Raw genomic sequence first — 140,757 nt, 5'->3', positions numbered from 1 at the left:
TCTAGAATGCATTCATATATGCTTATCTCTTTGCCAGTGGGACATCTCTTGTCATGACAAACTCCCTGGGTAGTTAGAACAGTATGTAGCCTTGGCCTGAAAAGCAGCTGCAAAGGTGGTGATCAGATGCTGAAGGATACCTGGGAACATAGGTAATTGCCAGCTGACCCTAGATGTTCTTGTTATTCGGCTTCTCTACAGCGATTTTAAAAATAGGAATTGGTGTCAGGGTGTCACCATCATATTTTCTGAAAAATCTCTTTGCCCAGGATTTTCTCCTGGGAAGCTGAGAAGCCTCAGGGAAAAAAAAGAAAACAATAATTATCTGATTTGCTTCTCCTGTGTTTTGCTGCTTTGGAATGTGTTTGGGCATTGTTTACCAACAGGTGATTGTTTAATTGGTTTCTGCTGTGAGTTGTTTTGACTTTATGGCCAATTGGGGCCAAGCTGTGTTGGACTCTGAAGGGAGAGTCACAGGTTTTCATTAGTATCTTCTAGCCTTCTGTATGTATCCTTTTAGTATTCTTTAGTTTAGTTTAGTATTCTTTAATATAATAGAGATTATATTAAAATAATAAATTAGCCTTCTAAGAACATGGAGTCAGATGCATCATTCCCTCCTGCCACAGGGCACCCCACAAATACAACATCAGGGTACTTCCACCAACTTCTGTTTGACTGAAATGTCATTGATGGGCAAGATGAGGCAAATTTACATCAGGTTTTAAAGTTTTGGCTTAAAACAAGACAACGTGACAGCCCATGCTCCCATGTGCTTGGGTGGCTTGGACTTTGGTTCAAAAGATCCCCAGAGGCAAATCAGCATCCAGCATCTTCTTTTGTCTTCACGAGTGGCTCCCACATGTCCTGGTGAAGCTGTGATAGCCCCACACCAAGAGTCTGCCACAAGCATCACTTTTTACAGGGAAGGGCCAGTATGCATATCATGAATGTTCAAATTAATAGAAATTCTAGTGATATCGGTGTCTAGACTTTAAAAAAGAACAGTGCTTATCAATACTGGGTTCTCACTGCCTTCCAACGAGCCTTTTGCTCTTTTTGGTCTTTCTCCTGCATGGCATCTTCTCAGAAGTTGCAAGTAATAGGACAAGAGGAAAGGGCCTCAAGTTGCTCCAGGGGAGTTTGGTTTGGATGTTAGGAAAAATTTCTTCAATTCAAAGGGTCATCAAGTGCTGGAACAGGCTTCCCAGGGTGGAGTTACCATGCCTGAAGGGATTTAAAAGACACGTATATGTGGCTTGGGAATATGGCTTAGTGGTGGACTTGGCAGTGCTGGGTTGATTTTGGAGCGCTTTTCCAACCCAATCTTAGAGGATTTTTCTGACCTGAATGATTGATCCTGTGCTTCTCCTGTTTGTTCCCTGCCTTGCAGAGCCTGCCCTGCCAGAAGAGGGAGTGAGGCTCCTGCTCTGTTCAGAGACTCTGCACTCACAGTGATGACCGAGGGCAATGCTTGGATTCAGCCTGTGCTCAGCCTCAACCAGCTAATTCTCATTTATGTAAAGATCTCATGAATTTGTTTCCTACAACATAACATTTTATTGTCTTCACCCACAGTTGTTTCCGTGCAAAGAAACCCTGCTTGGATTCCTAATATGTTTTCGTGCATTTAGACAATAAGTTTTCATCTGGTTCAGGCAGAAAGTACTATGTGTTTTAACAGCCTGCTCTGTGAGGAATGGCAACAAATTCAACTCTCTGTGCTGTTTCTCCTGATGAATTATTTATCTCCACTTATTTCTCAGGGAAAAAAAAAAAAAAAGAAAGAAAGAAAGATGTAGATGTGCTCTCTGCACCACCTACAGAGTCCCTTCAAACAGAGCTCCTCCTCCTCTCTTCTGCTGAAGCTGCTGCAGAACAAACTCATGGAGCTGACCCACCAACAGATGTTTCCTGACAGTTTTCACCTGCCCTGCAGGTGGAGAATGCTTCCAGGTCACCCCAGGCTTTACACAACAAGCCCAGGGCATCCTGTCATGGGGCTGGGTCCTGCCATGGCACTGCATGGTGCCAAGAGAGAGAATGAGGCCCAGAAATACATATATGAATTCTTAAAATAGATTATTTTTTTAAAAAAAAAGAAAGTAATTTTTACTGTTTGTGCTAATGGCTTCTATTCTGGAATAATTTCTTCCTTTTCCTGTACCATTTTTCCATATCTTATATAAATTATGCCACCTCCTAATCCTCATAAAACACGTGAAAAGCTTTCACAGACTTTGATGGACTGGGAAACAGAGCAATTTTAAACAGAGGAGCACTAATTAACCCATTATTCAAATGAGGCAGAAATCTTTCCTAACTGCTGTTGGGAGCACAGTGATGCTCCAGGGGAGCACTGGGGGCTGGATCTGTAGCCCCTTCCCTGGGCTGGGAACACAGCGCCAGGGCTGTGGCCAAAATTCTGGTGTTCAGCCCCCTGGCCACAGCTCTTCCCACTCCTGGGAGAACCTGGGAAAGAGAGACAGCTCCAGTGGCTTATCCATGCTGCTGAGGCACAAATCAGAAAAATTAGTGCTTGTAAAACAGTTCATTCTCTTCTGGTCAGGGTCTGCAAATTCTGCAGCCCCATTTTCACCAAGAGGGAGTACATAGAGTACATCACATCATCTCATGTGGAAGAGGGACTTCCCTAACCTAATTTGTATAGACTTTTCTATAAAACACTAAAAACTATCTTTCACTACCGAGCCTTAGAGGCAACATTGAGAAAAAGTCAGCAGAAATGCAGCAGAAATTACTGTCAGGTCCTCCTGATCTCCCTAAAGGCAATGGGGTGTGGGTTACAGGCTTCACAGAGCCAGGTTTCACTTACAGGTTTCACAAACCTTTCCTCAAGTTTACAATGCTGCAATCAGCGCTGGGAATCCTTTCCATGGCACCAGTGCAATTTGGCTGTCCTCTGTCAGGCTGTGCAGCTCTGTCTGAACGTGTCTGGGAAGAGCAGGGAAGGACAGGGGTGTTTTTGAGATGTTTGCAGCTTGGCAGAAGAGAGAACGGGGTTGGACAAGCCTGCAGAGGTCTGATTGCTGCTTTGCAGAAGATCATGGGAGGTTTGAGGCAATACAAATCAAACAGTCATGGAAGGGATTATGAAATGGGATTACTGGGAAGAAGCAGAGAGGGGAATAAACCTTAAGTGAAAGTGGATTCAAAGGAGAATTACCAGAAGATCACCAGAGATGACAGGCAGTGCTGGAAGGCACATCTCAGTGGTCTGAAGCATGATGTTAAAATACTGCCACAAATTTAGAAGCAAACCTTTTCACCAAGTTCAGTTGGGTCCCTTTTTAAGCCAAGCTTAGCCATAGTGAAAATGGGGTTTAGTAAATCACCTCAGCATGGAGAAACTGAGTTTTGTGATACCTTTATCAGGGCTGGATGCAGCTGTAGCCAGCAGGAATGCTCACGCTGTGTCTGTATTCACAGAATACAGGGAATCACAGAACAGTTCAGGTAGGAAAAGCCCTCTGAAATCATCAGCTCCAACTGTTAACACAGCACAGCCTAGCCCATCACTAAACCATGTCCCCAAGTGCCACACACTCATCTTCATGTGTGTCTTAGGTTGGAAATAGGTGTGTGTACTCTATTCCTATGTGTGGAGCAGTTATCTTCTGTTAATTGGGCAGTTTTCTTCATTTCTTCCACAACCAGTCCTCCCTCCAGGGAGACATCTTCTGTTAATGTGCCTCTGAGTGCCACAGAAGGACTGATAAAATTACATCATCCCACATCGTGAGAAGCTCTGCCCAGAGGGAGGAGCCAAGCATTCCCAACTGGATAGAAGCTGAGATTTTGGGACACCAGGACAGCCTTTTCCACTGGATTCCCAGAGGAAGACCAGGCCCATCTTCATCACCACTGGATCTTCAGAGGAAGACCACACCCTTCTACAGGATCACTGCTTCAGCAGAACCATGTGTGCCTCTCCAGGAGGACGGCAGCCACCATTTCAATTGGATTGCTACCAACCCCCCGACCAACAGGGTGTCTCTGACTCTGTCAGTGTTGTTTTGTATTAATGCATTGGGGTTTTAAAATTTTGTTTGTTTGTTTGTTTGTTTGTTTGTTTTTTAAAATTTATTTTCTTCCCTAATAAAGAACTGTTATTCCTGCTCCCATATCTTTGCCTGGAGAGCCCCTTAATTTCAAAATTATAACAATTCAGGGGGAGGGTGTTTACTTTTTCCATTTCGGGGGAGGCTCCTGCCTTCCTTAGCAGACACCTGTCTTTCCAAACCAAGACAATGTGCCTATACACAAGATGGTAGGATTAAAATCCCCATCACTGGATGCTGGGCTTCTCCAGGTCCCTCCAACACCCACTGAAACCCATCAGCACTGTCGGAGGAGCTTGGCCCTCAGAGTCTGACCACAAGTCAGCATTACCAACCTTCTGTGCCAGCTGCTGGAATTCCTCTGATTTATTTTCAGAGGCCTGGCTGCCAGCATAATGGGAGGAAAGCAAAAGCTGTCCTGCTTTGAGCTGAAAAGCTGCTTTCACATTATCCTGGCTGTACTCAAGGCTGAAGCCAAGCCTTTGAAACAGCCACATCCCTTGACTCACACACAGCAAAGAAATTCATCACACAACCACGAGGACAAGCCAGCCTCTCCCAGTAACAGCTCTCCCATGAAGATTTAGGGAATGTCTGGGCAAGAAGATGCTGTGTCAGGCTGGCAGCATGCAGAGAGGCAGCCAAGGCTCTGCAAACAAGCCATGAACATGCCCACTGATTAAAAAATCTGGTGAGTAGAGCAGGTTATTCTTCCTCCTACTTAGCAAATTGATCGATTTTCCAGAGAATGACAGCAGGGTGGTAATAGCTTCAATCTTCCAGGGTAACATTTTCTATTAAGAAAACATGAATAGTTTGAGCTGTGTTCCTAACAACAGTCTGGAGCATCTGCAAAGGTCCAGGGCAGGATAAAGAAAAATTTTTACAGTTTGGCATCAGTCAGTCGAGATGGTCATATATGACAGAATATATTATGAATATATGAGAAGTTAAAACAGAAATATAGCATAATCTGCAGGGAAATACTTGGTGCTGAAAGAGAAAAAGGTTCCATTAACAGTGGGAAGCCATAAGGAAAGGATTTCAGGATGAAATTTATTCTGTACCACCATCCCAACAGCTCCAAAATGCAAATCACTTGCAGAGGCAGTGGTGAAGTTCATTTGCTTTCCAGTTGTGTTGCCTCTGCAAGATGCAAATGATCAATGAAGCTTCACAATAAAACCTAGATTGGTTAATAATGCAAAACAGACACAGACGGAAGATGCAGCAATAATTTATATAGGCTTTATGAATGTGATATTTTTTCTAGGAATGATTTTCCTTTATTTTTCAAAGGCAGCATGATGAGAACTGGTATCAAGTTTCTTATCCTGATTTGAGCAAAATTTCTGAAAACTCAGTTTATGCAAGGGAAGGAGCTGTCACATATCAATGGCCTTTTTCTGTCTGTAAGAGCTCTGTATTTCAGTAAATGCTGGAAATCAGGCAGTATCATTCAGCTGTAGCTCCAGGACAGACTTGTGTTTCTCTGAGAGAGGAGCAGCTCTACTTTATCATCATCCAGCTGCAACAGCTTGGGGTCCTTTTTCATCAGGAATCTGAAGAGAAGCATGGCCCTTCTGGGGTGGGAACATGCTGTCTGTGCTCTCAGGGTCCCACAGGAATTCAGGCTGCTTCATTTCCAGCTCTAACCCCAACACCTCTGGTCACAGCAGCCATGCTCCATGACATGCAGTTTTTAAAGACACTGGGAATTCAGATATGGTGAAAAAGCCAATTTAAGCCTCCTTTTAAAGACAGACAATACCCAAAGCAATGCTGGAAACCAGCTGAATCTTGCCCAGCATACTCATCATTACTAAATGTGTTTGTTTCCTGGGCTGTTATTTTCTTCAAACAAAACCTATCTTGCATTCTACCCTAGTTTCCTAAAGAGGTTTGAACCATGTGAAACCTTTTTTATTTTTTCTATTTGTACAAGAAATACAACAGACCCAGTGGCAGCAGGTATGTCCATACTTGGAATAACTTCTCCCAGTTGTTTTTATAAGTGATATTATTTGAAAAGAAAGCTTCTTTCAGAGCTCACAATTTATTAGGCACCAGAGGACACTCTGCTTGGTTTCTTACCTAACTATTTTGATGGTCAGGAAGGTTTTTGTATCTAATAGGCTGAAACCTTTCTAGATTCATCTCATGGCACCTTCACATCCCTTAACATCTTGCAAGGCAAGCCCTTCTGCTGCAACCTTATTGAAAATCAGTAGGAAAGAACAAGAAGGCACAAATCTGGAATCCAAACTTGATTCACTCCCAGGATCAAGGAGCAACCTGTTTTACAGGATTTTATTTGGGAAATCTTTACCTTTAGGTTTAAAACTATTTTTCTCTTCTTTAAGAGGATGGGCAGCCTTGCTAAGGTGAACAGAGCTCGTGCTTTGGCCAGTGTGTTTCCTTCTCTTGCTTTTGGGACTGAGCTTGTTCCTGTGGAACTGCTGATCCTGTGTGTTCACAGACCCTGTGAGGTGGACATTCAGCCGGCCCTGAGCCACACTGAACAAAGTCCATCCACTGTGCATTTGAAACCATCCTCAGCACAGAGGGGACAACCGCAGCAACGCCCCTGTACTTCTCCCGGATAATCACAGCGTGTCACCCTTGCTCCACGTGTCGCTCTGCTGGGTTGCACTTGTAAGGAGCTGAAAAGTGGGTGAACCAGCAGTGCAGGAGGGCAGTTATCATGCTGGAATCTGACCTTCCTCATTGCCGGCTGGCTTGTTCTCATTCAGCTCTTCCTCTTTCCAGGAGAGTATGGAAACACTGGGCAAGAGCTCTGAAGTCCTTACATATGATGGCCCTTCCTTGTCCTCAAAAAATCTAAATCGTTTGAAAAAAAACCCAAAAAACCCCACCTGTAGCTTGTACTAAAGATTAGAAACTGTAGATTGCAATAAAGGGGCAAATATAGACACCATTAGCATATGAGCATGACCCAAAAGATTTGCCTGCAGTCTGGGTCACTTGCTGACACTGGTGCTTCCAGTTTGAGCATAAAACAACCAGAATGAAAGAATCAGTTTCATCATGCAAACTAGATACGGATTTAGTTTCAATGCATTGACAAGCAGCTAAACTGTGGAGGAGAGCTGTGACCACAGGGCAAGCCTTGCTTCACCAGCCCAATCTCCTTCTATGACAAGGTGAGCCACTCACAGTGGGCAGAGGAAAAGCACTGCTGAGGTCACATCTCAAATCCTGTATTCAGTTTTAAGCCCCTTTTGGCAAGGAAGGCATTGAGGTGCTGGAATGTGTTCAGAGAAGCTCAGTGGAGTTGGGGAAGTGTCTGGAGATTAAGCCATGCGTGGCTGAGGAAGCTGGAAGTGTTTATCCTGGAGGAAAGGAGGCTCAGGGGAGACCTTATTGCTCTCTACAATGCCCTGGAAGCAGATGGCAGCAAAGTGGGGATGGATCCCTACTCCAAGGCAACAAATTACAGGAGTAGAAGCAATCCAGTACAAGAGGAGGGGGAGGAGGAGAATTTTGTCTCTGTGCTAGGGGACTTAACTCTTCATTGCAATAAAACTCAGAGTAAGATGACAAGGCCCAGAAAACATCTCACCTCTCCACCTAAGCCAGCAGCATCCACATACAGTCCCCATGTTCCTTACAGCTACAGCTTTGGAGGGTCTGGTCAAGGACCCCCTTAGTCCAGAGAGCCCCAGTGGGCTCCTGTGGCTGGGTTTGCCCAGGGTGGGGATGCCCAGGACCCCCTGAGCCCAGCAGTGGAGACCAAGGATGGGGCTTGTGGGCTGGGAGGGGTGGCTGTGGGGGTTTCAGTATCATGGAGGGTGTGTCAAACTGGAAGCTGTGCCAGGGACATCACCAGGCAGCCCCAGCCCCAGCACATTTGGATTCTGGCAGCCAGTGAGTGTGGTGGTGTTTGCAGGGGTCCCAGGAAGAGGGGAAGAGATGAGAATCTGACTCCATGTTTCAGAAGGCTTGATTTATTATTTTATGATATATATTATATTAAAACTATACTAAAAGAATAGAAGAAAGGATTTCATCAGAAGGCTTGCAAGCAAAGGAAAAAGAATGGAAGGATAATAAAATTTTGTGATTCTCAGACAGTCCAAGCCAGCTGACTGTGATTGGCCATTAATTAGAAACAGCCACACGAGACCAATCACAGATGCACCTGTTGCATTCCACAGCAGCAGATAATCAATATTTACATTTTGTTCCTGAGGCCTCTCAGCTTCTCAGGAGAAAAATCCCAAGGAAAGGATTCTTCATAAAGCATGTCTGTGACAAGTGAGTGCACACACAAGGGGAAAGCTGGGCTGGATAGGGGCTGGGAAAAGTGCCCTGGGGTTTAAAGCCAGAGGGAGAGCTGGGACCCCCAGGGCAGGGCACTGTCCCCAGGGCTGGGAGAGTGGGGCTTGGGGCTCTCAGCATGGCAGGTGCCCAGAGAGGCTCCGGGGACATTGCAGGTGTCACCAGCCCCCTGCTCCTTCCCAGCCAGACGTGCTGAATGTCCTCTCCCCCCATCTCCTCCAGGCCTTGGGGCCAACAACAACTCTCATCCTGACTCTGCTGGGCATCTAGCCCAGCCTGAACCTCAAACACCAGGCTGATGTGTCCGCAGCCAAAGGGACACAGGAGCATGAGGAATATCTCCATCAGGAGACAGAGGGGAGCAGTGGCACCATGGAAGCCCTGCTCCCTTCTGCACTGCAGCAGCAGTGGCTTCTTTGGGTCAGTGCAGCAGCCCTGGTTCTGGTTCTGCTCACTAAGGGCTGCTGGCTGTTCAAGAGAAGGAAGCCTCATGAGCCTCCTCAGCTGCTCACACTGTTCTGGCCTCCCAAAGACACCTGTGAAGTTGGAATCAGGCTGACTGTGTGGTGTTTGCCAGTGCTGAAGCCTCCAGTCAACAATTTATGATTCATTTGTGAATCCTCAAAAGATTCTAACGAGTGTCTATATGGTGGCACTGACAATCTGCCAACAGCTCTTTGGTATAACAAAATCCCATCAGTTGTTTTCTGTTTTCCAAGTGTCATTTTTTTTCAGCCAGTCCCCGTCTCTCCTGTCATAACGGATGTGTAAAGCTGGAGATTTTTGCCCTTTTCCAGGGAAATCATTGTATTAGAAACAACACTTGGCGTGAAACCCAGGGATGGGTACTCGGGCACAGAGACACATCAGCACTGCAGATATGAGCAATGCAGACCCGAGGCTCCAGCACCACCTTCTTCCTGGCTCTTGGAACGTGTTGCTCCGCAGGCACCACGCTGCCTCTTCCAGCAGAGCCAGAACGGCTCCCCAGGGAGCAATACCAGACTTCTGGAGCTGCAGCTCCTGATTACAGCAATGGTTTCTGGTAGCACGAGATGAGCTGCAGGAACTGAGCAGCAAGGGTGGAGCCAGTGCCTCACACCAAGGTCAAGATGTGCCCATGATTTCCTCCTAACCACCTCAGAGTGGTGTCTGGAGGGAGCTGTCCCTAGTTCCCCTCCCAGCCCTAAAAACTTGCTGCTGAGACAAGGAGAATGTGATGGTTTGTTTTTCTCTTATGTCCTCTCTCCCCTCAGGAGGAGAACTCCTCAAGCCAATCAAAGGAAAGAAAGGGTTTGGGCTGCCCCTGTATGAATACAGAAGAGCAACCTAAAGGTTTTCATTAAGAAATTCTAATTAAGAAATCACCTCTAAGGGAGGCTGCTGTGGCAAAGGGAAGGTGTCTTAAAGGACAGTCTGACTAATGCAGGGTATAACAAATGTCTGCAACAGCAAACAACAGCGAGAAGTCGATGAGCAAAGTCCCAGGCTGTATGACTCCATCCTTTAACCCCTTAGAGCTTGCTGCTGGAGCAGGATCAAATCCCTGCTCCACCCCAGAATGCACATCTCAAGGGTGAATTTTTGAGACAGAGAGAAGGTGCACTGTGGCACAGGGCTCTCTGTGACAGCAGCAAACCCAAACAGCCTTTCTGAGGAGAACTGAGCCCTTTTCTGAGCCCTGCTCCCCTGCTCAGATTTACCGAGGAGTCTCACCCAAGGCCTGCAGCTCCACACCGTGGTAGGGATGTGGGAGCATGCCATGAGGGGATGCTGTGGCCATGGAGGGGATGCTGTGGCCCTTGAGGGGATGCTGTGGCTCTTGGGGGGATGTTGTGGCACTTGAGGGGATGCTGGGGCCCTCCAGGGGATATTATGGCCCTTGAGGAGATGTTGTCACCACGGAGGGGACGCTGTGGCCCTTGAGGGGATGCTGCACTTCACAAAGAGTGGCACATGAAGTGATACTCACAAACTCTCATTCTGATTTCAGCCTCATAGGTGTCTTCTGGGAGATCAGATCAATTGACTGTAAGCTGATGAGGAGACTCCTGGAAATTCCCTTTCTTGGCCAGCCACAGCGAGCAGGCCCAGAGCTGCTGCAGGGCCCGGGGCCTGCCTGCGCTTGGCAGCGAGTTGCCATGGCTACCAAGTGAGCTGCTTTGAGGGGGAAAAGATGAAATCTGGCCTGGCTGCCAGTCCACAGCCACCAGGGGAGCCGTGGCAGTGCCTTGTGTAGGGGGCACCAGCGCTGGAGAAGCTCCAAAAGCCACCGCCCATTCCAGGGCTCCCAGCTCCCAGGTTCTGTGTGCCAGCTTTGGAATGGGAAAGGGAAGTCATCCTGAGCTGTTACAGGAATGGAGGAAGAACTGAGCACTTTTTCCAACTTCACTGTGGTTGCAGGGCTCTTGTCCCCACTCCCTGGCCAGCTGCTGGCATGGGAAGAGCTGAGTCCATCCCCACCATCTCCATCTCCCGGGCACCACGGAGCTGACACAAAACAAGGGTGACCTTGGGCTATGTCCAGAGCTTTGTCTCACTCCCCAGCATGGCTTGGCAGGCTCACCATTCCATTTGCACTCTCCAAAGTGCACCCCTGCCTGGAGAAGGCTTTTTTTAGCTCATTGCAGCCAGGAACTGAGAGCAATGTGTTAGGGGTGAAGTGTGAGCACAGAGCTGCATGTAGAAACCTCTTGGCCCTGGATTAGCTTCCAGCTGCTTGTTCTGCCTCCAAAAGGAAGGAAAGAGAAAAAACAAAGGGCAAAACAAAGAAGGGAAAAAGAAGAAAGAAGAGGAAGGGAGAAGGAGAAGGAGAAGAGAAGGAGGAGAAGGAGAAGGAGAAGGAGAAGGAGAAGGAGAAGGAGAAGGAGAAGGAGAAGGAGAGGGAGAGGGAGAGGGAGAGGGAGAGGGAGAAGGAGAAGGAGAAGGAGAAGGAGAAGGAGAAGGAGAAGGAGAAGGAGAAGGAGGAGAAGGGAGGAAATAAAAGAGAAAGGAAAGGAAAACAAAAGGAAAATAAGAAGGAAAAGGAAACTGAGTAAAAATTTTTTAAAAAATCAAGCGGATCCCATGCCTTCACCAGGTGGCACATATTTTAAGTGTTTCAAGACAAAATAAGGAATGTATCAACAGACTATGCTCCATGACTATAATCTGTCTTCTGCCTTCTTTGGCTTCAGTTTGGAATTAGTAGCAAGTGCATTTAAAAAAAAAAATTAAAAAGTAAACAGGCTCTGTGTTACTGGCATTTCAGCTGTGTCCTCACGTATATACTGACAGAATACCCTGTGCATCAAATTTTAATTGCAATCAGTGCTGAGCTTAGAACACTGATGCCTTTATTTGTAGCAGTGAACCATCACTGTTACAGTGCTGCCTTTTACCTGTTAAATTGAAATCTGAAAAAAACAGGATACATCTGACAGAGTCCACAGCAGATTGTTCTCTCTCAGCTGTAAGAGGACTGATATTTTCCCCATGGGTCTCTCTCCACAAGATCTGATAACAGCCTGGGCACTGATTTCACAGAATGGTTTTCATTTTTCCACATTTCACGGCCCTGCTGCATCCTGTCTCAGGCCCAACATGATGGCAATCCTTCACTTCCAGCTGCAGGATCCCTCAGCCCAGCTCCTTGGATGTGGCAAGCTCTAGTAACTCTTCACAGAAGCAAAAAAACCCACTGGCACCTCCCCAGTGGGCTTTACAACCAGATGAAGAATTAAAAAAAAAAAAAATAGACCAAAAATAGACCTTAGAAGTCCTTATTTTCTCCTGTAGGAAGCCAAAAACCAGAGTTAAGTTCTATTAAAAGGAGATTGCATCATTTTAAGATTCCTACCATGCAGTTTTCTTTAGCTCCTGTTCCAAAATTTTTCGAAATAATGACACAAACTGAATCTGAGTGAGAGGTGAAAACAAATTTAGGCAAGGCAAGATAACAATGAAAATTCTTCTGTTTTCAGTCTCAGAAAGGATCAGTTCCTTAGGCAAAGAGAGATCACCTATCTTGAACAACATAAAGATAGAAGTTATGCTGCACATGCAAGGGAAGGGTCCCACCCACAGGGCAGGGAAAGGTGCACCCCAATTTCCTGGCCAGCTCACTCTCAAGGTGCCTCTCACCACAAGAACTGGTACTGCCAGCATGGTTATTTCTGCCTTCATTCACTACTCAAGATTTTAATTTACATTAACAAATTGGAGAGTGAAGCTTGAGGCTACTTTACTACTTGAGTTATGACTGGCTGTGTCTCCCCCCACATTGCACAACAGGAACATAAAATGGCTTTACATGCAAATAACCGGATACTTTCCCCACTTTTCCTTACATGTCACACCAATCACAGAGCCCCACAGACAAGGCTCTGTGCATGCTGCAGGGAAGGGCAAAATATTTCCAACTACGTGATAGCTTCACTTGTTTTTGTAACAAGTTCTGCTGCTGCAGAGGAGAAGAGGGAGCTGTGAGCTCTGGCAGCAGACAGGATGAGATGAGCCACGGGGAGGAAATGAGTCACAGCCCCAGAGGGGCAAAGGGAGTTCCCCAGAGAAGAGACAGCAGAAATCAAATCCTCCTGGGGCAGCCTGAAGAAGAGGAGACACGGCTGGGACAAAGTGTACCAAGGCACAGGAGAAGTCACCACTATTATGCCACTGATGCTCAGAGCCATTTTGAGCTGTGAAAGGGCTGTGTAGGTCTAAGAGCTTAAATTCCTCAGATTCTGTCTTTCTGCCACATCTTTCAGTATTTCTCACTACAGCAGGGAGATGCTTGAGACTCAAATGTCATCAGAGTATGGGGTAAAAAGATATGAATAATATAATTTAACCTAAGTAATGATGCATGGTTGATGCTGTTTTGGTTCCCAGGAGTGGTAGAAACCAGGGCATATCATGGACCCTTTCTGGAGGACTTGGGGCTGAGGACACAAAAATCTGTGTACAGCAAGTATTAACCCAGGTATGAGTTACCTTGATTGAACCTGCGCTGCCAGCAGGACAATTTGAAGCATCCAGTAGGCATTAAAAACAAGAACAAAACCAAACCAAACAAACAAAAAGGTGAAAAGCATTGTGGTGAAATTTATTGGACAAGGTCTAGAAATGTCTAACACATATCTTCAGCTGTGAAAGACAAGGGTGTAAAGTCTGTTACCTCCTGGGTGTGTGGTGCAGCTCATTTTGGAGTTTTTTTACAGAGCTCTGGTCCACACGGTGAGGAGATGGAGAGGAGGGGGAAGCAGTTCAGCCGCACCGACAGGCGGGAGACTCTCCCAACAGCACAAGCATAGTGCCCAACTTGTCCCAAACTCGTCGTTTCTCTGCTCAGAAATTCACATCCGGGCTAGAATGACTCTTAGGAACTTTCCCGCACAGGATTTCTGGCAAGACAAGCAAGAAAAACAAAGGGTACAAACACAGTCTTGTCAACAGGTCTGTGCAGCGGAGCCCGGCTCATCTGCAGAGTCAGGGAAGGGAAAGGAAAGTTTCAGCTTTAACAACCCAGCTCCGCCAAGGTCCGGGCACTGCTGCGGGTGAGTCACGCCTTGAGCATCCCATAAAGAGCTGCTCTGTAAACACGGCAGGCAGCGAGGAGCAGCGGGGAATGGCAGGATTGCGATCAGGGGGAGGAAAAGCACCCGGCAGCCCAGCACCCACTGAGCCCAGCCCTGGGAACAGGGATAAACCACGGTCCGAGCAAAGCGCTGCTCCCCGCCCCGGACCGCTGCATCACTCCACCAAGCCTTCCGACAGCGCTGTGGAACTCCCCTTGGCACTTTGTGGGCTGTACTTAACATTTCCCACCCCCAGAGGCGTCCCGGCTCCCCAGGGATTCCTTCTTGGTGTTACAGACGGCTGATGAGATGATTGGCTCTGGCAATTAAGGGATACTTATTGTGCGAATATTAAGAAAAGATTTGGTGATGTATAGTTATGTTATTGTGGTTTAGACGTCCTCTGTTCTCCCCATAGGTCCCTTTCCCTCCTGTACTGTTGCCATCAGACAGCCGGGGCTGTCTAGGACAGGCAGAAAGAAGGTGTGCACACGTGTCCCTTACATGGGGCAGTTGGGGATGGAAAAGCTTGTTGCTTAGGGGGTGTGGCATGGCAACACCTGAGCTCCAAGCCAGTTACAAGAAAGCAGTTTCCACCAATAAATGGCAAAGAAGAGCTGACTGACAGACTTTGGGAGAGGCCAGGGCTGGCCGATGTAACCCCCAGGGGTTTAAAAGACTGAGCACCCATCTTGAAGAAGAACCAGCCACTTCTTCTGCATGAGGGGCAGTTTCCAGCGCTGCAAATTCTTCCTTATGTAGTCTGTGAAAAATGTGTATTTTATGATTGGCTTTTTGCAAATATTAAATTGAATATTATATGTGTTATGTTATGCTGTATTAATTCTCTTAAGAAGTGTGTTAAATATAGTGTTAGGTTATAACATAAGGTTAAAATAGAAACTGTGCTATGTAGGATACTTTTTTTCCTAAAGAAAGGACTCAGACCGAGATAGCAGCCACAGGACACCTAAATCTTTCAGAGAAAGGGAATTTATTGCTCCATTATCAAAAGAAACGAACTTCTTCCCACCTTGCTCAGCCCTAAAGATGCCGTTAGGATTAAGAGGAAGAAGCTGACACTGACCAGACAGAATCCTGTGTTTGAATGGAGTTTATGCATCATGTATGAGATGTATGAATATGCAACAGGTTATTGTTTTTAAGGGTTAATCCTCTGTTACTGTGGGTCCTTTTTCAGACTTATGCTACCCAGGAAAAGGTACCTGGACATCTGTAACTCTTTGTTTCTGTTGTCTCATATTGTCCTAATCCAAATTGTCCAAATTATTATTACTCTAATTGTATTACTATTTTTATAACCATTTCATTACTATTAAACTTTTAAAATTTTAAAAACAAGTGATTGGCGTTTTTCACATAGTCCTTTTGTTGTGTTTTTGTCACGGTTTAATAAACCCTTTTAAATTTTCAAAGCGAGCAGTTGTTTCTCACTTTGGGAAGGTGAAGCCAGTCTCCCAGCTCTTGCTGCAAACCCAGGTTGGGCAGCAGGGGCAGAGGATGTGGGGGAAATGTCTGGGCTGGCATCACCACACAGATATTGGCACTGAACTCTCCAAACTCCTTGTTCTTCCTGTGAAAAATGCCAATCACTTGTTTTAAAAATTTTAAAAGTTTAATGATAATAAAATGGTTATGGAAATAGTAATACAATTAGAGTAATAATAATTTGGACAGTTTGAATGAGGACAATATGAGGCAACAGAAACAAAGAGTTATGGACCTCTGGGTAGCTTTTCCTGGGGAAAACAAACCCGAAAAAGGACACTCATTAACGGAGAATTAACCCTTAAATGCAATAGCCTGTTGCATATTCATACACCTCATACATGATGCATAAATTCCATTCAAATACAGGATTCCGTCTGGTCAGTGTCAACTTCTTCCTCTTAATCCTAACAGCAGCATCTTGACTGAGTGAGGTGGGAAGAAGTTCATTTCTTCTGATAATGGAGCAATAAATTCTTTTTCTCTGAAAGATTGAGGTGTCCTGTGGCTGCTATCTCAGTCTGAGTCCTTTCTTTAGGAAAAAAAGTATCCTACATAGCACAGTTTCTTATTTTAACCTTATGTTATAACCTAAAACTATACTTAACACACTTCTTAAGAGAATTAATACAGCATAAGTTTCTAACATAACACATATGATATTCATTTTAATATTTGCAAAAAGCCAATCATAAAATATGCATTTTTCACAGTTATCTTCTGGCAACAGTGCACAACGCTGGTAGAGCTTTCAGGAGCTTTTTTTTAAAAGGATAAACTTGCTATCATGATTTATCAATATTTTCCCTACAGTGGGAGAGGATTTTCACAGGTGTAGATATCTTAACCTGGCTCATGCAAAATAGTGTCTCCACACTTTCCTGTTGCAAAAATGATAGTTTTTTAATTTGATCTAAAACTCACTGAGTGGCAGTGGAAACCCAATACTTGCAGGGAGGTTTGAAGCTAGTCCCTGGCAAGAGCGAGTGAACACATTTCCTCCAGCTGTGGCAAATTCTGAGGAATGGAGGAGAATTTTGACTTCCTGGTGTCCCTAGCAGGTGGGCAGCAGGTGTTCTTTGCAAAAATACTGATTTTCAGGGTCTATACAGCAGGATGCATTCATTTTCTCAATCGAGGCCGTTGTTTTTGCCACATTTAATAATTGCACATTAATTATTTAGTTTATTACTCCACCCCAAAGCTGCTGTGCTGCTGGCCTGGTGCCTGAGGAGAGCAGAGCAGGACAGATCTGCCACAGAGCTCATTGGGGTGAGTCACAGCAGAGCTGTGAGGGGAGCAGCAGCCATGGGGTGAGGTTGTCATCCACCTCCCAGAATGGATCCTGGGGGTCCAGCCCCTCTCCCCTTCCAGGAAGCTTCTCTGCTCCTCATCCAGAAGCTGCGTGGGAATTTGGACACAGGGCAGGGGTGCTCTGTTGGTGCCAGGACAGAGAATCACCATGAGCAGGGGTGGCCAGGCTGGTTCTGGCTGGGCACGGTGTTTCTGTCGCTTGCAGTGCCATCACAAGCCACCCGACACAAACCAAATTCATTTCCTTAAGCAGAGGATTTCCTGTCACTCCTCTCCTCCTCTGTGGTGACTTGAATTACTTTGGATTTTGCAACATTTGGGGCTGCTGTTCACAAAACCTAAGTTCCCCCAGAACCGCTGTGCATTTCCCACCCGCCCACATTTGTGGCACACATTTGCTGTGTCTGCAGATGGAGTTTTCTCACCTTCACAACACAGCACAGGGCACTGGACACCCACAGGCAGCTCTGGCATGGTCCACAGGGAGCAGAGCACCACCTCAGCTCACAGAGTTGTCTGGCCCCACCAGCCTGCCTCGGAGAAGCAGCATGTGGCCCTGCATAGAAGTGGCAGATTTGTGGGTTTGTGATGTGCAAAACCCTCTCCCTCCCCATCACAGCTCATGATGATTTGCACGTCAGCAGCATGTAAATCGTGCTGGCTTGCTCTACCAAGTGCTTTCACCACAAATCAAGTTCCCTGCACTCCTGTGCTCCCCTCGCTCCTGAGCATGCACGGAAATGGGTTTTGCCGCAGTGCAGGGCTGCCCCAACTGCGCATCTCAGGGCAAACACAAACCCAGCAGATTAAAAGAGAAAGGAGGAACTGAGAACTGCTCCCAGGGGAAAGCTGTCCGTGCTTTGGCTCCATCAATGCCATATGCCTGTGTTCAGAGGAGCATGAGCAGGAAGGGAAGCTGCTGCAAGCAGGGATGTCCTCGGGCAGTGCAAGGCAGAGCCTTTCACCCAGCGAGTGCTGTGGCCCTGGTGCTCACTTATCCATGCTTCAGCCCAATGCTTGTTCAACCTGCTGGCTTTTTTTAACAGCTAAAAATGTCTGCTGCCTTCAGAGCAACACACAGCTGTAAAATGTTTTCTATGCTACCCGTGTTTCCTTTCCAAGCAATTCCAGCTCCGTGTTTTCACGCACTTCTGAAACAAGAAATTATTTACTGCGAAGCAGTGTTGCAATTTCCCATAAAATATTCCTGTGCTGGCCTGTCCTTAGTTTGGCTTCCTTTTTGTTGTTTTGACTGGAAGTTGTGCTTCTTAAGAGGCACCAAGTGTGGTATTAACCTAAGAAAAGACCTGTGAAACTTTATCTGGAGGCAGTCATGGTGCCAACGGTGGAGAAGAATTTGATCCATGCAACTGAGAAAAGATATGAAGAGGGAAGTAATGGCAGAGCAATGGATATAATGGATTCAGGGAGGCAGGCTGTAAGCAGATACATGGTTGGCAATATTAATGCAGCTTTTAACATATTAATGCCACTTTCAGATGAGGCCCTAGTTATCCAAGTTAAACACAGGATGAACCAGACTCTAACAAGGCTGATAATTGCTCCACATCCACCAGCCCCTATTCAGCCAGTCTGCAATTATTGAGCAGACAGAGCCCAGCATTGTAATTTCCCTGCATCTCAACAGGAATTTCTTGTTTCCCAGAGGTTTTTTCTTTCCCATACCCTGTCACAAGTGCAGAAGGAAACACTATGGCAGCACTCTTGTAATTACTGACATTTTGTTTCAGTATGGGCAGCTGCTGAAAGAATACAAGAAGAATCATGGAATCACAAAATAGTTTAAGTTGGAAAAGACCCTTGAGATCATCGAGACCAACTGTTAATCCAGCACTGCCAAGCCCAACACTATAAACCATGTCCCCAAGTGCCTTTTTACATTTACATGCCTTTCAAATCCCTTCAGGGATGGTGACTCCACCTAGGCAGCATCACTCTCCAAACAACACAGGATCAGGGAAGAATTTTCAAACCCTAGGAGGAAGCAAAAGAGGTATTTCACAGTCCTGACAGAAGAGCATTTTGTGTTTTATAGCAACCAGCACTGTCCAGGTCTCTCCCAGAAGGAGAGTCCTGAAAACCCCCAAGGAACAGCTGCAAAATCTTTTTTTTTGCATTACAGGGTCATGGCCACTCCGTGCTGCTTCTGTCACTGACAGCTACAGCTGATATCCAGGCTGCAGCTCTGGATAACCCTTGCAAAAGCTGAGTGGAGGCAGGTGGGAGAGATTTTTTTCCTCACATTCCTAGCCGCGATGATCTCCAAGGTTTCTGTCAAAATTCTGCCTTATGCTAACATTTTGGTGTGTGACTTCATTGCAACTTTATTATATCTATCAGTGCTGTTTTGAGTTATTCTTCTTCAGTGTTTAGTCATTAGTCTTTTATTCTACCTGTGAATCATGGGAGCATTGGTTAGTGGTACATTGCATCACATCTTGTACAAAATAATTGCAAGATATTTATGTATGTATGAATGCATATGCACACTAAAGTAGTTGAGAATTAGCTTTAGTTTTGCTTTTGGATTAGTTAAAAACTCTATTTTAATCTGGCTTGGGCTTTTTCAACCTTGATTGCACATGAATCTGAGCATGGGTTAGACAGCGAGGAAAAGACAAACCAAAACATAAGCAGGGGTGTGATGACATGTAAAACCTCACCTTCATCACCCTGGCATCAAAACTCACCCACTCCCCCTCTGCAAACCAAAGCAGACAATTTTTTGACTTCTTTTACCAGATGCACTTCAGAAAACCTATACTCTTTTTCACAGCCCTTCCTCTGGGGAGCCTTTTAATACCAAGAATCTCAGGATTAATTTCACCTGAAGAAGGGAAGTGCCCTGGGGGGACCATTGTTCACCTTGATGATTGAGGATAAGGGCACTGTGGCACTGGAGGGAATGCTATCAGTCTCAGGCAAATTACTGTTTCTCTAGCAAATGGAGACTAAGTGAGAAAATGTCCAAGGAGTACGTGGAATTTTTAATCTCTTGCTTGGATTTTATGATTTGGCACAGATCAAAGCATTTTCCAAAAACCTGCGCCTTGACAGTGTAAGCTTTACTTAAAAGTGATGTGTTTTATTTTGTGAGCGTGGATTTCTATTGATTTTGAAACCCTAGTGCATAAAGAGTTTAAAGTGTATTTCTAAATGCACAAGGCTTTTCTGTCTCACCTCTCACAGGACTCACCAATCTGCAATTTCTACCTGCACAATTCTACCTACGACTCTAATCCTACAATTTAAGAACCCAAGATGAATGGTATTGTCATTTTCATATGCATAAATATTTACAAATCAGGTTCATAAAAGTTAATGAGGCCTAGTCCATGCACTTTTCTCTATTTTTATAATTCAGTTTACACCTGAGAGAACGTACCTCACACTGGGAAAGTTCTTTTCAGATAAAGCCAGCAGACAGAGTGAGCTGCAGGCTGGCCACTCCTGCATAGCTGCAATGTTTGACATTCACTGGGGCAACGCCTCACTCATCGTGCTGCTCTTCCTTTTGGACTCACTCTGGGGTCACAACCTCATCTGGATCTGTATCCAGTCCAGAAAAATGCCTGTGGTTTGCTAAAAGCTTAATTTATAGTGTGGTTTTCAAGTCAATTACCTTGAATTTCTGCTGACTCCCAGAACTGACAGCACGCTTTGGCTTCCCCAGTAGAAACTGGGGAGAGAGGAGAGGACCAAACACAGGTGGGTGGGACACAATCCTGGATGATGGAGGCGACAATTTTGGTTTTTTTCCCCTCGTGGTTGCATGTGATACATTGTACTAAACTTTGGGATTTGCTGCATTTCAATGTAACAAAGGAGAAACTTTGCATAGATGAAAACTTTCATATATATCACCCAAATCGGGCTCCAGAAATTATTCAAGAATCATTTCAAAATGGTTTTGGTTTTTAATCAAAGTTCAGCTCAGTATTTAGGGAATTACAAAATATTAAATCTCAAGGAGGACTAATTTTCTCTTGGTTGGTGTCAAAGTTTATGTCTTCTGTCTCAGGAGAGGAAATCTCCACTCAGCAGTGGGATAAAGTCCAGCAGGAAATCTTCACACTGCACTAAACTAGCAGACGACAGAAAATTTATATGATATAGGATGTTTATAACATGTGCAAAAATACATGTGTCCATAGATAAGGAAATAAACCTTTCTTTTCAATAATAAGGACTGGCAATATTGCCTTCTAGAGCAAGGATGTCATCAAACTAGGCTTATCAACAAACAGTATTTCCATTATTTAAAAATTACAATTTCCATTTACTGAACGTGCTGTGAACAAAAACAGTAGAAGAAGAAATGAAATGTACTTTGTTCTTTTGGGTGTGATAAAACAGGGTGGGACTGACTGCATCAAATTAAAAAGAAAAAAACAAGTAAATCCTAATGGTTTTGGGTTTCAGAGGAAGACAAGAAAACAAAAGCTTCCAATGAGTTTCTTTGTAAACCACAGGAAGAGGATGAAAGACATTTAAAAAAACCCCCTTTTTTTAACTAGTTTTTATACTAAGACTTCTTTTAAACTACCCTAGATAAAAATCCAGTTACACAAGAGATTTTGTACTTTATTTTGTAGATTTTGTGAATGACTCATAAGCTTGCAGTCATACCATTATGCAAGTTATATTAATAAAATATGTATGCCTGGCAAAAATTTCATCCCATCCTGCCAGAATTCAGAGCACCTTTTTATTGGGAGGCATTTGACGTCAACTGGTGCCCTTTGGAGATGAGGCATGGTGGGGAAAATGAGTCTGTGATTCTCCATTCCAATTTTAGACTCCTAATACCTTGAATTACAAGGAAATGCATCCATGACTATTAAAAGCACACAAACTCTTTTTGAGTACTTCTTCACATCACTGCAGTAAAGAACAACCTGTGTGCTCCTGATGCGGTCACCTACTCTTTTTCCAGCCAATAAACATTGAAAAAACAATGATGTTTGTGCTGTCCATCACTTCTTGCATCTGTTTCTGATCAGCCCTGTGCAGAACTCCATGGCTAATGCCATGTAAAATCTCAGCAAGCCTCAGTGGCTTTGTTCACTTGCAGGTGTTCTGAAGGAATGAGCAGAAACCGTGACAGAAAACACAGCGTGATTTTGATACCATACACTTGTTTGCTGCATGAAAAACTTATTTTTTCCTAGTTAGACATAATAAGTATCAGACTGACTTGGATAATTACAACTGCTCTACTCAAACATCCAAATCTTCACCCAAATGAGCAAACTGTTGGAGTGGTGTTTAGGCCTTCAGTATTTAAAAAGCTGACTCAGGCTTCCAGCTGACTCCCCTTCTGTCAGACAAACAAGAACCTGCTTTTCCATCCCCAGGTAAATGTGTGCTGCCTGCATCCTTTACATATAAACTACATATAGCTAAGAATAAACTTGGGAAGAAATTACCAATAAACAATGGTTTCTTGAAGCTGTGGCAAGCCAGAGGAGCCTTCTAATAGAAACAACAATGCCAAGCCCTTGGCCCTAAAGCAAGATTTCCTTGCAAGGCTGGATGGAGCCCAGCCAGTTTACAAAACACTGCAACAACTGCAGGACCTGGGGCAAGCGTCTGGGCAGCTCCCCTCCTTCCTGCAGCAGTGCTCAGGACCTCATTTATAACCTGAACCTACTGGCAGAGCTGGAATGATGCGCTTCTGGGTCAGCAGAGCCCTGGATGCCCAGCATGATGCAGGCTGACATCACTGAGGGTTTCTTGTCTTGCTGCCCTGCTCCCGTGCAGCTCCACCACTCCAATTACTGTCAGCTCCAGTAGTTTGTCATCAGGCAGTGAGGTGGGTGACGCTCCCTGAGGGCTGCCTGCAGCCAAGCTGGAGGAATGCAGCACAATCTGTTGGACCTGTCAGAGTGACCCCAGGTAAACCTGCACAGGGGTAAACCTGCTCACATCAGCCCCTCCACCTCCTCTGGAGCGCCTTGGCTGAGTGTCACAGGCTGAAATCAGGAAGGAAAAGCAGGGGTGGTTTCAGGCAGATCCTTCTGAACATTCCCCCTCTCTCTGCAGAACAAAGTCCTTTCCCAAGACCTTGAGGGGAGGCCTCACCCACTTGTTTGACAGCTGAGGGCGTGGGCACTAATTGGGTTTACAGGCTTCCAACCACGCAGATTAACCTACTGCCTGCTCCCCAGGGAAGCAGCTGAGGAGCACTCCCTAAAGACTGGGACACTTTTCCTTCTTTCTTCTTCAGACAGGGCCTCCTGACCCACGGATGTGCTCAGGAGCTGCTGCTGTTACCCCTTCAGAGTAGTGCAACTCCTCCAACAGCTGTTCTGTGGGAACCCAGGAAATTCCCTGGAAGACTCGAGCCCCTGTCTGAGGGGCTTGGAGACCTTGGCACAGAGCCCAAGACCCCTGTGCCTTTGATTTTGCCCTTGGAAAAAAACAATTACCAGCCTTGTGTGAAGAATTACAAGCCACGAAAGTTTAGGTAGAATGATAGTGAATTTATCACAGGGTGAAAAATAGATATTTTGGGGTTTTTAGAATGGGAGTTCACGGAGCAAGATGGAGGAATCAGGGCATGACCAGCCTTTCTCCTTATTCTTCTTGGCCTCCATCTTCTGCTGTGGTGCTGACACTTTTAGATTGGTTTAGAGTAAAAGCTCACTGTTCAACATAAGTGATAAGTATTGGAAAGTAATCATAAATATTGTACATGTAGTTTTTAGTATAAAAGATAACACCGCCCCAGGGGAGGCAGAGTGCCTCTGTCTGTCCTGCTGAGGGGACCTTGGCAAGAAAGGAGAAAAATTTTATAAATAAGATTCAATAAACAACCTTGAGACTGAGAAATGAAGACTTCTGACTCCTTCTTCAACTGCCAAGCTGAGAAAAAAGACTTTTTAACTTATCTCAGGGTCACAGTGGCCAACTAGAGACCCCGAGACTGTTCCACCCACCTAGCCTGAGCCTGGGGTTCCCTAGCACAGAACACCCCAAACTCTGACTCCATTTACTGCACACAACCTGGCAAGACAAACTCGCCAAACCATGCCCATTCCTGCACACAATTCCTGTGTTTTCCATTTTATAACCTGACCTGCAACACCTGGATGTGAGGGTTAGCACCACATCAAGCCACGGGATGCGCGGCCAACTTCCAAACCAGCCGTGTTTGTTTCTGTGGTGGGAACGAGCCGAGAAGCTGGGGTGGCACAGCTCTAGGGGAGCTGGCACAGGAGCCAGAGGCTGGTGGAGGAGCCAGGATGCCAAGGGTGGGAAAGGAGGCTCTCGTAGGAACAGGGTGCCCAGTTTGGAGGCAAGCTGGCAGAGGAGCCGGTGGAGGAGCCGGGTGTCGGAGGAGCCCCAAGCACCCTCCGCCCGGCTCCATCTCGGGGGAAGGACAAAATCCTTGCTGGGGGCTACCATGGAGCCTGAAGCCGCCTAGGTTCGGCTGTCGACACCCAAAGGCTTTCCCAAGGGGAATCACTTTCGTGAGGAGGAGAAGAAAATCTGCGCGCTCCTCCCGCCAGCCCTCTCAAAACAACGCTATTTTAGAGAAATCTCACTCTCGCCACGGCGGCCCCCCTGGTTCCCCCGTCCCGGCTCTGCCCCGGCAGGAAGGGGAGGGACCCGCGGCCGCTCCAGCCGCCCGTGGAGCTGCGGGACACCGGGAGCCGCTCCTGCCCGGGATCGGCATGTCCGGGACGGGCTGGCAGCCGCTGCCCGCGGCGGTAAGGCGGGCTCGGGGATGCGGGGAGGGCTCTGCAGAGCAGGAGGAGGAGGAGGAGGAGGAGGGCGGCGATGCCGCTCCGGCTGCCCCCGTTGCCCCGCGGGCCCGGCGGGGGAGCGGCTCCGCGCCGGCACCGCCCTGGGCGCGTCCCGAGCCGGGCCGGGCCGGGCCGGGCCGGGCAGTGCCGGGCAGGGAGGGCAGGAGGAGCAGCCGCAGCGCCATGGCTTTCGCCCGCTGGTGGTACGCCATGGTGAGTGCGGGGGGAAGCCCCGGTGGGGAGCCGGGAGCCCCGCGGGGTGGGGCGGGCGGGATGCTCCCGATGCTCCCGCCGCTCCCGCCGCTCCCCAGCGATCGGGATGGAGAAGGGGGTATGGAAAGGGGCTGTGGTGCGGATGGAGGCGAGACAGCGCCTTAAAAAAAAAAAAAAAAAAAAAAAAAAAAAAAAAAAAAAAAAGTGGTTCGGGTCAGCGGTGCGCTCCAGCATCCCATCCGCTGTCAGGAAGCGGCACAGAAAACTGGGGGTGTTGGTGTTGTTAGCAGTTTTGTTCGTCTCCCGAGTAACGCAGGGTCGCGGGGTGATGAAACCGCGCTAGAAAGAGTAAGACGGGATTTTTTGTGTGGGAATGTTCCTGTTTTGAGAAGCGCTGCTCCTTTTCCCAGGAGCGTGCTCTTCACGGCAGGTGGGTGGCGGCGGGGCTGCCGTCGCTTGCCTGATCCTCCCCGAGCAAACCACAGCGCTCTGACGGCTCCGTGTGGTTTGGGTGGACCTGGGTCGCTGCTTGTTACTTTGACGAACCCGCGATTGCTTGAAAAGACTTTTAAAAGCTTTTAAGAAACTTTTATGACACGTTGCACATAGGAGGAAGCAGCTGGCCTCTGTGTGGAATGGTGAAAGGAAAAAAAAAAAGTTTGCATTCTGTTAAAGTTTTACAGAAAGCGTGTGTTGTGAAATGTTGGTTTCAGAGAAAATATCACTTTAATGCATTTCCTAAATATGTGTTCAGGAAGATGAAACCTCTTGAAGTGATAGCTGTACTTTTAAGTTGCTCCATGCAGCTTGGATCAGTTTTCAGGGATCAGTCATTGTGTCAGGTCAAATCAAATCAAATGGTGGAGGTGGCACAAAATCACAAAGGGAAAAGTTTGAGAATTACTGCACAAAGCTATGGAATGGATTTAAAAGGCCTCCTTAGCTCTGTGTCATTGCATCCAGGGGAAGAAAAGATACCAAGATGTGGCTGTGTGTGATTGGGTAAGAAAACTGCTCCCACAGCTGCTCCTTTGGGAACCCCTGGCTGTGGTTGTTGGCACTTGGGACTGGAGTCCTCTCCCGTGCATGGGGAGGTAGGGGAGGCAGGAGAGGAGGGTGAGAGGGACAGACACAAAGGAGATTAAGGCTTTTACTGGCTGGTGTATTTAAAGCTGGGGTTGGATGCAATGAGAATCTGGATTTCACCTTTCCATTCCTCACCTGGCTTGATTGTAACTCCCCTGGCAACTCCTTGCATCCGACAGTTTTCCAAGCAGTGCCAAAGTTCTCTGTCTTCCTCCCAGTTCCAGCTGAGAGCGAAAGTCAGATTCCCATCTCCCCAAATGTCTGTAATGCTGAGTTGATTGACTTTAGCTGAGAATCTTGCAAGACTTCACTTCTCACCCAGTTACTGCACGTCCTCCCAGATGCTGTGCAGTGGCCTTAAACCAAAGGCTTGTTAATGCCTTCTAAATCTCCTGAGGTTTAGAAGGAATTTCTTGCAAGCAAAGCCTTCAGTGAGGGTTGGTTTTTTGTGCACATAGGTGTCTGTTCAGTTGTTAGTAATTTTCTCTGTGCTTTTTCACCAGTTGCTCTCTAGTTTGTGAATGCTGTTTGAGTCAGAAGTTTAAAGGTGTGTCTTAATAGTGTGGTGACATTTTTGTGCACTTTAGAACAGGATGAAGATCTCAGGGTAAACCTTCTTGCTCATGACACTTATGTATTTTTGTGAGCATGTGATTATGGGTAGGATTGTGTGGTTTTGTTTTTGTTTTGTTTTTTTTTTAGTTAGTAAGGTTGGAAAATATTTTGAGCCAGCTTAAAAGCTACAAGGAATTGTTAGCTCACGAGTTAAACTAAAATTGTCACTTCAGCTGTACGCCCACTGTTGATGTGAGAGAGCTGGAGCTGCTCTGATCCACTGCCTTGGTTATGAATCTGAATCTTTGGCACTGTAAGGGAAGATGGGAGGAAGAGGAAAAGGAAAGAATGCCCAAAGAAAAAGTCAGCTTGTCATCAAGAGTTGTGAATATGAATGAGCAGTGGATGTGCACTGTCCCACAAAACCTGAGCTTAGCCTTCTGACTAAGCAGATTGATTTACTGCCTGTTTCTTTTGTTGTTGTTGTTTTTTGTTGTTTGTTTTTTGGAGGCTTTGTGTTTGTTTGGTGGGGGTTTTTTTGTTTGATTTTTTTTATTTTTATTTTGGTTTTGTTCTGTTGTTTTGAGGGTTGTTTGTTTGTTTTTGTTTGTATTTTATTTATTTTTGTATATTTAATTTGTTAGTGGAGGGCTCGAAACTGGAAAATCCAGATAAGAAAAGAGCTGTTAAAGGGCATTATTAAATGGGGTCCCTCATCATACCCGATTCATCAACTGTTCAGGGAACCAGCATGATTTCCTCAGGTGTAGTGTGAAGCTGTGCTTTCCCAGGTTACCTCTTCAGGACAGGACAGAACAGGACAGACTTTCCTGCAAGGCAGAACCTTCACAGGCTGTTTTATTGTCTGAGGCCAGGGAATGAATTATCAAGGCTCTGTGTGTACACAGTGCATTACTCAACTTACTGGGGAAAAAAAAAAAAAACAACCGACCCAAACCAAAACAAAACTACTTTGGTCTGACCATATGTGCTTTGTTCCCTAAGTTGGAATAAATATATTTGGCCTCTGAGTCAAACTCTCTTTATTTTAGATGCTGTTTGGCATTGCCTTCTGGAGGGAAAATGTCATGCTTTTAGCGTCTCTCTGACTTGAGTTTAGGGGTAGCAAGGTTGTGGTCCTTGTCCTGGTCTGTTCTGTATCCTCTCTGGGCACTGAAGCTGCCCTGGGGTCCCTCAGGGAGTTGTTCTGCCTGAGGCTGAGGAAATCCTGCCAGTCCCCTTCCATCCCTCCCTCCTTCTAGTCCTGGGTCTGGATGCTCTTTGGGTGCCAAGGCCCTGTCTGCTGTGGGTTTCTTTGGTGTGAAGATGAGGAGGAGGACTTAGGGAGGAAGGGTAACACAGATTCAGCCCTGATAAAGGCCTGGCATGCTCAGTAAGAAGCAAGTATTTAGTTCCTACATTCCCTACTTGGTTTAGTAAGAGTAAAAAAAAACACAACTAGAGACCCTACACTTCAATTGGTGTTGCTGCTTTTAAAGCCATGTCTGAATTTGAAGAAGGAAACAAATGCAAGCAAGATAATAGCTGGATTATTATAATTATTATTATTATTTAATAGCTGGATTCAGGATAATACTTGATTTTTGGAGCATTTTGATGCTGAGAGTATCCATGCAAAAAGAGAGCCTGATCAGCAGAGTTCTCCTTTAACTCCTGAGCCTTATGGCAGTGCTGGCTCTGAAATTCCTGTTCTGTGAGCAACAGGAGACTCACTGGCACTGCTCTTACTGATATGTGTGCAATGTGCTTTTATTGTAGCAGTAAAAAGCACAGATAGCTGGGTAAATTGTGCCTCTACTGGAAGTGCTATTATGGAGCAGTGAATCAATTAATCTCTTACCTGAATAGACAACCAATGGGGCTTGTTTTTCCTCTGAAGAGGCACATTTGGAACATGACTGTAGCATTTTCAATTTTAAAACTCGTTGAGTGTCTTAGTCATAACCAAACTCGTTTTAAAAACTTGAATTGTTAGAGGTTGTCCAAAACAATTACTGAAATTTTTGTTGCTGTAGTATTTTTTTTTCAGCCTGCGTTTTCTCCTGCTGATGTGCTGGAACTGATTTCTGCTGAAGATAGTGCAGTGATACATGGATCATTGCTTTCTCCCTATAGCCATGTAAAGAAAAATCTGCAGGAACTCATTACTTAGTGGATTAGCAGGCTCTACCTCCTGCTGCTCAGTCCCGAAAACAGAAGGGAATAAATGGGTCTTGAATCATCTCCTGTCTTTACTTAACGAAACAAACCAGACGTGAATCCTCCCTCCCAGATGTCTCAGTTGCTGTGGGAAGTTGCACCAGCTGAGATACTAGAGGGTAACTGTATTATATGTTGCCTTTTATTTTAATTTATGCTTTTTTGCTTCTATTATTTTTGAAAAGACATGTTTTGAGGGACAATATTCACCACTTTTCAGAGATGCAGACAGTTCCAGCATGCTGGATACCAGTGAACAAAATGTGTCTTTCTTTGCATTGCTGCACATGGGAAGCTGCTGGTATTATACATCAGGTTAAGTGAAAGGAAGAGCTGACAAAAGATGCAGGAGGTTCAGGGGTCCTCAAAAAACTGTATTTCCTAACGTGCACCTGTGCCTGAGCTGTTGGAGCATTTGTTTTTTTTCCTGTATCAGCACCAGAATTACAGCAATCATGGTAACAGCTTTCTTTCAGGCGAGGAGGGCTGGGCATAACAAACATTTCAGTGTGTCTAAGGGGAATTCAGATGTTGGAGTGGATTGCACACACCATGTTGGTGCCTCTGAGAGCTGTTTGAAGCCTGTGGTTCGGACATTTCCAGAACAAGCACTGGAGAGTGTTTTGCTGGTGAGGGATGAGTGATAAGCTGAATATCTTCCAGAACTTTTCACAAGAACAGTCATGTACAGCCCTAAGTGCCATGACCTTATGCCTGATTACTCTTGAAGTTATCCAGCAGGCTATTTTAGAAATCCTCTCCATTAGTGAGAAGAAAAACTTTAAATGTTCCCTGCTGTCATTTTGTGGTAGCTGAAAGGAATCATCCTTGCACTAAGAAGTTTGAGAATTTCTTTGTGTGGAAGATAAGACTTAAGGTCTAAATAACTACACATCTATTTTCTCTGTTCACAGCATGGCGACAAGAAGGCAAATGAAGCTTCTTCCAAGGCAGGAGAGAAGAAAGCAGAAGTGGAAGAGGTAAATCCAAGTGTTTGAATATATTAAGAGAAGTTGGCAATGAATTTCCTCCTATGCTGATTTTTGCCTTTTGATAGCAAAGTGGTAGTTTTTGGACAATTAACTGGTGACTTCAGACAGTCATTATTCATCCCAGGAATGTTTAATTTCGTCTCATGCTGCTGAGCAGCCTACTGGAAATATTTTGGTTTTTTTTTTGCTCTGTTCATATTTTACCTAATACTTAGTATCCGTGGAAGTTACCTCAGTGAGGTGCCTGCTGTGCAGTGCTGGTGCAGTGTGGGACACATCAGGTGGCCCTGGTACTTCAGCTGCCCAGAAGCACAGGTGAAGGGAGTGCACCCTGATGCTTTCCACCTGATGGTTCACCCATCCTCAGCAGAAGCTGTGTGGGAAATAACTTTGCCTGATCCTGTTTGACTGCACTGCAAACCAGGGCCAGTGAATGCTTTTGTTACAGTCCTCTGAAGTAGATGATTCAAGCAATTGCTTTTCTTTCCTGTCCAGAAAGCAAGGAAAACTTCTCCAGCCTGAGAATATGTTCCACCTTTCCTCTCCAGACAACTTGTGCAAATACCATTGTGCATTTATACAATCTTGGTTTAATGCCATATTCTTTGACTGCACATTGTTCTTCCTATTAGAGAAGTGCTGACATTTTCTTGTGGGAAGGGTGGGAGTTGAGGCCTGTAGTTCAGAGTTCTGGGGTTAATGTTTCTGACCTCTTATTGAGAAGATCTGTTTCTAGCAAAAACAAGACTCTTACTAAAATTTATTGTCCGGATACTTCTGCTTTTTGAGTCCTTAGAATACTGCATGTATGTTTCCTCTTGTGAATTTCTTCATGTGTTTTATTTGTTCCATGCACTCTGCAGTCCTTCAAAGTGGAAATAGATCAAAAACCTCTTCCAGAGACCCACTAAGGGGCATTGACTCCACTGTGACTCACACCTACCTCCAAAACACTCTGATTTGTTAAGCAGTTGAGGAAACAACTCAGAAGCTTTCAACAGTTTTCCCAAGAGTCGGCAATAATACATTTTTTGTTTAAAAGTCAGAGATAATGCCTATAGTCTTCAATTTTTGAGGCATAAATTTATAATGTATCTGTAGAGAGCTTTGGGCAATGTTGTCTAGAATATTGAGATTGTTCACCTGCCTACTAGAAAAGGTTTGGCATTAGAGAAATTACAAGAAAATATTGATGTCTTTGAGGAGTTTGTATCCATACTGAAAGGGAAACAGTAAAATCAGTATGGTTGTTGTTTACCCAGAAGTAACAGCAGACAACTCTTGTCTCTCAGATTCTTTGGGTATATAGTGCTGAGGGGGTGAGAGAAGGAGGGTGGAGTTGAAAAGCAAATTTAGGAAGGGCCTGACACTGCTTTGAGTCGGAGATGCCAGTCAGCCACAGCATCAAGAGGAGCTCTGCATCAATACTGTCAGGGTGTGGAAGAGGCTTCTTAACCCTTTCTTCTTAAAGAGAAGGGAGACTTATAAGTAGACTGAAGAGAACACAGCAGGTTTGCTGTAGATAGAAACTTGTACAGTTATGTAATTGAAAAAAATAAGTGCAGTTCTTCATCAGTGTAGATGTCAATAAAAGTGTATGTGCTGTATTGTATTAGGCATTTCTCCAGGACAAAAGCTCAAGTCATAGGGATCTATCTTAAAATCTTGATGTCTTGGTTGTTAGAACCTTACATTTATTGAGTTCACCTTCTGAGGAGAATCAGACAATTGCTGAAAATCTCGGGAAAAAAAACCAGCTGAGAATCTCATTTCAGCTGTACTGAAATGTTTTCATTCCTTGTGGGTGTTTGAATGGGGGAAAGTGGAAAATGGAAAAATAGAAACTTCCACAGACAATGAGGGATTTGATCTGCAGCCTTAGAATAAACTTAGATTGATGTAAAAATAAAGTACACAGACATTAAGCAGTGAAAGTATAACCTTATGTTTCTGTAGTTGTAAGTGCCTTGAGTAAGTAAGAAACTGTATTGATAAGATGGTGAAGGGTTCATAGTGTAATTGTATAGAGTATAGAGTAAGCTGAGTTTAGAAGTTATAATAGAAACATCTGTAGGTGTGATAGTAGCCCATTGGATAAAAGGACACTTGTTGCAACAGAAGTAAGTAGAAGGGATAGGTTAAAAATGCAAAATAAACTTTGTAAGTTTAAACTAAGTTATAATAGAAGAGTTATAATATAAACTAAGTTAAAATAAGTAGTTATAGTTATATAAGAAGTTAAGTTGTAATAAGAAGGATAAGTTAAAATAGAAGAGTTATAATATAAACTAAGTTATAATAGAAACATGTGTGTAGGTGTGATAGTAGCCTATTGGATAAAAGTACACTCGTTGCAACAGAAGTAAGTAAAAGTGATAGGTTAAAAAGCAAAATAAACTTTGTAGCAAATGCCCATTGGATTAGAAAGTTATGTATGGCCTTGTAACAAAGAACTTGTGACTACTTTGAGCTATGGCCAATTGCTTGCTCTTTAAAAGCTCACAGCCTTTGAGACTGATGTTTATCTGGGCAATAAATCGTTCTTAGCCCAACTGTAGTCCCATCCCTTCAAATAAAAGCACCGATAATAATAGGGTAGGTGTTAACAGAAAAGAAATGGTGGCTGTTGCAATTGCTGGTTGCTCATGCAGGTGAAGCTGTGGCATATTGCTGCAGCTGGGATGCAGCTGCCACCCTGCAGAAGTGAGTGCTGTGCTGCAGGTTTCCCAGATCTGTCCCTCTGTTCTCTCACTGTGATGGGACATCGTGGACCTGAGCCAAGGTGTTTGCAGCATGCCATTGCAAAGGGCATGGAATGGTAAATTTCCTTTCTTCCTTCCTTGCTTCCTGGTGTCCCAAAGCTTTTAGCAGTTTGTCAGCATGTGAGGGACAGCTGGTGTGGTTTTATCTTATTCCCCATCTGGGCATTGTCTTCAGCTTACCTATGTGTGTGCCTTTCTACCAATTTCAGATCACTTCCACTTTTGAGGCCATTGGGGCTCGGTGCTGTAGAAGCTCTTGGATGCTAAAATATAAATGCTTTCAAGAGTAGGTGGCACAAAATCACTGAAGAAAATCCCAGGATGGTTTATAAAATACACTGAACTAAGAAATCCCTGGCCCACAGATTGAGTCTGGAAGAGTATTTAGAAGAGACATCAACATAGACCTGAACTGTTTTTACATCACTGGTTTTGTTTTCTTTCCCATCTGCTGCTGACCACTACTAGAGACAGGGGAGTGATAAAACTTATCCAAACTTAGGGAGGCAGGCCTTGCACTGTGGTGAGGCACACGGTCCTGCTGTCCCAACCTTGCTGCCTGTCCCAGCCTTTGGCTGCCCTTGGGGCACAGGGTGTTCTGCTGCACAGCCACATGAAATTCATAAAAATAGAGCAGAACAAGTGCTTACACTGTGTGTGGCTGTGCTCTGAAACCCCCCTGCTCTGTGCTGATCCATGTTAATAATGTGGAGAAAGATCTGTTCTCTTTTTACTGTCGCAGAGGGAAATGCCAGGGAGAGATTCTGTGTCTGTGCAAAAGCCCAGCCTGTGCATGGCTGCTGTCTGGATGTGGAAATGTGATGGTAAAAAGGAAGACAGAGTCATATATTGTAGGAATTGGAAGCCCCAGCTTAGAGTGAGGCCATATTTCACCAGGTATGGTGTGAAACAGGACCCTCTTTAACGTGTCCTGGCATTTTGAGTTGTTCTTTACAGGAATGTAGGCAGGAACCTGTGCTGCTTCTTCAGCTCATTGTTCTTTACTTATCAGGAAATATATTCTTTATTTTGAAAGGATGACAGTGATGATTGGTGCTAAAGCATCTCCATCCTTCCAGAATTGATTCTTTGCTCTGAAATCAGTGTGTCTGGGCTACTTTTTAATCCTGGGGCTTGCCACTTAGGATTCCTTGTCCAGAAAAAGCACGAATGCTGAGTAAAGGCATAATGGCTGGTGAAAATCTCGTTGGGGTGCCCACTGCTGGTCTGAGTTGTGGAAGTGCAGGGGAAGGTTTTACCTGCGGTGTTTGTGAGGTTTCTTTTTACTTTGGTGCCAAATTATTTATTTATATCTGCATTGTTTGTTTGTTTTCCTTCCCCTTTGTGCCTCACAGCACCTTGGCACTGGCAGAGGGGATTGTGGCCTTAATTTGTCTTCAGTAGAGGAGTAGGAAGGTTCTGGGAAGCACAACTGCAGCTTATCTCTCTCCCTTTTCTATTTTGGTGCTTCTTTTGGCTAAAATGCCAAAGGTAGTTGAAAAATAACATTATTTCAGTTAAATTCTGGTACTTGCTGAGAGCTGCTGCAATGTGAGTGTCTGCCTTCAGAAGGAATAGAGGGTGATTGCTCCTCAAGCTGTTCTTGAATGAAAGATTGATAGGGGGAGGCTGAAATGCTGCTGATGGTTGTCAAAAGCATTTGCAGAACAGAGATTGCACATCCTTCCCTTTTGTGGGTTTTTTTCCCCTCAAGACAAGTGTACTGTAAGCATTCTTACTGCAATCTCACAATGAACACTTAAATGTTGTAGTCCAAAATGAACACCAAGTCCACTTTTCTGGACACCAGTCTTAGCACATGTCTTCCTTTGCGAGTCCATTTAGCAGAAAAATGTATATTTCATCTCCCCCTTATTAAACCTGCAGAATTAATGTTCCACTCTGAAACAGTGCTCTGCCTTTTGGAATCCACTGCTGACAGTGAAGAGTAGATTCTGAGTATCTGTGTGCCACAGCTTTTTATTCCTTCACACACAATTCTTTACAGGCCCATAACCCATTTAATTCATTCCATAAAGAAGCTGTGCTTTGATAATTCATTGTCTCTGTTAATACCAGGTTGGGAAGAAAGGTATGGGCACAGCTGCAAGGTAATTCCTCAGTTGTTTGTGTCTGAGAATGTCACAGAAGAAAAATACTCTTCCAGTTCTTGGAGGGGGAGAAGATGAGAACAGCTCTGATGTATTTGTCAATAAAGGATATCTGATCTGGTTTGCATGGAGGGAACATCTTGGGAAACACCCAAACATCCTTATTCTAATAAGGGTGAAAGAAGGATAAACCTGAATTGAATGATAAACATTGAATGATGTGGCCAGTTCCTCTGCCTTTACAAATGTAGTAAGGGATACCTGGATACCAAAGAAGTTGCTGTTGAAAGATGACTCTGGGAACTAAAATATATATTACTCCATGTGCTGTGGTCAGTATTTACTGAGTGATACTCATTGATATGGTGGCTTCAACTTCCACATGGCTCTTTTCCAAGTAGTCTTTCTCAGTTGCAGAGGAGAATTTATTTGTTAATTTTTCTTCTCTATCTTTTATTGCTGTTTGGTTTATCACCAAATAATTATTGGCATTAACATTTTTTTCTTTATTCTGTTTTGTTGATTAACACAACTTCATACTTTGAGCAAGGATTTATTTCACTCTGTTAGCTGGTTCTGATTTTGGAGTAGGCTTTTCTTTGGTTGTTTTTATTGTTTTTTGGGGGAACATTGTGGCTTTTTTCTTTTTTTTTTTTGTGGGGGTTTGGAAGGTGGGATTTTTTGTTTCTTGTTTTTGGTCTGTTTTTCAGTTTGGGTTTTTTTGGTTTCAGGCGTTCTTTTTGGTTCTAATTTTGAGGGGGTTGTTTGGCTTTTTGAATGTTTATTTTTTTGGGGTTTTTTTTGTTTTTTTCTAATTGTTAGTTTGGTTTGGTTTGGGGGGGCTTCTTTTGTAGCTCAAACTTGCTGGGAGGTGGGGAAAGCTACCCTTGTGCCTGAAATTTTTGAGTATATTGGTAAGGTGTCATAAAGACTCCCTTCTCTAAAACAGTAGTCTATGGATTTGTGGAATTCTGTGATTCTGTGGTATTTTCAGAGCATCACAGTTCTGTCAGACATCTTGAAGGTAAAACTTGAATGCCATAAACCCTGAGCCAAAGGCTGAGCATGAGGTGGCAGTCAAGATCTGTGGTGCTGAAGGTGTGCCCACAATCCTGATTGCTCTTCAGAGTATTGCCTTTTTCTTTTTTTTTTGGTGATTCTTTTATGGTGACTTCTTTTTTTTTTTTTAATTTTTCTCTTTGAAAAGGGGAGGCAAGCACTTCAGATTTTGAGCTACTTGGACAACTTAATTAAAAGCTGAAGGATTTGTGGGTAATGCTCATTACAGCCCTCAGTGCACTGTGTCAGAGACAAAGCCAAAGGTGTTCTGCATCTCAGGACTGTCTCTACAAAATTAGAAATGTATCACACTTCCATCACCTGCCTCCAGGATCAATACCACCTCAGCTGGAGCACTGCTTCCTTCCTTAGGGAGTTAAAAATGCTCATTTTAACCAGAACTGCAGAATATGTGCAAGGAGGCTGTCTGCTCCCTTAGGCATGTGTGGAGAAAGTACGGAGACAAACCTGACTGGCACGTGATGGAGGGGGCTGTGTTGAGGCCCCTGGATGTCTCTGGGGTGTGTTTGGGGCGTCTCTGCTGCTTTTTCCTTCAACTGCACCCCTCAGCCTGGGCAGAGCCCCCAGGATCGGGGCAGGTCTGTAATGGGCAGCACCACTGGAGCTCAGTGGCTGAGCAGGAAGGTCCTGAGCTGGAACACTCCTAACATCCTTTTAACAGGCAAAACATAGTGTTAGTCTCGGGTTTTGCAGCATCCTGTGGAGTCTTACTGGGATGTCATTTTTTTTCCAGTGTGATCCTGGATGTAAGATCTCTCTTAGTCTCAGTTGGTTCCAGATTTGGGGCATATTTTTTTAATTTTGTGTACGTGGCCCTCTGCCTCACCTCTGGAGGTGGCTGCTGAATGTGCAGCTTTGCTCAAGCTTTTTGTTTTTTCAAACAAAACCAGGAAGAGAAGGTGGAATAACCTGAATGGCAGAGGTCTCTGGATCTCCCAGATTGTTACCATTCTGGTGTCCCATCCATTGAGAACCGGTGCTTCTGACTCTGCTGGTTGAATCTCTGGTCCTTCTGCAGCCTGCCCTGCTTGTTGAAATGTGAAATCTTTAATTGCATTGTGAATCTTGTGCTTCTTAGAAAAAAAACCCCATAATTTTGCCCTTAACTTTGTATCTTTACTTCCCTGCCTGAGGATGCTACCTACCGGATGGTCTTTCACATTCTGTCTGGGCAGCAATATCTTGCCCCTCTTATTTTCGTGATTCTTTTTGTATAGATACTGTTGCTTTAACTGTTAGCATAAAATGGAGTCGCCGTGCCACAGGAAATGGCACAGATTTATGTGTTATTCATAAAACACTGCAGGAAAACTCAGGCTGTTCTGGGTGTGCACATTTCTGAGCTCTGAAATGTGCCTGTGTGAATTAAAGCTACGTAGGAGAATTCATTTTTTGATGACTCGCCTTGCAAAAATGTTCTAGGGCACTTTTTTAAGTGTGCTTTTTCTTTTTTTAGTTCTTTGATTTCATTTGGGTTTTTGTGGTTTTTTTTGTTTGTTTGTTTCACAGTTTTACTTGGCTTTTCTTTTCCTTCCTCAACATTTATGACCTTTATTATGTTGTTTTTTTTTTTCTAGAAGAAACAAGCAAGTGCTAATGTCAGCCAGCCGCCCAAAACAGAGACAAGTGGAGCAGCTGCTTCTGCTAAGGTAATGTGTGTACTTAAGGAAATTATATTTTTTTTTTACAAGTGAAGAGACTGTGGTGTGACTCCATCCCCTGCACTGGGATGGAAAATTATTTGTTTGCCCACATTCAACACCACAGGGGTGGCTCCTCATGACTTGCTAGAAATTGTAACCCGCTGAAAGGAAAGGGGAGCACAAGGCAGCAGAATACCAGTGTTGACATCATGAGGAAATAAATGGTAACATTCTCCCTTTTCACATGTTCTTTGTTGTCTCTGAGTTATTTTAAAGAATCCTGGCCCTGTTGATGCCAGTGGACACCTTCATTATTTGACTTTTGGGGGTGCTGTGTTTCTTTTTTCACTCTGAGGTGTTCGTATTTTTTTTTTGGCTTCTGTTCTGAACTTGGTGAATTTCAAAAACTGATAGCTTGTCTTTGCTTTCACTGGCCCCAGAGCAGTCCAGCTGAGCATTCAAGAAGCATTTTAAAGCTGAATGGCAAAGGAGTGCAGGTGATATTCTCTGAGGGGAAGCAGGGTGCTCAGGTCTTGCAGGGTATTGAAAGAGGGTGTTGAAAGTGCTCTTGCTGGGGCTGCACCTGATAGCCATTGTTAGGTGCATAATTGTCACAGGGGATGCAAATCACTGAAAAGAGAAGCAGCAGTGTGTTTTATTGAGGTAAATAAACATTTTCTGATGGAACTTAGTGAAGTTTGACAGTGAAGTTTATCTCCAGCTGGAGTCCAGGGAGAGCTCAGACTGGGCCCATTTTGATGGCAGCATTCAAGAGTGAGGCAGCTGGGTGCTGGTCAGCAGTGCAGACAACATTCATGTCTTTTTTTACTTCTGGTACCGTCTTCTTTACTTCAGTTACCTCGAAATTCTGGGTTTCAGAAGCACCTTTTCACATATTTCTCAGGCCACCTTCACTCCCATGCGTGAGCCAGGGGCTTTCCAGCTCCTCAGTTCACACCCAAGATGTGGAGCTGGCTGAGAGGGGTCCAGAGATCCACCACAGTGTTCCATGTCTGGAGGGAGCCTGTTCTTGGGAGGATCCTAACAGCAGGAAGTTGTTTCTGCTTTTGAATGGGATTTTTTTACTTTCTCAATCAGTGCTTTTGTAGCATAATACACCTAAAGATATCTGCATGCTTCCTAAGTAATTTATTTTTCCTTTATACTCAGTGAGGGAGGAGACAAAGATATAAATTCTGTTGTCCCTTTGTTTCAGTGTTTCTATCCCTTACTAAAGACAGCCCAACATTTTTAATTATTTTTCTTTCTAGTCCTTGCACTTTGCCAAGGTTTACTCCTCCTAGTCAACATGGATGTCACCAGCTCCACAGTCCCAGGGATGCTTACATCTAATTTGCTGACTAACACATTTAACTTATTTTTTTTCAGTATATGTTCTTTGTATGGTAAGTAGAAAGAAGTTTTATGTGTGGAAGGCACAATTCATGCATGCTATTAAGCCTAGGAACTGGAAGTTAGTGTCATTAAAATAATGCAATGGAATTGCCAGGAATTGCTCTATATTAGGTTTTGGCATCTTAGATTGTGTATTTTAGCAGTACTCTCCATTTTCTGTGACATTCCAGCATGCTTACTGGATTCTGTACTAGGATTTTGTACTAGGATTATGTACTATGAAAATACCTCATACTATCTAATATTGACTTTTAATCAGTAGCTAATTCAAGTTCAGCCTTTTCAGTTCCCACTCAGCCATTTTCACCTTTTTTCACTTAGGCTAAATCATGTGTTAATTGTAACTTTTACTCTCAACAATCTCCTGTGATCCTCTAGTGTTACTTAAAATACCGGAAAACTCAGAGATTTATTGTAGTTTGTGCCACCTGTACCTTTTTTCAAGCCATTTGTCTGGCTGTTTTCTTTTCTGCATTTAATTTTGTCTCTAAAAATATCTATTGAAAACAATAATTTTGCAGGGTTTTGGTTTGTTTTTTTTTTTTTTTTAACAGGAATTTTGCAGGAAGGGAAGTATTTCTTGAAAAGTTAAGGCAGTACTTTCTGCTTTCCTGCAAAACCAGATCAAATCTTTTAGTGCAGTAAGAAATACTCCCCCAGTTTTTGGACAGTTTGTGACTGCTGTTTCTCCTATTATTTATTTCCCCCCGATGTAGCTTTAATAATTCTGCTGGTCAGTAGTGCTTACTTGCCATTACTTATCCCAGATAAATTTCTAAATCCTTACCAGAGGCAAGGGAGGTGGGATTGTTAAGTTACTCCAGCTCACGCTTTTTATTTTTTTAACCAATTCCTACCTTATGGTGAAATTAAACTGAAGAGCCAAGAGGGGGTTTGCTGCCTGCACAACAGACCTGAGTAATTTTTCCTTCAGCTGGAAAGGCATAATAACTGATGGCTTGTTTCTTCTGAGCTTTCTGGCTTTCAGATGCAGGAGCTTGTGTGTGGTGAAGGATTGTCACTGTGTCTGATTGTTCAAGGGAGGGCACTCAGCTGCCTGGCTCTGTTTTCATCCACTGTCCATCAGAAATGCAGCTCTCCGTGGCTTCATTTTAACCCCCCCCGTGCTCTCCGTTGTGTCACTCTGGAGTTCCTGGAATTGCAGGCAGTGTTTAGTCACTGCCTCTGCTCCCTGTGTTCTTGCAGGGGTGTTAATTGTCAGCCTAAGTGTCCCTGTGGCGCAAGAAGTGCTGCCCCTCCTGCCTCCTCCTCTGCACTAAGGCCACTCAGGAGGCTCAGTCAGCAGCCTGGACGTGCCCAGTTTTTGTGTGACTCAAACCCGAATGGATAATTCAGAGAGGCTGCACTGAGGCAGGTGCTCTGGCCCCTTTGTTTCTGTGACAAACCTTTCTTTCCTCTTTGACGGGGGAGTGCTGTTGGACTGCTGCTTTGCACCAGGGTGGGTTTTCAGTGAGCTCCTGGCTTGGCAGATAGATGGAGTGAAAAGGGAGGGTCAGGTAAGGCTGTCATCATCAGGAATGTTTACTGGGTTGCCTAAGAGCAGCCCCTTCCATGCTCACACTGGCTGCCAAGGTGCACAAACCAGGGCATGGCTGCCAGGATTAGCAGGCGGCAGTGGGGAGGAAAAACTGAACTCACCTCCTCCCTCTCCTGCCAGCGCTGCTGTGTTCTCTTTCACAACCTTTAATGAAGATTTTGCCAGTTCCACAGCCACCAGGAAGGCCAATTTCCACCTCAGTGTTCAATCGTGTCTATTAATAGAAGGCACTAATACTTGAACACAGCTGGATCCAGCCACCCTTCCTGGATCTTTGTGTTCTTATATGGTATTTCTGCTGATAACAGATGGAGTTTTTGCTGCTTTTTATGTAGCAGATTTTTTGCATTGCTCCTAATGAGTAATTATTTTCTTTTTCTGGCTGGCTGCTATGGCTTGGAGAAGTGAGAATCTGTATTACTTTCCTGGCCTATTGAAGCAGTGCTGGGAGAGCTCAACAACAGTGGTGGAAATGCAGTAATAATTATTGTTATTTCAAATTTTCAGAGGAAGCTTCTTGACCTTAATGATTTAAGAAATTTAAGGTTAGTTACTTTTAGCTGGCACCCAAATTAACATTGTTTTAAAGGGGAATTCTTTCTGTTTTCTCATGCAACAAACAAAAAAACAAGGCAAAAGAAGAGAAGTTGATAAGTATCTTTGAGTGAAATTCCTACTATTTTTGCAGCAGGCAAATTTATCTAGTTTATCATCAAAAGTGACACCTACTGTCAGTGGTTTTTTTTCTGCTACACACCTTATTAACTGCCACCAATTTTTTATTTTGTGAGCTTTGCAGAGGCATCTTATTGTGAAGGAAGAAATTTTTGAGCAGAGGGCATCTGAAGTCACAGGATTGTTTGGGGATGTCCACAGAAATTCATAAATTTATTCTTACATCCCCAGTCATATTGTGAAGGTTGGAAAGGCTACCTCTAAAATTTGAGATTATTCAGAAAAATAACAATTCAGGCTACCTGAGGACTTAGTTTCCATGTTCTCTCCGGGGTAGGAGTGTCTCATGACACAGATTCACAATTTATAGGTGTCCTGCAGCAGGGCTGTGGCAAATCATGGGGCTTTTCCTGGAAGTTGCCCTCAGAGCTGCTGGCAGCACGTGAAAATCAGGAGGGCTGTGCCTGTGTGGAGAACAGTGCTGGCTCTCTTGGTGGCAGAGGCACGCTAAAAATAGGCCTAAACATTAAAAATTGGAAGCTGCTGGAGTACAAAAGGTGGTGCGTGGTGCGTGGAAGAGCTGGCTTTGTGTAAAGATACAGGATTTGCAACTTGTAGAGCTGTGCAGTGGTCAAAATAGCACAAACGCTTTCACAAAGAAAAAATTCTATACTTCACTCAGAAATGGGATATCTCCTTCAAAAGTCTGCAGATGCTTGTCCCTTTCTAATTCCCTAGCAGGTCTGACTTATTTCTTATTATTTGCTCTAGATAAAGGGCAATACAGAGGCTATTATGAAAAAGTGACTGAAGGTTTTGTTAGTGGCACAGGGCTTTTTCTTTAAAAAAAAAAAGAAAACAAACTCTCCCATAATACCACAGGTATTGAGAATTTGATTATATGGCAAAAAGAAATTCAAGAGCAGATCACTATTAGTATTTCAAGAAGTACCCATGAATTTCTAAGCTAATAGAGATCATTTGGGTTTGTGTTATGCTTAAAAATAACCCTACTCAGTCAGGTTTAGGCCTTAAGTGGCCAAACCCATCTCAATTACTTTCAATTAGTAACATCTGTGTACTCAGAGAGTCTGGGTAATCAGTCCAAATTTAGAGACTGTAAACTTATAATGGGGCCGAGGGGAAATGAGCAGGTTCCTCCCCTCGGCACCAGCGCTGAGAAACCAAAAGGTGGGAGGCAAATACTGCATTTTGGATGCTGGATTTAGCCTCACCCCTTGCTTTTGCTGCGTGGTGACAGCTCAGTGACAGCTGTCCCTGCTGGGGCACCCTGGTCCGGCCAGCTCCAGGAGGAGCAGCAGGATTGGCTCTGCTCACCGTGGCTGAGTGTGGGAGCCCAAACCTGCAGGTCTGGGTGCCCTCCCCGTGCTGCTGGGTGGGGATTGTGTGGCTCAGCACTCAGGCTTGCCAAGGGCTTGGCTTGGCCAGCAGCTCCCGGAAGCCACAGCCCCAGCCCCAGCGAGGAGCAGCCGTGTCCCTGCAGCAGAACAGGAGCCACACGTCCACCAAGTGAGTCAGCTGTTCCTGCTTCGCTGTCCTGCCGCCCCTGCGTGAGGTTTGTTCTGTTCACGTTGCAGTTTTCTTTTTTTTCTTTTTTTTTTTTTTTTTTCTTTTTTTGGGTCGTTTTCTGCCCTTTCTCCCCCTCTTCTGGGAATTCTGCAGGCTGAGATAACACCGGCTGCCAGCTCCGGGGCTTTCTGGCCGTGCCTCCCCTGTCGAGCAGGCTTGAGGCATTCCAGAGCAGCGTGTAGTTAGTAAGCTTTTGAATTTATTTGCTTGAATATACTGGAAACAGCCTTTTCATTCACCACGTGACGCAGCGGTTTGGAGAAGAGAGGGACAAGGAAGAGCAAGCTTTGAAAGCAGTGTCTAAGTTGTTCTGTATTTACATTTTGTTTTGGGGCGGGGTTGGTGTTTCTTCCTTGCTCACAGCCCACGCTGTTCTGGCTTCCAAGACCTGTGTGATTTTTTTTTTTTTTGGCATACTAATGCAGAGCCTGTAAGCCTGTGCAGAGTATTGCATAGTCAGGGTGTGGTGATCTGCAAGAGCAACTTCTTGTTTGAACTGTGCTCAGTTATCAGTGGTTTATTGCACTTGAAAATATATGTTTTAGATATGTTTTAGCATATCTAAAATATACTAAAACATCTGGAAAAAAATAATACTTTTCAATGAATTGTATTGTTTCTGGAGTAGTGAAAATTAGAGAGGTAGACATTGCCTAATTAATGCCACTATTTGGTTATTGATGTTAATATTGTCTCTCCTTTGGACACAGTTAAAGTAGTGCATGAAATAAATAGAATTTTTCAACATTGCAGACACCTCTGTTGAGTTCTTGATCTCTTTTCTTTTTCTTTTTTTTTTTTGGTAACTAGTTTCCTCAGTGTTGTTTTTTTTTAATATATATTTATATAATACATAGCTACTTCTGCATTTCTGCATTAGACATTCTCTTTTCTAGACTAACATTTGTTACACTCAGTCTTTTATATAACAGTGCTTTCTTAAGTGCTTTTTTGGTTTGGGGCTTTGGGTTTTTTGGGTTTTGGGGTTTTTTTGTTTCCTTTGAGTGGTTAGATACATGGGGTATGTAGAGCTTGCAGAAAATTCTGTTTCTGATCTTGGAGTTGCAGACATGAGTTCCATGGCCAGTTTTTCCTCACAGCTCTGGTTGTACAGCTTTGCACGTTAGGGGGACACTCCCAGTTTGTGTTCTGGGCAAGGCTGTGCTGCCCCAGTGCCCCATGGAGGACTGGGAGTGAGGGTAGAGAAGAAACCTCTATCTCCAGAAAGCAAAGGAGCTGTTTTTTCACTGAGTTGATCTCCAGCCTCTCCACTGTCACCATTTCTGCCCTTTGTTTCCCTGAGAGGAGGATGCTTGTGCTCATTAAAACTTTGGGTCTTTGTGCAGAGTCTCTTCTGCCAAAGGGAGAACCTGGCATGGAGACAGGGAGGGTGGCAGCTTTCAGCACTCTTTGGGAGCTTCTTAAGGCTCAGAAACCCTCCTGGCTTTATGGAAGAAGTCAGGTCTGTGCCTGCCTTTATGCCATGCTCAGCACAAGTGCTGGAACCACCTAGAAAATGAACATTTTTGATCCCCAGGAGGGAAGACCGCTGTGAGGCAGGATAAAATCTCAACAAAGTGGAGATTTCATATTTTTTAACTGAACCATAATGCAGTTATTCCTCCAGAGCATGCTGAAGGCCCTTTTGAAGTGATTTTAAGTTGAAGCCAATGCTGAAGCAAGAAGTGCCCCAATCTGCCTCTTTTTAAGTGGAAATAATAAAACAATGTTGAAATTTTCTAAAATTATCTAAAAACAAAGCCCAATGACCCACCACCACCCCTGGTTATGCAGTGTTGCCCTTAGATGATATTTTAACAGCCAAGCTCTATTAAGATTCCCTGACTTGGTAGTTTTTATTTATTCTTCTGTGTTCTCCATTCATTCTGGTAGCCACGTGTGTGTCAGTCCATACAGCCACTCACGAATATTTTTTTTTCTTTCAATTTTCTCTGCATTCTGGGAGTGAAAAACAAATTTCCTCTTCTGAGTGCTGCTCTTACATTGGGTATTGCCTGGCTTGATTGCTTCAGTGGAAATAATCAAGTTCATAACCTCAGAGACTTTTAGCCTCAAGATGAAGTTGTGTTTTACGTAACTTCAGTGTCTTTTCCAGCCTCCCCCTTTAGGGAACACTGGTTCTGTTTGTGGCTCCCTGCTTCTGTTTGTGGCTCCCCACTGCATCCCAGCCCTGCAGAGCAGAGTGTGGCGTGACACTGCAGACCAAGTGACACAAATCCTAGCTGAGCTCAGCGTGGCATGTGGCTGGCACCTAATCTCCTGTTTTCCTGGTGTTTATTTGTCAGCCTGCAGCTTGCTGCTGCAGACAGCTGTGGAATGTTCCTGGTGTTTGAAACAGCGTGCAGAGAATGGAAACTGTTGGCTGGAGAAGTTGCAGCTAAATGCTCACATGAGGTGAAACTGAAAAGAGGATTTTTGAGCTGCCCACAAAAGCAGGGGAGCTCTTCTGCAGTGACCAGCTCAGACATTACTGTAAATCCTCTCTTGTGCAGAGTGGGAACCTGAGAAGAGGCTTGACAGGACTGGGGCACTGCTTCTAATATCTGAATATGACTGAGTGAAAGTGAAATTTCAGTGTGTGCCAGCTTGTAGTTTATTGTCACAGAAACAGGAAGTTTCCAGGAGGAGGTAATTGAAGAGCACGTCTTAAGGAGAAATAAGAATGAGGAGTTTAAAGCTGATTAATTTAAAGTTGATTAGTTAGTTTAAAGTTGATTACTTTTAAGGAACCAAGGACTGTTCAGCCTGAGATACTGAAGTGGTCTGTTTGCAGACACACAGAATGTGAAGGCAGTGGATGAAGGCTGCTACCCTGTTTGGAATATTCTGACTTTGTTTCCAGATCACTTCCAATATCGCGGAAGGATGTTAAATAGAAATTGCCTTTGTATAGAGTAAAGTCTTTAAAGCAGTAAGCCAAGCTGCATGCTGGAGTCTAAGTAATTCCTCCTGGCCACAAATTGAACTGTGAGTATGTAAAGTTCTTGCTGTATAAATATTGTGCGTGACCTGTGATCAGCTAGCAAACTCTTTACCTCTGCTTCCAGAAGAAGCAAACAGGCACAGTGCTTCTTGGGATACTTATAAATTTTTTTGACAATTCTAACTTCCTGCATAAGAGTGAGCATAAACTGAGGCATTGGAAGTTAGAGTGAAATAGTACCAAAATTACTTAAAGTGAATTGTCATTCACTGGCCTCAGTTGTGTTTTTTTCCAGCATAAAGCTGTTTCAGAGTCTTAAGAGTTGCTAAAATAAAGGAAAACAAACATGTCAGTATTAAGCCTTGAATTAGGTTGCTGCAATCCAGACATCTTAAAACAGACATCTCAGCTAAAGGTGGTTTGGCAGTTTCTAGGAGGTGTGAAGCCTTGTTTTACACTGTGGTAAATATAATACTGGTCTTACTCACTGATTTGCATGTTAACATTTCATTTAGTGTGATCAAATTCAAATGCAAACAGGTTGCTTCTAAAAACACTGCTTAAAAACCTGTTGCATTAAATTTGAGTGGTGTGGTTAACCACCTTTAGCTGATGCATAAAATTCAGTAGTGAAGTATTGAAGAGTTTCATCTCTGTACCAGAATGGCAGAAATTTTATTCTGATATTCAAGGTGAAAGAAACCAGTGAATCTGTGTAATGGAAGTTGTCTGGCTCAATGTTCCATAAGCATCAATAAATGTAGCAGCACCTGAGGCCATATAAGAGTCTTTACAAGCTAATCAGCACCTCAGTCTCCTGGTTCAAGCCCATTCCTTTAAAAAATTGTCATGTTTTTGTTTCATGAGGAAATGGCCGTATTTCCTCTGTGTCTTTTACCATCTTTAAATGGTGGTTGTTCTTGCTTCTGGGTATAGATTAATAATTGTTGCAAATGCTTGTTCCGCGTGGTGAGAAAATGGCAGAATAATGAAATTTTAGGGTTATTCTTTTGCATGATAGTAGCTGCAGAAATTTGAACCATAATGGTAGTAATAGATTGTAGATATTTTTTGGTTATATTCACACCAGCTGAATTTATGAATGCTAAAAGCATAAGGAAGCATCTCTACAGACAACTACATCAGTGTCTGAATAATACACAGGTACTAACTAGAAACCTGCATCCTGCTCTCCCATTTCATTGGGTTCTTAGTATTAAGCCTCCACAAAATTTTCTGAGAGCTTGAAATCTTGAGAAGAATATTGTTTTTTTGATTGTTGTGGGTATTTTTTATCATTCTCTTAAAAAGCTGTTGTTTTTCTTAGAAATATAATAGCAGAGCTGCATATAAAAGCAGCGGTTGCAAAATAGTAGAATAGTTCTAAAATTACTTGGGATGGAAAATGACACAGGAGCACTCAAAGTTGTAATATTTTAACTCAGCTGTTATAGATACTGTAGCAATAAAAGATATCTAAAGAGTTAATTCTTAATCTTTTTTCCCACTTTAAGTCACTGCACGTCTGACATGATGTGGACCTTTAAATATACATGTTTATAGATTTATGTATTTATTTGTCCCTGTGCACACACACCCCCTTGGTGCTATCCCTGTCCCACTTTCTGCCTCCCGTGTGTGTGTCCAGGGATGGGAGGGCTGCACAGCCCTTGCCACACACCATCAAAGCAAGTGAGAGGTTTAACCTCTTAACAGCTCAAGTGGTATTTCACACCTCAGCGAAATAACCCATTATTTTTCACAATGGTTCTCTGAAGAGCTTTTGCGGCCTACATCTTACGAGCGCCATTAATTAAAGCTCGGTATTAGGGCCATTCATGGAGAGAAGCAGCCACTCACAGGCAGGTAGATTAGGTTTTCCCTTGCATTACACACCCTCTGAGTTAGTAGTTGTGAAATCATAGGTGTTGTGAGCTCCCAGCCTGAGGAGCAGCCCCAGCTCAGTCATACCAAAAGGGTGTGATCCCACAAGAGAACTTGGGTAGCTCTTCAGTCCTCTCTTCTAGACTGAGTTCAGCTAGATCACTCTAAAAATGTTTGTACAAGCTCCTCCGAAGCTGCTGGAGCTGGAGGTGCCTCATTTATCCAGGTAGCCTTTGCCTCAGAGTGACTCTTCTCTCCAGAAGGAAGATCTCTGAGCACAGACCTGAAAGATCCTTTATTAAAGGCTAAGTCACTTCTTTGTTTCCCATTTTCTTGGGGCCCTGACCAGAGTACAAAGCATCAGGTCCTGACTCACCTTTTCCTGCCACTAATCCCCTCATACATACTTTTTCTTAATTTTTCCCCCTAAACCTGTCCTCATATCTTTCAATATTCATGTCTGCTGCAGTGTGATGGCGAAAATTGTGCTAGCACTTGACTTAGAGAAGCTTAAGCCAAAGAGGTTGGTAGTTACATTTTACATTCATATTTATGTTGTCACAGCAACAGATTGCTTTTCCCCGGATTACTCTTCCCTTGTTTGTTTTTGGTAGGAGAATCTCAGTCTGTGACATTATGGCCTCTGCATGTTTTTCTCAGTATTGCTGACCCTGTCTAGAAGGGTCTGGTGTTGTTTTGGATTTTTGTGTTGCTGCCTTCAGCCTACCACCAGTGTCAGAGATCAGGAGCATTGCTTTGTTCAGCTGTCTGAGAGCAAGATTGTAACCCAGTGTTACAGACCAATTTCTCCATTTCATTCGAGAAAATGTCACCGCAAGTAAAGTGAAAAGTTGCACTGACAGTGTGTCCTCCTCTGGAGGTTTGTTGCTTTATTCTTGTTGATTCTTATTTGTCTTCTTGTTGCCTGCCATCTCAGCATTTCTGTATGGGTTTCTTGCTAAACGTTTGCAGCATCTCTTCTGGTTTTGAAGAGCCCCACCTGGTGCATTGTGCTCTTTTCTGAGGTTGGGCAATGACCTTCCCCAACCTGATGAATCTTACAAATTTCCAGAATTTATGATATTAGTTGATGTTAGCTCTCACTGTACTTGGGGTAGTTTCAATGATTTTTAGGTCTGTGAAACTGAGAGAACTCATGGATTTATTTACCTGTTGTTTTATTTTTTCAGAGGGCATCTGCATCCAGTTCTCTGAGCTGTTCAAATTTTTAATTTTGATGTTATCACCGTTATTTTCTTCTTCTCCTGTTGCACTTTCCATTTTTCATGCAGATTTCTGTAACACTTACAGTGAGATCAGATAACCAATTTTTGATTGTTTTGTTTTGTTAACCCACTGCTTGGCTTCTGTGACAGTTCTCTTTCAACCAGCATGAATACTGCCCTGCTAACTTGACAAATGAGTTTCCAAGGGTATTCCTTCTCTTAATTCCGTCAAATTAGATCCCATCTCTCTTAATCAGTCCTTTCTGGAAAGCCCTTCTCTTTACTCAAGAGCACCTGAGGTCCTTTGGTCATCTCCTGTGCAAATACTGATATTACCCCACACTGCAGGGGTAATTAACAGGGATCAGTCTTTTCCTAATCACTACTGTCCTGTAACCTCTTCCCTGCATGTTGAGTCCCTGCTGTGGTGGTCTTGGTGGTCTTAGGCAGGGAGCAGCTCCTGGTGGGCCATCAGTGGTCATGGATGCTGTGGATTTCCCTCCCAGCTGACACAAGAGTGACGAGGTCTCTGGTGTCGAGATGACCCTGAAGTGTTGGAAAGTCTCTTTTTCCCAGCCCCGAGACCAAAGAAGAAGACAGGATTCCTTGGCTCTGGTTCTCAAGGTTGTTTATTTACTCTTATGTAATACATTGTCTTTCTGACCCGCTGAGATCTGTCCAGCAGGTCGGGTTGAGGCACACTGACCACCCTCAGGACAGTGTTATCCTTTTATACTAAAAACTACATGTATATTATTTGCAATAATTTTCCAATACCTATCACCTATGTTAGACAGTCTGTCTCTACTCTAAACCAATCCAGAAGTGCCACCACTATCACAGCAGAAGATGGAGGCTAAGAAGAAGAAGGAGAAAGACAGAACATGCCCAGATTCATCCATCTTGCTTCTTGAAGCCCCATTCTAAAAACCCCCAAATTCTACTTTTTCACCCTGTGATAAATTCACCATCATTCTATCCAAACTCTTGTGGCTTGTAACTCCTCACACAAAGTTGGTAATTATTTCCATGGGCTGAAATGGAAGGCCCAGGTGTCTTTGACTCCGTGCCAAGGTCTCTGAGCCCCCTGCCAGGGTCTGGAGTCCTCCAGGGCAGCCAGAGGAATTTCCTGGGTTCTGACACAAGAGCTGTGTGTTAGCCATCCCCCAGGCTGGGATCCTTCCTGCACCTCACTCAAAGGGCACCAGGGCTGGCACAGCACCCTCCAGTGTCAGAACTCAGTGCATCCCTCCGGGTGTCCAGAGCTGCTGAGGACCCCACTGGGGGGCTCAGAGACCCTGGCACGCAGCCCAGAGCACCTGGAGATTTGATTGTGACACCTGGAGCAAGTTGCCAACTTTGTATGAGGACCTGAAACTCACAGAGGTTTGAATGGTGTAATAACAAAATGATCACAGGGTGAAAATGTAGATTTTAGGATTTTTGGTATGGGGGTTATGGGGACAAGATGGAGGAACTTGGGTGTGTCTAGCCTTTCTTCTTGTTGTTCTCCATTTTCTGCAGTGATGCTGGCACTTTGGGATTGGTTTAGAGTAGAAGTGCACTGTCCAACACAGGTGATAGGTATTGGGAATTGAGTGTAAATATGTTACATGTAGTTTGTAGTATAAAAGGACAACACCGCCTCAGGGGTGGTCAGAGTGCCTGTGGCTGCCCTGCTGAGCAGATCTTGGCTGGGCAGACAGAAAATTTTATAGGTAACAATTGATAAACAACCTCAAGACTGAAAAGTGAAGAGTCCAGAGTCGTTCTTGAGTGGCATGGGCCGAAGCAGAGACATCCTGCACATCTCGGGGCAGCAACCAACAACAGCAACACGAGACTCCAGAACCCCTGCCTGGTTTCAGGCATCACCCACGGGGGGAGCAGCTGCAGGAAGAGAGGAACCGGCACTGATTATGCTGGTTCTCCCCTCCTCTGACAGCTCAGAGGGCACCCCACTCTCCCTTTGCAGCATCTCCTGACATTCTCTGCCTCCTGGTCTGGTTAAACCCTCACTGTTTGACCCCCCAGCCTTGCTGTGAGGGGCTGAGCACGCCAGGGTGCGAGCAGGGTGTGCCACAGCCACACAACAAAAATTTCCTCCTGCCTCAGGAGGGTTTTGTTGCCAGGTTGCCAGGCAGCACTTCACTATTTACCTGCACGGCTGACACACGTCCTGGTGTTGCTTCACGCCTCCTGCAGTCCCTCTGGGCAGCTGTGGCAGAAACATCTGGGCACAGCTGGTGGCAGAGCAGGGTTCTGGGGACAGGAGCACCAGAGCAACATAGGGTAAGAGGTCGATCCCAGAGCCAGGCTGGTGGTGACAAGGTTGCACAGTGGTGACCACACCAGACAGAGGGCTTGGAGCTCTTGGCATTGTCAGTCTGGCTGCAAACCCTGCTGGCTGAAGGGCTGGCTAAAAAAGGACCCTGCTTCTTCCCTGGGGTGGCTCTTTTTGGGGAGAGAGTGGGAAATTGTGGGTCTTTATTGTGGGATAGTGGGGGAAGTGAAGCAACGTGCTCTGTGGTGGTCCCTGTGCTCTTCCCACCTGTCCTGCTTTCCTCTGGCTCCTCAGGGCTTTGTTCCCCAGATTGTCCCCAGGGAGGGTGGCTTGGTGTCCTCCACAGCCCCCCGTCAGCATCTGTGCATTGAGCTGCTTTCTATTTTCAGGCTGCTCCTCTTCCTCCATGAGTACCTCCCTTCTTCACCTCTTTGCTTCTGCTGGTCACTGCCCTCCAGCTGGACAGGGCAGGAAGAAGCAGATGGGATTTTGGGAAGTTTTCATTCATCCTTGCAGGTTGTGGTGATGCTGCTGTGCTGGGACATGTGGAAAAAGAATTTTTCAGTGCATTTTAAGACAGTGGCTTGGTAGGAGTTTTCTGAGGGCTGGAAGGGAGAAGGGCTCAGATAAATGTTTTCATTATTAAACAGACAGGGACTATGGTGACTAATAAGAAGGTGTAGAACAGATACCTACTTGTTAGTCATGCAGAAGGAATTCAGATTAATTTCTTGCTGAGGAAAGAAAAGGAGAGGAAAACTGTTAAAGAGCAAATTAAGAAAAAATACCTGATGGTGGTAGTGTAAATAGGTTAAATGGTTATTAAAAACTTCATTTTTCTGCCCTGATGTAGGAGGCTCTTTACATTCCTATGTTTATCTCCACCCATTTAAAAGTAGTCAATCTGTAGGTATATGGAAGCAGCAATTATTTCTTTACTTTTCTGCAGTGTGATAACTTCAGATTCTCTATAATATATATTTGGAACAATCAAACCTCTTACTGAGATGTGTGAGACACCAGCTAAGCTGGTGGGGAGACCATGCTGTTGTCATCATAGTGTGTATTTTAAATTCTGTACAGCTTTTCTGTTATTGCTGAGAAATCCTTGTGCTGCAAAAAGTTAGAGAAATTAAAAATTTTTCCATGTGGAAGTAAGGGCCACCCTGGGGTCTAGGAGTAGTAATATGGCTTCTGTTAATTCAAACTGTGTGTGTGTGTTTTCATACTTCAAGTAGCACAGTAAACAGAGACAATGTAAAAAAATGGATAGAAAAGAGAAAAAGTTAAAAAAATTGATAAATTGTGCTGTAAATTTAAATGTGACCTATTAAACCTATTAATGTGTTACTGTGACAGAGATGGCAAATCACAGAATCATAGAATACAGCTTTGAGCACATGCAAAAATACAAAATACACCTTTAAGCAGAGGAGCATGAAGCAGGGATAGAGGAGTAGTGTTACTTCTTTATAAAGTATTGATGAGACAGCTGGAATGTTCTGGGCTTTGAAGTTTGATACAGCCACAACAGCAACACACCATGGTGGTTTTGGATTGGCATCCCTGAAGGCAGGAGAACAGACCATATCCTCTGTGGGGTTCCAAAAAGGTCAGATGATATATAGGAACACTGAGGGGGACGTGTGCTGCTCACATATTGACTACTCCTTTTTGTCTTGACGTATCTGAGTTGGATACTTTAAATGTATTAAATGTTTTCTGTAAGAAACTAGTAAATCCAAAGGCACAATTTTTGTTTAAAAAAAAATTAAAAGGAAGCGTGGATGAATCCTGCAAAGTAAGTATATGTGCTTCAGTGTGAGAGCAGGATTTGAGTTTGTCTTGGTACTTGCTGGAAAATTTGCTGTCAGTGCATGTCAGAGGAGAAAATATAATGTTTAAATAAGGTCTGTGGGCATCAGCAAAGTTCTACATGGATGTATTGTAGAAATACAGGTCAGGCAAGAGATCTCAAATAATAACTCTCATTTTCAGAAATAATTTGTTCTTCATTTTCATCCAGATAACAAGTGAATTCAGATTCTTTATGCTTGCTTGATACAAGTATTTATTACAAAAGTAAATTTTGGTTTTTTTTTCCTCTTAGAAGCAGTCTCCTTCTGTGGATGCATCAAAACCACAAATTATGAAGCCATCTGAAACTAGGGTAAGAATTTCAGGAGGAAATCATGCTTGCATGGCACTTGTGTAAAGCCATGGCATTTAATTTTTTAACATGTGGGCCTATTTATTCTTCAGCACCACCAAACTTAAATTTATGCCATGGAATGGCTTCATATGAAATTTAACTTTTAACACTTTGATACTGAGTAACTTTACCCATACTTCTTATCGTAGCTTAGTTTCGTCTGTCAAAAAAAAGAAAAAAAAGAAACCACCAAACTTAAAAAAGGGCTATTCGAAGCAACCAGAGGTTTTTACAACAGCAATAAAAAGAAAATTAATTGCAATGTTAAATTTTAGCTCTGTCAGTTTTGTGACATGTGTATAGCTCCCCCCAGTGTAACTGCTGGGTCATTTACCTGGTGATGATTTTTCACATACTCAACCAAGCCAGGATGAGCCTCAGCTTTCTCTGTATGTAGAGTTGCATCTTCTCGTTAATCTCCTGTGTTTCTCTGTCTGACAGCTCCCCTGCCTTTGCCCTTCACGCTTGTTCTGTCTTGTTTTATGACTGGGGCTTCCTCAGTGTCAGGGCTGTGTCATCAGTCCTGTCCTTTGCTTGTTAGGAGAGAGTCATCGTCCTCACGTTGCCTAACAGGAGTTACCTGTGTTGTTCAAACAAATGATTAATGCTTCTCCCCCCACCTCTTCCATTTTCCACTGCCATAACTGCAGAACCAACAAAAGCTGGATGCCAGAGCAGGCCAGCAGGGACTTGTGTGGTGGAAAAGGCTCGGGCTGCCTGAACCTTGTGTAAATGCCAGAAAAGGGGTGCATAGAGGGGTGAGGGTGGGAGAGGTCCCTGTGGGTGCTCTGGTGCAGGCAGAGACAGCTCTGCAGGTAAATGGCCCTGCTGGAGGCCCTGCCAGGCACCTTTTGGGCATCTACAGCATGTTGGCACAGTCAGAGCTGAGGTCTGGTTACCTTCACAGTGATGATTTTTTTTTTTTCATTTGTCAAATGGGAAGTTTCTTTGTGATAACCTTTTCCTCTTGTTCATTCTGGCCTGCATCCCCATCTCTGCATTAGCCATTACATTTCACTCAGCCTTTTAAAACCCTTTTCCTCCATGCACACGTACATCTCAGAGCTGAATGGCAATTAAACAAATTTTCCATTTGTGCACCATCATCATTACTCACAAATGAAGGCATCTGCCAACATCTGGTTTCTCCTCCCTGTTGTGTTTGTGGGCAAACTCATTTGTGTCATGTTCATTACTGCTGTGGTTCTCCATATGGTCTAACCCAGACAGCTATGGTCTTTCCCTACTTGAAATTTAAAACAACTCTCAGAAGAATGTGGTAAATGAGCCAAAAATAGAGTAGCAGAGGCATGCTTCAGCACTGTAAGGCTGGTAAACACAAATCCCTTTGAAACAGTGGCCTGCATTTGCATGTGTAACATAATTAATGTTTTCTCTTAATGTCTGTTGCATTATTAATGTCTTTCTCCTGCTGGATTAAACAAGTCATTTGCATTTTTGACAGTAGACTTCTTTCAAAAGAAGTAAGGTTGCTGAGTCACTTCAATTTTCTAGTCCTAAACTTCTTGCAAATTAACAGATCTTTCCCAATTGCCTGCTATAACCACATCTCATTTGTCCTTCCTGAAGTCTCTCCAGTGTGCCACTGCTCTTAAACATGCTCTGGATCCCTCCTTAACCTTCAGTTCTCTCTGTGTGTGTATCCTTTGCCTCCAGTGGACCCTCAGAGTTGTGCCCTCTCTGAGAAAGCCCTGAGTTCATGGTGGCAGGGGAAGGAATGTGGAATTTCTTGTTCTGTGGGCAAAGCCTGAGGTTAGGTGGACATTTTGGAGGACCAGGGAGTAGAGCCAGCACTCTGTGGATTTGGCAGGGTTGGAGCAAACAGGGTGCTGCCACTGCCACTGTCACCATCACGTCCCCTTCAGCTGCCTTCCTTTCGCACACGTTTGTGCAACTGCACTGTGAACCAGGGAACCAGTGAAAAAATTGTTGTTTTTCATTTCCAGACCATTTCAGTCAGTTTGAAATGCATCCTGCTGGATCCTGGCACAGTGCAGGTGGAAGTAGGCAGTTGAAGGCAGAGAAAAACATCTTTTTCTCCACAGGAATTCAGTGCACGCCAACAGCTGATGCCATGGCTTCAGTCTGTGGCTGCTCACAGCTGACTCTGTTTGAAGGATGGCTGAACAATTCCTCTGAATGGATAGTCTCATACTAAAATTGTTGGTTTGATTACCTGTTTTTTAGTCTGATTTTTTAAAAAATTATATTTGAACTTTGTGATTGCTAAAAGAGTATCTAAATTGATGTGCCTCTTTGTGTGAGCAGGTGTTTATAATAATGTGTTTTATTGTGGCCTCAGCTTTTGTGTGCAAGACTTGAATCAAATCCTTGCCCATATGGGTCTGTTTATTCTTCAGCTTCACCAAACATAAATTTATAGTATGGTTAATTCTGCATATTTTAAAATTTATTACAAAAGGATAGTGAATGATGCATACCTCACACAGAACGTGCATAAAGTATTCAGTAAAATAATATTTACAGTATTAAAAAGAAGACTCCCAGTTGTTCATAACCGGTTTGGCAAGTTGAGATTTTGTATTCGATGTTCTGTACAGGTGTTGTTGGGTGTGGGCAGAAGTGCAAGTACATGTATTTTATGGTCCTGCAAAAATAAGGTGCATTTAGTTTTCTTCTGAAAGGGAGATAAGAAAAACCCGAATTTGTACTCTGACAGCAGGGTGCTTAGAATCCTGAGCAAACAGTAGTCACAGAGCAAGAAGAGTCAAACTCTGTATTTTTTGTACTTCATCTCTGCACTTCTGTCACATTTTTTGCATCTTGCTGCTGAAGGACACCTCATGTCTGATTGACTCTTTGCTATAGATGTTACAGAAACACACCCAACCTTAATTTATCTTATAAACTACGAAAATTTTGGATTATCCTTTCATTACAGGATTATTTCTTGTACAGGTACAAACATGGATGTGTGTCTTTGAGTTAGCAGTTGTCATTAATAAGGACACACAAATGGGAGCATATAAAGCATGACTGAACCGGAGTTACTGTGCTTTAATCAGGCTTTAGGCATCGAGACAAAATATAAAGCAGGGAATTTAGGGAGAAGGTGGGAATCTGTCACCTTAAGTGAAATATTTACCTTTAATATCTTTTTCTCACTTTGAGAATTTTTGCTTCTCCCTCTCCATCAATGTTTCCCCTTTTGTGTGTGGAGGTGTGTCCCTCAAAGCTTCAAGACCTTCGCCAGGATTATGCCCAGGCATCTGCATTTAATGTGTGCTCAGGGTTTCCCAGCCAAGTGTCTGCAGTTCAGTGTGGGGGTGTGAATACTTGCGTAACAAAATGTAAACAAACTTAGCAAATTTCTCTGTGTGGTCAGCCAGAAAGCGGAAGCTGGGTGATTCTAAGTGGTAATGAATGTTTGGCAGATGAAAGGCTCTTTCTGTCTTGCTCATCGTGCAGCTGAAGCAGCAAGAAAAAATAGGGAGAAAAATATGATGAGGATGCTGGGTTTCTCCCTTCTCAACAGACATAACAATTCTATAATTTTTCTTTTTCACTTCTTACTGTTATAATTTATTGCTTGCTGTACTTTGACTGAATTAATCACAGGAATTGGTTCTGTGGCATGGCTGCAGAAGGTTTTCAGGTGTAAACCCTGGAAGTGCAGTCATGTAATATTATCCTAGCCAGGCTGTCCAGCTCTGTTGTAAAATAAGAGCATGAGGAGGTTACAGAGGAAAGAAAAAATACAAAATTTCGGCTGTATAATATAAGGATATTAACTGAACATACCTCACCCTGTGTATGTGCTGTTGAATCTAAGTAATTAATGTCTTTTCCATCAAGACTACATGTATTTTTATAACTACATACTTTGCAATTATAATTATTTTATTGATAAATTAGTGAAAAATAATGCATTTAATCCATAGAATCTAAATAATATTTGAGGCTATTTCAGAAATTGCTATTGGCAATTTGGGTTTGGTTTCAAACTGGTTATTGTATTTTAACATCTTCCCCTGTCTGAGGAATGAGTGTGTTGGTGGATGTGGATGTTTGCACACATCTGAGTGCTCTTAAATCACTGGTGGCCTCTGTTAGGATGTTGTGAACTGCAAGATTAGTGTGTAGCAGTTAGACAGCATGTGTGCTGGCAAGTGTGAACCTGTCTGATCTTCTCCTTTACATAATCTGATCCTCTGCAGATAACCATGCATATTAATCTCTGCATAAATGATGTTTATATTTCAGTCTGCACCGACAACCCAAGCGGGAACTGAAAAAAACACCCAGTCAGACAAGGTAAATACCTACCTTTCACCTTTGCAGAACTGCTGCACTTTGGTCTTTTACTAACTTTGAAAAAAGAGGCCTAACTCTTGGCTATTTCTGTGTCACATGAAACTGGTGTATGACCAGTGACATATCTGTGCATAAACTTCAGAACAGCCCAAGAAGTGTCCTCTTAACCATCTTGTTAGGTCTGTCTTGTGCTTGTTTGGACTAGCATGGGTCATGTTCTTTAGCACTGAGTGGTGGAAATGGTAAATTATCTCAATACTTTATTTTATGACAGCCAGCAGACTCTCAAAATAAACAGCTGTCTGAAGAGAAGCAAAAGGAACCCAATGATGTAAGTGGTATAATTTTGACCTTCCTCTCTGTCTCTCTCTGTCTGTATCTCTGTATTTCTATCTCTCTTTGAATTTTTTAATAAGCGTTTCTTCTGGCATTTTAATCTTACTTTTAATAAGGGTTTCTTCTGGTACTTTACTTCTGTCTTTCATTAAAAAAAAAAAAAAGTTTGAAAAAACAAAAAGCCAGTCCTCCGTATCCAGTGATAATAGTTTATCTCTTACACAGGGAAAAAACCAAACCACACCTACTGTGTCAACAGCTTCTAAACCAAATAACACAGGAAAAGTAATTACAACTCAGGCTGGCCAGCCTCCAGCAGCAACCTCCACAGAAACAGCAAAGGTATTGTAGAAACACAACCAGTTTTTATTATTTAAGTTAATTTTTAATATTTTATTGAGGGAGTGTTAGGAATCCACATCACTATGGATTGTTTTGCTGAGTATTGTCAAGTGAGACTTTTGGGCCCCCAAAAATCACAGTGAGCTTAAGCTTTTGGCCAAGGAAATAACAGTAAGAACATCACAGTTTTAGGCCTGTTTCTGCGTGTTTGGGGCTCTTCTGTTTTTCTCTCAGTTTTTTTTTAAGCTCCTTGTAGCTTCACAGCAGTCATTGGTTCTTTGTCAGGCTCTTCCCTTGCCCCCTCACTGCAATGTTGGCTCCAAATTTAGCAGGTCAGCCCTGAATGCAAGGCTCTGGAAAAAATTAAAGTGAGGAAGGCTGGGGAAAAAAGCTGGGGAGGGGTCATTTCCACAGGGTAAATGAAGAGAAAATGTGAAGGAAAAGCATGTGGTGGCATCAGGATGTGGATGTTTTGGTCTTCTAGTGTGCACACTTCCCGTGTCAAGGCTGGGGTAACACAAGGGCTCCTGCAGCTCTGCTAAAACACCCATATTTTTAGCAGTAAATGGCAGTGTCCATAATGCAGAAGTCTGCATTTTGTGTGCTGGTGTTGCCCCTCCACCTCCCTGCCTGCAGCAGTTTTCACCCCACTTGCTTGAGCACCTTTGGCTGCTGCGGTTTAATGGTGCACTGAGAGCTACCAGAAGTAAATGACAGCTTTCCAAAGAGACTTGGAAGGGGCCCCAAAGTCTTTCCTGCCCTGCAGATTTCTTTCACTGGCAGAATAAAAGAAGGAGGTAGAGTGCTTAAAATAGGAAGCTTTCTTTCCCATAGCAGAATCTCATTGGAAACAGAGGTTTTATGGTGGTAGCTCACTCTACCCAAACATCTGGGTGCTGTGCATTAGAACCAGCCAGTTCCTGAGTCAGAAACACTGACTGTGCACAGCCTCAGCATTGGATGTTTTATTCTGTTTTGTCTCTCTTTTAACACTGTTATAAGCTATCTCTTAATTTTTCTTTTTTTCTTCTCCGGCAAAAGTCCAAGGAGATGTCCACAGTGGCCGGTGCAGCTGCTGGGACAGGCACAGCTGATGCAAGTGTGGTTGCTGCTGCTGACAAATCAAGTACTGAGGTTAGTACACATAGCCCCAGACAAAGGGTTCCCCTGTAATAATGTCTCAGAGGGTGCTTTTCTCTCTGAAATACTTAAATTTTGGGAAAAAATAAAAAGAGTGGGTAATTGCTGAAGTACTGATACATCCTCAGTTTATGTGTGATGGTGGAGAGCCATCTGCAGGAAGAAGTGAAAAACAACTGGTATGTTATTTGTGTTTTGTTAAATAGGACTTCTTTAGAAGCTAGCTTAAAATTATACAAGCTTAAAATCAGTTACTACCTATTTCAGTTATATTTGAATATATATGTGTATCCACTGATACACAAATAAAAATATAAATAAAATAAATAAATAAAACACCTTGTTAATGACACTGGAGAACTGAGTTTAGAACCATTCTCACTGAAAAATTGGGCAAGTATACATCCTGCTGAAAGAAAGCTTTTAAGTTTGTTTCTAGGAGTATTCTACAGATTCACCAAATGCTTCAGTTTTTTTTTCCCCCTGTGTACCTTTGTAACCTCTGTAATGGTTTGCTTATTTTTTTAGCCTGGTATGGATGAGTCAGCACTTGATAGCCTAATAGATACCCTTGGTGGACCTGAGGAAGATGTGCCTACTACTCCTGTTTACACTGGCCCAGAAATTACGGTATTTTACACTTCTTCTTATTTCTTAGAAGATTCATCCCTAAATTACATCTGTAGTTGCTCTTCACTGTGTTGATCCAGGATCTGTGAAGGGTTAAAACTGAGTGTGCACAGTTACATATTAATGTTGGTTTTGTAAATATAGAAATGACACAGTTTAGGGAATTTGTTGAAGAATGCATAACTTTCTGAGTCTGAATGGGACAATCATATAAAAAGGATTAGATTACAAGCTTAGTGGCTCAGTAAAACATGACAAAATGTTGGAATACATAAATGTTTAAAAAGCAGTGTAGGTTCCGCAATACATCCTATGGTCTGAGACACTGAAATAGCTTAAATTAGGAATCTGGGAATGTTCTGCTGGATGATGAGCTCTGTTGAAGCAGGTGAGGAGGCATGTGCATGACAGTAGGTACTGAAAGACACTATAGAGTGTCCCAGTCAATGTTTGCATTTTCTTTTTCGTGGTATCGCTGTAGGTGGCTCTATCAGAAAATTTATATCTGATAAAGAGCAGTACACAAACGTTAATGTGGGAATTATTTTCACAGGAAGATATATATTCAAGATACTTGGAAGAATTGGGCAAACGGGAAGGTAGTCTCCCTCCAGAGTATGTTAAACTGTTGAAGGTGAGTTAAATAGTAATACATTCTTCATGTGTTTCTGTAATATTGGATATTTCTATTTCCCACTTACTACAAAATTAATTCTCACTTTAGAGCAAAGGATATGGCAAAGATGTGGTCCCACCGAAACCGAATGAGCAAGATGAAGTAAGACTTTTTTTTTTAATATACTGGAAGGTGAAAGTAATCCAGGTGAAAATAACCCAGTTATCACTGAATTCCTAGGAAAATATAAACGTTGCATGTTCTCCAAAAGTCTCAGGCAATGACAGGGGGATGTGGGATGCCAAATAACCTAGCTACTGATAAAAATAAATAGAGCTTGGCACAGATGTTTTTAATAAAGCTGTAGGAATTTTCACAATGCTGAAGCTGAAATGAGTCAAATAAATGTTTACAGAAATATTGGGCATAAAATAACAAAGAAATATTGGGCCTAAAATAACAAAGGGGAGATACTCCTGCAAGCAGGAGTCTCTCTTAATGCCTTCAGCAAAGACTACTTGTATTTCTACACTTGGCCAGAGATTTCTGTCAGCCAGCATAATTTTGCTGGTTGGGAAGTCTGACACACTAAAAATAAAAGCTTATCTGAGAATGAATCAACCGGTGGGGGCGAGCACCTTTATTTTCTGTTGTGTCAGGAACTTGTGCCAGTGAGGTCACTGTGTGAGTAATTGTGGGACACACTCAGGCTGTAAACTGAGCTTGGCCCATGATGATAGTTGAAGTTTCTCATGGTCATAACTTGGTTTGCAATTCCTTGCTCAGAAGCCAATGACGGATGATGAGCTTGCAGAGGCCCTGTCATCTGACTTCACCTGCAGTGCTGATTCTGCTCAGGAGAAGAAGACAAATCTGACAGAGGTACTGACACTTTCCTTGCCACTGCATGCATTTATTGTGTGGAAAAATTGACACTGCCATCATAATATTTCATATTAAAGTAGGTAAAATTTCCTGCTTCTTTTCTATATTTGCAAATTTGCCTATAATTTCATCTCACTTGCAGAAACCAAATAAAGAAGAAGAAATGTTGGAAGCACAAGCAGCAAGTTCAGTTAAGACCTCAGTTCCTCCTAAGGAGAAGAAAACAAAATCAAAAGAGGTATTCATAATCCTTCTTTCACTGGTTACCTTATAATTAAAATTTACAGGTATATGCTGCTCTTATGTGTTTTTGTTCTTGTAAAATCTTGAAGATTCCCATTTTCAGTTGTAAATCCTCTTTGTTATAGAAAATATAGGAATAACAAGAAATGCCATTGCCCAGATTCCATTGTGCCTTAAAGATCTTGCTTTAGTGTATCAGATGATTTTCCTTCTGGATTCTGAGGAATAACTATGGTACTTCTCACTAGAGGGAGTAGAAATATTTGTAGGAAAATTTTCTTAGCTCTGTGATCTGTGTTTAAAACTTGGATATGATGTAACTTTCTCACGGTTTTGAACCTTCTGTTTTTTCCCTCTGAACAGAGCAAGTGTGACCTTGCACTTTTTCAGTTTGCCAAGTCAAAGCATATGAGAATCGTGTTAGATAACATGTGACACTGTGGTTTTTGGGGGGGGGGTTTATTTCCTTTTTCTTTTTCATTCTTTCCTTAAGAAAAGCCTTGTGTCTGACTAAAGTTGTGCTAATTCTGTCATGTAATTTGGTGTTAAGTTAATTGGGTAAAGCCAAACTAAAATGACCAATCTAGTGCTGGCTGTTTTCTTCATATACAACATAAAAATACTTGAGGTAAAAACCCATGCCAGTTTAAAGAAATTACAAAGTAGTTTAAACATTTTCTCAAAATACAGGAAATGAACAATGATGCAATGGATGCTCTTCTTGATACTCTTGGAGGCCCTGAACCTGAACCTGAAGAAGATCCTACCCCTATTGTAGAGGTGTCAGAGGTAACACCTCACTCCTTTTTTACCCTGGCTTCCAGGCTCTGGCTGTGGAATCCTGAGTTTCTTTGTTAGACACTGGACAAATATGCAAAATAACAAGAAAGGGACTTTGATGTCAAAGGCCTAAGGAATGTGTGAGCCTTCAGTGATTAAGAAAATCTAAGACATTCAGAATCCCAAGTGGATACAAGTGGAGTTGAACATAGTAAGGTGGTCTGGAAAATTATGAGCATGTAATTTGTTTGCTTATAGAAGCAAACATACATATATACATACATACATTCATGGGTAGATACAGCTCTGTTTTAGGGTTTTTTTTTCCCTGTACTCTATACAATTTATAGCAAGCTTTCATTTTGCACATATTTGCTGTTTGATTTTTGACTTCCAGTGTGTGTGCTCCTTTTTCCTTCAACTCCATTATCTTTCTAATTTGAGTCTTGCCTTCACTATCTTTTGGGAGTTTTGTTTTTCCACAACAGATAGAATTTAAACAGTTGCCCTGTGTTTGCATGTTAAGCTTTAACTTTTTGATTTAATTTTACAAACTCTGTCTATAACAATAGTTAAAGAAGGTTTTTTCCTGTCTTCACTTATAGCTCAAACCAAGTAAGCAATGGGGAAATAGTAAAAAATCTTCTGTTGCTGAGCCAAATTTTGACTAAAAAAGAGCTTCTTGTGTTGCAGATTTAGTCACTCTGGGCCTTCAGATAACTTAGCAGAATGCATTTCTTCATTAATGAGGCCCAGAGAATTAAAAACTTTGTTTTGGTGCCAGTGATGGAAAAAGACACAGAATTATGGGTTCTGTAATCAGAGTGCTGAAGTGCAAGAAAACCTGACAATTTTGTACACACAAAAATTCTAAAAGTGCCTGCCACAAAGAGCTCTGAATACTGTCCAGAGTTTTTTAGGATTTAAAATAATTTAGTTGTTTTCACATATGGCATTGAATCTTAAACCATTATGATATTACTACAGACATTTGATTGGAATAAATTGAGGGATTTTAGTATCTTACTACACAGAATAATTTCATCTGATGCCAGTCCTTTTGTACACAGTAGGCAGGAGAATCCTGATAGTGGAGTTGTGTAAAGGGAGCTTTTATTTTAATTTCTTTAAGTGGTTTTGGTTTTTTAATGTTGTTTCTTTTCAAGGCAAAAGCCAAAGAGAAAAAGGAACAAAAGGCTGGAGAGCGTGATGATACAATACCTCCAGAGTACAGGTTAACACCAGAGTTGGTAAGTTTTTCATATCTCCATTGCTTTGCAGGCAGGGCACTCTGCCTGACACTTTCTTTCATTACAGAGAGGGAAAGAACATGGGGAAAACAAATTAAACTAGTATTTAATCAATGGCTTTCTCCTTGGTGATTCCTGTACTTCTTATTTTCTCGTCTCCCTTTGTGGGTATCACTGTGTTTTCCAGGCACTCTGGGCAAAGATCTCATCTTATCCATGAGATGAGTGAGTAATGTCAAATGGCAAAACCACCCATTCCTTCTCCAAGAGTGACATTTTGTGTTTCTGACATTAAATCTCAGCCTTGTAAAATCCATCCTTTTGCAAGAGTGCTCTTCGGTATCACTTTGCAATGTAACCTTGAAACACTGATGTAAAATGGTGGGAAATTTGCACTTTTTTTGCTTTGTTTTGTTTTGTTTTTTGGATTGTCACCCAAAGTGATGGAGATTGATTCAAAGTTAACCAAAACAACAGCAGAACACTTTTTGGTCTCTTTTTAATGTGCTGACATCCCATTTGCTTTTTTTGATCTACATATCTGGCCATGTAAAAATTCCCCAGTTACGGGAATTCCTGTCACTGATTAATTCTTGAATATGTAATTTACTTTACTTTATTTTGCTGGTGATTACAGAGTATGGCGCTTCTTGTAACAAGAGAAAAATGTAAATAATACTTAATTTCCTTCTAGGATAAAGATGGAAAACCAATATTTCCGAAGCCTGAAGAAAAACCAAAGGTTAGAAAACTGACAATATTGTAGGAGTGTGGCTAGATATCCTGTTTTCTCCCTCTCTGTCATCACTTCTCTCTGTACCATGATGTAAGTCTCTTGGTCTGCTTGTGTGTTTTACTTCCTTGCACAAAACCTGCTGGTGAGAAGCATCAGGTGGAAGTTGGTTTTATTGAAATTCACTTGCCTGTGATTGAAGAGCTCATATAAGGAAAAGGTTTAGAGAGTTCAAGACAGGAGAGATTTACAAAAATTATTGCTGACTCAAAAAAAGACTGTGTGGGGAGTTAGTATAAAGTCTTCTTTAGAGGTCGGTTGGAGCTGTTAAGGATAGAGAGAGGTGAAGCAGGAAAATCTTTTGTTTTCCTGGCAGTTTCCTCTTGCTAGTGATCAAATATAAGGGAATAAAGGAATATTCCTTTATATAAAGGAATATTTCCTCCTGGAAAGAAGGAAAAAAAGCTGCTGTGGACATTTTCATAATCACGAACAACCTGGACTTTGCAAAGAGTATCCATCGTGGCTAGAAAGTGCAAGAGAGGATTAAAATACTGAAAGAGACTAGTTTTAAAGGCACAGGAAGAAAGCAAAGGAACTGTGCACTGAAGAAACTGAGGGCTTCACTTTGAGAGCTGAGGAGTCCTGCCAAAATTTGGAAAAGCAAAGGGAATCTCTGCTCCCCTGAAATGAGGGTGAAGGTCAGGACCAGTTCAAGTCCCTTCTGGGCAGAAATCTGAAGTTCGGGGTTAAAGTGTGGGCAAAGTGCTGGAAAAAAAAGACTTCTGGTCTCTAAGAATTGTTATTTCAGGTCTCAGACATGTGCTTGTCATGAGTGGTGGATGTTTGAGAGCTGGACAGAAGGGAACTCCTGTCGGGCCTGTCATGAGGAGGAAAAGGGAGCAGTTGTGCTGTGGGGGGAACTAGGCCCTGCTGCCAGGGGATCACCACTAATACTGAGATCAGTGAACCAAAGTCAGCAAAATTCCAAAAGCTGTGTTAATAGCAGTGTTAAAAGCTGTGCTAATAGCTGGGAACCACCAGCCACTTGCTGTTTTTCCATGATTTCTGGTGAAGGCAAATTCCTTCCTTCAGGAGTTCAGCTGGTCTTTCTTTTTTTGGGCCTCCACTCTGTGTAGCCTTAAGCAGTGACATTGCTCTTAGTGAATAAAATTTACTGCCTAAATGCCTTTTCTTATTCAGTATCTGAAGGAGGATTTCAGGCAATATGAAAAGTGGGGCCTTATGTCTTTATCAAGTGGGGCCTTATGTCTTTATCAAGTGTCTCAGACTTTATCAAGTCTGAGACACTTGATAAAGAATTAGGGAAAGGGAATGAGGGAGGGATTTCTCTCTCAGAAATGTCTTTTTATGCATTATGAGTCTGTCCTTAAGCTGTTAAGTTCCATGTAGCAAGTGAATCAGGCCATCACTGCTAGCAAAGGTTTAAACATTTAGGTTTGAACAGCAATTTGGAGGATCCCAGGAACTTCAGGTGTATGGATGTAGAGATACATGGATTGCAGAGGCCTAGTTCACATAGCATCAGTAGATTGTAATATATCACAAACAGCAGGAAACTAAAACTGAATTTTAATTCACCAAAACACACATAGTGAAAAGAACTGAGTTTCAGCAGTCAGTGGCCCAGCTAAGGGAACCTTCATGGAGCTCTAATTCTGCTAGTAAATATTAGCACTTTCTTCCTAATTAAGGGGTTGCATTTTCCTGTTCAAGCCCTGTCTTGAACATTATATATCTGGTTCTCTATATTATGTCTTATATTATAAGTACAATTCTCTACATTATATTGACTTATGATAACAAAGAAACTTATTCTGAAGTGTGTTTTTCTTAATTTTATGCCCTGCAAAATTAATTCTGTTTTGTTGCACATAATTGTGAAAGGTTATTTCAGAGTAAACTACAGATGTTCTCCTGCTTTATGAGTAGCTGTAATAGAGTTCTTGAAAAAGTAAATTAAAAAGAGGCAGTGAGTCACCTGCCTCTCATGTTTTTTGTTTGGTTTTTTTTTTTTGTTTTGTTTTGTTTTTTTTTGTTTGGTTGGTTTTTTTTTCTGCAGCCTATGAGTGAATCTGATCTTGTTGATGAATTTTCAAAGGACTTTGCCTGCTCTGCACAGCCTGCAGTACAACCCAAAGCACCAAAGCCCAGCAACATATCCAAAGTAAGTCTTTCTGGTTCACTGGAGAAGCTGACACTGGCAGTTTTGCTAAGATTGGGTATTGGTTGTGTTCTTTCAAAAAAACCAATTTTCTTCTCTTCCTGCTTTACCCTTCCCATTGCCTTTAGTGGAACAGGAGTATTGGCACTAAGCTCTTCACTGAGCATCTTCAGCCTTTAAATTTAGACTTTTCTTTCTCATATAGTACTGTATTTAGAAAAAAATTAACCGTTTAATGGGCACATTTATGTTTTCTAAGCATATTCACTAAAATACAGTCTAAATTGTTCTGTTTCAGAAGCAATCAGGTTCTGTTTCTGCAAAAGCCACTGAGGATAAGGTGGTACCCCGTGCCACAGCTTGCACTGTGCAGTCTGCAGCTCCTGTGCCTTCAGTAAGTAGTGGAGCCCCTTCAGCTGGAGCTGAAGCAAAATTCAGTGTTTTATTTATGAAATGGTAGAGCATGTTGTCAGGATCCTCATTTCAGTATTGCATGTTCTTCCTCCATCGTGGTATGCCACAAAGGCTGAGTGGTTCACAAAATAAAACCAAAACCAAAACAAAACAAAAAAATTCACCAAAAAAATCCAAAACAAACAAACAAACAAAAAACCAAAACCTCAAAAAAAAAAAAAAAAACAGTCAAGCACAAACTGAATGGTCAGTGACCTTCCCCAGAGAGGAAGCCAAACTGATAGTTCTGTGGTGCCCTGTGCTCTTACTGCCCTAAAGGGGATGCTGTTTGTGAACCTAATAGGGACTGCAGGAGAAGACAAAACCAGGTTTCTTCAAACTAAAAATTGTTTTTTCCTATATCAACACCCATGCAGGTTGGTCCTGTGTCAGATGAAGCACTGGAAGCCTTGTCCAGTAGCCTAGGAAAGAGAGAGCCTGATCCAGATGAGAAAAAGCCTGCTGTGGACAAAGTTAAGGTAGAGAAAAAAAAACAGACCTCCAAAAATAGACTGTTAATGTAATTACCTTCAGCACTACTGCATTTCCTCAGGTCACAAACACAGTAGATGTTACATTTTCACTTTTTTTACAAACAAAATGTACTGTTGTAAAGTACAACAGAAAGCGGTTCTGTTCTGCTTAGGAAGTATTAGAAGGATTTCAGCACAATGAGTACACTTTCCTAATAATTCTGACTATTGCAGTGCAGTAGTTCCCTCAGTTTCTGAACACTGTGTTTGTTGTGTCCTGCTGAACTGAAGCAGAATTAAGATGCACATCAGGGGTAGCACACAGTATGGTCCTTTTTCTGAAGGAACCAACTTTATGATGAGGGTTTTAAATTAGGAATTATGCATAAAACTTTTAGGGTTTATATATTTAAATAGGGAGCCATAAATAAGTCAGTGAAATCCTGTCCAAGGGAATGCTGTTCATAGGCACAGACTGAATGCCCCCATGTGCCGCCCTAAACCAGATGGAATTGGCTGAAGTCAGAAACAGCCCTTCTAGAGGCTGGAATTCTGTCAAGCAGAAGTTCCCAAAGTTGGTTTTAGTCCTCTCTCTTAGTTGGCATTTTCCCAGCATAACTTGTATGGGGATAATAATTTTTTAAGTGGGCCACTGATTTTCTCTCTTCAGCCTTCCTTTGCATGCAGCCCAGACAGCTGTTGAGTGAATTTGCAAAAGTGTCAAGAATTAAGACTCAGAGGTACTTTTGTTTTTGGTTGACCCTTGCCTATTCACTTACCTCCGCTAGCTTCACTGAAATAGGTAGAGCTACTTCTAATACACAGAGGAAGGAACAGGCAGGGGAATGAGAAAATGCTTTCTTTTAACTTTTGTGATAGTTGTATTTGGTGGTTGGATTGAATGAGAAAGACTGAATAGAATCAGAGGACTGAAGGCTGGAAGCTTGCTTATGTGAATTTCTATGGGTAGTTGTTTTTCTTACTGTGATTCCTATTTTTCCTTCACAGGAGAAAAGCAAAAAGAAACAACACAAAAAACTGGGTGAAGAAGAAGAAACAATTCCTCCAGAGTACAGATTAACAGAAACCAAAGTAATTTATTTAATGTGCTTGGTCTTACTTCCCTTTCATTCCTCAGAATTTGTGGGTGAAACTGAGACTCCCATTTCATTTTGAAATGCTGATGCTTTGGTTCAGCCATTTTTATAATATCTAGAAATTCTGGTTTGTAGTTCCCACAAATATCTGTCATCTATCATTGGACGCCTGCATGGGCATGGAAGTGGTTTAGATGCAGGTACCTGCAGATTAATAATTCTGAGATTAGTCCACTGGAGTCTTTCTGTAGCTTCTGGTACTTTAGAAATAAATACATTGTGATTGGTTAAAGCTGTTAAGAAAACCCCAAGGACCTGGATGTTTTAAGTGGCATTTCTGAGTAGCAGTAGTAGATGCTCTAGAGGCTGTTGGTTATGTCCCTGTCCCCTGTAACACTTTCTGTTGCTCAGAGAATGCTCCCAGGATGCTTGAATTGCATGGCTGTTTAAGGGTTAACACAAGGGAATTTTTTTCTTTATAGGATAAAGATGGAAAACCACTCCTACCAAAACCAGAAGAGAAGTCACAGGTAAAAAAAGTGATTGCTTCAAATAACTGTTTCATTCATGACTTACTTACCAAATGTCAGCAGGGCTACCAGTGTTCAGTTGAAAAATGGGCTATGTTACCTGCTTACTTTTTAAGAGATAAAGAGACTTATAATCTTCTTTTTCTTTCCAATGACAGCCTATGAGTGAAAATGATCTTTTAGAGGGTTTGACAGAAGGATTCTCCTGTTCTCCATCACCACCTGCACCATTACCTACATCAACTGTAGTAAAGGTATGTTAGATTTCTGAAATCTGGTTTTATTTTCAAATTGTTTGAATAATCATGACATTATCTATGTTTTTTTTATATAAAGTTCCTTAAATGAAACCCAATAACTAAAAATTTAAAATCCTTCTTGTAGGAAGTTAATAAAAGAGCAGGACTTTAAAAAACAAACAAACAAACAAAAAACTAGTTATGTGACCTGTCTTTTTACCAGTTGCTTGCATGAGTACTGCTTTCCAGCTGAGTGTACTTTGGGAATATTAGATGGCTTGGTGAAATCTTAGTTCTTTTGAAGTCATGTTAAACCTGTTTAAACTTCAGCTGTGGTGAGGTTTAACCCAGTGGTTGAGATGGAAGAACAAACAGATGAGGAACAGTTGCAATGTGTGGGGGGGTGTGTTTCAATCTGAAATAAGCAAAGCTCCTCAAGAAAATTAAATCCTAGAAATCAGCTGTGTGGGTGTTGTGTTTTGGATGTGGTTTTGGGTCTAATGAGTGTTTTTCTCTGGTTCCCGTGTGTGCCTTGTTCTTCCAGAAATCCAAGGGTGGTGCCAAGCCCGCGAGTTCCTCGGATGTGATCTCTGCTGCTACGGTTTCCTCAGTGCACTCAGCAGCCCCTGCACCTTCTGCCACTGTAAGAAACCTCTCCTGTAGGTTCTTACCCCAAAACAAGGGGCTGAGTAGTGAGGAGAGGCAGCATCGTGATCTGGACAGCGTGACCAGTGGGGACTGTTGCAGAATTTAATAATTAATTGCTAAAAATGGCTACTGCAGAGAAGGAAAATGTTCCCCTGGGGAAAAAAAATGGAGAAAAAAAGAATGAGTGGACACTCCATTTTCAACAGAGTTCCACAGGCAGTACCATGAGCCCCTTTGAATATCAGGGGAACTTTCCATCCTGGTTTTTATTTTAATGTAGATCCATGCTGAGGGATCTTCCCCTAGTGCTCCCAGGCTGGCTTGGGAGGGGAATATAAAGCTCTTCTTGCCTGTGTTGGCTTTAAGGGCTTTTTTTTCTATCCAGCTTCTGTATATAATTGCAAAATCCATGGTAACTGCCAAACAATAATTGCCACACAATTGCCTGTTATTTCAGAGATCTGTTCTCATTACAGCAGCTAGGCTTATTATATAAAAAAAAGAAAACCATTCGAGATAATTCCAGAAGCCCTTCTTGAAATTATGTTTTCTGCAGGTCAGAAATACTCTGTATTTTTCCCCAGCTATTGTGCTACACTGCAAGTACAACAGGAGTGCTCTTTGTTCACTCAAGTTCTACAGCTCATTAGCCAGTACTTACAGCAGATTGATGCATTACATAATTTTTGCAGCAGATGTGCTTTCACAAACGCGTTTCTGCTTTGTTAGGGAGGAAAAGAGATGGATGAAGCCTTGGATCTCCTGTCTGATTCCCTGGGACAGAGGGAACCTGACCCTGATGAGAACAAACCAGTTGTGGATAAAGTGAAGGTAACAAAAGGCGTTATGAAACTTAAGTAGGTTGGGAAGAAGGAAGGGGTGGGAGGGAATAAACCAAACCAACAACAACAACAAAAAACAAAAACCAGAATCTGCAATGGTTCCCATATGCTCACAGGAGTATATGGCATTGGGATTTTAGATGTTGTAAGAGTAAGGTCACTGGAGAAAAAAATCCATGCTCTTACATATAGGTATATCAAGCACTTTTCAGTCATCTGGATTACCTGTGTGTTCTGTATATTATATATATAAAAATTATAATTTAGTTAATATACTTCAGCCACTTGAGGGCAAGCGTTGAAATGTTATGGGAGATTTGAAATAATTTTAGTTCACTGCCTTTCATTGCCATTATTCTTATCATCTTTCAGGTGTCTTCTTGGGCCTCAGTTTCTAAAACTGATTTTCTGGCCCTCTTTTTGTCAAGCTTTGACTTTTATAACCACAAGTTCACTTAATCGGGCACCTTTTTAAACTTCCTTGTTTCTGCTGGTTTTGTCTTCATTTAGTCTTTCATAAAATCCCATAAAGGCCCTTCTGCTAACAAGAAAATAAAATTCTGTGTAATAGTAGTAATAGTAGTAATAAATTGTAATTTGAAATAGCTAAGGTAAGGTACATTAGAGGGAAAAATCAAAATGACCATATGCTGCCTATCAATAAGTTTAGGTTGGAATCTTAGTTGGAGAAAAAAGAAAAAAGACATACTAAAATGTCTGCATTAAGAATGACAAAAATGCTCTTCAGCAGTCTGCTTAAAAACCTCCTTGTGTTGTTCTGTGTGGCATCTTCCTGGTATGCTGCCAAAAATCAGAGCAGCATAACTTGAAAAATAAATGTAATTTTAAAAACTTTCAGGTATGAAACACGTTTCATAGTAAAATGAATACATGGGGGTTTTCTCAGTAGTTTTAAAATTTTAAAGTGAAAAAGGATATCTGTCCTGAGTCTGATATGCCCTCTGCCTTGTTGATTGCTAATATTTCTAACATGGGTAATAAAGTTTTTTTTAAATTAAATACTTTCAGGAAAAGGCTAAATCTGAACACAGAGACAAGCTTGGAGAGAGGGATGAAACAATCCCACCTGACTATCGGAAACTTCTGGAGTCAGGTGAGCAGGTAAGGAAAAACTTTCCTGGTTTTTATTTGCAACAGTGGAAATTGAGTCTATTTGAGCCAGTCTGTCCTCTTTGGGATTACAAGTGGAATAAGTGAGTGTCTGTACTGAATTGTGGTAAAAAACATGTAAATATCCTTCAGTGAGAGTAGCTCTATCCTCACATGCTTATAAGTAAAAAAACAAAACAAAACAAACAAAAAAAAAAAGAAGAAGTTTTGATCTTTGATCTTGTTTTGTTGGTTTTTTTTTCTTTTTCACCTGGACAGTCTGAACTAATAAATCACTTTAAACTACTGAAGAAATCCATTCAGAATGGTGCAGGTTTATTGGCAATCTCTGAACACCCAGTAGTGCCATATGTAAATACTTGTATTTTAAAACTAATCTGTCTGGTTCAAAACGAGTGAGGATCTGCTTTGTTTTCTTCCCAAGAGTAAACCAGCAAAACCAACAGCAAAGGATGATGTGAAACACAAAGGAAAGAAGGTAACATTTATGATGGGGTTTATTGAGTGCTTTTTTTATATTTATGGTATTTATTCTGTGGGGTTTTTTCATGCTGTGAGCTCTAATTTTGTTTCAAAGTTGCCTCACTGTAGGGTTAAGGGGTGATTAATTGCAAATACTCATAAATGAAGCCAGTAACAGGAACAGTAGTGGACAGTAAAACTTTTTTGAGGAGTAACTCTTCGCAATAAATGCAGTTTTTATGTACAACTGCATTATGAATGGTCAGGAAATCATGCCTCTTGGGAGCCTCAAATAGATGTCTCTAACATATGTGTGGAGTTCAGTTGTGCTTTTCTTTAAGAAAAGGGATAATTAATTAAAGCAGACATACATTCCTGAACCACTATTTTGACTGTGGGAAGCTGGGTTGCACATTTTGTGACTTCAAAATTAAAATTATTGCAGAAACCTACGGATGACAGTGCAGCCATTGATGCCTTATCAGGTGACTTTGATACTTGTGCAAAGGCTCCTGCTACACCCCAGCACTCAAAGGTAGGACATTTTCTGCTAATAACTTGCAAAATAAACAGGTTTTCACTCCTTGCAGTAGCTCATTTTAGGTTTACAGGAAGCCTGTCCAGATGCAGGGATTGTCTCTCTTCTGCAGTGGAAGTTGGATGTACTTTGCTGTGTACTGAATATTGTTGAATGTATTTTTGTGTACTAAATATTTGGAAGAAGGAATGTTTGTGGCAATTAGAGCCTTTCAGACAGGCTTGGAGAAGCAAGATGAGCAGAGAAATGTGGTAACAGTTTTTAAGAGTGTTCATAAACTGCAGAGAGGCAGAGAAAGCTTTGCTCAATGATAGCAGGCACTGTGTAACAATGGTTGTTGGCTGGAGCTGAGACACAGCCCCAGAGGGTTTTGTAGGGAGAAAAGCAGGGAGCAGCAAAGATTTTCAGATGTGTTAGGGAAAACAGTAGATTTGACAAGAAGAAAGGAGAAGGAATGGACTGGAGAGGCCCTGCAAATGAGAAAAGGAGCAGCAGCTTCGAAACTGAGGTTCAAACCAGCTGAATTCCTGGGAGGAAAGAGCTGTTTCCAAAGAGCTTTGCTGGCCACTGCAGTGCTTCCCTCAGGCAGCTGAAGGCAGGAGCACTGGTGTTTCAAGTCCTGCTTCATCTGCTTGTGAAATCCAGGGCTAAATCTGCTGCTGCAGCATTATTGCTCGGTGGTAAATACAAAATCTCCCCGTCTCTACCAGGTTTTTCTGATGCAGCCTCCTGTCAGCACGGCCTGTGCTGCTGCCAGACCCACTCAAAAGATTGTGTTTTGGCAGATGTCAAAGCAGGAGCCGCCAGTGCTCTATTCTCCTTGTAACTGTAATTTATATTTTTCTTTGGAGTGTAGGACAAAAGTGGGAAGGAATCTACGACCACTAAACCAAGCTCAAAGGATAAAGGAAAGCCCAGAGACCCTAAAACGGTACAAACACATTTATTGAAGTATAGACAGGCATACAAGAGGGGCAGGGGGGCAGCTGGATTTTGGACTTATGTTACAGGGTTGTTATTTTGGGGGGGGGGTTTACATCAATATGTTGAATTTGATCCATTTTTGTAAACTTGCACATAGGAGAAAGGCCCCTTTCTATTTCAGGGGAAATAAACAGGGGCAAAAATATATGTATATTTCAGACAGAGTATTGTCCTCTGAGGGGGTTATTCAGTGCTCCACAGGCTTCTCCTTCCCAGATTTGTAGATCTAATAGTCCCACTTTGCATTCCTGTAGCTGCCTCAGGCAGAATCCCCACCACTTCTCTCATTTCTTGACAGTTTTGAGTAACAGCATCTCAAAAGTGATTAAAAAAGTACTCCAACAACCACAGCCAGGTTCCAAGTCATAATCATAAATTATTTTTTTAAATTAATGAAGGCCTACATACTTTCATAAAAAGAGTATGAATGAACAAGGTGGGGAAAGGCAAGTAGCTGTTTCTATATTGAAGAAAAAGGGGAAAAAAAGGGGGCAGGGAGGGAGAAGGGGAAGGTAAAAAGGCTTGTTTGGCTTTTTTTATCCAGAAGGAGAGAAAATTGATTCAGGTCAGGGGGAAGCTTGTTCCATCATGTTGTTCTCACAGAGGCTATATGCAGTAGATGCCTGAATCAGGTGATTGCATCTGCTCTGGGAGTTTTACATTTCACATGTCAGTGATGGGATTTCTGGTTGTTGTTGTTATTATTAAATCACCACAGGTGCATTTTTTGAGACCCCAGAACTGACTTGCAGCTCTCGGTGTAAAACTGAGGGGTGTCTTTATCTCCTCTTCAGGAGGATGTTCTGAGCTGGGCCTGATCACTGGTGTGGGTAAAAGGGTGTTTAGGAACAGGGAATGATGAGGTCAGGCACAACCCACTCTGTCTGAAAGAAAGCAATTGATGGTGAAAAGCTGAAAATATCTGTACACAGCAGGAGTCACCAATACTCTTGCTAAACTATTTCAGGTGCAGTTTGTATTTATGTCTGAACTGTGACTCTGAGGAGTCTGCTAAAGCCTGATTTCGAGTATTAGTTTGGTTCAGTTTCTCATTGTCTCATCCTCTCTTTAGGCAAAGGGACAGTCCTCCAGCAGCAAATCTGAGAAGCAGAAAACAAGCTAAACGTTAGCCTTACCAGGTGAGATTTCTTCTTCCCTGCTCCCTGGGCTACCACAAAGACAATTTCATGCTCGTGAATTAAAGCTGAGTTTTGCTGGCAGTCCTTGAAGAAAATCAAGACATGGTTAAAACTGCTGCTAAATCAAAATGCTTGGGATGACTTTGCACTTCAGGGTTCCCAGGCAGGAAAGTTTTTTCACACCCTTTATCCATTCAGTATGTAAAGAACTACTTCATGTAGCTAAACTCCTTTAGGCTGGTGGAATTCCAAGCATTCCAAGGTGTAACATGCTGCTTCCCTAAGCCATTTTCACAGAGTAATGAGGATCAAGCACATCTCAGCTGGGGGTTTTGATCTTTAGGATTTTGGCCTTGTGTCATTACCTCTACTCTGGACCCATCTGGAGGCTTAGTTCCCATAATTCTTCCCAGATTTATGTTGTGAGTTTTGTTTCCAATTAACAGAAGATGAGCACTCTGACTTTATTTTTTTTGTTTTGTTTTCTCCCCCCACCAGGATCCTGCTGCATTGTGTAAAATGTCTCCTTTCTGTGGGTGGATGATTATTCCTGAAGAACAAAAGCTGATGGCAAAAGCACATAATTATTCTGGGTGGTTTTTGTACAGCGATACTTGCTGGACTTTTCCTCATCTTTTCTTTTTTCCCAGTAGTAGACTCAGGTTTGTTTCTTTCCCCCAGCAATTCAGTTTATTAGGACTCACATAGTCTGACTTTTTTGTCATTTCCTTCAGCATTCAGGGGGAAAGAATGCTTTCTATTTGCAGGAAATATATTGCATCAATGAAGAGCTATGCCAAAAAAAAAAAAAAAAAAAAAAAGAAAGAGGAAAAAAATATCTGCAGACTTTTGCACATAGTCTTCACATAGTGCCTGTAAATCTCTGAAGAGTTCATATGTGCTAGCATTTTTTAACGTTGCAGTGGATGCATTAAGTATTCTGGAACATAGCGAGCTTTAGTTACCCTCAGCTGGGCTGTGCAGCCTTCTGCTCAGGCCAGTTCCTGGTGGGAACCTGCAGGCCAGCTGTGGGGTGGCTAAAGAGTGAGAAAATTGGGGATTAGCCGCTTCTTCCAGCACGTCTGGACATCAAGCAGGTATTTGGGATGCTGCCTTTAGCAGTAGTTAAAACACACTAGGGCAGGACTTCTTTTTTTTTTTTTTAATTATTATTATTACCATTATTTCCAATTGTATCTGTAGTGTTATCTCATAATTTCAGGAGTCTCCTGGACTGGACAAATCACAAATGTAACACAGAGGGTGGGGAATGAAAGGAGGGACGTGAGCCCCAGCAGCGATCAAAGCTCAGGTCCAGGGTCAGACTCCTTTTTATCTTATTTTGCACTGTTTCCAGTCCTCCTGTTCCTGGCACTCCAGCAGGGAACGCAGGGAAGGGGCTGAAGGTGTTGCTGCAGGGAGCAAAGCCCCATTCCTGCTGTTCCCTGCGAGGACAGGCACGGCCAGGCACCTCTCTCGGGCCTCCGTGGGCTCTCCTCCGCCTCCCTGCCCTGCAGAATGTCCTTCTGCTCATCCTGACACGTGCACGGCTCTGCCCTGGGCTGGCAAAGGGAGGCCACTGGCAGCAGAGCCCGGGCTCTGCGGGCAGGGACAGCGCAGGGACTGAAGTTGGGGATATTTAGACTCGTGACTGTACTTGCAGTCTGCACCGTGCCACTCCAATAAAGTTTTTAAGGATGCACTGTGCCCTTCCTGGCTTTTCATTTATCACCACTGCTCTCAGGCAGGAGAAAGCCTAGAAATAATTTTTAAGAAACCACACAAACGTTGGCATATTAAAATTGAATCTAATGTTTCAAAAAACCCCGCAAAATACAGAATTGCAGAATCAGCTAGGTTGGGAAAGACCTTTGAGATCATGGGGTCCAAGCTATGACTGAACACCAGCTTGTCAACCACACCATGGCACTTGGTGCCACATCCAGCCTTTTCCTAATCACCTCCTGCAACTCCACCACCTCCCTGGACAGCCCCTTCCACTGCCCAATCCATCTTTCTTTACATGTTGGTGACACTTCCCATGTTGGTGACTCCAGGAAAGCCTTCACAAGCTCAGTGTGACCCTGCTACATATTTTTTTTTGCCCCTTTGTATTTCAAAGCTGCATCGTAGCTGACCGAGAGCAAATCTAACTTTTTGGCTGCTGCTGTGCTGGGAGGCAGCTGGAAGAGCAAGATGCAATGCACTGAAGTTGTTTGTGCCCCGGTAAATTGACAGGTCCTGAAATACCTGTGTGTGAGCTCCCATCTCTTCTGCAGGAGGGCTGCAGTGCACCTGGGAGAACAGGCACATCCAAAATTAAAGGGTGGGGAGGGAGTTACTGGAGTTCCAGGAAGGCCACCTAATTTTGCCCTCAGAACTGAGAATTTAAAAGCAGAAAGCAGAAATGCCATTTACTGCTCACAAAAGAAATGACTGCACAAAAGGGGACCAAAAAAATACCTTGCAGAAAAATCATCTGCAATTTGAGTTTCTGTGAAATTCACCATTAGGCTCTTAAGATGTTTTAAAAGCAGCAGTTGACAATACTTGAATAGCACAAAATGTCACTGGCATGACGCAGAGCTTTCTCAGAATTCCTGATTTACATATAAATATCTGTATCTATTTAAAAATACATGGAATTTGACGTGAGCAGGAGGAAGTGGTGCTTTCTGCAGGGTTTTGTCAGAGCTGCTGGCTCTCAGCAGAGCAGCCGGGTGCCTTCCAAAGTCCCAAAATGGAGAGGGTTTGGACTCCTTGGGCAGGCTTGATCTCCAGGTGGGGGAAAAGGGAGGCATGGTCAAGTCAAATGCTTGGGACTGTTTCTAGATTATGATTTTTTTTCCCTCTTCGGTCTCTACCTCTGTTAAAATTCCAGCTGTTTGGGCACATCCATGAGGAAACTGAGACAGGCTGGAACCACACAGGAAATAAACACCGGGGACTCAATCTCAAGGGCACGTTTGCAAGAACAAGGAAATCAAGTGCCCTCAAGCGCAAGTGCCAATTAACAGATTTGGGTTAAGTTTAATACAAAAATAAGAGTTTTCAGCAGGAAAACGGAGCAGGCCACTCACAGGTGCCTTGAAAAACAGAAACTCCACCCATAAAAACTCAACCTCCAGGGTTTCAACCTTGCTTTCTTGGGACTGGATGTGGCACTGGCTGTCAGGGATGGGCAGCATTCCATGGCCCTGCAGGTGACACACGAGAGCCACCAGGGTTGGCCGAGCGACCCCTGCAGTGGCACGCCCTGGCCCCGCCTCCCTCGCGTGACCACGCCCCTTTTCCGCTCCGAAACCGCCCCTCTCGGCTGCGGCTCCGCCCCCAAGCGCTCCGCGCACTTCCCATTGGCCGGCGGTACCGCCTCGTGCCCGCCGCGGCCTCCCATTGGCTGCGGGTGCCGCTGTTGTTGTTATTGCTGTTACTGCTGTAAACAGGAGCGGAGCGGTGTCACCTGTCAGTTCTGTCACCTTTGGTCACCTCTGGCCACCTTTGGTCACCTCTGGCCACCTCTGGTCACCGCTGGTCACCGCTGGTCAGTTCTGGCCACCTCTGGCCACCTTTGGTCACCTTTGGTCACCTTTGGTCAGGTGTGGGCACCTTTGGTCGCCTCTGGTCACTTCTGATCACCGCTGGTCACCGCTGGTCACCTCTGGCCATCTTTGGTCACCGCTGGTCACCTTTTATCGCCTCTTATCGCCTCTCACCACCCCCCACCTCTCGCCCGTCACCTCTTTTCACCTCTCACTCCTCGTCACCTCCTTGTCCCTTGTCGCCGCTCGCTTGCCGGAGCTCGACCCTCGCTCGTCCGGGCCATGTCCCTGCGCGGCGGCCGCGGGCTGCCCATGTCCCCGCTGCCCTCCCCGGGCACGGCCCCGCTCACGCCGCTGCCGCCGGACGGCGCTGAGAGCCCGGACAGGTGAGGGGGTGGCCGGGGGGCCGGGCTGGCTTTGTCCAGGGACACCCCGGATGGGACAAGGGACACAAGAGTGCCCGAGGGCGCTTTTGGGATGCTCCCGTTCACCTCCTGCCCCCGGGGAGGGGGCTCGGGGCACCCGGGGCACTGACCCTTCCCCGTCCCGACCGCCCGCAGGTACCGGGACACCCCGAGGAGGGGACGTGGGCGGCTGTGGCACCCCCTGGCCCCGGAGCCGCTGGCCTCGGACCGTCCCCGGCACTCGGTGTCCTGGCAGCCCAGGGATGCAGGTGAGGGATGCGGCCGCTCCGCCCCACAGCCGTCCCCAAAGTCGCGCCGAGGGTGTCGGGGGTGTCTCGGCAGGGCTTGGCCGAGGGGGTGGTGGCGGGGCAGCTTCTGGGGAGCGTTGGGCAAGGAGCCCGTGCCTGGGGCTCAGGCGGGAACCGCTCGGCCGGGGACACCGCGCAGGGTGACGCGCGACATTCCGTGCGGCACCGCTGCTCCCAACGGCGCTGCCACCCGCGGCTCCCGGCCCGGCCTCATCCTGCCCGCGACCCCATCTCCACACCCTGTCCCTTGTTCCCCCGCAGGATCGGGGCCGGACTCCCACACGCAGCAGAGCCCCGCGCAGGAAGAGTGAGTGGCCCCATCCCTGTGCCCCCCGGGGACAGACAGACAGCCGCTGTCCCTGCCTCGCCTCTCCGGAGCAGCAGGGCCCGGTCTCAGCCTGGCTGGGGGCTGCGCATCCGGCTGTGACCCCCAGTCTGTGTCTGGGGGTGACAACCTGGGCTGCTTGGGGGGGACGCGGATGGATGCCCCCTAAATCCCATCTCTGCTCTCCCCACAGCTTCCAGAAAACCATCGCGGAGTTTGGGAGAGCTCTCAAAGAGTACGTCAGGGGGCTCTGTCCCTGCAGGACATGAATGCCAGCTGTCCCCGTGCCCACGCTGTCCCAAAAGCCAGGCTGTCCTCGAACTCGGGCTGTGCCTGTCCCTGTCCCAGACCCAAAAGCCAGGCTGTCCCCGTGCCCAGGCTATCCCTGTCCCAAATGCCAGGCTGTCCCCGTGTCCAGGCTGTCGCTGTCCCTGTCCCAAAAGCCAGGCTGTCCCCGTGTCTGGGCTGTCCCTGTCCCAAAAGCCAGGCTGTCCCCGTGTCCAGGCTGTCGCTGTCTCTGTCCCAAAAGCCAGGCTGTCCCCGTGTCCAGGCTGTCCCTGTCCCAAAGGCCAGGCTGTCCCCGTGTCCCTCCTGGGGTCCCACTCAGGCCATTCATTGGTGTTCGCTCATTGCCTGGAAGTGCTGTTGCCCCGGGTCCCTTTGGGAAGCTGTGACAGCCCTGGGGGGGGGTCTTACCCCACCCTCAGGACATGGAGGACGGAGGTGACAATGGCAGAAGGGTGGGACACAGCGGTCGGGGACACCTGCAGTCATTCGATGCTTTCCTTTCCCGGCTCTTGCAGCAGGAAGCTCCTTCGCCAGAGGATCAGCTCCTTGCCGGTGAGTGCTCCAGGATCCTGCCGGGTGTCCGGCCGAGCCGGGACGAGGAGGATGGAGCCGGGAGAGAGGGCAGGGCTGTGCAGCACCGCTCACCCCCTGGTTCTCCCGCAGCAGGGCCAGCTGGAAGCCAGCCCGGTGCTGAAGGACATCTCCCAGCTCCAGGTGCGCAGGGACAGAGTGCGGCAGAGCGAGCCCGAGGATGAGGTGAGGGGAGCGGTGACACCTGGGGGGGGTCAGGGAGGGGACACAGGGGTGCTGACACCGTGTCCCCCCCGCTGCAGGAGGGTTTTGTCCCCAAGAAGCTGCAGAGGCTGGGCCAGCGGAGCCGCCTGCCCGCCGGCCACGGGGCTGCCAGGAGGGACCTCCTTGCCAAGAGCCCCAGCGGCGCCCCAGAGCTGCTGGTGAGAGAGGCTGGAGCGATCAGGAGGAGCCACGGATGGGTGATCTTGGGCAAAGTGGCATCCGCCACTCCAGCCTGCCCTGGAGGCGTGTGCCTGTGGGAGATGGGCGGGCTGGGGAGTCCTGGGGACACCCTGATTCCAAAGCTGCGAGGCACTGGGAGGTGGATGGACCTTTAGGTACCGGACCCGACCCTTCCTGAAGGGTGGGAAGCAGCTGGAATCCCATTCACGATCTCCTCTGCCTCTCCCCGGTTCCCCCAGCTGCCGCTGTGGCAGAGCGATGCCACCGTGCCCCAGGGCATGGAGAAGCCGGTGACCACGCCAGTGATAAAGAAGGAGGAGGCAAAGCTGGTACGTGGCCACCTTTGGCAGTGGATGGAGCTCCAAAATCCCCTCTGGGGGCTCCGAAGGGGGGTCCCTGGGCTGGGGGCAGCTTGGTGAGCAGCCCCAGCCCTGGAGCTGGAGGCTTGCCAAACCCCCAGGCAGCAGCGCGGGCTCTCCCCACAGCGTCCAGGCAAGCGCGGCCAGGGCCGGCAGCTCTTCCGCTCGCCCTCGGTGCCCGGCAGTGTCGCCGAGCACCTCCCGAAGCGAGGGCTCCGCTCAGACGGGGACAGCCCTGCCAATGCCCAGCGGCAGAGCAGGATGGCCGGCAGCCCTGAGCAGGAGGCGGCGCTGGAGCCGGTGGGTGATGGGGAAGGTGCGGGGGCAGAGCCAGCCTGTGGCTGGCAGGACTGTGCCAGAGCCCCTGCTGACATCTGGGGGTGTCTCTGGTCGGTGCCTCCGCAGGGAGCGTGGCTGGAGCCCTGCAGGTCTGCCCAGCTCCAGGAGATCGAGAACCTGCTGGCCAACGATGACCAGGAGCTCATTGGGGATTTCTCCAAGGTAGGGCCACAAGGATGGGGCAGCTCTGAGGGCGCTGCCCCCGTTGTTCTGAGCAGGGACCATCATCAGAGCCCCGCAGTGCCACCAAAGAGAGCCCAAAGAGAGCTGGTGGCCCTTGCTTGGGCACACGGGGCCTTGGGGCTGTGACCTTGCAGAGGGTGAAGAGCCCCCATCACTGCTCCTCTGCTCCGTGCTCGTGCCTCAGGCACATTTGTCTGTCCCTTCCCTGCCCGGGGCAGCAGAACCGGCCACGGGGGGCTCCTGGGCTGGGGGGACAGTGCCACCAGCCCCGGGAGGTGCCCCCGGGACAGAGCTGAGCCCAGGGTTTGTCTCCTCCAGCCTCACCTGCTGCCCACGGTGGAGGGCAAGGACCCGGGCCTGAAGTACATCTCCCCGGAGACGGTAAGAGGACAGCGGCCCTCCCGCAGCCCCCCGAGGGGCTGCCTGCCTGTTCCCGGCCCCGTGTGTCCCCTCTTGGTGACCCGCTCCCCCTGCAGCTGGTGGCGGTGCTGTCGGGGAGCTACAGCAGCTTCATCGGGAGCAGCGTCGTCGTGGATTGCCGGTACCCCTACGAGTACGAGGGAGGCCACGTCAAGGTCAGAACGCCCTCACCGTGGCCCCGGGGCTGGGAGGAAAGGGGGGTATCCGAGCCCAAACCAGCCCCAGAGGTGCTGAGCCCACCCTGGGAAGTGCAGAGAAAACAGGGATTCAGGATGCCCCGGGATCTCTTGAGTAACCTCTGAGAGATTAAGCAGCCCCTCCAAAGATGCTGAGCTCTCAGAGAGGAGTGAAGCAGCCCCTCCAAAGATGCTGAGCTCTCAGAGGGGAGTGAAGCAGCCTCTCCAGAGCCCCTGGAGGGGTTGAGCAGCCCCCTGTGAAGGGTCCTGAGCCACCCAGAGGGGTGGAACAGCCCCTGAAAAGCGCCAAGCCGCTCTAGAAAGGGTTGATTCCCAAGTGGAAAGAGGAGCATGACGGTGGGGGAGGCTGGGGGCAATGTTGTTCTTGGGTCCCTGGAGAAAATGATGTTGAAGGCAGAGGGGAAAAAGGTGCCTGGTGTCCCTCCCCAGGGCGCTGTTAACCTGCCGCTGCAGCGGGACGTGGAGGAATTCCTGCTGGAGCGCCCCATCGTGCCCCAGGAGGGCGGCAAGAGGGTGATCCTCATCTTCCACTGCGAGTTCTCTGTTGAACGGGGGCCCAAAATGTGAGTGAGGGCTCACGGGGGGCGCACAGGGGTGTGCTTGCCAGCCCCCCGGACCCCCGGCCGGGGCTGATGCCGTGGGCTTTGCCGGGCCACAGGTGCAAATTCCTGCGGGAGAGGGATCGCTCCTGCCACGAGTACCCGCGGCTGCACTACCCCGAGCTCTACGTCTTGAAGGGGGGGTACCGCGAGTTCTTCTCCCAGTTCCCGGTGAGTTCCTGCCGGTGCCCCCGCGGTGCCAGGAGGGCAGGAATTGGGAGGGGATGGATGGGGGGCAGCAGGGCAGTGGGGAGGGGCGGCTCTGGCCCTGAGCATCTTCCCTGCCATGGGAGGGGATCTCGGCGCTGATGGAGCCGTGGGTTGCAGGGCCACTGCGAGCCCCGGGACTATCGGCCCATGGAGCACCCGGCGTTCAAGGAGGAGCTGCGCAAGTTCCGCGGGCAGAGCCGGCGCGGGCGGCGGGCGCTCTCCATCCTCTGAGCGCCCCGGGAGAACGCCGGAGCTGGGATTGTGGGAAGCGTTCCCTTGGATGGGGATGCACCTCAGCTTGGGCCGGCTTATCAATGAGTTTGGGGTGTTACTTAGTGTTAGGTTTGGGCATTTAGTGTTAGGATTGGGTTTGCGTTTGTTTATTGCTATAAATATTTTTGTGTTTGTTGTTATGATTTTTTGGTTGTTAGTATAATTTTTTATTGTTATAAATATTTTTGTCTATTGTTATAAATATTTTTGTGTTTGTTGTTACGCTTTTTTTTGGTTGTTGGTATAATTGTTTGTTTTTATAAATATTTTTGTGTTACTTGTTATAAATATTTTTGTGTTTATTGCTATGAAATTTTGGTTATTGGCATATTCATATATTTGGTATATTGATATATTGATTTTTGGTTATTGGTATATTTGCTTATTTGTTTGTTTGTTCATTATAAACACTTTTGTGTTGACTGTTATGAATATTTTTGTGTTTGTCTGTTGTTGGGGCCGTTTGTTCCAGTCTCTGTTAATAAACTCCTCTTGCAGGAGAACAAATGCGGCTCCTGAGCTCTTCAGAGAAACAATTCCCAATGACCTGTTAAAATATGCTGGGGGGGGGGGGGGGGAAGATAATATCAAACCAAATTAACTTTATATAAAGGGTTGCCGCAACAGTTTGCCTGTCACACAATGCATTTCCTCACTTGTAAATACGAAGGACTATTTATTTAATTGCTGATATCTTTTACATTTCCCTTGAAATGCTAAAAGGTTGGCCTTCTTCTCTTTACAGTCTCATAGGCCCGCTGGTATCCATGGTACCTGCTTTGCTATGGATCTATGTCATAGTAACAAAACACCAAGCCTGATTCGTTCTCCAGGAAGCTAAAGCTTCAGTGGGCTTTGGTGCTCCCCAGCTACCATAAAATAATGATCATAATATTATATCACTATTATTTAACACAGAATTTAACACCCCACGAAATGGGAAATATATTCTACACTTCCACTCGTTGTGACATGGCTGTGAAACAACAGCTGAATAGCAAGTAAAACCAATGAGTATGATAATGCTTCATCATAACCCCGTTTTAAACAGGCTGCTGAGTAACTTTGACATGGAAACAGCATGACAGCAAATGCATATTCCCTGAAACTCACTGAGTGTTTATCTGAGCAGCGTCACAAAGAAGCCAGGAAGGAATTTTCATCGTGGGCTGCCAGCAAGAGGGATTTCCCTGCAGGGTGCTGTGCTCAGACCAGTGATGAAGAGTAAACTTTCTGTGTGGTACCCTTGTCCCTGCACAGCCAGCATGGCACGGCTATAAAAGCCACCTGCAGAGGTTTTAGGCTGCCCACAGCTCCCCTCATGGACCTGCAGCCACCCAGTGTTAGGCTCAGCTCTGTAAAATCCTCCATAAATAATTGCCTTTGACCCAGGCTTATTATTCTAGGACACTCCTGGCCTGCTCTTTACCCTATGCATGGTCAGGAAACCAAACCAGACCTGCTCATTTTGCTGTAGATCCTTGCAAATTGAGTTTTCTGGGACTGCTGGATCTTGCTAGCAGCTCAGAGCTCATTAGTGAAGCTAATTTAACCTCCTGGCAGTGTACAACTGCTTCCCACAGCATGCATGGACACACAGCAGTCCCTGGATTTGGAAGCCCCACAGCAATGCTGCTCCCACTATTCCAAGTGGAGGCTGAGTACAACTCTCTGAAACGAAATGGTGGCATTCTTTTCCTCCTCTGGTTCCCCCTGCCAGAGCACACCACTCTTTCTTACATCTGTTCTAGGCCTCTAACAAACCAGCAAAGGGCAGTCGGTGCCCTGAGAGCCCATGACATGATATCTTTGACCAAAAAAATAATCCCAATAATCAGTCTCCAGTCTCCAAAGGCATTTCCTGGAGCAGCTCCTGCTGGGGACAGCCCTGTTCTGAGTGAGCTGGGCTGTGTGACTCAGCGTGCCCGGTATGCAGGCAGCCCAGGAGCGTTGCTGTGTGATGCAATAGCCTCTCTCAGGTATCCCGGTTCTTTTCCCCAGGTGTGCCCCCACCCTTCCCCTCCCCTTGCCCCCTGCTGACTGCTGTCCATCAATCTTGGCATTCCAGAAGGGCATAAATTGATTGGCAGAGTTCAAAAGATGCCTTACACCCCTGGAGGACATTGGGCCATCCTGGTGTCATTTGACCCCTGAGACTTCTCCCCCTGCACCTGGTTGGTGGGAACCCTACCCCTTTCCTCCCCCTCTCCCCGGGGTTAAAAGGAACAGCAACCACACGGTTTGACAGGTTCTGTTAGAGCTGTTACTGCATTCAGAGGCCTGTGGGCCAGGAATAAAGCTCTGGATTGAAAACCTCTAGCAGAACCCGACTCCTTTCCTTCATCCTCGCCTTAGAGCTTCTCTGCCAAGCAAAACCTGAGCTCCTGCATGTCTGAACTTGTCTCTAGCGCCCAGCTGCAGCATCCAGCTTAGCCAAAGGTGTGTCTGAGGTGAAAACACCACAGCTGCTGCCTTTTGGTCAAGCAGCAAGGGCCAGACGAGCCCAGGCACGTCCCTTCTGGCTATATTGGTAATCAATTCCAATACAGGAGTGCTGCCAGAAATAGGAAGAATAGAAGAGAAGTTTGTTTCTCAGCTATTCCAGAGTCAGGAGACGATCTCTCCAGGCTCCTGTGTGACCAAATTGAGGCTCCTGCTCTCCAAGAGGTGGCAGAGGATCAGCCTTTGGCACAAAGCTCATCTTCTTCCTGTTTCATTTACATAAAGAGTAGGACAGGGTCAGAACACCCATTTCCTGCTCCCCAGATTTGTGTTACCTTATCATGCCCAAACCATACTGTGGAGTTTTCTTCTTGCTGCCAATCTTAAACCCTTCAGGATCTGGGAAGCTGAGGGGTCAGGTCCATCATTCACTGCTCCTCTTCTAAGAGGGCACACAAGAACACACAACACTGCCTTTGCAGAGGTGCAGAAATGCAACTTTCAACCTTTCTGTAATCCTCTTATTGTCCCCCAGGCTCACACACCCTGCATTTCGCTTTGTACCTTACCTCAATCACTGTAGTCCTAATTTTTTCTTTTCTTTGAACACACAGGAGGTCTTCATGCCACATGAAAAACTCAGCCTGGCCTTCTGCTGACAGTTTCCTTCTCCATCATCTGCCTTAAGCCCCTTCTCTCCCCCACACTCTCTGCTGGTTGTGCCTCCCTCTCTTTTTGGCTGGCCCATCGATCTCAAGACCAAGTCCATGGCCCCAGCCTTGCACACCACGTATGATCCACACCTCTCCTCTCTTGGGGTCTCTGCTGCTCAGAGTGACCCCAAGATGAGTTAGAAAGTCTCTTTTCCCAGCCTGGCAGTCAAACAAAGAGTCAGAGCTCTTCGTTTCTCAGTCTCAAGGTTGTTCATTGTTTCTTAGCTATAAAATTCTTTCTCCTGTACAGCTGAGGTCCACTCAGCAAGACAGTCCAAGGCACTCTGCCTGCACCTGGGCGGTGTTATCTTTTAATACTAAAAACTACATGTACAATGTTTACAATTACTTTCCAATACCTATCACCCATGTTAGACAGTGAGTTTCTACTCTAAACCAATCTAAAAGTGCCAACATCACAGCAGAAGATGGAGGCCAAGAAGAAGGAGAAAGGCTGGACACGCCCAGATTCCCCAGTCTTGCCTCCTGAGCCCCCATTCTAAAAACTCCCAAAATATCTATTTTTCACCCTGTGATAAATGCACTCATTCTACTTAAACTGACATGGCTTGTAATTCTTCATACAAGATTGGTAATGGTTTTTCCAAGAGCTAAATCAAAGGCACAGGGGTCTTGGGCTCTGGGCCAAGGTCTCTGAGCCCCCTGACAGGGTCTGCAGTCCTCCAGAGCAGCCAGAGGAATTTCCTGGGTTCTGACACTCCTCCACCCAGACCTTCCCTCCAGGTCACTTCTCCTCCATCTCAGACCTGAGGTGTCACACAGCACACCCCAGCTCTGCTCCTGAAACCTGGGACAAAGTCCCTCCCTTTCCACCTCTCCCTCTTTCTCTCTGCCATTTGTCAAGCCAGATATAAAATCTGTCTCACAGATTAAACATCACCTGAGAGAAGGGAAAAAAGAATGGAAGCTGTCTCCAACTCTGGCTTGCCCTGATGGGGAAATGTATTGAAATCTCTGTCCTGCCTTTTATGAGATCAGTTGATGACCTGTTCTGCAGCTGTTTTAAACGATAAAATACCTGGTCTGCAGCTATTTTAAGCTTTAATCTCCTTGCTTTCTGCTGGCAACAGTTAAAGTGGGTGTGTTGCTACTTCCTTAACATCCCTGCTCCAGTTCCTCTCTCTGTGGAGGAAACCAGGGGTGCCACTCCATAAAATGTCTTGTTGGGATTTTCAACTGCTCTTGGCTGTGACCCCCTCAGCAAATAAAGGGGAGGGCAGAAAGGCACTTTCAAGTAGTTTTAACCATCTCACCTTAAAATTAATTAAACAAGGAACTCTTATGTAGGGTGGGTTTGAACTTCACTCTTAGGTACCATTAAGGTGGAAGTGGAAGATGCAGGGTCCCTTTTTAGCACTTCATTCTCCACAAGACAACAAAAAACACAAATAGAAGCAGCCCTTTGTTTCACCCAGAGGCAAGACCCAGACTCAGGTCTTGTGGTGATGTGGCAGCAGCCCTGGGATGGTGCAGGCCATGTCAAAGCCAGCAGAAGTGCTGGCAAATTGACACCCTCCACCTTTCTGGCTGGTCTTTGCTCCTCAGACCTTTGACAAAGTTGTCCAAACGTGCCCAACAACTTCTGTTGGCCTGAGCAAAACTGCAGCTGCTTCAGAAGAGCTCAGAGTACTGGAAAGCCACAAGCCAGGCCCCGAGTGGTTGAATTAAAGGCTTTGGCCAAGGCATTCCAGAAATTTTCTCAATAGCACCCGTTAATTGTATACTGTCACACCTGATTAATTTCCAACAGTTGTTAGTAACTTTCCTTAGCAGTTCTCCGTTTCAGGACTCAGCAATTCTCTTGCGAAGAGCGCTGCAGCCACACACGCCCCCAGGAGACTGGGGTAAAAACACTTTTTAAAATAAAATGCCCGGCGGATGAATTAAACCCTGCGACTCGTTCGGCCAGCAAAAGGCGTGCCGGCTTTTCCAGCCAGGGGAAAAAGCTGCCATCGCCTTCTCCACGGGCCGGGCCCACCAAAGGGACACAGTGCCATCAGCTGGGCGCTGGCAGCCACCATCCAAGCGCTTTCCCAGCCAGGAAGGGTGGCAGGAGCTCGCCCCTCCCTGGAGAAGCTCCTTGCACACACAGCAGCACACGCAGAGCCTGTGCCCGCCCTGGGTGAGGAGGGCAAGCCGGCACAAAACCAGGATTAGCGGCTCCTGAGCCCGTTAAGAGGACAGCAGCTAATCCTTGCTGCAAGGAGCTTTAGGGACCTTGTGTCCTGCAAGGTGCACCAGCATTTATTACCTGGTCTGGGCTGGGATTGAGTTAATTTTCTTCTGGGCTGCTGGGCAGGGCTGGTTTTGGCTCTGTGCTGGAAACAGTCTTGATAGCCCGGGTATTGGAACACCAGGGCACAGGGAATGTTTCTTTGCCTGTCCTGAGAAGTCCTGAGAAGTCCTGATCCCCAGGTGAACACTGTTTTTAACCATAATCCATGGAGAAAGCTTCCAAGACTTTGGGATGAATTGGAATCTACGAGGGTGTGAAGTAGATTGTGGTATAGATTATCACAGGGTGAAAAACTTAGAGCTTTGGGGTTTTAGTATGGACGTAGATAGAAGACAGGATGGAGGATTTTGGGTGTTGTCTGATCTCCTTCTTGTTCTTCTGTGGGAACCCAGGAAATTCCTCTGGCTGCCCTGGAAGACTCGAGACCCTGCCCAGGGGGCTCAGAGACCTTGGCACAGAGCCCAAGACCCCTGTGCCTTTGATTTTAACCTTGAGAAAAACCATTACCAACCTTGTATGAAGAATTACAAGCCATGACAGTTTAAGTAGAATGATAGTGAATTTATCACAGGGTGAAAAATAGATTTGTTGGGGTTTTTAGAATGGGGTTTCAGGAGGCAAGACTGGGGAATCTGGGCATGTCCAGCCTTTCTCCTTCTTCTTCTTGGCCTCCATCTTCTGCTGTGGTGTTGGCACTTTTAGATTGGTTTAGAGTAGAAACTCACTGTCTAACATGGGTGATGGGTATTGGGAAGTGATGGTAAATAATGCACACACGTAGATTTTAGTATAAAAAGATAACACCGCCCCAGGGCAGGCAGAGTGCCTTGGACTGTCTTGCTGAGTGGATCTCGGCAGGACAGGAGAAAGAATTTTATAGATAAGATACAATAAACAACCTTGAGAATGAGAAATGAGGAGCTCTGACTCCTTCTTTGACTGCCAGGCTGGGAAAAGAGACTTTCTAACTCATCTTGGGGTCACTCTGACCAGCGAGAGACCTTGAGATTCTTCATCTACTCCATTTTATGCTGTGTTGGGAGCACAGAATTATTACTTAGAAAGAGCCGCAATGCAAATGTTGCATGAACAGAGAAATAATTAGTTATTGGTAGAAAGGCAGAAATAAAATACATTCTAAGAGTTAATTGGACAAAATAGTTTCAAAAGACCTTGAACCTGTGTGTCTTGTGACTTTTGGTGCCTTTCTCTTTGTACACTAAGTCTGGTGTGCAGATGGAGTGCTGAACTCTTGATAAGTGAAAAAATAAACAACAACCTGGAGACCAAAAAAACCCAAAAGTCCCATCCGTCTCTCAGTCCTGGCACAGAACTTTTTAGGGGTCTCCCCATCAGGGGGATCCTCAGGAAGGGTTTCCACCCCCAGGGATCCATTTGTTACTGCTGAAGAGAACTTGCACAGCATCAGGTCCTTTCCTGCTTGCCAACGGGGGGTTGCACAGGGATTTGGGAGGAGGCACAGCTGGGAGAGCTGATCCCATCTGACCAGAGGGATATTCCAGACCATATGGCGTCGGGGTCAGCAGGCAGAGCTGTGGGGAGAAGGAGGAAGGGGCTGTGTTTGGAGGGATGGCCTTTGTCTTCCCAAGGCACCTTGATGGAGCCTGGCTTTCCCGGGCATGGCCAAGCACCTCCCTGCCCATGGTGAATGAATTCCTTGTTTTGCTTTCCTTGTGTGTATTTTTAAAGATTCAAATCCTCATTTGACACCATATTTATACTGGGAATGAAGGTAGGACTAAGTGAAGAGCAAATCAAATCTCAGGGTTTGTGGGGTTTTTGTCTCATCCCACAAGTTTTCTCACTTTCACACTTTTGATTCTCTCCCCCATCCAGCTGGTGGGACAGTGGGTACGTGGCTGTGTGATGGTTGGTTGCCAAGTGGGGTTAAAACTACAATATGTCTATAAAACTAGAAAGGAAATGGATTTTAATGGGAATTCCAGGGGAGAAAAAAAAAATCTGTATTTATCTTAAACTTTTTAATTTTTTTTTTTTTTAACTTTTGAACTTCTTTAAACTTAAACTGTATTTATCTTGTCCCATGAGTTTTATCACTTTTACCCTTCTAATTCTCTCCCTAGTCCTGTGGCAGGGGCAGTGAGTGAGCAGTTGTTGGCCAGGGTTCAATCAGTGGCATCAGTGGTGGCCCTGGCCCTAGCAGCAGTCTGCCATGGAGGCAAAAGCTTCTGCCCACAATTTGCTTTGGGACCTCTGAAAAGTAAATGGGAGGTCCATGTGACAAGCTGGAGAAACAGCATTCCTTAATTTTTAATGGCCAGAGGAGTGCAGCTGAGTGTACAGCCCAGCAAAAAGTGCAGACAGCCTTGGAAACATCATTAATTATGCTCCTTGTCTTCCAAACCACAACTGGCCTCTCCACTGGAGCATGCCAGCACATCTCTCCCTGACGGGGAGAGCTCTTATTTTCTCTTCTCTTCTTGCCTTCTGCTACATGAAAAAAAACAGGCAGCTGCAGACCCTTTTCCCCAGGTGTGCTTGCCAGGTGAAAAAAAAAACACCCTCCCTTTCTCTTCTTTTCCCCTCTTTGTGTTACCTCTGCTCCTCTGCAGTTTATCTCCTCACTGCCTGCCTTCGTTCTGCTGCTGGCTGGCTGCAGGGCTTCTCAAACCTGGTTTTAAAATGTAAAGTGACTTTCTGACTGTGTGGCTCTGAGCCAAGCCTTCACAGGCAGTGGCTAGGAAAATGCACTTATTCCCTGTCCTCTGAGGTGGGTCAAAGCTTATTCCAAGAGGTGCTTTGGCATGAGAGCAAAATAAAGCTTCAGAAACTGACAAAATGATGAGATTTGAAGGACTCAAACTTCGGCTTCATGGGTGGGTGGCTCCTGACCAGTGTCCATGGAATGAGTCTTTTTGTTCCTTTCCAGCAGCTTTCGTGAACTCCTCTGGCTCTGCTTAATTCGAGTTATACAGGAAATATATCCTATTTATAGAGGAAATATTTATACAAATATTTTTACTCAGACTCTCTGGGATGAGCCACACTCCCAGTACCCAAATCTTTGACTGCTGGGACTGAAGCTGTTTCAGAGCACACAGTGAGAGAGGCCAGAAAAGAAAGAAACCCACAGCAGTTAAGTGAAATTGAAGGCCAAACTCGACTGAGCCAGGTCCCTTTGAAACTCACCCAATGGAATCATTAGCAGGAAAATGAAATTCACAGCAGGGCAGTGTCCCAGCCATGGCACAGGCCTTGTCAAGGCTCTGCTGTGATACCACAGCAGCACAGGGCAATGCATGAGCAGAACTGATTTTACTGGGCTTGGACATCCCCTTCTATCCCCACAGCTCACGAAATTTAATGCCAGGCCAATTTTCAAGGATGGGGAATGTCTATTTTCTTTCAGTCCTGGCTACCATGAGCTCTGTACCAACCTGTGGCACTGAAGGGTTGTTACCTGCAGGCTTGGATGTCCCCAAAATGAGCAGCACCAATTTCCCCTGCAGCCACATGCAGTTTTTGTTAGCACCCTAGTGCTCTGAACAGGACTGTGACCCAGGCACAGCTCTGAGGGGCTCTGTGACACCTCTGGTGCCATGGCAGAAGTTTGTCTCTAAAGGGGACCAGGCCCTGACAAAGGAGCTGTCCTAAAAACCAGATGTGAAATGGTGTGAGGTGCTCAAGGGAAAGTCATGCACGGTGGCAATATCCAGAGTGTGAAACCCAGGGAAGTGGGAGAGAAAAGGAATCTGGAATTTAACAGTAAAATCTGCTCTGCAGAGCACAAGGTGTCTAACTGATTAGTTTAGCTATCTAAACTCTGTCATTTCTTCTGGAATATTTTTAATTGTAAGAACAATTTGTAAGAGCATAAGGAGTACCAGGAGCATGTACAGGTGTTTTCAACAAAAACCCACAAAATTAACCTGCAAGGGGTGGGATGTTTATGTCCTCTGGAAGAGGCTGTGGTTCCACACCAGGCCAGAAATTCTCTCCTCCAGGAGCTACAGGGCTCCTCTGGGGCAGCCTCTCCTGCATCCACTGTCTGTCCAGCTAACTGTGCTTGCAGGAATCAGGCTGCTACCCAGGCAAACAGCAAAATTTCCAAACCCAAGTGCTGTGACTGACAAAGGAAGTGCTCCATGCCACATCTTTTTTTTCTTTTTTTTCGTTTGTTTTGTTTTTTTGGAGTTTTTTGGTTGTTTTGGGTTTTGTTCGTTTGTTTGTTTTGTTGTTTTGTTTTTTTTTTTTTCTTTCCCTCAGAAATATCCAAAGTTTGAACTCCAGGCTGCAGGAAGCAGCTGGGGAGAGAGCTAGGACAGCCACTCTGCTGCTACCTGGTACAGGATGTGTCCTTAAAGGGCTCAGGCTCCCAAGTTTTTCTGTCACGTTGATGATGTGGAGCTGGAGTTGAGGACAAAAAAATTTCATCCCACCTATCCTGATTCATGATGTACTAAGTGATGACTGTGGGTTTTACATCAATCTCACTAAATTCTTTTCCTCCCTGCTTGCAGTTCCACTGGAGACAGCTTCACCACTGACTTACAGTGGTTTAAATGTTAAGAATACTATTTTTAAAGATTCAAACCCTCATTTGACACCGTATTTATACTGGGAATGAAGGGAGGACTAAGTGAAGAGCAGCTCAAATCTCAGACTTTGTGGGTTTTTTTTGTCTCATCCCACAAGTGTTCTCACTTTTTATGCTTCCGATTCTCTCCCCCATCCAGCTGGTGGGGCAGTCAGTGTGTGGCTCATGATTTTCTCTCCTCATGTGTGATGGCTGGTTGCCAGGTGGGGTTAAAACCACAATATGTATGTTAAACTAGAAAGGCAGTGGATTTCGATGGGAATTCTAGGGGAGAAAAATCAGCTGCTCAAGTCTCAGAACACATTTTACTTTCCTTTATTTCTAACTTTCCTTAATTTCTACTGCTAGGAAAAATCCATGAAGAATCAAAGCTCTGCTGTACTAAGTGTAGGTACATAACACACAGTTCTTATCACAGAGCTGTGCTTGTGTGCAGATTTTAATTTTAAATAGTAGTAAATAATTTTAAATAGCAGAGCCTACTGTAGAAACAATAAAGCAGATCTGATAGTGACAGCTTTCTTTCTCTGCGTGCACACAAATAAAAACCTTACTGTGTCTCCTCCAGTGCAAGGACTCATTCAGAGAGCTGGGGGAAAGCCTGTTTTCCTCTGCTCACAGCCCTCTGTTCTCGCTGTGCCGCAGAACCCTGTGAGAGAGGCAGCAGGAGCTGTTAGTGGGGAGCAGGCAACTTCACAAACCCTGTTTTCATGGGTTGTGATGGAAACGCTGCATTAATTACATCCGAAGACAAACCAGCCATCAGCAGACTGACTTCTGAGGCTTTGCTGCTCATCGAGGTAATGAAGTGATAAACAAGCCTTGTCATGATCTCCCAACCCACCCACAGCGGCAGCTCAGCCATTTCCAGGAAGTCTGATGGGAAGAAATACGTGGAAGTCTTTATTGTTCTCAGATTATTTCATGCCCTGTTCACAAAGGTTTCTCAGCAGCTCCGCCGACGGCTGGCTGCTTGTGCGGGTGGCTCCTGTCATTCTCCAAATAGGGACAAAAACAGGGGAAAAAAACAAGAAAGGAATGATGCATCGAGAAAAGCCTGCACAATGAAGAGCCTGCTGAGGCAGTTTGTGACTCACTCCTTGCTTTGTCCATTTACAGACCCCTCAAAAACACAGGGGGGCTCCAGGTTGGTGGTTGTGGGGTTGGTTTAACCACCCTAAAAAAAGGCTCTTCCAAAGTCACAGTGACCTGGAGGTGCACAAGGGGAGGGGTTAGACGGTGCAGAGCCACACTGAGTTGCACATTAGAGCTGCTTCTCAAAGCCAGCTCAAAGAGTATTTACTGAGTCATAAAGGCGTTCTTCCTTTCCTGGAATTTGGTTAGCTTGGTTTCTCAGAAAGAGTTTTTGTGTAATTTTAACTACCTCCATACAGAACAAGCTGCTGCCTCCTCTTCTCACATTACATAGAATCTTCTGGCACTACAAATAAAGTGCTGTGGTCTGGCTATTGTTTGAAAAAACCACAAAAACAGCCTTATCTTATGCCTGGAGCATCAGGAATAGTGTGTTAATATTCTATTTCTTGTGGCTTTCAAGATAGTAAGTGCTTTTTGGAGGTGGCCAGGTGAGGCTAACTCCTGGTTTATGCTTCAGGGGTAAAGTGTAAGGAAACATTGTGTTTGGTGGCAGAAGAAAACTGGGGGGAAAAGCCTGCCTTAAAATTCTAAGCCTTGTTTCAATTGATAAAGAGATGCATCTAATTCACCACCCTGCATGGAGATGGATAAAATGCAACTTCTGCTTGTATTACTTGTGGTTGCCCAAGTGGGTCCATTATTGTTTTAGGGGCCTGAAGTATTTCTTCCTCCTCCAGCTTCTTGCCATTGTTTCCTTTGGGTCTTCTGTCTGTGACATTTCTTTTTGGCCTAAAATACATGCAGATTGTTAACTGTGAAGATAGTTTTTATCCCCTCTAGCACCACCTTACCACCCTCAGGGGGAAGAATTTTCTTCCCAATGCTCAGCCTAACCCTGCTCTGTGCCAGTGTGAAGCCATTCCCCCCTTGCCCTGTCACCCTAAGTCCTTGTAAATTCACTCTCTCCATCTTTCTTGTTGGCTGCTTCAGGTAGGGGGGTTAGGTCTGTCCAGAGCCTTCTCCTCTCCAGGCTGAACAATCCCAATTCTCTCAGCCCTTCCCTGTATGGGATGTGCTCCACCCCTCTGGTGCCTTTCTCTGGATTCATTGTCACAAGAATGCTGGAGGGACCCACAAAACTGTGGAAATATTTCTCCGTGGTGGCATGGAAACTCCTCTCACAGTTTAGAAGGGAATTTGTGACCGAATCTTCCTGCACAATCCAGTCTGGAATTGAGAAGTGGGCCCAGGGCTGCAGAAATCAATTTAACCACCCACCCCAGTACACTGCAGAGGGCTCCAGTGTTGCCCCTGGGTGTCTGACCACAAGCACTGTTTCTGACCCTGCTGCCTCCCAGGCCAAGAGATGAAAAAAATCCCTTTGGATTTTAGTATTTTGTTTCTAAACTCTTTGGGGAAAACCTTGATTTATGAGCTCATGGTCACAGTCATTGTCCTTGCCTCTGGACAGGCTGAGGCATGGCATGGCCAGACATGATTTTCTCTCCTCACCTTCTAACTGGCTGCAGATTGAAACTGCCACTACCAGCCCAGGTTGTGGGTGCTAATTGGAAAAAAATAAGATAACAGGTACTTGGAAAAAACACAAATATTCAAACCACATGCAAGGCCCAGCTTGGTGCCAGTGAATGCAGGAGGTCTCCGGATGGAGATGGGGAGACTGGAGCAATGCTGCTGCATCCTCTTACCCTGGATTTGTGCAGTGCTGATGATGGAGAAGGCACAGCCATGGAGGGAGGGGACTCACAGAGGCAGGGATGGCCTTGGAGAGGCATCCTTTGCCACCTTCACTGGCAGGGAGCAAATCTTCCCACGCTGGTGAATTTCCACACTGGAAGTGGTTTCCTATTGCTGTGTCCATGCCAAACGTGCTGCATTTTAATTCCAGCACAGTGCTCAGAGCTGCCAGGAAACCACCACGCTGCACTCCAGCCCAGTGGCTGCATCCCTGCCAAATGCCATCATCATCATCATGACTTTACTATTCCTTTCCAACTCCATAGCTTTGGGGACAAAAAAAAAAAAAAAAACTTCCTAAGATTGCATTACTGAGATGTGAGGTAAAGTAAAGCTGCCTCACAGGACATCCAACCCCATACAAACATCATGGAATGATGCCCAGGGAAGGGAACGGAGCTGGGAAGGGAATGGAGCTCCAGGAGAGGCTGAGGGAGCTGGGCAGGGGCTCAGCCTGGAGCAAAGGAGGCTCAGGGGGCCCTTGTGGCTCTGCACGGCTCCTGCCAGGAGGGCACAGCCGGGGGGGTCGGGCTGTGCTCCCAAATCCAACCGGACCATCCAGTGCAGGGACACCTGGAGCAGGTGACACAGGAACACATCCAGATGGGGTTTGAATGTGTTCAGAGAGGCAGCCTTCCACAGAAACGTGGGAAAAGATTGCATTATAGATATGTAATGTGACAGTGTTCACAGGGGTCCCAGGGTGAGGGAAGAGACGGGGATCTGACTCCATGTTTCAGGAGGCTTGATTTATTATTTTATTATATATATTATATTAAAACTATACTAAAAGAATAGGAGAAAGGATTTCATCAGAAAGCCGGCTCAGAATAGAAAAAGAAAGAATGAATAACAAAGGCTTCTGTCTCGGACAGAGACTCCGAGCCAGCTGACTGTGATTAGTCATTAATTAGAAACAACCACATGAGCCCAATCCCAGATGCACCTGTTGCATCCCACAGCAGCAGATAACCCTTGCTTACATTTTGTTCCTGAGGCCCCTCAGCTTCTCAGGAGAAAAAATCCGAAGGAAAGGATTTTCTAGAAAACATCATGGCTGCAATGTAATATATCAGAGGGTCTCCTAGGCAACTTCCAAAGCTCTTGGTTACTTAGGGCATGAGCATTTCAAGCGCTGAGCTCAGGTAAGCTGCATTGCACAGTAATTTCTTTCACAGCTATCACTGTTTCCTGTGTTTAATGGTTCTCCACGAATTTTGACAGAACATTTCTGTGTCACAGTTATTATCTTTAGGTCTCCTCCTTCACCTCTAAATAATTTCCTGCACTTACGCATCATTATTCCTTCGGTTGCACGATTATGGCACCCCCTTAAAATCCATGCTATATTTGGGCATGAAAAATACACTGTTGGATGCATCCACTCTTTTTCATTTCCTTTTAAACAAAAGAATGACAGGTAATGAAAGGAATAAACGCCCACAAAGTCTCCGTATTGCCCTGTTACACAACAGCCACCAAGACCCCAGGTCAGAAGCAGCTTCTCTGACAAAGACTTGCTGGGGGAGATTCAAAGTGGGAGGAATGGCAGATTTGTCTTTACAAACAAGCTGTGGGTCTGCTGGTGGATAAAAGCAGCACTGGGACATAAAAGAAACAATGGGAATGATTCCTCTGATTGATGAATGGAAAAAGATATTTGCTTTTACAAATAAACTTTAGGTTTGCTGGTAAAAGAAATTATACATTGAAAAATGAAAGAAATAATGGGGAAGAAGAACCCCTGAATTGCATAAGCATTAAAAATGAAATGGGAGGGTTGTACATTAGAGGGAAATCTCTAGAATCAGGTTATTGAGAAGACTGTGCCTCTCAAGTACGTCAGCCAATGGGGAAAGAGAGAGAGGGGAAGTGTGGCCAGGAAATTGAGATAAAAGGAGGCTGCATCCTCCGAAAATTTGAGAGATCCCAGGGGAATGCCCCATGGCCTCTCCCTTTATTTGAATAAAGTAAAAAGGCTCCTCTGTCTCCTTTTTGGACAGAAACCTCTGGTGTTTACAGATTAATTTTCCTAGCAAAAGAAATGTTGGTGGGTGAGCTGACCAGTGCCTTGCCATCCTCAGTGGGAAAACTGAGGGGTAAGTTCTGGTGTTGAGTTTATGCCAGTGGGCACCACCAAGACAAATTTGGAGGTATTTGTATGGATTGGAGGTATTTGTATGGATTGGAGGTATTTATATGGATTGGAGGTATTGGTATGGATTGGAGATATTGATATGGATTAGAGGTATTTATATGCATTGGAGGTGCTGGTATGGACTAGAGATATCAGTATGGACTGGAGGTACGGATGGTTTGGGGATATTGGTGTGGATTGGAGGTGCTGGTACAGGCTGGCGATATCGGTACGAATTTACGAGACGTTTTCTCAGGGCGAGCGGAGCAGCGCAGCCCCCGCCCATCGCCGGGGCCGGTACTGGGGATCGAACCCGCGGCGCGGGGGCTGCGGGCGGCCGCGCAGGCGCGCGCAGGCTCGGTGCGCGCCGGGCGGGGCGGGGCGCGCGGGCGCTCATCCCGCGGGAGCGGCGGCGCCGGGAGCGCGGCCCCGCTCCTCGCGGCCCCGCTCCGCCGGCCCCGCTCCGCCGGCCCGGCCGCGCCGAGCCGAGCCGCAGACATGGACGAGGAGCGGGTGAGTCCCCGCGGGGCAGGGGCTGCGGGCCGCACGGGAGGCCGGAGGGGCGTTTCCCCGGCGCTTCCCCGGCGTTTCCCCGGCGTTTTCCCGGCGCTTCCCGGCGCTCGGCCTGGGAAGAGGCGCGGTGCGGGAGGGCAGCGGCGCGGTGCGGGGATGCTGCTGGCGGTTGTGGGGGATCCCGAGTCCGCTTCCTGCTGGGTGTGGCTCCCTCCTTCTGGAGACATTATGGTGTGAGCCTGCTCTGCCGCAGGGATTGGGTTGATGTTTTCCAGCCCTGGCTGTTCCGCCGTTCTGGAATGAAGTGCTGCAGCGGTTGTCGAGCTCTTTCATTCTGTGTATTCCTGTCATAAGTAATTATGGTGCGTGCGTAAGCCCTTCTGTGTGCCGTTGATGTCATCTAGTGTTGAAGGGAACTAATGCATGAAAGGGTTTTGTTGGGGATTGGTTTTTTTTGGTTTTTTTTTTTTTTTTTCCGCTGTGGTTGCAGCCCTGTAATTCCTTCCTTCCATTTCTTGCCATCAGATCCCTCGGGAATCTCACTGAAAGGCAGAGATGCGCCCACCCAAGCGCTGGGGCTTTCCTGAACAGATATTGCTGTGCAGAAAGTTGTGGCTCAGCCTCCTGGCTTCCATTTCCTCAGTGCAGAAGGGCATCCTCTGTGTTCTGTGGATGCCGTGCTTTCCTCACCTTGGGAACGGGTCTGTGTGTGTGTGGGCTGAGTAATTTGGTCCTGGTAATGAAATTGACAGATCTGAAATGTGGTGCTGATAATGAAATTGACAGATCTGAAATTTACTGTAAATTACAGAAATTCACAGTGGTTTTCTCTTGAGAAAGCCCAGCCCCAGCGCTGTAGGAGTTACTGGGAAGTTACTGAGGAAATTAACTGTATCCCAGTCAGATACAGAGCTTGCTGTGAGTTCACAGCTGGCAGCCCAAACCTTCAGCAAATCCAGCTCCTCATCCCGAGCAAGCAACACCCTGAATCACAAAACACTGTAATTCCGTATAACTTACTTTACATAAATCGTATTTATGCTGATGCCTCTGAAGGTGTGCTTTGGAGTGTGAGATGTGAAATGCCATAAAAGCTGTGTTTCTGCTAGAAACTGTCAGTTTGGGTCTGTCTGCCTGCTCTGTGTGAGATTTGTCCCTCTGGGGGAAGCGTAAATGAGGAGTGCCCTGTTGTGTGTCCTCCAGGTGGATGTTTCTGAGTGGGGTCATTGATCATATTTGAATCCCAGAGGTTCTGAATGCAGCAGTAAAACTGCAGTGGATCTTGTATTTTACAGTAGCTTCTCTGCCAAGAGTTAATTTGGTAATGTCACCTGTACTGTATGAAATTCTTCAAACTCTGGCAGCCTCACTGTGTTGACAAGTGCAGGAGTTTAAATTAATGGAAGCTAAGTAAGCATGACCTCCTTGAAATTTGATCTGGATATGAAGGTTATAATGTCTTATGATTTTGTCGTAGAGCCAGGACTGTTTCAGAAGCTGTTCTGCCTGCAGTCAGCTCCTGAGCCATCAGTATGATCTTGGGCAACTTTGTAACTTGCTTCTAATGCAGCATTGCTGTGATTGTTGAATTTATCAAAGTTTAGTTTTTATGAGGTGCCTGTCTGCTTCGAGAGGTGCCATGTCGTGTTAGTTACTCACTTTGAAAGGTGAGTATTCTGTTTTTATCCACCTGGCAAGACTACAAACTACATGTTGTAGGGCTTCCTTTTATTTTTCCTATCCTTTTATACTCTTCATCCTTTGCTCATCCACGCTCTTGCTTTTCCAGTGGCATGTTTGGGTTGTTTTTCTTTTTTGCCCTAGCTAAGTGCATCAGATTCAGAGAGGAAAATTAGGACACAAAAGGGAAAAGCATCATGAGGCTCACTGGCAGCAGCAAAAATTACCTCTGTAATAAACATTTCATAATGCTTTGAAAATCCATTTGAAACTGACCTCACATAGGGAGGTCAGAGAGAAAGCTCAAAGGAAATTGGTTGTAAGAGAATTCTCTGAAATACAGAATTGCAAATTCTGTGAAATGCATTCATCAGTGGGCAGTTGAATTAAATGTCCTTCAGTGCAGAAATACCAAGAAATTTTACTGGGCTTAGTGCTGTTGAAATTCTTCTATAAAATGATTAGAACCTAGGCCTCATCTGCTGCTTACATTGGTAATTTTCTAGAAGCCTTTTTTCCATTAAATTAGATTGGCTTTTCATAAATTCCCCTTAAAGGAAGAAATGGAAATATTGGAGCATGTTTTTAATTTGGCATGTACGGTATGTCTGGAACGAAATCTATTTATTGCTTATTAGTGAAGAGAAAATTATGTTGGAAAATAGAGTAAGATAGTGGCTCCTAAAAGCTGCCTTTGTTGTTCTGGTGGCTTGTGCATTAGTGTTTTAGAAAAATTCTCTCTAGTGTAGTGGATGCTTTTAAAGAGCATTCAAACTCATTAAATTTTCACCAATCCTGGTTGAATTTCGTAACAGAGAAATTGCTAGCTTACTTAAAAGGAGGCAATACCAACCCACATTTAGTCAGCTAACTGTAACTTTAGGTGAAAACCTTCTTTAACAGCAGGGTTGCAGTTGCTGCCCTGCGTTTGGCTATGTGAAGGCCTTTTAATGTTCCTCACATGTAGGTACTCCCCTTTAACCAGGACGTAGCTATAAAATCGAGCAGCACTGTTCAGCACTGCACACAAGAACACTTTTCCCCCATGTGCTGCGGCTGAGTAAGCCCTAAGATCCGCGCTGAAAGAGGATTGTGGGTTTTCCGCGTTCATCCAAATTGACAGTTGTGCTCATAGGATCTAAGGCTTATCTCCAGGCTATCTGGCCTGTGGAAACAATTGCCTCTGGTCAGTGGTGAATGCAGAAGCCGCTGGCTGGACAATGGCTATTCATCTGGCATTCTGATGCGTACAAAACTGCCTTCAAACATGCTCAGTTTTCTCCAGGCTCGGAGCAGGCTCGGTAATGAAGTGGTCAAGATTTTCTGTGCCTCTGTTTTCTGTGAGAAGCCAAGGTCTTGTTTCTGTTCCTCCAGAGCCCAGACCTGAGTCACTGCTGTCTGTTCTGTTACCTCTGTGTGCAACACCATCCGACACCTGTGGTAAAAGCACTAAAATTTGTTAATTTTACTTGTGGTTTAACTTCCTGAGTATGGCACTATTAAACAGGCAGGGGCTGGAGGACCCATAAATATCTCATTGCAGATTTGTTGGCAATTGCCCGGGGAGGTGTCGGGGGAAAGAGGAAGGAGCACAGCTTAGGGCTAGTGGAGGAGTTCTTTAAATCTTTAAATCTAAAGGAGTTCTTTAAATGTAGTGTTGAGGTTCACTGTGGGTGCTGTGAAACAATAAAACATTTTTCTTGGTTTTAGCAAACGAATGTGGTCTGTGTAGTACACGGTCACTGAGAAACTGCTGCTGGGAGGGACTTTTGGTGGTCTGGCTGTTTCCAAGGCGTTATCTCCCTGTGCCTTGGTTTTCTAAATTTTATCAAGTAACAACATTAAGATGAGCATTTGAAACTCTGGATCAGCTGATTAATAATGTATTAATCAAGACAATGTTTACATGTCTTTTTAAAGTTAGATTTGCTTCTAAAACTTCTTATCAGCCAGCCTGAGTTAAACTACAGAAAATTCTTATTTAACTCCTCATGTTATCCTTTATTTTTGTTTACATATCCTGATATGCTTTAATGATACAACTTTACTTAAAATTCTTGAACAATACAACTTGACTTAATTTTATTACATACCAAGGATTGATGTGTTTTTGTCCAATTCTTAGACTATGTGACTAGCTGCTCAACAAAATTAGACTTGGTGGTCTTATTTAATTTAAAATAAGTTCTGATGTACTTTAATAGTTTTTCTGGCTTGGTATGTGTTTTGTAAGCTGAATCTACTGCTTTTGGAACAGCTGGAGTGCACATCACTGAAATAACCTTGGTTTTCTTTCCCTGCTGTCAGTAAGCTTTCCTCTTTGAGGTCACTTTTAATTGGAATATAGAAATTACTCACCCAAAATACTTTCCCACTTGTAGAATAAGTTTACAAATCACTTTTACAGATTTATTCTGCGTGTAGAATAAACTGTCAGCGTGGTTATTTCACAGTAGCTTCTTTTGACACGAGGAGATCTCAGCTTTTCTTCTAGGTTTCCTTTTACCAGCTTTAAAAATTTTCTTTACTGGTTCTCTGTTTGGCTGCACAAGCACCAGTTTTGTCGTCTGGAGAAGCTGTGGTGCCAGTGAGTATTTTGGTGCAGGTCACTTATGTAGAAAAACATGTCAATCCGTGGGGTATCTTAAAGCAGGTTCTTGATTTCTCTCAGACTAACACCTGGAGATCTTTAATTTGGTGGAATGCTTCCTAGAGGTTTAATGTTCTTTCACTGAACTGGAAAAATGCCTTTTCTGATCCTGTCAGAACTGAATTTGCTGCAGCTGGAATGTCTGTGATGAATTTTCCTGCGTGTTTAAATGGTGATGATTTGAAAAAAAAATTGCAAGACGATTTTTTACGACTTCTCTCACTTGTTTTTTGTAATTCTAGGAGACTCTGCAAAGGATTGTCAGTACTCTAGTGAACAAAAATGATGAAATTCACAACTTCATTGACATGCTGAACCACACAATATCAAATGTCCAGGTATTTTAAGGTTCATAGCTTGTATCTGAGAGGGGGGCACCTTTGCACTTTTGTTAGTCTCAAATTCTGTGTAGTATCTAAGGGATGGGCTGTGAGAATCCAGTTCAAAATACATCTTCATGTTGGAACTAGATAGAAAAACATTTTATTTTTTAAGTCTGTCTCTAGATGACAGGTGTGGTGGCCTTGCATTTTGTGTGAAGAGGCTTTGTAGAACCTCCTTTGTGTGGGAAAGATAATCTTTAATCTGATGCAAGATCTGAGTCCCCCATTAGTGGGAAATAGTTTGTATTTTGAGATTCCTGCTCTGTTTGGCAGACTGGAAGATGATACTTGAGAGAAAGTTCTTTCTGTTTTCACCAGTTTCAAATTGTTGGGCTCAAGTTTAGTTAGATTTTGTTAGATCATCTGCATGAGGATGAGGTTTAGGTTCCTTCAGCCTGTCCATCAGCCAAAAGTTGTTTCATCCTAAAGCTGAGTCAGGTTGGCTGCAGAAATGGAAATTATCCAGAAAATCTTTAAACTGCCTTCTTAAGTGCAGCTTTTAGCATCAAATGAAATATTTTTATTTGGAACTGGGCAACATCCTCCTTCCAAACATCTAGCAATCCATATACAATTGTGTGAGGAAAATCAAGGCTTTTGGCATGGAACAAAGTTGCCAAAGTGTGCTGGTTTTGTGCAAGCCAGGAGGCTGTTAGATCATTCCTAATATTTTTTCCTTTTTTGATAAGCTGAGAAGCAAGGTATCCAGTGGTCATGGCAAAACGTGTGTAGGGAATTCTGTGACCTTCTTGGCATTATTTCCAGTGTAAACTGCATTTTCAATTCTCCTCTCAGGTAAACTCCTCTAATGCCATCAGTGAGCTGGATGAGGAGTTTGATGGTCTGTACTCGGTCCTACATGAGATGAAGGGGAGCATGGCCAGCACTATTCAGCAAGAAGAAGCTCGTAAAATTCAAGCTCTGCAGGTAAATAAATAACTCCTCCTGAAAAAATTTTGCAGCTGCAAAGAAGCACGTTAAAGCTTCCTCTGTTCCTGTTATGCTATCCCCATTTGTTACACAGCAATATTGATTTTCAGGATTGTCTTGTGACAGTTCCAGAGCTGGTAAAGTCACCATCTTTTTCAAGGCTATTGCTACACAGTCATTCAGTGATGAAGTGCAGTCCTGTAAATAGAAATTGTAGTGCGCATGAATATAAGTGTTTATTTCTCTGCTTTCTGAAACCCTGAAGCTGGGGGAAAGAGGACATTGAAATTAAATCTGGCTTTTAAGTCAGACTTCAGCTTTCACCCCCTTGGAGTTGTGGGATGTGCCAAGTATCACTGTGCACTTGTCAAGCACAGTGAAGTGAGGGCACTGTCAGGGGCCTTGGTTATATAAGAGAATAAGTTGTCACAAATGCATAACAAATCTGTGAAGTTCCTAGGACTGGTGCCTCACAAACTGCTGTTTTGGTGGGAATACATCACGTTATTCTTTCTGTTTTTGCTCCAGGATCAGCTGAGCCAGTGCAGCCGTGCCCTGGAGAGCTCAGAAGAGCTGCTGGAACTTGCTGTGCAGTCGCTGGACATAAAGAACCCCGTGGAACTCATAGAGGTAGAAAACATTGACTGGATGTGTGTGAGACAGGTGTTGACATCTGTCTCGATTTGAAATGTCCTTTGCATTACTCTCCTGGACACTGTAAACTTACCAGCTGTACTTAGAGTGAGGATAGACAGGCATATAAAAATACTGCTCTGCTGAAAAGCCAAGTTAAACATCATAGTCCTGAATTTTTATGCAATTTCTGATAAAACAAGTTGTTTTTTTTCTTGTTTAGGGTGACGGGAAGGGAATACAGTGCCTTCTCCTGGACAGCTGTCATTGTTAAGCAAACTTGCACAATCACCCCAGAAAGGGAGGGTGAAATAACATGTATCTAACTGGAAGAATATACTTGCAAATTAAGGAAACAAATCCCCATATCCACTGAATCAGTACAGTCCTGCTTGCTACAGTAATCCTGCTGGTAGCAGTGGGATCAGCCACGCCAAATCCAAGGCCCAATTACTTTTTTTTTTTCTGTACATTTTAACGGGAACAAGGACACAAATCAGTTTAAAAGAGTGAGGGGGAAAGCTGTCTTCCTGTGTCAGTTTTACCTTTGGCTGCATGTTTGTGTGCTGTCGTGCTTTCTGGGTGTTAGCTTTATTTGCCTCTAAGAGCACCAATTCCTAAACAGTGTTTTTCTTCAGCTGGAGCTGTCCTTTCTGCCTTGTAGCAAGACATTAATTTGGCTCTTGAACTCTGTGCAAAATGTAGCTTTGACTTTCTTGGAAGTTGTTCTATTTCAGATTTCTCTAATGCTTTTTTTTTCTAATCAAACACACCAAGGAAAGCTGTCTGAGCATTTGCTGGGGGAAAACCTCTTCAGATTTGGAGTCTGAAGATTAAGATACTGAAATCCAATTCAGTGAGCTCTAATATGTAGGATTTGATACTGGTATTACACTTGTGCACTTGGGGATGACATTTTAAGGTAATATTGCCTTGGCTATTAGGCAGCTAATTGTATTGCTCTCCTGGTACGAGTAGCCAATGTTCCTGAAGGGGCATCTCAAGCCCTGACTCTTGTACATTCACAAATTTTCCTTGGATATTCCAGTAAATCAGTTCAGGAGCAACTAGCATAAGATGATTTTAATTTTTTTCCCCCTATGTTATATTTTTGTGGCTTTATTCTTGGAGTTGATTTACCTGGAAGTCAAAAGAACATAAGTGGCAAATTGCAGGAGGATTCAGTGTTTAGGTAGGATGTGATCAGACACTGCTGGGCAGCTCCTGTGGGATGGGCTGATCCTGCTCTGCCAGTAGCCTGGAAACAAAATAAAGTCAGTGAAGTTAAGCTGGAAGTGTCTTGCAGAAGATACTGAGTCCTGGCTATCTCATATTTTACAAGACATGGAGGTGAAACCCAGAGATTTTGTTGGGAAGTATCTCTGTTTTATGCCATGTAGGAAAATCAGTCAGTAATTCCTACAGTAACTTTGTTTTGAGGTAAAGCAAAGCTACACCTTAAGCTAAATTATTTCTAAACACTTGGTTTGGTTTTCTCCTGCTTCCCATTTTGGGAATATATAAGCAATTTTGTAGCAGGGACAGCCTGATTTCCTATTTATTTTTCTCAATGAGATTTGTATTTAGTGAAAAATTGGGAAGTTCTCTACTTTTTACTTCAAACTCAGGGAATCTGCCTGATGATTCTTGTCTCTTTGAAAGGGAAAATAATTCAGCTGAATGAGCAACTGGATCAAGGAGCAGTGTTGAAGTAAGGTTTCATCAGACACAACCAAGCCCTCACTACTTCAGTAATAATCTTTTGTCTTAGGTTTGCAGCTCCTTTTGGTGAAGGAGAGAGATTTTTGTCTTTCAACATACCCGTTGATATTTGTCTTTTAAATGTCATCACTTCTGCATCTGCTTCAGTCCTATTATTTGAGAAGAGCTACTTGCTGTTATTTTTGAATGCCGATATACAGAGAGAGTTTAATTATACTTTTCCAGCAACACTTCCTAGCTTTTGGAGCAAAAGTTAGAGTAAGTCCTGTTTTTTCTTATTGCTCAGGGCATCCATCCAGGGTGTGTAGTTCAGCAAGTCAGGCATGGTTAATGCCACAAATAAGCACTTAGTTTCACAGAAAATACCATGGCAGTTAAATGTTAATGGCTTGGTTCTGTAGCTCTTTTAAAAAGCCATGGAGAGTAAATCTAACTGATTAAGAGAAATCTGAAAATACAAAGTCACACTCAGAAAGTTGCGTAATTTGGAATTGGTTTGGTGTGGTTCTGGAAATCAGTTTTTTTCCCCACCAGATGTTACAGTGTTGCTGTGCTAACCCATGCTATTAACATGCTTCACAGGGCAGCTTGTTTTGAGGAAAATGTTAAACTCATTTTGAACTTCAAATCTGAGCAATGCAGCAGAGATTGTTCTTGGCCTTCTTGCATGTTACTGCCATTGATACTTGCATGGAAATACTAACTACTTTCTCTCTCTTCTCCCTGACATGCATCAAGGCTGCCAGACAGATCAAAGATAGGTACAGTACAAAATCTATCACTTTTGTGTCTTTGAATTAATCTTATCCTTGAAAATGCATTGACTGCAAAAGGGCCATAGTCAGCTTTAATCAAATTCATTGACTCTTTTCTAAGTGTTAGTTATCACAGCTTCTGAGAGGGAACAACAAACTTCCGTGCTGCTCATGTAGTATGGTTTTTCCTGGCTTTCTGTAACTTTAAATAAAAAGATATTTTTGATGCAGGGAAATGGAGCTCTGCCTCAGCTGCTGCTGCAATTATTGTCTTTGAATATATATGTATATCATTAATTATTATTGTTAATAAACTTACTATTAATACCTCATGGCTGCAATTTAATGATGTTTCAAGCTGACTCTGCCCCTTTTAGTTGTGAGAGAATCTTGTTGGTTTTTTTGTTTTTCAAGTACTTAAAGACTTTTGCTAGCTAATTTTTCTTCAAAATGTAAAAAGTCTTGTAGCTGTTTAAATATTTCTAGTGACACCAGTACCATGAAATTATTTCTGGTAGCTTTTCTTTGAACAATTGTTTAAAAAGCAAAACTTGGCTGTTTCAAAATCAATACTAAGGCCATTTTCTTCACTTGGAAGAATGTTAACTCTATTCCAAGAGTATGACCTTTTGGTTCAGAAGAGCTTCTGTACATAATATTTTGAGATGTACATAATATTTTGAGAAGCAGCTCACAGGATGCTGTTGCCTTTTTGGACCAAATAGGTTGGCTTTCAATGTTCAGGGTTTTCACTGAAGGCTCTGATTTACTAAATTCTCTAAACTTTGGAGTAAAATGAGTAATTGTTAGAGTTTAATTTAATCTTTGCTTTTCCAGAGGTAAAGATTTAGTATCCTTAAGAGATCAGAGGGAGAGTGGATAGTGTCAGTGATGGTACTCTTCAGTATTTTTTGTCAGTAATAAGTATCCTCTTCTGGTTTCTTGAAATTATCCTGAAATTTGAAATTATCACCACATCCTTTGGGGTTCTCTGTCCAAGACTGGTGTTTGAGCAGAAGTTAAAAAGTTGTCTGAAGCCCACTGTTCCCTGGTGTTGTCTTGCTGCTAATGAGAGGATTATTCTTCCTTAAGGGGAGATTTTCTCTACCCATCTGGCTGAGCACTGATGTGCTAGGCAGCCCATGCTGAATTTCAGAGCGTGAGCTTTTTCTTGGGAAATCAATTGAATTGTCCTTCGTGACGTTCAGCTCAGTCTCATAATTGTCTCATACCCCAAAATTGCAAAGCTCATCACTCCTGACTTGCATATATCTTTGATATTAAACTTGACATTTCCTCTTCCTTCCACACTACCAGATTTTTTGTTTTTCAGTGTTCTTTGATGTATCTGTGGTTAGCATACAACCTCTCTTACATACTGGTGGAGTGCAGGAAGGAATATGTATTAGGTGTTCTAAAGGTGCCACACATCAGTGGGTGTAAAATGGATTCAGGTCTTGGCAGTTGACTTTTGTGGCATATATATTACCTTGTAATTGAGTCTTTTTTTTAAAGGAGGGGCTGGGATCTCTCTGCTGTCTGAATCAATGTTACTCAAAATCTGCTTCATGGCTTGGTATCTTCAGAGTTAGAGAATTACATGAGAGTCTTGTTTTTTATTGGGATTTTTTGGTAGTGTAGTTGGAGTACAAAAATGTCTTGGGAGCATTCATAATAGTATTCAGCTAAGATTTCAGGAGTGAAAATGGGAGCTGTGCTTCACAGAATCCCAGGATGGGTCAGGTTGGAAGGGACCACAGTGGGTCATCTCCCCTAATGTCCCTGCTCCAGCAGGGTGACCCCAGAGCACGTGGCACAGGGCTGTGTCCAGGTTCTGGAATATTTCCAGTGAAGAGAAACTCCACAGCCTCTCTTGCAGTCTGTTCAGGGCTGGGTCACTGCCCAGGGAAGGAGTTCTGCCTCATGTCCAGCTGGACTTTCCTGGGATCAGTCTCTGCCCATTCCTCTTGTCCCATTGTCCCTACAGAGCAGAGCCTGGGCCCTGCTCTGTCCCTCCCTGCAGACAGGGACACCCAGGGCTGAGGCCCCTCTCAGCTGGGGCTCCTCTCCAGGCTGAGCAGCCCCAGCTCCCCCAGCCTTTCCTGGTGAGGGAGATGCCCCAGGCCCTTCCTCACCCCCACAGCCTTGGCTGGCCCCTCTCCAGGAGCTCTGTGTCCCTCCTGTCCTGAGGATCCAGAGCTGGACACGGCCCTCCAGAGGTGCCTCCAGAGGGGCAGGATCCCTCCCTGACCTGCTGGCAATGCCCTCCCAAGGGCACTCCAGGATCCCCTTGGCCTCCTTGTCCCCAGGACACTCTGCTGGCTCAGGGACAGCTCTTTGTCCCCCAGGAGCTGCAGAGCTCGTTGTGCTGGTGCTGGGGGTTATTCCTGCCCAGCTGCAGGACCCTGCATTTCCTTTGTTGAATTAAGGTCCTTCAGTGTTTAGTATATATTGTAAAATTGGTCTGGTGCTTGCATGTTCTAATTCACAGCTTGAAAAATCTCTTAATCCCCTGATAAGGTAATAGATAGATATAGTATCATCATCATCATCTTGTTTAGAAATGCATAAACATGATCCTGAGTCTTCACTACTTCAAACTTTTCATACTTGCTGAATTTACGTCAAGTGATGTGAATTTTGTTTTGTTTCTTATCCAGGTTCAGGTTTTTTTGTCACTAGTTGAGAGTTTTAAACTCATCTCTAGTCATCTCCTTGGTACTTATTTGCTTAGTAATATGGAACAGCTGGTAGCTCACACCATTATTCTGAGCCAGTCACATTAGCAAAACTTTCTATTTTGAGTGTGCTAAATGGTAAACAATTATGTGTTAGAAAAATGTTCTAACCTTTGATCGGTGGTTTGACGTCAGTGATACAGATTGTCTGCTGTTTTGGAAAATGGGATATAGGACTTGACAATGGGAAATACATTTTGCTAATGCTGCTTTCTTGGCTTCAGCGTCACAGTGGCTTCAGCATTCCGCCTCTCTCTGAAACCAAAAGTCAGTGACAGTATGACTCATATGATGGTGGACTTTGCCTTGGAAAAGAGGATGCTACAAGCTGTGAAGTTTTTGCCAGGTAAAAGCCATATCCAGTGAGTTTATTTTGTTGCTACAGCTTGCAACAGCTTGCTACATTTAAACCAACCAAACAAAAGAAAATTGCACCTCTTGCACCCTAATTAGCAAAATTTTCAGAGTAGCTAAACTCTGAAAATTGCACCTCTCGCACCCTAATTAGCAAATTTTTCAGAGTACCTAAATTCATTCTTACTCATTGTATGTTAAATTGGATACCTTGAGGATGACAGTTTCCTAGTTTTATTGTGTTAATTTCTACACAAGGCACCATTTTGGAAAACAGCTTTGGTTTCAGAAGTGAGAATGAGTCTTCTGGACCATGTTTTTTCATGAGTTGTCAGTTCCACTGTACTCTGTGAAGTTACCTGAGGTTTCTTAGGACTGTCCATGCCAGCTTGATTCTGAGTGACACCCCAAAGTCCTGTTCATGTGCAGGAGTGTTACGTGTGAAACTGTAAATTTACACATTGCTTACAGGAGGGGTGACATAGTCTGAAATACAGATGAGGGACAGTCCACTATACAGTGATACTTCCATATTACAAATTGTGTATTAATCCATCTGTTCCTGTTTGATAGCAAACTTGGGTGCATTAGACCAGTGTGTATCTTTCATGCCTTTTTAATCCTATTGCTTTCCAATTTAAAACACTTTGCCCTTGGCTGTCACTGAGAATATATTGACAAGAGCACTGCTGGCAGAGATGTGAAGTTGTTTCGTCTCTAGGTCACTAATCCAAATCTGTTAAGGACTTGGCAGCATCAGTTTTCATTTCTGCCCCATGTGTTGCAGATACAGTATGTGGTAGCAGGTGTAGTAAATGACCACTGTTATTCCTAGTGGTCATCTGGCAGTGTCCAGGCAGAAATTCACCTTCTAGTCTTGGACTCTGCGTGTCAATCACTGTCCTGGATTTCACAATGGATGTGTTTAACAGCACTGGGAGTGCAAAGATCTAACAGCATGTGTGAGAAAAGTTTTGCGTCTAGATAAAGGTATTATTTAGTGTGACTTTTATACATTTTTCCTTGTTAAATATATAGGAATTTGAAATAGGCTTCTGATTTGTTAACAGGAAAATTGACTGGATATCAGTCTTGCTTTTTCTGCTGTAGTGCTGTGCTTCCAAATTACTCAGACACCAAAAGTTCAAACTGAAAACAATAAAACTTCTTTTTCATTTCCTGCAGCAAAAGTCTTCCTTGAATGTCCTTTAGACTCTACAAATAGTATGTAAATGCCTTATTTTTCAAAACTTTTTTTCCTCAGACTTAAGTCCTCTTTGATTTCATGGAAGTAGAATTCTGTTGCCTATAAACAAAACTGCAGTCTTTAGTGGACCTTAGGAACTATTTCCCCCTCCTTTCAAGGCAAAGGGGTGAAAAGAAAGGAAAACTGGGTAACTGAAGAGAAACTAGTGCAAAATATTAGTGTCTGTAGTGATGAAAATAATTATAAGTGATGCTGTGTGACGGGTGCAGCTGAACTTACCTTCCACAGACATAGAAGCAGAAGTTTGCTTCTTGGTGTTCTTCCTGTAGGTTCATATTTTTAAATCCACTCTACTCTAGCCTTCTCTTTTTCAAACTGACCTGTGTGCTTGTCCTTCTGCAGTCCCTAAAGCTCCAGAGATAGATGTAGCAGCTTGTCTGGTTGCTGACAACTGCATAACCATATCGTGGAGAATGCCTGAGGAGGACAGCAGAATTGATCATTTTGTGCTGGAGTATAGGAAGACCAACTTTGATGGGCTCCCTCGACTGAAAGGGGAGCAGCATTGGGAGCTGGTTGACTACATTAAAGCTACTCAGTACACCTTATCAGGTAAAGGTTTTTTTATACTTGAAACCCAAGAATACTGATATAACTCTTTATGCTTGTAAGTTTTGCAAAATGCCCATTTTTCTGCATGTAATGAAGCTGCCATTATAGCACATCAGTCACGGGTGCTTTGTACAGTAATAGTTCTGTCTTTTATTTTGACTTTGAGGTTTTATCAAAAGTTGTGTGTTAAATGAAGTTCGCACTAGTATTCAGGCATGTTTTTTGCAGATTGAGATAAATGAAAGGCAGCTACATGAGGGTAGATCTTAGTCTTGTAGGAGTCATCAGTAATGAACACAACTTCAAGTTTGTAAACATTTGCTTTGTAGGTCTGAGATTTGATACAAAATACATGAACCTTAGAGTACAGGCTTGCAACAAAGCTGTGGCAGGTGAATACTCCGACCCTGTGACTCTGGAAACCAAAGGTAAAGTTTGAAAAACTCCTGAACCTTATCTGTGGTGAAAATCCTGCACTTAAACTTCTTTGCCTTCATACATGAACCTGTTATGCTCAGTCTGCTTCTGCATGAGCCCTGCTGAAACACTTCCTAAGTGGAAGGAGAAACAACTGTAAAGGATTAAGAAGCTTATTGGCACAGAGCTGCCCTTTTGGCATCCAGACCCTGAAAAAAATGGGGCAGTTAGTGTCATTTTCTCCAAAAGCTTGGCATTGGTTGCTTTGAACCGTGGAGTGACAGTCCCATGTGCTGCTGCATGATGCCAACATACAGCAAGAAGAAGGATGAATGTTGTGGGTGACTCTTTGGGCATCTAAACAGTTGGTGTGATTATCCTGTTATTAGTGGCAGACAGGATTCTGTAAATAGAAGTTGCTGGAAAGGGTTTTCTTGACTTTGTAGCTGCAGTTTCTCTTCACTGTCAATATTTAAAAAGCTGGCAGCTTCCAATTGCCTAAGGTGTACAGTCGTGATGTTAGTTGATCTGAGAATTGTTAGAGTGGCTTCCTAACATTCTGTGAATAAACTGAAAGAGAAATTTCTTGGAAGGGATGTTTTGTGACAGAACACAAATCTTGGCTATTAAGGTGAGAGAGTGATCCTGAGGTTTGATTTACATCCAGGCCTGGTATAAAGGGCAAAATGACTGGTATAAACTATATAATATATACAAGTATAAATTCTCTTCCTTTTGAATGTTATTTTGTAAGAATAAAGCTGTATAGAATTTGAATGAGCCGATGGGCATCCTGGTAACTTTTCTATAATTATTTTAATACTCTTAAGCAACAGTCATTGTCAGAGACATAGTGTCTGTTTAATAGCCACATAATTCCCTAGTCCAGTACCAGAAAAGTAATTCTGGTTTTGATTGTCCAGGCAGTTACCATGCTTCCCATATTATTTTCATTATTCCTGGGTGAGCACTTAGTTCACTTTCTTTAATAATCAACCCAGAGAAAATAAATTTCCTTGTCCATATGCTTAACCTGTCTGTTGTTTACACTTGTGCATTTTGGAGCTCTTAAAAATCTCAAATATATGTTCTTTCAGGGTCAAACTGTAATATCTGATGACATCAGGATGTTCATATAACAGTCTGTAAATATATTTAGGAAATTCAGTCTGTTGTATTAGTTTTTTTGATTCCAAGTGTCAGACTGGAATCAAATTTTCATTATGCTCAATAAAACTCTGGGACAATTTTACTACTGCTTCTATCATTTCTCTGAATAACCATTATACCATTTCATTGTTTTCTCTTTTGTCTTGACCAGCATTTGTCTTCAGTTTGGACAGTACTTCATCTCATCTGAACCTGAAAGTTGAAGACACCTACGTTGAATGGGATCCTACTGGAGGCAAAGGCCAAGAAAAAATAAAAGGGAAGGAAAATAAAAACAGGTAATAACTCTGTTTGTAAGGGTCTGGCATATCTCATCTGGCAGTTAAAGGAACGAGGGCAGGGGTGAATTATAGAACTTGGGGACAGTGGGACATGAGAGGAATTTTCATTCAGAAATGTTTCTCTGGAAGAAATTTTAATTTTTTTATTTCCCTTCCTCTGCCACACTGATGCAGAGGCTAGAATTGTGTCATAATTGTTAAATAATATTTCTTTATTTTAAAAATGCATTTGTTAGGGTATCATTCAGTGTACTGAGCTAAGGTGTAGTTGTGATGGACTGACCTTGGCTACTCACCAGCTGCTCACTCACCTCCTCTATGGCTTCTTCTTCTCCTGGTACCGAAACTTTGCCACATAAGGCCAGGGCAGTAGATAAGGTAAATGTGAACAGGCAGCTGATGTAATTCTGTGTTTACTAGTGTTGCAGGTCAATTCTGTCAATAGACAGCATTTCTACTATAAAAAATAAGGGAAGAGCTGACTGCCTTGCCTTTTTGAGAAAGAGGAAGTTAAATAAAACTGGTACTGTATATAGGTGATGTCCGAATTTATCTCAAACTCTCATTGGAGGAGGGAAAAAGTGCCAATAAAACAAAAGAGACAGCAAAAGGTAACGGATAATGAAACATAACTATTGTGGATGTGGCAGCTCTAAACATACTGATTTAATCCAGGAAGAGCACTTAACTTCAGCAGAGCGCTTGGTAGGTTTGTTAGATGTCTGCTGTTCTGAGTCATTGGATAAACACTGTTGGAAGAATGTTTAACTCTGCCTATTGTGGCTGAGCCTTGAATATTTCCAAGGATGAAGAATATGTGGATGTGGAATGTGTTAACTTCCTAGCCCTCTGTTCCAGGCCACTTTTATGGGAGGGGAGGAATATCCTGGTACCTGACTGGAATCCCCTGTGGTGCAGTGACTCCCAGGTGCTTCTCAGCCATCTGACCCCTGTGAGGACAGCCTGGCTTGATCTTCTCTGCTCTCCTTCCTGCTAACCTCATTAAAGACAGCAACTGGTTCTTGTCTTCCTCAGGCAGAGCAATCCCCATTGTCTTTCTGTGCCCCAGACCTTAACTGTGGTGTTGGCTCTCCACAGACTTGCTCTGCTATGTCAGGGTGTAAATTTGAGGACCCCAGACCTGGACACAGGTGCCAAAAGGACAGGAGAAGTCACTTGCCTTGGGCTCCTGGTCACTGTGCTGGGGCTACAGGCTGAGTGTGGCTGTCCACCTCTGCCAGGATGGCACAGGGCACTGTTGTTCTCAGCTTCTACTTCCCAAACTCTCAGTGGCTTTTCTGCAGAGCTGTTCTTCCCTTGGGTGTCCCCCAGCCTGTCCTGCTGTGTGGATTTCCCTCACCTGGAGGGCTGTGAGCCTGGTGTTCAGCTGGGTCTGTGCAGAGCCCACATCCCCACTCCCAGTCTGTGCCTCACCTCTTGGGCTTTGGGAATGCTCTGTGGGATTGGGTCCACAGAAATGGCTACTCCCTCAGGCACGGTTCATTTCCATAGTCACATAGTTTGAGATAATTTATGAACAAATATATTCTCCACAGGCATATATTGCCTGAAGTGTGATAGAATAACTTCTATTAGCATTTTAAAACTGGGGATAATTTACTGTAGTGATAGAACAGTTCTTTAATGACTACTTATTTCTGTCGACAGTGGCCAGAATCCTCTGCTGAAGAGCAATAGAAGGTGATAATGTACCTCTTATTCCTAGGATTTAGCACCTAGTTTTGTTGGGAATCTGTGCTACTTTCCTTTGCTTGATGTCATGAGAAACAAATCTAATAGCCTTTATCAGTAACAGTGCACATGTGCATTTAGAAGTTATTTTGCAGTTTAATTTGGATTCATAGAGATGATATATTCTCCAGTGACTGGAAGAGAGTCTTTCTGGAAGGATTCCATCCTAATGTGTATGAAACTTGATTTGCAATGGCTGGAAGGGCATCGTGTATTTTAATGTTGATCCAAAGATCCCTGTTACTTAGAGACATACTGATGCTTTCTTAACCCTTTGGCAATTTTTTTACAAATATGATAAAGATCTCCTTTCTGAGAACTTTAAAATATTTTTGGTGCTTATTTCTGAACCTCAGAAATGTCTTTGCTTCTGAACTTGTGCTGTAGGTGTTACTAGACATCAGAGGGTAAGAAGTAAGTGTTTTTACATGTTTGAAGAGGGTGAAGCATATGTTAAAAGCTTCATGGCCATTCCAATTGCAGAACCAAGAGTTTGACTAAGAAATCTTTTTTTGTTGAGATGTAAAGTAAGGTAAAATATTCTCCTATTCTTTGTGCAGTTGTGTTTTTCTGGTTTCACATATTTTCATTGTTTTTTTTAGTAAAATACCTTTTTTTAAGAAATTGCTTTTCCTGTTTTTGATATCTTGCTCTTTTTTGCTGGCTTAGAAGTTGTGGGACCAAAAGAAATGCCCAGGATCCTAATTTCTTACAGGTTTTAGTCCCCTGTTATTAATCTATCAGGTGGATCTATCTCTGATTTGAAATCAGAAGTAAAGCAAAGCTTTTGTAAAAAGCAAAATAAGCTCTTGAAGTAATTCAGTTTCAATTGTTCTACTACACAAATTATAGCAATTTGTGCTAAATTAAGTTTAAAAAAATGTCTTGGAGATGCTCCTACCTGCTCAGCTCAGGGAATTTTACACCTTGGTCTCTCTTTGTAGCTATCAGTAGAGAACTCCCCCAGTTCTTGTCTCTGCTTTGCTAGAAGGACATGGTCACATGTTCAATTTTACATCTCAGACTGAGCTTGTTTAGCAGGGGATTTAGATGAGCTTGGTTCTTGTAGGAGGCTTTTATTCCCACCTGAAAACATCTGTGGGATGTCTGCATTAGAAGGGAAATTTGGAGCTGGCTCCATGGGAGGTGGGGGAAAAAATTGTAGTATAGTTACTTTAAACAAAAAATGTGCAGTTTTGAAGAGTTGAGAATATGCAATGGCAACAAAATTCTTAATTATCTTTCATTTATTGGACCATAAAAAAGCCTCTCAATTTCTGATCTCCTTTCTTGACCTTTCTTCTCCAGAAGAGAATGCATGTTGATTGGAGTATATTCTGAAATGGGTGAGGAAGTTTGGATTAATTGCAGTACTGCAGGCAACAATTCTAAACCATGAGACAAGAATATCTGGCCACTGAATATTGGAAGAAATGTGTCAATTACTGGCTAATAAAGACTGTGCTCTACTGAAAAACAGGCACAAAACTGAATTTGTGCTATGAAATTTGCTGCCTTCCATTGGAAGGGAGATGTAAGCACTGTGGAGGAAAAAAAGCCTGAGCAACTGGTTTTTTGCAGCTTTTATGTGAAATGGTCAATGTAATTTTCTGAACTGATAAAGGCTATTAAATTTTGAGAGGACAAAGCACATGCAGTGGCCATTTACAGACTTGAGCAAAGTAAATGATACCAAGAAGCTTTTAATGCTTTCTTAACCTTGTGAAAATTCTCGCAAAGTGCCTCCATTTTTCTGATTGTGATTCTCTAAATGGCCACATTGCTACATTGCTTTCTGCATAGCCCATTTGTACTAGGTCTAATAGAAAATTTTCAGCAGCATTTGTTGGGAATGTGAGTGGATAATATCTGATGCCCATGAAGCAGGTTGGAATCTGCAGAGTGCCTTCCTCTGAAATTATGCTTTAATTCTTGGCTTTGCTATTTTTTTTCATGCTATCACTTGCTAACTTTTTCCTTCGGTAAGTAAACTGCAGCATCCCCCATATTTACAAAATCCAAAAGCACTTGATGTGGTGCACCTGTACAATGTACACTAAACCCCTTTGTGTATCTCTTGTGAGCAGTTTGGAATCATAGTTGTCTTCTGTTACATGCTAAATAGTGATGCTCAAGTAAACAGCTTTTTCATCACTGATTTTTTTGTAGGCTTCTGTAAATGGAATAAAAAAACTTGGTCAGGAGCTAGATTTTAGCATACCTACATCTGGCAGCTTAGTATCACTTAGCTTTTGATTCCCCTGTGACTTTATTTTTGTGGTGATAGTAGGAAAAAGGGACGTGGTTTTTGAGAATAAAGAATGAATTGGAAAGAAAACAAGCTGAACTTCACTGTATTAATGGACGTAAAAGTAGCAAGTAGCTTTAGCAAATAGTAGCTGAAGGAGCAGCTGGAGAGAAAACTCTTCTGTAGGTGATATTTCTTCCAAGGCCAATGTGTGATAGTCTCCAGAGGATGAGAAATTAAAAATTACTTCTCAAGTGTATTTCAGAGACTGACCTTGTACTTTTTGGGGTTTTTTGTCAATGAATTTAAACTGTAAAACTGTACAGCTATTTCTAAGAAGTTAGAATTCTTTGCTACTGATTCCCTTTAAAGTAGTAAGCAGATGTGATTCTCTGTCTACTGAGGAATATTGCAAATAGCCCTCACTTAGTTTAATGGTTAAATTATTGGTAATTATTTCTGAGGGCCTAACCAAGGTTAAAAAAAGTTTGAAAACCTCATTAGGTTAAAACAATTCTTTTATACAACTGATTATTCATTAGAATATTCTCCATCTTAAAGTGTTTCATTCAAACCATGTGCCACACATCTGCTTTTCCCCCCCTCTGTTTCCATTCTCAGCTGCCTCTGAACTTGCTCTTTTACAACATTCTGTATGTTTTCTTCTGTCACCTCTTCCCTCTCAGCTGTTGTGCATGCATGCTGTTAGAGGCATCAACTAATGTGTCCTTTCTAGAGTGTTTTTGTGTGTGTCTCTTGCACCTGATGGGCTCAGGGACACCTGAGTGTGCACTTCTGTGGCCGTGCCCAGGTTTTGAGTGGTTGATCTCTCCTTCAGAAGCAACACGGCATCTCCCAAGAGATCTACTAACAGCCCAAGGGCCTCGGCGAGGGGCAGCCGGGATCGCTTTGCTGGTGAATCCTACACAGTGCTGGGTGAGCTGAGCTTGTTTGCTCTGTTAGGAAAGGGCAGATCAGGCAAGAATCAGAAGGAAAGTTTGTTATTGTTTAAGGCTGTGTACTCAACGTTGTCCTGCCTGGAGCAGTTCGTCCATGTAACACCAGAATTTTGTGTTTTCAGCTCTGCTTTGTATTACAAAGCTCTTAGTGACTGGCATGCATGGCTTTTAAACATAATTGGTGTTAAATGTATCTCATTGTAATGAGTGTAGCTAAATGCACTCTTATTATTCTGTTTTATATTTATATTCTATTGTACAGTTTTCTTGTTCCTTATGGTTCAGATTTCTTTGCCTTAAAACGAAATAGAGAAGACATCACTGGTGCCTGTTAGGAAGGCAGCACTGTAAGGTACACTCAGTTGTAATTAATTACACTGAGTTGTAATTAAATGTATTTCTGTTGTTAGGAGACACTGCTGTTGAAAGTGGACAGCATTACTGGGAAGTGAGAGCCCAGAAGGACTGCAAATCCTACAGCGTGGGAGTAACATACAGAAACCCGGGGAAGTTTGACCAGCTGGGAAAGACTAATTCCAGCTGGTGCATCCATATCAACAACTGGCTGCAAACCACCTTCTCAGCAAAGCATAACAATAAAGCAAAGACTCTAGATATACCTGTCCCAGACAGAATAGGAGTGTACTGTGACTTTGATGGAGGTAAATTTCTCCTTAGGAGATTTAGTAAAAAGAGTTAGTTACTATTTCTCTTGAGCTGGAGCAGTCCTGAGAGGAAGGCTGAGGAAGTGCATTACTTTCAGACTGATCCAGTCTTTCGTGACAACACAGCCCCTAAGTGCTTGTCATGTCAAATGACAGAGTTGTCTGTGTGACAGAGCTACTGAAATTCAGTGAAAATAGTGAATTTTCACTCTTGAGGGCTGCACTTAGTGTGTCCTGGAAAAGAATCAATTTTTTGGTACAAGTTAGACAGCAGCTGCATCTTGATCTACCTTTAAGCTGAATTTCAACTTGTTCTCTGTATTTCTCTCTCCCTTAGGTCAGCTTTCATTTTATAATGCAAGCTCAAAGGCATTGCTGCACACCTTCAGAGCAAAGTTTGCCCAACCATTGCTACCAGGCTTCATGGTCAGTATCTATAAAATCTTGCCATTTCTAGCACTGAATTCAGTTTTAATTGTTTGTTTTTGTTTTGTTTTGTTTTGTTTTTTTTTTTTAAGAAGGAAACTCCAAACACTTTGTTTGACTGACTAGTAATTTTTAAAAGTGTTTAACTGTTCTCTTTTAGATTTTGTGTATGCTTACAGTGGCGCCCTAGCAGGACTCTGCACCTGGATGTCTCAGCTGTGTAAACAGAAGTCATTAAATTTGTGTGTATGAAATTAACAGCACATTGCAGTGGCTGATGTGTCCACTACAATAACTGATCTGAATTGATGGAGTCCAGGATGCTCTGAGCCATCAGAGCAGGTGTCATGGGACAAAACAGCTCCTGGTGCTTTCCAGTGGGAAATAAAGTCTACACCTTTCACATCTTTAAAAGCTCAGTAGGATTTTCTTGCCAGTCAGTTCAGTGCCCTGCACAGCCTTTTTTGTTGCTCTAAGATAATAGGCAGCAACTTACTGCAGTGTTGAAGGCTCAAACCTTGCCCAGAACACACAGGGGAAAGATTAGTTACTATTAGTTTTCCTTTAATTATTTAAGTAATTAGTTAAGCTAATTTGGGAGGCCTCAGCTGTGTTGTAAGGTGCCATCAAGTGCATCGTGCTTTGGGAGCAGGGTGTGTAGGCCTGGGATTTTAACAGGTCTAGATTTTTTCATGGCTGTTTATTTGCCTTGCTGATCCTTTTCAGCACAGGGGGAAAAGAACAGCTTCAGAACCACTGGGATACATGTGTTAGCCATTCCTTAGCACAGCAAAGGCTGACTCATGTAAATTCAGTTCCCAAGTCATCTGGGGAAACTGTTGCTTGCCAAAATTCAGGCTGTCCTTCTGCACCTCACGTAGTCAGCCCCTCAGAGTGACAACAGCCTTACTGACTGAACAGGACCAGTGAAAATGACAAACTACTTAATTACAGCTCTCAAGCTTATTTATAATAATGAAAATACAGCATTCTTTCATGTGCAGAATAGAAGTTGCTGACACCTGTGCCCCTGAAGCTTCTTAATTTTTTTTTTTGTAATATGTTTATGCTGGCATAGTTATAGCATGACATGACAAAAATAAGCACTGCTTCAAGGCACTGGAGCATAGTGAGAGTTGCTTTTCATTGTCACTTTATTTGCTGCTGGCACATTTGCCTTCAAAGAATTTTTCTAGTTAGGAGCAAGTGATTTGAGTGCTAGGTCTTTGTTATAAACTTAGTTATGAATCACAGCATGTGAAGTATCTTAGACTTCATGAACTTAAAAATCAGCTTGTCTGTGATTGGAATATTTTACAGAGGGCTGTGACAGAGGACACGCAGCTGTATTTGTGCTAGTTAATTGTGGGATGGGAGGAGAGAGAGGTGTTTGGTCCATAATGCAGATTTTTTTCTTTTCCCCCCTAGATCTGGTGTGGTGGGCTCACAGTGATGACTGGATTGCAGGTGCCAAGTGCTGTGAAAACTCTTCAGAAGAGCGAAAATGGATTGGGTGGTTCAACAAGCAGCCTAAATAATGTTGCCTAGTAATGTCTGTTTAAAATTTCTCTTGCTGAATGTTTCTGTTTCTCTGTGTAGCTATTACTCACAGAAGCTTGTGAGCATTGGATTTTACTGGGTTTGCTACCCTCTGCCGTTTAGGGCCCAGGTACTGATAGTGCAAAGGTTTTGGGGCTAAAGTGTTAGGAACCAGTATTGGGAATTGAGAAAAATGTCAGAAAGCTGAACTGTTGCCTATTTAAAAAAAAAAAGAAAAAAGCCAAGAGCTATTACTATGTACTTTTCTAATACTGTATTCAAGCATTTTGTTACAGCCTGGAATATTAATTTTGTTATAAATAGTATTAGTCTATGAAGAATATAGCAAATACAATTTTTTAGCTCTCCTAATGCAAATTACTTAACTATGTATTTAATTATTACTAGGCTTCCCATTAGAATTTGTGATTTCTGAGATGCATTTTGAAAACAGACTGATTTGCTGGCCTAGCCTGGCAAAATACCACAGCAGCATGGTTTCAGAAGGATATTACAAGAATGTCTGGGCCTGGTATGAAGAGACAGTAAGAGCAGGCTATGATTATTCCCCCTAGTGGTATAAAATCTTCCTATTTTCCATGGGTAACTCCTTTTTAAAACCATGTGTATTGATATTGGCGCCTGTTTGTCACCATTACATTAATTGCATTCTAATTACATTAGAAAATTACGTAGAGATGTTCCACTGCCTTGACCCCCATTTGCAAGCCTAGTAAAACAGTAGTCAAATGATTCATAGTAATGGGAGAGCTAAAAAAAGAAAAAAAAATCATGTTATATTCTTCGTGGAAAAATCCCAGCTTGTCAGTGGGAATTACTAGATTATTACAGGCTTTTTTAATCTGCTTTTTTCCCTCCAATCAAGCCGAGGAGCCTATAAATAGTTTTCAGGTACATTCTTGAATCAGGTGTTTCCTAATGAAGATTGTTTTCTGGTATCACCTGAAAACTGCTATAAATTCACGGTCCATAATGATTTGGCTCATTTGCTGCTAGGCCAATATATTTTCCTTCTGTATATCCTTTAGCCCATAGAACCATAAACATCTAATCGTGTTAAACCTCAATATTACCAATGGCTCCTTTCTGTCCATCACAATTTCTCAAGAGAAGGAGAAATTCCTTGAGACACCTTCTAATAAACTGGCGATGATGTTCAGTGAAAAAGTTAAAAATTAGCAAGGAAATGTAATTACCTGTTCTGGAAAGTGTTATTTTTCTTGAGGAATCATGAAGTTGACAGGTTGGCTGAGCCCTAAATGTTTATTTTGTATCGGGAACTTGAGCATATATTAATTATTTGCATTGTGAACTTGTAATCTCTTTTTGCAGAGGAAAGTACAAACTAGTTCTCCCAGTTTAAGTGTACCTTCTTCTGCGTGTTCTGTTGCTTGGGCTTTGGGACAAAGATACTCAGAAGTGACGTGGTTCTTGGTCAACAGTGTTTGAATCTGCTTCACACATTTATCTGCAGATGTTATTGTTATGCAAGTATTCTGTGTAAAACCTTTTATCTCTCCATTTTACTGCAATGGACACCTGACTAGGAGTTCTTGGGGATAAATGCTACAAACTCAGTTTTGCAGCCAGTTCTAGTCCGGGGATATGGTGCCCCAGGCACCAGGACAGACTGGCACCTCCTCATCACCATTCATCCTCATCACTTGTTTTGATCATAGGTGTTCAGCTGCAGTTCCTCTTAAATTTCCCTCTGTGGAAAGAAAGGGGATGTTTACAAACAGCTAATGTGTTGTGAGAACCATGAGTATTATTCAGCCCTCCACAAAACCATTCAAATTACGCAGTTGGTTTTTTTTGTTTGTTTTTTTTTCCTCATTTTAGCAAGCTGTAGTGTAACCTGCAAAGTGAATTTGATATGCGCTAATGTAAAAATGTAATTTTCTTTTAACAGTTAGTTTAGAGGATAGCTTGGAAGTGTTTCATACTGTGACTTGTGACTTGCAAGTTTGGGTTTAACTCATGTCCTAGGTGAACCTTAACATGTGGCATTTTACCCTTAAAAAGATGGATTTGTTATGTAATAGTTTGCACAGATGTCAAATTTTTGCTGCTAACATTTAGTCCAGTTGTCTGTAGTAAATGGGGATAAGAAGAATTGCCTTAAGCACTTTAGGTATTTTTTTTTTTAGACTGTTTTTTTCCGAACTAGTGTCTCTCCAGCACCCATCATCATAGGAAGATGAGCGACACCATACTGCTCCCAGTGATGCTTTTTGTTGCAGCTGGTGCAGGGTTTGTGCTTGCAGCTGGACAGGGATGCCTGGAGCCTGTGGAATTACCTTTTCCTTTGGGAATCCACTTTTGGGGATTTGGAGAGGGGTGGCTCTTCAGCAGTAGATCAGATTTTTTTGAAGGTCTGTAGTTCAATCCACCAGGCTTATTTATCTGGAGCCAATACTGCATGGTGGCAAAACAGGAGTTTTCTGCTCTATGACCAAAAGGAGATGCTTAATTTTTTTCTTTTTTTCTTTCTTTTTAAGTACTTTCTGCTGGTATTCAGAAGTTATTTTAACTCTGAAAGCCTGACTTTTGAGGAACTGAAGGTTTTCCTTGAGGTATTAATACATCAGATGAGCATAGCTGCCATTGTCCCGTGGAGAACTAAGAACTGTGTTAACTGCAGCTAGGGATGTCAGTGTTAGACAGGATGATTAAAAAAAAAAACAAAACCAAAAAAAAAAAAAAAAAAAACAAACAAAAAAACCACCATCTGGGGATATAAATGCTTCTGCAAATACCAAACAGGCAGGGCAGAGGTGGCAGGTTCATTTTTCAGAAATGCAGGAAAAGTAGAGTCGAAGCAGCTTATTTGTACACAAAAATGGGATTTTTTTGTACGAATCCCGTTTCCTCACCCCTCCCACGTTTCAGATGGAGACTGGGGCAGCCACCTGGAGCCTGTTGGGCCTGTCCGTGTTTTTATTTTGAGGCGTGCGGGGTGTTGGATGGACACTGACCGTGACTTGTGTTGTTGTCGTGCCCCAGCGTCGCTATCTTTGGATGTCCTGCGGCAGGGCCAGCTTGCCCTTGGCTTTCCCTCGGGCCAGATCCCGATGATCCCTGGGGCCGCTCCGCGGGCTCCCAGTCCGGATCCCCCCGCCATGGAGGGAAGTGGGAAGCAGGGGCGGGTGCCGTCCGTGTGTGACGCGATGTTTTGTACTAATACAGAAATCTGCAACCCTGTGTGTGTCTCTCTGTCGTTTTACCTCCGCCTCGTTTTGGGGGGATTTGGGGCGGTTTTGGGGGTTCGGGGTGGGTGAGGGACTCCCGTGAGGAGATGTTTACGACAGCGGGGGGGGGGTGGGGGTGGTGGTGTTTTACGACGGCGGGCTGCGCTTTGCGGCGGCGCTTTCCGGCCTGAAGCCGCATCGCGGTGAGGGCGGCCGAGCAGCGGCTCCCGGAGCGCCGCGGGGCTGATGCAGAAAATCAACAGGAACGTGGTGCTGGCGCTCCTATCGCTGACCAGCCTGGTTTTCCTGCTCTTCCAGCTGTGCTACTACAAGTTCTACCTGTCGCAGAAGGTGAGAGAAGGCAGCGCGCTGCGCCGGTTTCCCTGCGCGGCGCTGTGTGGGCGTCAGTCCCGCCCACCCCCGGAGTTCCCTGGAGCGGCCCCGGGGGCGGGCGGGGAGCCCAGGCCGGTGTCCGGTGGCGGGGGTACAGTCGGGATTGGGTTCCCAGCCTGGTATCCGAGTCACTGTGTCAGCCAGGGCCATCCGATTTCTCCCGCAGGGAATAATGCCCCCGCCAGCTTCCAGCCGCCGCGGCTTTCCACCCTCAGCTCTCGTTGCTCGGTGGCTTTTATCGCCTCCCAAGTCGCAGCGAGCTCTGTCTGAGGGCTCTGCCGAAGGGAGGCAGCATCTGCTGGACGCAGGTTTTCCAATGGGTTTTCTATGGCGGAGAGAAATCCCAACTTTTTTTTTTTGCAGTCGCCTTAGGGTTTTGTGACTCAGTGCTCCTAAAGTGCTGGATGTCACAGTTTAAATCCTGCTTTTTTATCTGGCATGCTGTTTGTATCTCTTTTTATACCTGACCTGGAACGTCCAGGCGAGTGATTTTCTGCGACAGCAAAAGAAGTGAATGTTACTGTAAATTAAATCCGCTGTTGGTCTTAGTTTACAGTTGCAACTCAGATTCCACAAAGGAACTCCCTTTATTTTCACGGAAGAACCGTGCAGATTTCAAAGCACCCTGACTTGTTTTTTGGCTTTTCTTTCCTTATTAAGTGCAGGCAGTGTCAGTGACAGCTGCTGCTGCAACCTTCAACTTCTTTTTCACCGTTTCTGCTTTTTAAAGAACAACTGAGAAATTCTCCGTGCTTTGGAAAAGCCAAAAAGCTGGGCCACGAGGTGCCTTGACTCTCTCACGTGAAAATGCTGTCCTTAAAATTGAATTGTCTAGGATTACACCTGCCACTGTCCCTGCCCCTGTGGTATTTGCCTGACAGGGTTTGTCATCTTCCTATTTTACATTTGCTGGCACATTGGCTTGGAAACCCGAGGCCTCACCACTCCATGCTTGCATGTTTGGAGGTCCCTGAGGCTTGGGTTGTCCTTCTAAATATATTTAAGCCACAGCAGTTGTTTATGATTTCACATTCAGCACTGTAGCTGCATGACCAGAGGCATAACTCCATTATCCATGGAGTGGATAAATGCCCCTGGTTGTCATGTTAAGAAAACAAGGATTCAACTGAAACTTTGGGGTTTTTCTCTTCTTTCTCCCTTCCCCTTCCCTTCTCTTTGTTTTGTTTTTTTGTTTTTGTTTTTTTTTTTTTTTTTGATAGAATGGAGCAGCTTTCTCCAAAGCCAGAGGAAGCCAGTCAGGCCAAGACAGCACAAGATGGGTATGTACAGTGTCACTGGTTCATGCAGCTCTTCCACAAGTCTCAGAACTCACTTGAAACTGCAAATCCAGGGTCCAGTTCTCACTCTTCTCACTCTTCACTGGGCGCTTTCTGCTTTGAAGGAGGAAGAGATACACTTTGTAACTTTGCTGGGTAAAGAGAGTATCAAAACATCACTGTAAAGTAAAATTGAGAAACAGTTACAGCTTCACAGCCTTTGCCAATGCAGTGCTTCCATTTGTTGTTAATGTTTCAGGAAGAAACACTTTTTCTTTCTGAGACAGAAGTGTTGATCCAGGGTTTTGTGTCCTTTGAGGCTGGGTGTTGAACAGATTGGCTGCTTTGCCATGCAGCTTCTTTGTTGCTCTGAGAAGCTCCTGGGTCACACAACCCTCCTTTGCCCCCTGCAGGTGTTTTAACCTGCTGGTCACTGGTCACACCTGCTTGTGCTGGGTTGTAAAGATCTTCCCAAGCAGGAAAATGTCACAATTCAGCATTCCCCAGCTGCATTCCAGCCCTCATGAGCAGTGCTGGGAGTGCTCTTAGGTCCTTGAAATGGGATATTTGTTGTGTCTTGCAGGATTGAATGCAACAAAAAACACCCACCCTGGGGAATCAGAAGGTCCCCTGTCATATTTGTAGCTGGGATTTGTTTGGAAACAGTTTTCACAGAAGACTTTCTGTTAACTGATCTCCCAGTGGAAAAACAGCACAGATGGTTAAGGAGAGGGATGTGCTGGGAGCTGGCTGCCTTTCGGTTTGGATGCAACATGATAATGTTGCTAATTAGCAGAATGGCCATTTAAAGGCCTGGTTTCTGCTGAGCAAGAGGGAAGGTGCTCTGGCTAAGAGCTGTCCCTGGAGAAAATCCAGACCAACTGCTCTGTGCACTGCTTGCTTGTGCCAGGAACGCCTTGCTATTCTTGGAGGTGACACCCCTTGGAGCTGCCTACCAGGTGTGAGGTGTCACGGTCACAGGGGCCTTCCAGAGCTCTCCTAAAGGTTTAACTTGCTCTTCTGAGATCATCAGTGATGAAGGATGTGCCATGATCCTGCCACCTGCTGCACTTCAGGCCTTCCTTAGAGTCCCTGCAGTCGTGTGTCTAAAATACTGAATTTGAACATGTTTCTCTTGGTGACTTAATATCAAGGCCATGCTTTTCTACCATTATTTATGGGGTTTTTTTAACTTATTTAAGTTTCAGCTGAAAGCATCTGTTTTCCTGGAGTAGTGATGGATTGGAAAGGTGGATACTTTTGCACAGACTTTTTTTCCTGTTCATCACTCTGGTGTGCCAGTTTAGTCACAGAAGTAATACGAGCACATCACTCACCTTTCAGCTTTGTGGAGTGTGAGGGTGGCCTTGCTTGTGCCTGTACCACACAGGTGATGCTGCTGCCAAAACTCTGTTGTTGACCACATCCCATGCTCATGTTTTCACATCTCCCTGAAGCCAGAGCTTTAAAATCATTAAATGAAAATGTTACAGTTGAATACATTTAAGTGGCAGGGTGACTGCGGCTGCTGTGAGTGGTTTCTGTGTGCCACAGACATTTAAATGTGCTTGATTAATGTTCTCTGCTGAATCAAGTTAATAACCCATTGCATTAGGCACAGAACATTCTTGCTGCAGCTTTTTTACTCCTTATGCAATGTTGAGTGCCCTGGGTAGACCAGAATGCAAATTCTGTTTGGCACTTGTATCCTGCCTTCTCACTCAGCCTCACAACTGTCTGTTGGAAGTGTACACTCAGAGGATGTATTTGGGGGATAAGATTTCCTTCTTTCAGTGGGTTGGGGTGTCTTTCTGTCAAAGAGTTTTAATGCAAAGATGGTCCTTCTGTCCTCTGTCAAACAGCACGTGGTTAGGAAGTTCCTGGGATTAATATCCAGTCACAATATTCCAGTGTATTTGATTGATCCTTTGATTCTGGGACTGGTTAATAAAGACATTGAACAGATCAGAAGCTCTCCTGATGGCCCCAGCCCAGAATGCAAATACTTCTGTGCTCCAAGAGACTTTACCACCTTTGCACTACTAGACAAAACATGGAAACATGATGTAAGTGCATTTTTCTGTTCACATTTGTGTGTTTTAATGCATTCTTTGATGTTCTTTAATGTTGTCACTTAATGCTTGCATGTTTGTATCTGAATTCATGTGGGGTAATGTTGTAGGCAGAGGAAACTTTGTTTGAAAATAAAAGTTGCCCATTTACTAGCCTGGACACATTAGGAGTAATTTATAGGTGAAACTTTTTAGAAGCTGTCTGCAATATTAAAAAAACCCCTGGTAGTCAGAGTCTATGCCAAAAGGAAAGAAAGAAGGTCTGTTAGAAAGGAAGAAGAACCTGGAGCATGTAATGTAGGTGCATCTGTTATAAATCTGGAGTTTGGGAACTTATCAAGAAGGAAATGCAGTTATTCATGTGACAATTATCATAGTCTGCTGATTTACGTTTCTTTTAGTACATCTTTGTAATTAATACCGTTTCACCTAATGTATTGCTGATACTTAATGGTGTCTCTGCTTCTCTGTGATGTTAGGACATTTTTAATGCCTGTGTTAAAAATAGAGGTGTAGCATGTGAGGAAGGACAATTTTAAATCCAATATTATTTCATCAATTAAGTGTAATCTGGAAATATTTCTTAGATTAATTTCTACAGACTAAAGATACCAGTGACAAACAGCTTTTTTCTTCTTCTTTTTTCTTAGATTTTCTTTTTTTTTTTTTTTTAATTAGAAAAATCAGGAGACGGAAATGATCAGTGACTATTTCACTGAAGAGCTTGAGTGAAGAAGGGTGTCACTCTGGGCCTGATCAGGCAGCTGTTTTACCCATAGGTGTAAAGGAATTCCAGAAAGTTAGAGCAAAGTTGTACGGCAGCACACTGAGATAAATCCATTTTCCCATTGCTTTGTGTCTCAGTGATAATTTCTGTATCATTCAGGGGAGAAGCTGATATGCTTATACAGAACATTTCAGGGGGGGATTTGAAAGGCTCTTCAGATGCTGATTGGTTTGGGTTTTTTTAAATCAGCCAGAATTTAATTCCCTTTGTTTGTAGAAATATGAAATCCTGTTACTTGAGGGCAGTGCTCAGTGTTTGGTGAGATTTTTATTTGCCCCACAAAAGAAGGTTTTGGGCTACTCATTTTTGTGTTAATGGTGTTGTTATTCAAGGACTTAGGAGCACCAAATTTGTCAGAACAGTTTTAGAGAATAGTTTGAGAGTGCAGGCTAGGGTGCTATGGCAAGGAACAAACCTAATCCAAGCATGGCTTTACAACATTTATTTGCAGTTTCATTTTGTAGTTTGAGGGACAAAATTTAAGACAAGGAGAGAAGGTGGTTGGAATTGCTTGTGACTGCTGGTCTTCAAGCTCTTATAGATTTTTGATTCATTTGTGCTTAGGCCTGATTAAAAAAATGAAAATTAGGAATGGTGTGAGTTAGTAATAAGCATTTACCTTCCAATTTTGGTTTCTCTAATCTTTACCCTGCTCTGCCTCCTGTCTTCCTCATTTTCAGGTGGGTCTGTTTAGAACTGCTGAGAAGATGGGGTTCCAGTGGCTAAAGATTATAAACAAGGACCCCCGCTTGGATGGGATGGATGACCTATCTGGGATGGAAATTCCCTTGCACTACATATTCAAACTGGCATCCCATGCCATTCACCTGGTGGTCTTCTATGAGAGGAGTGGCAATTTCCTCTGGCATGGACCCCTGAGACTCAAGCAACACATGGACAGAAAGTTTGTGCCTTTCCGGAAACTCCACTTCGGCCGCTACCCTGGGGCCTATGAAAAGTGAGCTCACAACAGGGGAAGGAGAAAGCCATCATGGCCCTCCCAAAATTCCTTCCTCTGTGTGTAAAACTACTCTCTTTCCTCTAGTCAGGTTCTAAAATTCAGCTCAGGTATGAGTCAGACCCCCAAAGTGCAAGCTTTGAGAACATAGTTTCTGAGAAAATGAGAAAAATATTGAGGCATTTCACACATCAAAATAAATCTGTTTAACTTTTTCCATTAATTTGACCCCTTCATCCTTTTAAAGCAAAGAATCTGTATGAGTTATGTGCCTAAATGTTCGAAGGAAACTCTATAAGCTGTTAAATAATCCCTCTTCAATCATTGTGAAGGCTGAATAGCTTTTAAAAGCAAATAGCTTCAAAGTACAGAGTCAAATTTGATTCTGAAGTCCATCCTGTAACACTTAGACAACCAAACAGCCTGAATTTTAAGATGCACTGAACAACATCTCTGAACAAATTCAAGTCATGAGTCAGTAAAGAAATCAGTGATCTGACAAACCAGCTTGGGGTTTGGAGGTGTAGGAATTGTTTTTTTAAACAAAGTTTTGAAATGTGTGGGGAATTTGGTGAAGCTCTAGTTGCTATTTTCATTTATAAGTGGTTTGGCCTGTATTTGGACAGAGGGATCACTGCCAGTAGTGTGCATTAAGATTATAACCTGAGTTAAATGATAAAGTGCTATGTGGTTTGGAATTAAATAGGGTAATATTATCTCTCTTTCCATGCAGGCCAGAACTTCTGCTGGTTTCCATTGATGACTTAAAAGTTCAAATTCCAAAAAATCCGTCCAGTTTTCTAGAGGAGATGTCCCACTCTAGATTTCTTGAATGTAGGTACAGAGAAGCTCGGGCTTTCTTTCAGGTTAGTGGTAACTGGGTGGTGTCTCTGAGATGAAATGTGTGTTTTCACTGATTGAGCCAAACCTAAGAACAGTTCACTGTTTTGTTTTTTTTTTTTTACCTAAATGGGATTGTTCACATGCACAAAGCTAAATACAAAACTTGATTCTCATTCCACATAGCTTACTAAGTGGTAATGAAATCAAAACTTTGCCTGAAGATCGTGGCCTTTTTTGGTTTTTTACTTGTGAGCATGTGTTTTTCGAAGAGGGAGCCAACATATCCATAGTTCTTACACACCCTTACTGTTAAATGGATCTTATGTAAAAACTAACTTGTTTTATTAGAGACACAAATAAAACTGGTGTGTCTTCATGGCTGAAAACTTTCCTTATGGCAGTCCTCAAAGTTTTGAGAAGTGTTTAATTTCGCATTTTTGGAACCATTTCCTGCAGTTCCATGTTCCTCATTTGGCTTATCTGAAATGGTCACATTCCAAAGTGACTGATTTAATTGCTTTTCTGACTGTGTAAGCCAATGTTTTCACCACTATTCAGAGCATTATGTTTAGAATTTTGCTACTTGATTTAGCAGATAAAAGTGTCTCTGCTGTAGTGTGGGGGGCATTTTGTCCTAACTTGGAAAGGACATGAGTTATAAGGTGATTAAAAGTTCACAGTTGAGACTACAGAGTCAGAATCAGACCACTGAACATGAGCCATCTCTGAGTTCATGGAAGGGGGAAAAGGGCACTGGAGGCTCCAGTCTGCAGTCATTCGGGTGTTAAGGAAAAGGGAGGACCACTCCTGTTCACTCTAGCAGGCTGTAGATCCTTATTTGTGTAGCAGGAGGGTCACAAGGGCATCCATGTGTTATCCCTTCACCTGTGGAAGACAGAAAAATATAATCCACTTCAGCCTCCAGGCAGAAATCACCACAGGCAGAGAAAATGTGCCTGCCCCTAATGTTTATTGAACTTTGCTGGAGCTTTAACACTGAGACAAGCAGCTGGCACCTGTTTGGAAAAGTTAATTTTGGCTGCTTGTTGCCCAAGAGCTCTTAAAGAAATCCATCACAAAGCCGAGTGGTTGTTCCTTTGTTAGAATTGGTAACGTTTGCTCAGCCTCCCGTGTTGGTTTTGGCTTTGCATGGACGGCAGACCTTGCCACAGTTCTGTCTGGAAGATTTTTGTGTTCACACTGTTTCTCCTTGACAGCTCTCCTTAAAACTCAACACCCAATTCGGACACTTGGTGGCGCCAAATAAATTAATCATGGAGTTCTGGAGGTTGGAAAAGCCTTGATAAGCTTGCAGAGACTGATTCTGTCCCTGTGTTCTCCTTGGACTCCAGGAACTGACTTCAGCATGTGCAGAACAAGGGCTCACCTGTGTTGCTGCCAACTGCTGAGAATCAGAGTCTAATACATATTTTCTTATTGTAGTCTACTGTGAATTTTCATGCTTGTGGTTAGGAAACAAAAGGAAGGTTGATGATTCAGAGTTTTAATTTCCACTTTCACTCCAGTGCATGTTCTGAACATTAACTGTGTATGTAAAAACAGATATTAGCCCAGGTATTAGTTAAGGAAGTTTTTTAAGGTCATTTTTCCCTAGGATGCTGAAAAAATGAAGGGACTGTTTGCTCTCTGACAGTAACTTGCTTACTCTTGCCTTCCAGCTGTATCCTGATGATGCCTCTCTTGATGCAGTGGAATTCAGGAAAAAGGCAAAATCCTTGCTTCATCTGGCTGCCCTGACACTGAATAACTTGGGAGTGAAGTTCTGGCTGAGCAGTGGAACATGTCTTGGTAAATATTTGTGTTGTGTTGCATTTTTACACTCACCTGACACTTTAAACACTTCATCCTCCACTGCTTGTGATGCCAGCCAAAAGTACTGGGTTGGAAGGTAATAACTGTATTCCAATAGGGCTTTTTTCTCCTGAAGAAAAGCTTTTTCTTTAGAAACCTGAGCAGCAGAGCTGCGGGCAAATTTCCAGTGAAGCATTTAGTGTTGTTAGCAATTACCTGTCTTGTGTTCATCCCTGCTAGGAAGTAATCAACAGTTCCCTAATTTGTGTGACTTGGAATTCACTGAATTGCCAGTTGGAAAACGCAGTGATGAGCACATTGTTCTGCTGCCCAAGTACACTCTAAGCCTGATTTTCTTCCCATGCAATTAGATGCTTGTCACTGACTTCTAAAATACAGTTTACAATAATTTATTTTCTTTCAAAACAAACTTTTAATAAAATTGCAGTCCATTAGAGTAGGTAATGCAAGTTTTCAGTTCTGCTGAAGGTACAAGTGTCTTATCACTGGTGAGGATTCTTTTGTTTCTGAAACACTTAGTGAAGACTCATGTGTTCACATTTGCCTTGTACTTATTTAATACTAGGGAATACAATTTTCTGAATGAACAGTTACTAAAAGATGCCTTAATGAAACAGACAAAAGAATGTCCCACTTTGTGTCTCTCTGCTTTGCAGTGGTGATTGAAAGATGATTAACATCTTGGATGCAGTATAAAACAATAGTTGCAAATCAGAAGCACAGCTGTGGCCCTGTAGCTGTTAACTGCTGATTAGATTTGGTCCCACATAAAGAACTATTTTTCTTTTTTTATGCATTTAAATTAGGAAACTGAAGATACATTATCTTTGTTTTCCCTTGCATTCTTGGCTTTCTGAAGGGAGAGAGATGACTATAAGTGCAGTACTACTTGTTTCCTTTGATGTGGTTCATCCCATACAAAAAAAAAAGGCAAAAATCTTGTTTATGGCCTCTAAAGTCAAAGACTTTTGCCTGGTCATCTTAGGGCTGTTCATTTTTGTGTTGCTTTGGTTCTGTTAAATTCACATTCCTGAATTAACTAGTTTGGGATTTTTCTGCTTTATTTTTTTCCCCCTCAGGCTGGTTTAGGCAGTGCAACGTCATTCCTCACAGCAAAGATGTGGATTTGGGAATCTTTATAAGGGACTACAAAGCAGATATCATTCCAGCCTTTCAGAAAGCAGGGTTGCCCCTGAAGCACAAATTTGGCAAGGTATATAGAAAATGAACATTTTACTTTGTGTGTGTGTTTCTGTAGATTTGTAACTTTGACTTCAGTTGCAGAAGTGTTTAATATTAAAAATAATGCAGAGTTACTGTGTTTTCTTCAGTTAGAATAGAAATATATCTGTATATGTGATGAAAATGAATTTGTTTTCTGCTGACATAAGTTGCTTTGTATTTTTATGTGTATATACAGTGTGTATTTTTGTCTTACAGGTGGAAGACAGCTTGGAACTCTCTTTTCAGGGAGAAGATGATGTGAAGCTTGACATTTTTTTCTTCTATGAAGAGGATGACCACATATGGAATGGAGGAACTCAGGCCAAGTCGGGCAAGAAATTTAAGTAAGAACTGGATTTGTACCACTAGTAGGAAAGAAATTGAACAAGGTCGTGTTTACTGATGGCATTTTGTGTGCTGTTGCCTGTGCTCTTTGTGGAAATGTGGATGTCAGAGGGGAATCATTGGAGATTCTGCACTCTGAGACCAGTGAAGCAGAGAGAGAACAGTCCTGTGCCTTACTAGAGAGTAAATGTCAGATCTCTTGTGAAATCAAAAGCAGGGCTGGCATATCATGTATCAAGCAGATCTTATCTGACTGTGATAGGCCCCCCCAGTTACATAAGCACTCAAGATGAGAAAAAAAATCTTTAAAACAGTGTTTATTGCACAATCTAATTTTGTAGTAGAACATTAATCCTTAGGCATCTGTCTTGATGAGGAAGTATTATGGCAAAAAGCCTCAACTCTCCTTGCACAGAAAAGCCCACAATTTGGGATTTTGAGGTAGCAATTTGGAATACTGGGTTGTGACAGCAACACAGACAATTCCTGCAGGCCTTACTGTTCATGTTCTCAAAATGGAATTTTGAATAGGATCCCATGTTTCTTGTTTCACACCTTTCAGTATTAAATCAGCAATGATTTAATAATTTAATTTAATGATTTAATCCCAATCAATTCAGCAAACTGAATATGGGGTTTGATAATTAGATTTATTTCTTTCAATCACATGCCTTCACTCAGTAGGAGACTGCTGCAGACTAGTTGAAAACATTGTAGATTTCTATAGGATGTCATTATCTTTCATATTTTGCCTGAAATGTATTTGTTTGTATTTAGCTAATGGGAATTTTGTGAGCACTGTCATCCAGTTGGAGATAATGTCCAAATCCTTGTCTTAGTTATCTTTGTTCTGAAGTGATAAATAAAGACTGGGAAAGATATTTCGATAACCAGCTTCAAAAGGCACATTTAGAAATAGACAGAAGAAACAGCTCTTGGAATATCCCCACAGAAAATGTGCTGTATAGCAAAGTAATTTTTTTTAGAATATAGCAGCAGTTCCAGTTTTCATGCATGGTGCATTCTGAAAAGCAAGCTTAATAAATTCCTTTCCTTCTCTTTGTGCTCTTGTTGCATCTAAATTGCAGTAGCTGTTTCCATGCCAATGGAGTTGACACTGCTCCTTCAAAATTCCATCCAGCCTTGGATACTTGAGAGATGTTTTTCCCCTGGTTTTTTGATAATGACTAGTCCAAGACAAGAGAATAGGGGATCAGTGTGACCCTGTGCTGCACTCCAGGTTTTGTATCCCTGGGTATTACAGCTCTTTTGGAACTCCATCTTCCACAAAACTCTTTCCTTTTCTTGTAGCCTCATAGTTATTTTTGGTGGTGGCTTATTAAAGTTCCAAACAGAGCTTTCTTGTTCAGTAATAACTTTGCTTAGGGAAGCCAAGCCTCTAATTCTGAGCTGGTGTTTCTTAGTTTAGTTTCTTAGTACACGCAGAAAAGGACCAGGAAAACTGCTTGTTTACCACCATAAAGGCCCTGAGCCATGTCAGAAGTGTAGCTGTTCAGAATCCTTAGCCAAGTAATTCCAGACGTGTGTTATTCCAAATACACACTCAGAAAGAGAAAAGAGATCCAGCTTTTGTTACTGTGAGATGTGGGAGCACTTGGCATGCTTAATCTGACTATATACAACACCAGAATGACACTCAATTTGTTTAATCTCCAGCCCTGTCAGAATTTTGGAGGAAGGCAAAAGTGAGGAGGTCAGTCAGAAGAGAAGTGGTTGTTTGCTCATGCTGAATCCTAAATCCACTCTCACAATTTTAAAGGAATTATAGTGTCAGAAGAGATGCTGATTGCTACCTGGGTCATCACAGAGAAGGGTGGAAGTTCTTTTCTAAGATTAAAACTGAAAGGTAGAAGGTGTTTTCTTCACAAAGCTAAATATTTGCACAGGCATACTTTCTATACATCTAAATTAGAGGGTGGAGAGCTAGAGCATTTCTCATCGAGTCCCTAAAATACTTCTCATAGTCATTTTTAGCCTCTGTTTCCTTGGAGAGATGGTTTCTAACCCTCACAGTCTGGCTGTGTGGTTTGCTTTTCCATGTGCACAAACATTTCCTCAGCATTCCCGACACAAACATGTGCATCTTCCTGATACTGTCTTGGAGTTGCAGCAACTGGGGCTTCTTCTTTGTTTGCAAATTGAATATTGGACAGTTGCAATTTCCAGCAGGGAATGAATATCTACAAAAACTGAATCTGGGAATCAAATCCACACTGTTTGCTTTAGTCCTTAAAGTGAGCTAATTCTGTAGGTTTTTAACAAAGAGGACTTTGTGTAAGAGTTTAGTTTAATTAGCAGGCTCTGGATAGATATCCAAAAAATGCTTGATCACTTTGTTCTTTCCTTCTACTTAAGGCATGAAGCACAATTGCTTTTTTTTCTCATATTGTTTGCTGAGAGCTTAGAAATTAAATTAACTTCATGCTTGCAAGAAGATGGAGGGGGCAGTTCTAGTTCATCACACAAATGTACAAACCTTTTTTAAAAGGACAAAGTGCTTATGGCTTCATTTTAACCTGTGAAAAGGAATTTTAGGATCACTTTTTTTAAAAATTCTTTTTGTGTGGAAGTCTTCAGAACTTCAGAAGTGGGAGTGATCCTCTGCAGGAGTAGTGGGTACACTTTGGTATTGTTTGACACCTCGACTTGATAGGATGTTGTTGTGGAAATTTACCTGTGAGCTGCCACTCCTGTAAGCATGCAGTGCTTTCTAAAAGGGGTAACCATTCAATCCCATTTGTAACAGGCAAAGCAGAGGCAGGGACGAACCTATAGGTGGCAGAATGATGTGAACACAAGCAACAAAAGAATTAGGAAGGCTCCTTCCTAAGCACATGAAGCAAATGCTCACCAGTTACTGTTGATAACACCCTTGTCCAGTGTGTAAGAGAAAAAACAGTATAAATGTGACATGGCCACTTGCTGCTGTTGCTTGCTTTCTCCTTGAACTTACTTAGAGGCGCATTCTAGCCTTTTGCCAGTGACCACACCCTTTTGTTCTGGCACAGGTATCTCTTTCCCAAGTTTACTCTGTGCTGGACTGAGTTTGTGGAACTCAAGGTGCATGTGCCCTGTGAAACCCTGCAGTACGTGGAGGCCAACTACGGCCCGGAGTGGAAGGTGCCTGTGAAGACATGGGACTGGAAGAGCTCACCCTTCAACGTGCAGGACAACGGAATCTGGCCTATTGATGAGTGGGACAATGTCATCCAAATCTACTGACCCCTGTCTGCTGACAGAGCCTGTTCCCAGAACTGTCAGTTTGTGATTTCCCAGTGCCCAAAGGCATCGACATCCGTTTCCTTTGCATGTTTCCTAAGGAGGCATTTTCCTCCCTTAGCTTAACAGGTGTTTTCTTCACCTTCATCGTGCTTTTTCCACGTGGTTAAAGGAGAAGATGAAAAGCAACTGGAAGGAAGGGAAGCTGAAAGAAAAGCTGCACAAAGGGAGTAGAGAGGACTGCAGTGGACTTACGGGCAGTTGACTGTTTAAATGTAAACAGTGGCCAGGTGGCTTTGACATCCCTGGGATCATCAAAACCTTCAGACTGTTCAGTTGTCAAGCTTGAGAGAAGGTTAGGATTGGGAAATCTCAGAGAAGTTCCTCTTTTTTCAAAGGAAATGTGTGACTGTTTAACTTCAAAACACCAGAGTTACGAGTACCTCAAATGTGCTTGATTTGAGACTGGTACATCCCTACCATGAGCAAGGGGTTGCTCTTGGGAGTGGAATGTTTCTGTGGCACAGAACCTGCTTTACATCTAGGAGGTATCTGGTGATGGTGTAACACTAAGTGAATGGAAGGAGAAACTACTGACACTGGACATTTTTCAATTTGTCCTTCCTAAAGAATGCGAAGGTGCATGCTGCTGGGATGGCTTCCCCATGAAAAGAAATAAAATTCTGGTTTTAGTGTCCCAGTCCGTGTGTTCTCCCTGTAAAATGTTTTACTGTTTTTTAGCAAATTACAGCTATCCCTGCTTTCCTGCAAGTAGATAGAAATGGGGGTTATTCACAGTTTTCTGTTCCACAGAACAGAGGCTTCTCTTTAAGGGAAAGGAGAAATGTGTACAAATACCAACTGTTCCATCAAATTTGCAGCAGCAATCCTGCCAGTCCTCTCAGTTTCAGTTTCTCCTGTCACTGAAACATTGGAGTAAATTGTTCAGCTTCTGGCAACAACTTGTCAGGCTGGCTCTTCAATTGGATGGTAACTTTGTTCTGCCTGGTTAAGAAGAGAGAGATGTAAAATCCTGCTAACACCATTCACTTGCTTAAGTAACCATGACATTATAAGGGATAACTTCTCAGGTAGAATTTTTTCTGTACCTTTTCCTTAAAATTGAAAAAAAAAAGGTGAATGTCCTTGTGGTTTCCATGTTCATAACTCTGTTGTCCTGAACTTCTTGGTGTAATAACATGCAGTACGTCTGTGAGTTTCTGAGATGTGATAAATGTTTAAGAGTGAAAGAAAAGGTGCTCTCAGAAAATTATAATCTGTCAAATTTTTGACTTTGTAAATGAAAAGACTAATGAAAAAAAATGCATGTCCCTGAAAGGGAGGATGTCTTGAATAGTTGATTATACCTGTAAGGTATTCTTCAGGTTAAAATGTTTTCTCTTCAGAAGATACAAGTGTATATTTAACACTGATTAAAAGGAGAGTCTAATTTGCAACTTGAGATGCTGTTTCATTCTTTGTTTTGTCATCTTGGGCAGCATTTAACACACTTCATTGCAGTTACCATGACATAATGCATGGAAGAAAATCCTGAAAAGTTTCTTACTCTGCTTATTGACTGCCTGTCTTTGAGCATTTATTTTTTAATAAAGATACTTGGATACAGTAAAGATGCTCTGAATAAGGCAGAAGCCCACATGTAGGCAGGAGAAAGGATCCTTCAGTTGCACAGAGAGATTGCACACTGCACATCTCCTGTCACTCTCTTGCAGTGCTCCGGCCACAGATTTCCTGCTTGGATGCAGGTTGGATGCCCAGGAGTGGTGTGAACATCGTGGAGCTGCTGCTCTTTGGGGGCACATCATGAGGCTGAAGCCTTGGCATACCCACAGAAACAGCCAGATTGAGATGTGCCTCCTCTTGGGTTCTCCTGACTTGCCTCATCTGAAATGTAATTCTTAATTCTATGTTACCTTCTTAACTGACTTACTGCCTTCATTTTGGAATGGAGAGGAGGGTAGTTCCTAAATTCTCCTAATGGTCTTAAGCAACCACATGTGAAGTCCCTTGTCTTCCCTGTAGCAAACAAGGTTTTTCATGTTATTTATGTGCAGCTGTTAAAGACAGAAAAGTGATCAAAGCTCCAGAATAACATCAAGGAAAGATTGAAGAAATAGCATTGCCTGAAGAGAACAGACCATAAAAGGCCATTTTCAAAAGCCATAAAAGATGGTTACAGAAAAAGGAAGGGATGTGTGTGCTCCTTTCTGTGGGTGGTAGGAAATAGAAGTAAATGGGAGGAATGCAAATTGATTGAGTATTTAACATGTGGAAATGTGTAAAACCTGTTACTTTGGGGGTCTCTGCGAACACATCAGGCAAATGCCAGCAAAGGCTGACCTGACTGTACTTAAGGACTGTCTGTACCTAATCCTGTCTTCCTGCTGGAGGGAGTTCCTATTTCCCATAATTCTGTAGTATTCCACAACTTCCTGCTTTTAGAAGGTGGAAATTGGAATCATCATTTGTATATGAGTTTAAGAAAGGATCTATTTCTGGAATCAGACACCGGAGCTCACGCTAGGAGTGATGCTCTCACAGGAAATGAGAGAAAACTG

At 43.7% G+C, this 140,757-nt stretch overlaps 4 protein-coding genes and 1 long non-coding RNA gene across 18 annotated transcripts; 4 read left to right on the top strand and 1 right to left on the bottom strand.

The window, feature by feature from the left end:
• The first annotated feature begins 24,194 nt into the window (after nt 1-24,194).
• CAST (calpastatin) lies at nt 24,195-76,659 on the top strand. Of its 5 annotated transcripts, none has more exons than XM_054653375.2 (30): nt 24,195-24,498; nt 29,523-29,588; nt 37,131-37,202; nt 52,884-52,943; nt 57,231-57,281; nt 57,556-57,612; nt 57,843-57,959; nt 59,001-59,093; nt 59,628-59,729; nt 60,283-60,363; nt 60,454-60,507; nt 61,132-61,227; nt 61,373-61,468; nt 62,164-62,262; nt 63,420-63,503; nt 64,198-64,245; nt 66,320-66,424; nt 66,720-66,815; nt 67,252-67,353; nt 68,356-68,439; nt 68,927-68,974; nt 69,133-69,228; nt 69,758-69,856; nt 70,591-70,692; nt 71,733-71,825; nt 72,259-72,312; nt 72,742-72,831; nt 73,686-73,765; nt 74,891-74,957; nt 75,456-76,659. In XM_054653375.2, the coding sequence occupies exons 1-29, from the start codon at nt 24,463-24,465 to the stop codon at nt 74,946-74,948; spliced, it is 2,319 nt and encodes a 772-aa protein (XP_054509350.2). In that variant the 5' UTR covers nt 24,195-24,462; the 3' UTR covers nt 74,949-74,957; nt 75,456-76,659. The 5 variants fall into 5 exon arrangements, with proteins under 5 accessions (XP_054509350.2, XP_077027576.1, XP_077027578.1 ...); XM_077171461.1 differs by lacking the exon at nt 24,195-24,498 and adding an exon at nt 24,610-24,747; XM_077171463.1 differs by lacking the exon at nt 24,195-24,498 and adding an exon at nt 28,711-28,727.
• A 1,340-nt stretch (nt 76,660-77,999) lies between these two features.
• LOC129133745 (M-phase inducer phosphatase 2-like) lies at nt 78,000-83,883 on the top strand. Its single transcript, XM_077171464.1, has 15 exons — nt 78,000-78,882; nt 79,057-79,169; nt 79,470-79,515; nt 79,727-79,768; nt 80,337-80,373; nt 80,485-80,577; nt 80,655-80,774; nt 81,036-81,125; nt 81,282-81,455; nt 81,561-81,656; nt 81,996-82,058; nt 82,154-82,252; nt 82,724-82,857; nt 82,953-83,064; nt 83,221-83,883. The coding sequence occupies exons 1-15, from the start codon at nt 78,779-78,781 to the stop codon at nt 83,332-83,334; spliced, it is 1,437 nt and encodes a 478-aa protein (XP_077027579.1). The 5' UTR covers nt 78,000-78,778; the 3' UTR covers nt 83,335-83,883.
• Nucleotides 83,884-94,304: 10,421 nt separating this feature from the next.
• Nucleotides 94,305-97,301, bottom strand: LOC143692174 (uncharacterized). The gene is made up of 3 exons (XR_013180030.1): nt 97,207-97,301; nt 96,175-96,489; nt 94,305-95,254 (listed from the first exon to the last, which is right to left on the bottom strand). It is a non-coding gene; the product is annotated as an uncharacterized LOC143692174 (long non-coding RNA).
• Nucleotides 97,302-98,140: 839 nt separating this feature from the next.
• FSD1L (fibronectin type III and SPRY domain containing 1 like) lies at nt 98,141-125,219 on the top strand. 10 transcript variants are annotated; one of them, XM_054653368.2, is made up of 14 exons: nt 98,141-98,322; nt 103,446-103,541; nt 104,382-104,513; nt 105,045-105,146; nt 107,610-107,632; nt 110,589-110,710; nt 112,328-112,537; nt 112,867-112,965; nt 114,276-114,402; nt 116,074-116,106; nt 119,244-119,341; nt 119,775-120,026; nt 120,367-120,455; nt 121,884-125,219. In XM_054653368.2, the coding sequence occupies exons 2-14, from the start codon at nt 103,512-103,514 to the stop codon at nt 122,001-122,003; spliced, it is 1,437 nt and encodes a 478-aa protein (XP_054509343.1). In that variant the 5' UTR covers nt 98,141-98,322; nt 103,446-103,511; the 3' UTR covers nt 122,004-125,219. The 10 variants fall into 10 exon arrangements, with proteins under 10 accessions (XP_054509343.1, XP_054509339.1, XP_054509338.1 ...); XM_054653364.2 differs by lacking the exon at nt 98,141-98,322 and adding an exon at nt 98,717-98,873 and having other exon boundaries at nt 119,247-119,341; XM_054653363.2 differs by lacking the exon at nt 98,141-98,322 and adding an exon at nt 98,717-98,873.
• A 156-nt stretch (nt 125,220-125,375) lies between these two features.
• FKTN (fukutin) lies at nt 125,376-139,640 on the top strand. Its single transcript, XM_054653371.2, has 9 exons — nt 125,376-125,557; nt 126,820-126,879; nt 128,739-128,942; nt 130,416-130,693; nt 131,427-131,559; nt 133,216-133,345; nt 134,449-134,582; nt 134,810-134,937; nt 137,968-139,640. Exons 1-9 carry the CDS (start codon nt 125,453-125,455, stop codon nt 138,179-138,181), a joined length of 1,386 nt encoding a protein of 461 aa, XP_054509346.1. The 5' UTR covers nt 125,376-125,452; the 3' UTR covers nt 138,182-139,640.
• The last annotated feature ends 1,117 nt before the right edge of the window (nt 139,641-140,757 follow it).

This window comes from Agelaius phoeniceus, chromosome Z (assembly GCF_051311805.1).
Source record: "Agelaius phoeniceus isolate bAgePho1 chromosome Z, bAgePho1.hap1, whole genome shotgun sequence".
NCBI lineage: Eukaryota > Metazoa > Chordata > Aves > Passeriformes > Icteridae > Agelaius > Agelaius phoeniceus.
This window is presented reverse-complemented; position numbering and strand designations above follow the sequence as displayed.

What these genes read in the sequence shown, in the direction of transcription:
- CAST (XM_054653375.2), top strand. Translation starts at nt 24,463, where the DNA reads ATGTCCGGGACGGGCTGGCAGCCGCTGCCCGCGGCG. An exon ending in AGAAAGCAGAAGTGGAAGAG is followed by an intron (nt 29,589 to 37,130) that starts GTAAATCCAAGT and finishes TTTTTTTTCTAG; the next exon opens with AAGAAACAAGCAAGTGCTAA. An exon ending in AGCCTGAAGAAAAACCAAAG is followed by an intron (nt 64,246 to 66,319) that starts GTTAGAAAACTG and finishes TTTTTTCTGCAG; the next exon opens with CCTATGAGTGAATCTGATCT.
- LOC129133745 (XM_077171464.1), top strand. Translation starts at nt 78,779, where the DNA reads ATGTCCCTGCGCGGCGGCCGCGGGCTGCCCATGTCCCCGCTGCCCTCC. An exon ending in AGAAGGAGGAGGCAAAGCTG is followed by an intron (nt 81,126 to 81,281) that starts GTACGTGGCCAC and finishes CTCTCCCCACAG; the next exon opens with CGTCCAGGCAAGCGCGGCCA. An exon ending in TCATTGGGGATTTCTCCAAG is followed by an intron (nt 81,657 to 81,995) that starts GTAGGGCCACAA and finishes TGTCTCCTCCAG; the next exon opens with CCTCACCTGCTGCCCACGGT.
- FSD1L (XM_054653363.2), top strand. An exon ending in GGGAAGGAAAATAAAAACAG is followed by an intron (nt 114,403 to 116,073) that starts GTAATAACTCTG and finishes TTCTGTCGACAG; the next exon opens with TGGCCAGAATCCTCTGCTGA. An exon ending in CATTGCTACCAGGCTTCATG is followed by an intron (nt 120,456 to 121,883) that starts GTCAGTATCTAT and finishes TTTCCCCCCTAG; the next exon opens with ATCTGGTGTGGTGGGCTCAC.
- FKTN (XM_054653371.2), top strand. Translation starts at nt 125,453, where the DNA reads ATGCAGAAAATCAACAGGAACGTGGTGCTGGCGCTCCTATCGCTGACC. An exon ending in TACCCTGGGGCCTATGAAAA is followed by an intron (nt 130,694 to 131,426) that starts GTGAGCTCACAA and finishes CTTTCCATGCAG; the next exon opens with GCCAGAACTTCTGCTGGTTT. An exon ending in GAGCAGTGGAACATGTCTTG is followed by an intron (nt 133,346 to 134,448) that starts GTAAATATTTGT and finishes TTTCCCCCTCAG; the next exon opens with GCTGGTTTAGGCAGTGCAAC.